At 40.9% G+C, this 144179-nt stretch overlaps 4 protein-coding genes and 1 non-coding gene across 14 annotated transcripts in view; 2 read left to right on the plus strand and 3 right to left on the minus strand.

Moving 5' to 3' along the window:
• Positions 1-15018: 15018 nt before the first annotated feature.
• On the minus strand, positions 15019-92025 carry FUT10 (fucosyltransferase 10). Of its 7 annotated transcripts, none has more exons than XM_054700857.1 (6): positions 82322-82640; positions 79254-79340; positions 78066-78416; positions 76113-76401; positions 33471-34306; positions 15019-23860 (listed from the first exon to the last, which is right to left on the minus strand). In XM_054700857.1, the coding sequence occupies exons 3-6, from the start codon at positions 78144-78146 to the stop codon at positions 23636-23638; spliced, it is 1431 nt and encodes a 476-aa protein (XP_054556832.1). In that variant the 5' UTR covers positions 78147-78416; positions 79254-79340; positions 82322-82640; the 3' UTR covers positions 15019-23635. The 7 variants fall into 7 exon arrangements, with proteins under 7 accessions (XP_054556832.1, XP_054556829.1, XP_054556830.1 ...); XM_054700854.1 differs by having other exon boundaries at positions 82174-82640; XM_054700855.1 differs by lacking the exon at positions 82322-82640 and adding an exon at positions 82058-82167.
• MAK16 (MAK16 homolog) lies at positions 82537-102655 on the plus strand. Its single transcript, XM_037526028.2, has 11 exons — positions 82537-82710; positions 91891-92208; positions 94345-94394; positions 94491-94600; positions 94706-94770; positions 94935-95086; positions 95774-95828; positions 98028-98102; positions 99091-99207; positions 99878-99943; positions 100095-102655. The coding sequence occupies exons 2-11, from the start codon at positions 92194-92196 to the stop codon at positions 100284-100286; spliced, it is 897 nt and encodes a 298-aa protein (XP_037381925.1). The 5' UTR covers positions 82537-82710; positions 91891-92193; the 3' UTR covers positions 100287-102655.
• On the minus strand, positions 100711-109189 carry TTI2 (TELO2 interacting protein 2). Of its 2 annotated transcripts, XM_037526024.2 has the most exons (7): positions 108157-109188; positions 106938-107124; positions 106000-106092; positions 103837-104024; positions 103620-103763; positions 101808-101970; positions 100711-100904 (listed from the first exon to the last, which is right to left on the minus strand). In XM_037526024.2, exons 1-7 carry the CDS (start codon positions 108795-108797, stop codon positions 100800-100802), a joined length of 1521 nt encoding a protein of 506 aa, XP_037381921.1. In that variant the 5' UTR covers positions 108798-109188; the 3' UTR covers positions 100711-100799. The 2 variants fall into 2 exon arrangements, with proteins under 2 accessions (XP_037381921.1, XP_037381922.1); XM_037526025.1 differs by lacking the exon at positions 100711-100904 and having other exon boundaries at positions 101890-101970; positions 103600-103763; positions 108157-109189.
• Positions 109190-109516: 327 nt separating this feature from the next.
• LOC119258362 (small nucleolar RNA U13) lies at positions 109517-109620 on the plus strand. Its single transcript, XR_005128225.1, has one exon. It is a non-coding gene; the product is annotated as a small nucleolar RNA U13 (small nucleolar RNA).
• A 20795-nt stretch (positions 109621-130415) lies between these two features.
• Positions 130416-144179, minus strand: part of RNF122 (ring finger protein 122) — a 16116-nt gene continuing 2352 nt past the window's right edge. For 2 of the 3 annotated variants that reach the window (XM_037526029.2, XM_037526031.2), the window contains exons 2-6: positions 140498-140654; positions 134945-134990; positions 134621-134662; positions 133375-133457; positions 130416-133110 (exon numbers count right to left, since the gene is read on the minus strand). In XM_037526029.2, coding sequence (XP_037381926.1) covers positions 132996-133110; positions 133375-133457; positions 134621-134662; positions 134945-134990; positions 140498-140654 — 443 coding nt within the window. In that variant the 3' untranslated portion in view covers positions 130416-132995. The remainder of the gene's footprint in view (positions 133111-133374; positions 133458-134620; positions 134663-134944; positions 134991-140497; positions 140655-144179) is intronic. The other variant, XM_037526030.2, reaches the window with a different exon arrangement.

Here is a 144179-nt window from a genome sequence, read left to right on the forward strand (position 1 = left end):
CACGTTTTGTTGTTATTATTTATAGAAATCCATTTTCTGAGTCCTTTAGTTTATTTCTGCCAAATTCTTATTGGTTGCTGACCCATAATTACAATTCAACCATGTTTTCATAAAAATTGCCAATGTAAAATGCTTGATTAGCACATAATTTAATAAAAAGCGATTCATGTCGTTGATTGCATGAATAGCTCTGACATGAATGTTGGTTGACATTTTTGTTTACATTAATGGATAAGACAACAATGAAACAACACAAACCTGTTAGGACTTCACCCACTTACCACAAAAAAATGGAAATGGATCACAGTACTGAACACTGGGAACGTATTTCTTCAATTTTTTAAGAATTCATACTGTGACAACTACAGACATAATTTTAGGATTAATCTGCATTAATAACATCTCTCCAACATTTCCTTAAGTCTGAATAGTCAACAAAACATTAAATCCAGCCCTGACAAGTGTCATTTCCCAATCTCTGTGTTACAAATACTCCCACCATGGCTAATTTCAAGTTACCAGCGTGACTGATGGTGAGATGGGAAGGTATGTAATAGCATACCATTCTATCATACTTGTACCACACCAATAGATGTAAATCACCCCAAAAGTATAAGTAATAGAAATGATACAGGGCAGCAAGAGGCAATAAAACTGGCCAACGACAATGCCTAAATAGTTTACCCTTCACCGTCTCAGTTCTTCACCTGCGCGCGCAATTGCCAGGTTCAGAGAACAATGATGGGATTTATTTAACGAATCAGGGAAAAACAAAGAGTTACTGAGACCACAAATGGCCATTTAACTCACCCGAAGCAGCGTCCAGTGTTCTAAATTTCTAAACACAAAGGCTCCCAAGACAGCATCTTCCTGATACCGAAGGCTAGGAGCTCCTCTCCCTAACAAAAAGTCACACCCCCAAGATGGCATCTCCCCATGGAGGGCCTGGAGCATGTGGCAGCCAGACCAGATGCCAGAAACTAACTCATGAAGATTGCAGGAGACACAGCAGGAGATGCTCACTGGAGCTGCCGAGATGCCCCAGCACAGCAGTAGACAATCGACACTCAAAACGTAACCAGTGGCTGAAGCCAAAGACAGTTACAGGTGGTGCCCCCTGGAGAGGGTTGCTGGTGAGAATAGAACTCAGGTGGTGAAGAACTCAGACAGTGACTAATAAACTATTTGGGCAGTGTCCTTGGCCAGTTTTAGTGGCCTTTGCTGCACTGTATCAAAGACAGCAGCTGCAGCAGCCGAATGACCTAACGAACAGCCTCACCAAGCAGTTCAACAAGGCTCCAGGTCTTTGGCTTTTCCTTCCAGGCTGTAACAGCAGCAAATCTGGGGACAGTTTCAGTTGCTCTGCTACCGGCAAAGTCTCCAAACTTTTCTTTTCTGAGGTTGGCTGCTGGAAGGCTCTCCTCATGCTTCAGAGGCCCACAAGAGCCTCTGGAAGATCAGCATGATGGGGGCCCATAAGAGCCTCTGGAAGATCAGCATGATGGGGGCCCATAAGAGCCTCTGGAAGATCAGCATGGTGGGGGCAGAAATGGCTGACAGGAGAATTGCTGAAGATCTCAAAAAGCTGAAATCCTGAATGCTAAATCCTGAGGGCCGCTTCCTCAGTCCTTTGTATTCTTATCAGAATCTCCACCCCCACTGATACTTTGTTCACATTTCCCCTGGGGCTATGTGTCCTCACCTTCACTCCCTTCCAGGAAACACCACCTGAAACTGTTTGGCTTCAGCCTAGTTATAAAAACTAGCAAAATAACTAGAGAATGGTGATTTTTGAGGGCTTTTTATTTCTTTGTTATCATGATTGAGGTGTAGATGACATAACATTACATTCATGCCAAGTGTACAACAAATGATCATCACAATGAGTCTTGTTACTCTTCTTCACCGTGCATAGTTACAATATTTTTCTCTTGTTCTTGTGATAAGGACATTGAGATGTACTCTCTTAAGGACTTTCAAATATGCAATACAGTATTATTCATTGCAGTCACCTTTGTTTTTAAATAACTTATTTTATTGTCATTTTGCACAATTTAATTTTTAGTAATGACTGTTTTAATGACCCTCTCCCTGTCCTATAACAGAAGTATTTTTCCACATTCCTCTAAAAACTATTACTAAAAATTTAATAATTGGCTGTCATGACCCCATAAGATCACTGGGCATATGAGATGGGGAGGTTTCTGGACAACACAGAAATGGATTCAGGGAGCCTGGGAGTGTACTCTAGGAATTTAGTTCTGAAAAGTTCAATGCAGTTCTCAACAAGTTCAACAGTGAATGGCAGATGAAGTCATGAAATCACAGTGCAATATAAAAGAACTATTCCCAATGTGAGAAAAGAACTGAAACAAGTATTTTACGCAATAGTGAGTTTTAGCAGGGACTCTGGAGGAACAAGTCCTGAGGCTGAGGCAATGACAAGGTTATCAAAAAAGGAAAGGAAAGAAGACAGACTCCCTGGTATAGGCAAACTCGCCAGAACTTCTGATGTCAGTACTCAGGCACTTGTTTGACAGTAGAGTAACCAGATGTTAGAAAAGATCAACAAAAATTTTTATAGCCCATGTTTAGTAACTGAGAGAAAACACGTCACCCCTACCCATGGAAAACTGGAGAAACTTAAATTTCCTCTAAAGCCATAGTAGATGGAGCCTTTGTCTTTGGTTTGATGTGAGCGATGAATCTTAATGTATTTTTTCTCTACCTCAGTAAAAATGACTATGTTTGCTTGACTGGGACTTGGTAATTTTAAAATCAAACAAAAATCTATATTCAAAGATCAATAAACCAGGGAAGAATTTTAGAGATAATGTTGTCTCTGCTCCGCATTTCATAAATAACTAAAAATTATTTGACACCTGTGTATTTAGGAAGATGGACTAGAAGTGCAACAGGGTGGTCCCCAGGAAAAGAGGAGGTGGCTGGTTTCCTGCCCCACCCAAGGAAGAGCAGAGCTGAGCTGGGGGAGAAGCTGGAGAGGAGACAGGGGAAGGAAAGAAGCCGGATGGAGAGCAAGAATGATACCTGGAGGCGGCACATGGAGCAGAGAGACATGTGAAGAAGCTGCACTTGCTTTTTGGTCCAGGACTGTCGAAACAAATGTGGCTGAGAGACCAGTAGGTTAACAATGTCAGCGTTGATCTTGATTTTGATTTTGCTCTTTTCCTTCCAGACTTGTCTGGCTGTTTCTGTCTCTGTCACCCTTTTCTATGGGTCCCCACTGGAAGGTGCTTTAGATTTGTGGTGGGCTTTCAGGCCTCAGAGACCCTGCTTTGGGCCAACACTGTCTGGGCATTTACCCATGAGGGTTTGTGTAACTCTGCGTGCTTGATTTAGAAAATATATTCTTTGTCTTTTCTGTATTACTAACTAATTGTATTAAAGTTCCTTTCCATTAAAGGTCTTTTATGTTTTGTCTTGATATGGCATATAACAGAACATATTTAGAGCAGGCAGGTTTGGGGGCTCTGGGGTGCCCCTCTCCCTGTCCTATAACAGAAGTATTTTTCCACGCTCCTCTGAGAACTATTACTAAAAACCCTTCACACTATATATAAAGCAAACATTAAAAGGCTCTGCAACCTGGAGAGAAGGTAGGCTGGCTAGGGAACTTGGCACAAAGGAAAGACACAGAGGTGAGTTCCTTGGGATTTCCTTTTGTTAACACGTCAGACTTAGAACTGAGGAAGAAGGTAATTAGGAAATGCCAAAGGACTAGGAAAAAGACAGCTTAGAAAGACAGAAAATGATTAAACAATAATCCTTCCACTCTAGTCAAGAAACAGAGAAGCCAAATCAGAAATGACAGAGGGAATATTACTATTGATTGTACAGAAACAAAAATCATAAGAGAGAACTATGAACAATTGTATTCCAACAAACTTACACGAAAAGTCACCACTCCCCAAAATCACATTTTAATTCAAATACCCTTTTAAAAGTCCTATCAGGGCTTCAACTTATGACTTGGGGAGGGCAGAAAGCACTTTTCAACCCATAACCACCTGTGTAATTAATAAGGAGGTCTAACTGGCAATCAAAATCTTCCAACTAGAAAAGAAAAACTGTGGACCACAGGGCTTCTTTGGTGACCCTTACCAAATATTTAAAGAAAAATTAATACCAATTTTTTAAACTCTTCCCAAAAAAATTATAGAGGAGGGATAACTTCCAAATTCCTTCTATAAGTCTATTCTCATCCTGATATCAAAGCCAGACAGACAATTCAAGAACTGAAAACCAAAAGTCAACATCCCTAAAGAATATTGTTAAAAAAAATCTCCAACAACATGCTAGCAAACAAAATTCACAGTACATTAAGAAGATTATATACCATGACCAAGGGCAATTTATTCATGGTATGCATGGATAGTTCAGCATATGAAAATCAATCAAATTAATACACCATATTAATACAATTATAGGGGGGAATCTCTATTGATGCAGAAAAAAACATTTGACAAAATTCTACAATCTTTCATAACAAAAACACCCAACAAACTAGGAGTAAAAGGAAGTCAACTCAGCATAATAAAAACCATACTTGAAAAACCCATAACTAATATCACACTCAATAACAAGTTGAAAGATTTTCCTCTGACATCAGGAAAGCCCACTTTTGCCACTTCTATCAACATAGTACTGAAATTCTTAGCATGTTTTTATAGAGCAATTACAAAAGAAAAGAAGAAAAAAATATTTAACTCAGAAAAGAATACAGTGGGGTAGAGACATATCATAGATTAAACAATACAAACAACAAAAAAGCCCAGGAAAACATGTCTGATATGAGTATTCACTAGGGAATACAAATTTAAACCACCATGATATCACTATACACCTATGAGCATGGCTAAAATTGAAAATTGTGAGAACACTAGATGCTGGTGAAGATGCAGAAAAAACTGGTTTACTCACACATGTTTAGTGGAAATATTACAACCACTCTGAAAAACAGTTTTGCCAATTTCTTTCAAAATTAAATATACAAGAAGTCCACACACATTTAAAAAAAAAAGGAAAAAAAATATGCAACTACCTAGCAATTGTACTTCTGGGTATTCCTGAGAAGCAAAAATTTATTTTCATACAAAAATCTATTTCCAGTTTCATTTCTCAATATTTAATTGACTTCTCCAGAGTCATACAGAATTATAAAAGCAGATAAGGACCAGATCTCAGTCCAGTCCTCTGTCTTGTCACTACATCCTATCCATTGTCTCTGGGATGGAATTTAAGTTTTGTCTTCGGATGGATAGTGGCTGTTTGAAGTTGTTTTTTGAAATGATTCAAAGGTCTCAGATACTAAGGTCAGCAGCCTTGAAACTAACCAGCAAGAAGGACAATATATAAACTTAATATCTGCCCATCCTAAATCGAATTATGCTGCCACCAATCCTATAATACTAAAACCAAAATAGTTGTTAGCAATTAGCAAGTGTACAATCCTTTTATTTCACTGATGAAGTAGAATAAGAGATTGCCAGACCCTAAGTTATCATCTAATCTGTGCATTTTAGCATGTCCATCCTTGCTCTCAGAAGTAATTGACTAGATATTTTAAGTCCATGAGGTTCACTTTGTGTGGAAAAAAATTGACTTGTAGTTATTTCTCACGAATATCTTCCTGATATTGGAGCTGTCCTAGAGAAAGGGGAGACCATTCTAGAATAGAAAATACAGAATTTCAAATTTCACAGCAGAATTCTAATTCATCAACTTGATAATCAAAATATATTTTTTCATAGTATATCTGCCCTTATTTTTACCCATGTGTTTTCCACTTATATTGTGGGAAATGGTATAGCAGAGAGATGTAAAAACTGGGTGTTAGGACCGCCACACCTTGGGGCCTATGCAAATCATCACCCATGATCCTGGGAGTTTAAAGGAATCTTTTCAGGTTTCCAAAATGAATGATTTGCTTTTTAATTCCCTTGCCCTGCTAATATCAAAGAGGTCACTAAAAATGAGTAATAAAATAAAATAAAATTTCCAGGTTTTGATACTCTTTTTTAAAAGAAGAAAAGACTTGGTATTAAAATCTTTAGCCCCCTGGGAACAAGGCATGCTAAGAAATTTGAACTCATTACTGACTGGTTTGAGACCTTACAGAACCTCTGTCTGCAGCCTCACTGCAACCTCCCTGAGTAACCACATAGCAATGGTTAATGCGTATGTAAGAATCTGAGGATCAGGCAGGGGTGAGCAGACCCTGACACTTGATCTTTAGAGTGAAACTGTATAACAGCTCACAGCCTGCCTTCTGAAAGCTTTGGTCCTTGCTGCTGCCAGTCTCCCACCTTATCGGAAGGCACCAAAAGCTTCAAGTTACAACAGCTAATTAGATGAAAGCGGAAATGCATCCTTCTAATGCAGTGAGAGATTAATGCCCTCATCTTTTTCCTTCACTTGCTGAGGCAAAACAAAAACACAGATGAACGCTGTGATGCAGAAAAGCAAGTTAGCTTTGCTTCAAAACCAGAAGAGTAGGGGTTCCAGCTACAGTCTAAGGTGTTTTAGAGACTGTAGATACATACCAAAGGACAGAAAACAACCCAAGAGAAACAATCTGCAAACCCCTTGCTCAGTAAAAGTTAGCAGTACAATTTACCTTCGTATCTAGAGATGTACATTGTACGTAAAGATTTCATGTGTGGCTGGGTTTTATGGCATTTTTAAAACTTTGTCCCAGGAATAAATAGAGCTGAATAATGAGACATCAAAATAAAGATTTAATGTGAAATTCTCTAATGCAATTGAAAGTCATGAAAAAGCCAGTGGGGCATATTTTTCATGAGCATTATATGGCTCCAGTAGATTTCTTATAGACGAATGTAATTTATATTAAAAACACATTTGTAATTGACTCAGGAAAGAAGATGTTGCTGACATCAACCTATTTTATCTAAAGAGATGCAATTAAAAATGTATACAGAGTAATTTCATCTTTTTATTAAATTACCCTGAAGGAAAGAACAATGTTTCCATAGGGTGGTTGAGGCACTTAAATGCAAAGCTTGAGAGTAAAATGAATCAGATTTATACCCTTTAAAAAACAGCTCTGAGATCAAGGTTCTGGGTGATTTTCTTCTGGCAATCACCATGTGTGGTGTATTTTAATATAATTTTATACTCCGTTTTCAAGGCATGAAATTTGTGAGTGCCTTAAGGAGCTGTCAGCATGATGGCAGAGGGAACAGTGGGGAGTAGAGGGCGGGAAGATGATAAAGAGGAAGCAATTTCACAACTTAATATTTATCATGTTTTAAAATAATAGTCCACCACTCAATCTGAGGGAAAGGAAAAAAGAAAACTGTGAGAAGCACTCACATAGCCTAATTATGAGCTAAGCTTTTGTTTTAGATGAACTCTGTATCATTTTTTCCCCCCAAATGAGATTGTTAGCTTGGGGGGAGGCAAGCGGGGGACACTATGGAAGATGTGATAAATTTTTCAAATATTGGAAAACTTGTGATGTGAAAGTTTAGTGTTCCTCATTGTGAGGATGTTACTGAGGGCAAATATTATAATGAAACTTTCTTAAATTAATAAGCTCATACAAATATAAGCGATGTTAGTGTTGGCAGTGGTAGCTGGACAGAGGTGGTGATTTCGGAAGCGAGCATCCTGCATAATGTGAATAAACACATGAACAGAGAAATAGAACTCCTGCTTTCTGCCCTCCATCATGGCATCTGGTAGCGATGATGCTGTTACCTGTCAGTACCCTGGGCTTCAAAAAGAATACAGAGAACATTTATTTATTTTTTGTTTTATTTTATATATTTTTATATATTATTTATATATATTATATATATTTTTTTATTTTTTTGCATCATTTTTCATTTTTGCACAATGTATGCATTTTCATCTTGGTTATATTCCCCATACAATTCCTACCCCCCTTATTTTGACCCTAATTCCTCCTCCTCTCCCCCCCCAACCCCATGTCTCTCTGCTTTATAGCTGCTTGTTGATTTTGATTTTTACTTAATTATAATTAGTCTTTTTCCTGGTCCCTTATTTAGGTTTTCTACATTCCTGCTATGAGTGAGACCATCCAGTATTTTTCTTTTTCTTTCTGGCTTATTTCGCTGAGCATGATCCCTTCCAGCTCCATCCATGTTGCTGCAAATTGCATGAGTTTGTCTTTTGTTGATTGCTGGGTAATATTCCATTGTGTATATGTACCACATCTTCTTGATCCAGTCATCTATTTTTGGGCATTTGGGTTTCAAATCATAAGTTTACCTCAAGTCTATTTGTGATAAACTAATTAATTTATTTAAATTGGGGTTATCCTAGATATGTCCCTAAAATTCTACTAGCAGGTCATATTGCAAAATGCTTTGTTGTTGAATTCGATAATTTATAGGATGAATGGGTTTAAAAATGATGAATTATTAAATGAAATAGGGCTATCTGTCATATGAGCACTCAACAGGTCAATGACCCTTTCAAAACATATTTATATTAAAAGTTACTTTTGTTCCTATTCATAAATGCCAAAAAAACATAGCTCATTCAATCTCATTCAGCGTAGTGCTAAAAAGAAGACAATGTTCTGCACCTTGTTTGAATACTGCTGTAATAAGTATGCAAACAGTTGAAACCATGTTCTTAGGTATTTGGGGAATTAAATTATTCATGGAAAAATTGTGCTAATTAAAGATAAAAGAAACCAGTGTCTCAGAGACTTTCCAGGTTAGAGATTATCATTGAGTTTCATAGGGTATTTTGGGCAGTTTTGATTATAATATTCTTGTAATTAATTTGCATAAACATTATATTGTAAGTCTTCAGTTAACACTATGGATTAGGTCTTTAGAACTACAACTGTTAAACAACATCAAATAAAAGCAGATCCTTGAATATTCAACTTCGAAAAAAAGAATACAGAGAACAATAAGGAGAGGAGGAGGAAAATTTGATTGTGTAAATAGAAATCAGTTAGGACCTCCCCAGTGGCGCAGCGGTTGAGCGCTGGGCTGTGAAGCTGCCCGCAGCCTCTGCAGCGCCAGTTCAATCCCCGGCCGCCTGGCAAGGGTCCCACATGGTGCGCAGACCCCTCCTGCCGCCCGCTGCTCCCCTCAGCAGTGTACTTCGGTCCTTCTGCCTGCTCTGCTCCCTGCTCTGGCTCTGGTGAATTCTCTCACCCTCCCGCGCTTCTGACTGTACCCAGTGCTTGTATAAATAAATAAATAAATCTTTGAAAAAAAATAGAACTCAATTAAAGGAAAGGCAAATGTTAACAGAAAAGAGACAAAGAGGAGTGGAGATTATTTTTTAATTCCTCCTATACCTTCAAAAAAAAATAAATAAAAGCATAAACAAAATACCCATCACTACTATCCCTTATACCCCCTTCACCCTTCCCTTCCCACCACTCCATTTTAATCTCTAGTACCTCAGTTCAGTTATCAATGTCCATAGTTTATTTTTATTTTGACGTATTAGCTCATCTAATAAATGAAGTTCAGCTTTATTCCCTTATGTTACTCATATATGTGAAGTCATCCAAATTTTGTCTTTATCTTTCTGATAAACTTCAATTTAAATCTGGACTGTGCCTTTTATTTGCTGTGTAGATTTGGATACATTACTTGATGTCCTCTGTTTTCTAATCCATGAAACTCAAAATGATAATGTAACATTTTCACTTTACAGAACTGTGTTGAAACTCAAATGGTATCATAGCCACATGAAAAATGGAACACAATAGGTATTCATAAGTATAAATGTTGTGTTTGTGTGTGTTGAGCTATAGGAAATGCAAAAGAAGATTCCTCAGACAAGATAAGTTAGTAGGTAAGATTCACTTGAGAAAACCCTAAGACATCATATAGACAGACATAACATATTAGTTACTCAGAGTCATCATGAAATGGGTTAGTTAGAGAAAACTTCTGAGAGATTTTAGTCCCTGAACAGACAGTATAATCCCTGAATGAAATCTGAACTATAATACACTATTGGCATTTCTAAGACATACTCTAAGTGACTTCTTGAATGCTTTGCCCAACTTTCTGATAATTATTCTACAAACATTTATTAAAAACCAACTGATTTCCAGGTGTACCTTCTCCTGGGCCTGTCACTTCTGCACAGAAACAGGAGCACCGGCCCCATTTTCCCTCTCCTTGGGGAAAACAAACAGTCCGACCTCAGTCCCTGCCATCAGTGCTCTGACCTGATCTTTACCTTCCTTCTTTGAAAGTATTAAAGAAAATAGTGTACATTGTCTGGCTGTACTGTTTGTTTTTTCCCTTTTGATGTACCCTAGATTCTCCAAGCATCACCTGTTCCTAAACATTGCATATACATGACTGCCACCAGAAACAAGACTTGGCAAATTAATTGCCCATATTAATTCTGCAGGCTTGGTTCCAATTTATATTTCAAGGTATAATGCATTGAGTTTTGCAAAATGTCTCCGTTTGTTGCTAATTTTAATTTTTTATTTCAGTAACATTGGTATACAACATTATATATGATTTATAGGTGTAGGATCACCCTCTTCAGGTGTTGTTGCCAAACTACAGAAAACACCAAGTTATCCATGGTCCTCCACCATAGTCCATTGTGCTCCCTCCCCACTTTGCTCACTCCCCTTCTCCTCCCGCTCTGGTAGCCTCAGTTCTACAGTCAGATTTCTAGTATTTGCTATTGGTTTGGCTTTATCTGATCCTTTGCTTTGTTTCTTTATACTCCACATATAAATGACACAATCTGGTATTTGTCTCTCTCCTTCCGATTTATTTCACTTAGCATAATCCCCATGTTGTCTTATTGCTAATTTTAGATGGGAAAGCGTTTTGAATTCAAACATATTTGTAAATATTCAATCACATTTTCATTTACTCCTGAGCAGATTTCTCATTAAGGCATAACATGCAACTTGAAATATCATTACTTTGGAATAGAAGTAGGCAAGCTTCAAACTCATATGAGTTTAATTCATTGATTGATTTTGCCAGACATTATGCACAGCACTATGTATATATACAGAAAGAAATACCATTGGCTGGATAGGTTTTCCCCATCTTGCTTACTCCTCCTGGGGTCAAGTACACACCAGACTAATAAGAGAAGGTAAGAGAAGAGAGATGATATAGCAAGATAATCCACAGAACATACCTATAGGATTGCAGATTCTACATCATGCAGAACATTGAGAGGTTTATTTCCCTTCACCTGGGGTGTTATCTAGCAGGCAGCTTGAAGAGCTCAAGGGAAGAAGCAGGACCTTGAGTGAGGAGCAAATGACAGTGAACACACTATGTTCCAGAATAAGTGAAAGAAACTGGAGGAGATATGAATGAATTGCAGTAGAAGAAGGTCCAACTCCTCATTGAAACTCTTAAAGGAGATATAACATAGAACTTGACTCAGGAGTTGAAGCTGGGCCTCCCTGGTGGCGCAGGCGGTTGAGCGCCACACTGTGAAGCTGCCCGCAGCCTCTGCAGCGCATGTTCGATCCTGGCCAGCTGATGAGAATCCCACATGGCACAGCAGACCTCTCCTGTCTCCCCCGCTGCTCCTTTCAGCAGTGTATTTCGTGAGTCTGCCTGTTCTGTTCCCCGCTCTGTCTCTGGTGAATCCTCTCACCATCCTGCGCATCTGGCCTGTACCCCAGTTCTTGTTTAAACAGATAAATCTTAAAAAAATTAAAAAAAAAAAAGAGTTGAAACTTGCTAAATGTGCTCTTCCTCCTTCCCTGCAGGTGGGTGGGCCCTTCAGCAAGTGAGTGTGCACACATCAGCTTAAGCTATTGAGGCCAATTTGGGAAATGGGTTGATGGGTTGTACTACTCCCTCCTTTTCCACACTGGATTGTAATCTTGGTGATTACAATGGAGAAATAGACAAAGTGTGGTGAAAGAAATGTGGAGAGTTACTTACAGCTAAGTCTTGAAGGACAAATGGGGATTCATCAGGTTGATATTCCAGGCAGAGGAAATAAAACAGTATATACAAAGATGTAGAAAAATGAAGAACGTTTTCAGGCAACATGTAGCTAGTTTGTTAAAGCCCAGCACAGGGTATGCTGCTGGGGGAGGAATAAATGGAGAAACTGGTGAGTCATGAGGTTATATCAGAAAGAGTCTTTATCCCAAGGGGGATGAGTGGTTTTCAAAAGATATTAATCTAGGGAGCGGCTGATATATACAAGAAATGATTTGTCCTGAAAACCGTCCTTATGTGGGTAGATTCTACAGGCACACTTCTGTTCCAGACCACTGCAATAAAGTGAATGCCGCAATAAAATGAATCACACAAATGTTTTGACTTTCTAGTGCATATAAAACTAATGTTTATACCAAACTGTCATCTAGTAAGTATATAATAGGATGATGTTTAAAAAATGTGCATGTCTTAATTTAAAAATAATTTATTGCTAAACCTTACTAACCATCATCTGACCCTTCAGCAAGCCACGATCTTTTACTGGTAAAATAATATTTTGAAAAGAATCTTTTTTTTTTTTTTTTTTGAGCAGTTGGTCTCAACAGTGGGTTTAAAATATTATATAGATGTACTGTCATCCAGACTTTGTTTTCCATTTATAGAGCACAGATAGAGTAAACTTAGCATAATTCTTAAGGGCTTTAGGGTTTTCAAAATGGTAAATGGGGTTTTCAAAATGGTAAATGAGCAACTTAAAGTCACCAGCCTCATTAGCTAACCCTAATTTGTCCTTTAAAGATTTGAAGTCAAGCTAGCTATGAAAGTCCTAGATGGCATCTTTTTTCAGTCGAAGGCTGTTTTATCTATTGAAATCTGTTGTTCAGTGCAGCACCTTCATCAATGCTCTTAGCTAGATCTTCTGAAGAACTTGCTGCAACTTCACTTCCATACTTGCTATGTCAGCTTGCATTTTCGTATTTTGTACTTGCTATGTCAGTTTGCACTTTTGTATTTCAGAGATGGCTTCTACCCTTAAACCTCAGGAACCAACCAGCTTCAAACATTTTTTTCTGTAGTTTCCTCATCTCTCTCAGTTTTCAAAGAAATGAGTTAGGGACTTGATCTGGATTAGAATTTGGCTTAGTAGAATGTTATGGCTGGCTTGCTCATCTTTAAACCAGTCTCCATATCAACAATAAAGCTGTTTCACTTTATTACCATTTGTGTGTTCACTGGAGCAGCTCTTTTCATTTTCTTCAAGAGTTTTCCCTTTGCATTCACAACTTGGCAAATTGTTTAGTAAAAAAAAGCCTAACATTCAGTCTATCTTGCTTTCGACATGCCCTCCTTTCTAAACTCAGTCATTTCTACCTTTTTATTTAAAGTGAAAACCATGTGAACATTCTTTTCATTTGAACACTTACAGGCCCTTGTAAGATTATTAATTCACTTAATTGTAATATTGTTGTGGGAATATAGGGAGACCCACGGAGGGACAGAGATGGGGGAGTTGCCAGCCAATGGAACACCAAAGCGACAATAGAAACATCAAAGGTGGTTGGTCACAAATCACCATAACAGATACATGATAATGAAAAACTCTGAAACATTGTGAAAATTACCCAAATGTGACCCACAGACACAAACTGAGCACACGCTTCTGGAAAAATGACACCAATAGACTTTCTCAAAGCAGGTTGCCACAAAAATTCAATTTGTAGAGAGCACAATATCTGAGAAACACAACAATAAAGCAATGTGCAATAAAACTGAGATATATCAAAAAGCTTACATTATATACATATATTGGAGGAAACTATGTGAATGTCATCTGAGCTGGAAGCTGGATGTGGGGTATGACCTTGGAAGAAATGTGTGGAGCCTAATGCAAGCAAACCTTACAGAGAAGAACAATTTAGAGTCACAACTACCCACCCTGGGCCACCAGTGCGGACAGCTGTGGGAGCTGAGTAGAGGTTGCTGATCCTGTGTCACCACCACTCAGGTAAGTGTGGACCTTTTCTGGATAAGTGGCTACATCAGCTGCTCTTTACCTTGCTTTTTTCCATCTAGTTTTATAATGAGGCTCTTTCTTAGACAGCTCCCTGTATGCCACCTGTGAAGATGATAAATGTGAAATTCATCTCGGGAGTTAAGTTGAGTCCACCTGAAACGACTCATACACCTCCCTGTTTTATTATTTTCCCCCAAAACAGAGAATGGCAGGGGTGCCTTTGACACCCAGTGCAAACAGGGCAAGTAGAAGTGAAAATCCAGCGTCAGCTTCTGAACTTGGTGGGACGACGTTATGGGTGATGAGGTACTGAATGGAAAGAGTAATAAAAAGAAAGGACAGATGTGAGTTTATTAAGGGACTAGACTACTAAGTGGGATGGTTTAACATGGATAGATAAGGCAAGGAAGGAAATTGGATGATTCTCAAATGTGCAGTTTTGGTGATTAAACAGTTTTATGAGAAAAGATCTTTATTTCCGTTTTATTATAGTCAAGGGGCCTGTGATGCCTCCACGTCAAGTTTCTCAATGAGTAGTTGAAATTATACATTTGCTTGAGATTAGTAACATGGCGTCAAGAAGAAAACATATGTCAGAAAGCAGATTGGTGAATATTTGGGGTCAGGAATGGAAGAGTATTGACTACAAAAAGGAATGACAGACTTCCTGGGATGATATAAATGTTTTACATCTTGAATGCGGTGGTAGATACACAAGTGTCTACATTTGAAAGAACTCATGCACAGTGGTTGAGCGCTGGGTTGCGAAGCTGCCCACAGCCTCTGCAATGCTGGTCCGATCCCCGGCCACCGGGGGAGGGTCCCACATGGCACACAGACCTCTCCTGCTGCCTGCTGCTCCCCTCAGCAGTGTACCTCGTCAGTCTGCCTCCTCTACTCTCCGCTCTGCCTCTGGTGAATTCTTTCACCCTCCCGCACTTCTGACTGTACTCAGCGCTTGTATAAATAAATAAAATAAAATCTTAAAAAAAAAAAAAAGAACTCATTGAACTTGAAATGGATGCGCTGCATTTTACATGATTATAATGCAGTAAAGTTCATTTATAAAACTGTTCTGTCATAAGTATTTAATGATAATTAAAAATGCAAAGCTGGCAAGATCAGTGAGAAAGTTTACAGAGAAAGATAAGAAGAGGATTGAGATTAGAACAGTATTTTAGAGGTAGAAGAGGGAAACTAGCAAAAATCATTAGGCAGTGTTTAGCCTGAAACAGAATAGTAAGATTTGAAAACTCTGGTGACTTATATGGCATCTATTTCCACTTTACTTTACACATGAAAGAACTGAGGTTCATATTGAGGTGAAATGCTTTGCTCAAGGTCATAAAGGTAACAGCAACACTAGATACAGCCCAGGGTCAGGGATGGGTATTGTCTAGCCCTGCTCCACCATTCACACTCCACCCTACAACACAAAGAGAAGCCCTAAGTATTTAATGACACCGGTGTCCTGCTGTGAGTCTTGAATCTTTCTCCTGGTATGGACTTTCTCCGTGCAGCGCTCATCAAAGAGCCAGATGAAACTATGAGTTTGTAAAAAGCCCTTGAAAAAGATAAAACTACTTTATAAGGTAGAAGAGGTGCCCTGGCAACCAATACCTGTGATTTTGTAAGTTGAAAGGGCAGGCTTAGACCTACATTCACACCACCAGGGTGGAAAAGGAGGAAGAGTTTTTCCATCACACAAAAACATACCTACAAAGCAGAATGTTTGTTTTCTTTGCCTATAATGGTCCATCTCTGCACAAGGGACAGGCACTTTCTGGCAAATCAAGTAAATGAACATGTCCATATGCCAGTGAAAATTAAGAAAGAGGATGTATGAAAAAGGTATTTAAAAATTTATCAAACCAAGTACCACATTTCAACTTTTATTTTCTTTTTTTAAAGAAAAAAATGAACTCACATAAGTGTACTTCCAAGGAGAAAAAGAGACAAAAATTTGACTTTATCAGTCTAACAGATGGAACCAGAAACATCTAGGGGAGAGGAAAGAGGCAAATATGGTTGTCATGGTTTCTTCAAGATGCAGTAAACAAAGGGACCCAAGTGGACAATGAAATCCCCCACTGGGAAAAGCCACATGTCACTCCTTTCATTCTAAGTTAGATAATTGCCACACTTGCTTTGAATGTCTGGAGTCAGTGGGAGATGAGAGAACAGAGATGCCGTCACTCACCCCTGGCTATTCTCAAATTATATTTACCCTGGGACCATCCTACCCCCCTAGATGACAGACATCAAACAATTAATGACTACCTCAGATTAATCAATTACCCCAGTGGGCTGTGCCCTGAAGAAATTTGTGACTCGTGTAAACACGAGGGAAGCTGTGCACAGCCTGAGACCAAGTTCTCTGTTTAATTGGGAAGCCACAAGCACATATGAGAACATTTTAAGAGATTTGTAAATCCTGGTATACACATTCAGGTTCCTAGGCTTTCAGTCATCTCTGAATTAATCTAACTCCACTGTATTCTAGGTAATATGTGAAGCATACACAGCTGGATATCAGCATTGTCCAATGTTTCTGCATAATTTGTGGAGGTATTAAAAGAAGAGGGAAAAGGAGTAGGAAGGACCCCTTCACAACAGCTCATTTGAGAGTCCAGTTGAAGCCTGTGCAATAAAGATTGTCCCTATGTGATGTCAAACGGGCAAATGTCAGGAACGTACAAATGTTTGGCTGAAGTCGCATGTTTTGTCTGGAGGTTCTGATCAAGTAGACACAAGGTCATTTCCAAGGTCATCTCAGAGGCTGCCAGCACTGAGATCAGACTGTTTAAACCCTGAGTTCTATAGCAGTCCCCCTCCTACTCCTGCCAAAACAGATTCTTTCTATTCCACACAAGATTAGGGATTGTTTTCTCCTTGTTTTCCAATGCCCTTCGTGAATGACCCTCCAATTTGCTACAGGATTGTGCAACCGGGATGGAGGGCCAGTTCAGAGGTGAGGAATGTGGCTGTGTTTATGAAACACTGGTTCTGGGGTGATGGACGGTAAGACTGTGGCACTTGGGCCGGCTGCAAACAGGAGGAGGAAGGGTGGCTTCACCTTGGCTCAGGTACATGTCCTTAGAGCCAAAACGTCACTGAGCAATTTTTAGATTGTTGAAATTTATCTCTCTCATGAGTCTGCCCCCAAAGTCCAAAGCTTGCAACATCTTATTTCCTGTCTGGGAATTTCCTGAAACTGGAACTGAGATCCTGGCCTCTCCAAAGAAGACCACAGAAAGGCTTTTTCTCTGAAATGATGGCTGTGCTCATCAACTTCACTACACAGTTCAGCCTCACCAAGTAACACTATTTTCACTTCTCCACAGAAAGCACGTTTTCCACTCTTCATCATTCATACCCCTCTGTGCTGTCATTGTCACTTGCCCTTAACTACGAAAATGTGAAAATTCTTATTATAAGAATTTGGGGGAGCATTTTTTTTTTTAAAAAAATGGAACAAAATGGGAATTTGGAGAGCTTTGTTATTCTCTGTAATTGAAAAAAAAAAAGAAAATTTTGAATAAGTATCAAATTGCAGAGAATCACAGCCTTGACTGATGGTATCTGTTTCTTAGATCTGTCATCTGTATGATGAGGAAGGCCATAATAGGTGGGGAATAACACAATATGCTATTTTTCTTCAAATTTTAAAGCTGGTTTTCCATAACTGTGGTCACAATTTAGTGTCACTTTACAAGAGTCCAAATTTTTTTTTTTAGCTTTTGTTGTTTCCATCACTACTTCGAAGTCCTTTCTGAGTACCCCCAGCCCCTTTGCCAGTTTTCACAATGGCAAAGGGGAAATACTGGCTTATACAGAATTACACAAGCAAGCACCCTATAAATGAGTCAGGTAATTTATCAGTAAGATATCATGAAATCTAAGCCTTCCCAGAGAGAAAAAAAGAGCTTCCTCCACTTATAATGGAATTAGGGCCAGTTTATCCAATTCCGAATTGAAAATATTGTAAATTGAAAATGCATTTTCAAAAAAGCAAATGCGACATACTATGAATTGTTGAATCTAACTGAAACAAGTCCAGTGTTGATTACATTATTTCTACAACTTTTCTACAATTCTAATTTCTTTTCAAAATTAAAGGGGCAGGGAAAATGGTCCCATAAGGGGAGGAGGAAGGTTCTCTAAGTCTCTGTGATCTTTCCCCCAAGAGTCCATAGCATCTGTTCTATTCAGATTTCCACTTTGCCCTATAATCAGTTTTCTTTACCTCTCCATCACTAAGATGCTTGAAGGTTCTACCCTTTCCAAGCACAACAAAATTCCTCCCCTTCTCCAGAACAAAGCAACCCAATGGCCTTACACTGCTGTATGTAAAAGGTTTGATCAAGAAGCGGAACACAGATCAACTCCATCCAATGGAGATCTTAAAGACCTCTACCTCCTGGAAAAGAAACATTTGGCAAATCTTAAATGTTTTCTATTTAAAAAAAAAAAAAAAAGACCTAACATTTCACTCCACCAAGGTAAACTGAAATTTGTTTTGTATTATTTGTATTATAAAAAAGGGGGTGGGGGGCAGGGGGATGAGACTGGCCCTCCAATGGCTATTGTAACAAGAAAGTGCCATTGTACATGTCAGCTCCCTGCACACAGGAGACCCTTAAAAAATAGCAGAGGTGTTCTCCCTATGTTTGCACTCATGCTCAGACTATTTTAGAACACAGAGTTGCTAAAACACTGGTTCACCTCTATACTCCCTAGAGCAGGGAAACTGCACATCCCGGTTCATGACTAGAGTCCTGGCTCAACTAATAGCTTTCACACTCAAAAGTGCCCCAGTTTGAAGGCTAAATTACAAGATCATTCTACCAATTGCTACTGTCTTTCTAGGAAACAGCTTACTAAAAGGCACAGATTGCTACATCATTTTCCAGAATAAAGGTTACCAAGATGTTTTTACAATGACATCCCTAGAGGGACCACAAAGTAAACAGACCAAAAAAATAAGGGAGGGGGTGTTGCAGCAGACATGGTTCATTTTCACTGTTTCTCTTCCACCATCTCCAGGGTAACCGCATACTGAAGTGGGACTTGAGACCATGAACACAGGAAATAGAAGACATCTGTGATTGTACTTCCTACTTAAAGATGCTCATCTAGGTGACCTGCGTTCTCTCAGACTAGCAGATAATATTATTTCAGTGGTGAAATGAGTCTTCTTATTAATGGTGTGTGAACTATACACATGATGACTGAGTGCAGCTTGTAAGATGAAACTTTTTCAGGTGCTGTGGCTAAGTAAATATTGACTTGCCCCAGCGCCTGTGCGTAAGGTGAACAGATGGAGTTCAGCCAGAATAGAGCTGCTTGCCTAGTGAGCTCACCATCATTATTTTTTTTCACACCATCATTATTGCCATTCCCCAAGTCAGAGTTTTAATTCTTAACAGAAATCACCCAACGTTGACAGAAGAAATGCCTTCGTTGCTGGGAAATAGGAATAGAACATTGGAATGAAGAATGAAAAGAACAAAAGGATGTGCTTCTAGACTTGACAATGCATTTTAAATTTGAACTTTTAGTAATTTTAACACATCTTGTCAATATAGCCAGTTTAATATATTTTACCAATTTTAGCTAAGTATATCAAATTAATTCCAGGCAATCTGACATTCTGAGTGACCCAAATTATTATTATTTTGTTGACATATTTCTAAAAATTTTTTTGTTGCTGTTCTTTGCTATTTTTTTTCTTGGCCTCCAATTTAAAAATCAGAGGTTCATTTCCTTCATTAAAGTTCTGATTACCTTTTGTCTCACCCAATTTTCAAACTGCCAGTAATTTTAGTAGTCTTCTATTATAAGTTCCATCTTTATGATGGAAATTTTCAACTAAAAAAAAATACTGATTTTTTTTTTAAATTGCTCTCTAGAATATAACACTATCTCTTTCTTTCCTATAATTATAAAAACAAACTGATAAACTAAAAACCTTTCAAGTCACCATGTCTGTTTTCAGTCAACGTCAAAAGTAACATTGTTTAACATAACCACCAATCTCTGCAGGAAAGTCTTCAAGAATCAAGAAGTTGTCAAGTTCAATGTGATGGAAGATAATTTGTCAAAATTTTAATTTTCACTTGAAAGCTGAAATCTTACCAGTACCAATACGTTTACAGTTCTCTTACAGTGACAGGCTCATTTCGCTTCCGTGATGATGGTTGACAAAACCTAAGACTGAAAGGCCATCGTCTGCTAGATGTTTTTGTGTCAAAAATGGAATTCCATAGACAAGCAGCAAATTCAGCTCCCAATTCAAACTCACACAAGTGCTTTTCCTGAAGATTCCTGCTGTGCTGAACAGCCAAGTGTTTATGTACACGCCGCATTTTGTCACACAGAATATTAAAAAGACAAAGGTCGAGGCTTAATAAAATCAATCACTTTCAAGGACATTCCTAAGTAAAACTGATGAGTTGATGAGTCTCTGGTGTTGTGATCACTCTGTATGTTAGCCTCATCCCAAAGGCTTCTGGGACAATGCCCTGCCTCAAAACCATTTATGTCACCCCCTACCTACATAATGGTCTCTAAATTTCTTTAATTACCTGCTCAGTCTGTTTTTGTTTAGTGATGGAGTTTGTGATAGTAAAATTCTAAATATTCGGTATGGCCTATGCGGGCTGGTTGTAACCTCCTCTGGATGATACGCATGGAAAATGAAGAAAGGAATGTTTTCATCTAATTTGCAAAACACCCTTGGAGGCATTAATTGATGTTCAGTTCTGAGCGCTATTAGAAGCGTCAGAGACAACAGTAAAACTGTTCGTGTCACTGGTTCCAGGCGACTCAAAGGCGTAAAGACAGAAATCAAGAAAGAAGCCCCAGGAAAGTGAAAAAGATCTGTCAACTATGACTAGTCACACCCTCGTAGTGTTACAACCACACTTCTCCTATGAGTTGAGAGGACAACCACCACTCAGAACCACTTCTGCTCCTCCTTATTCCCTCGGCCTCTTGCCCACTTCCTTAATAATTTCCACTAGCGCCAACAGGGTCACACTTTAATGAGTTGGGCTCAGCATATTGATGTGGCTGCATGTTATTAGTCAGAGAGGTTATTATGACTTAGAAGAGAGCATTCAAGTTCTAAAATATTATGTTTGCTACATGATCAAAGGTCAGTGTTATCTCTATTTTCAGGTGAAGAAGTGAAAACTATCGACTACCTTTAGAAATCATTTTCTTCAGCATTTCTAAAAGGTTTCTTTTTACCTTACATTTGCCTTGACAACACAGCTGCACTAAACAGAAGGTGGCATTGCACAAAGTCCTTCACATCCATGAGTCATATTTCAAAAATACAGACAGTAGGGTAAAGAAAAAGATAGATACCATGGGATCAACACAGAAAAATACACTGAGGGGCCTAGCACGGAGTTCAGAGCACAGCTCCCATCTTGCAGATAAGAGTCCTGCTCCAGTGGGGACATGCCCGTCACGCCATACAACCATCGTCAGGAATCATCTTATTAATGAAAACTATGTTACAGAAGACTCATATGCTAAGCAAAAAAATAATAATAAAGTCTTAAATCTATGGCTACTCAAAAAGAGTTCCAAAAAGCCCCTGATTTATTTTCTTTATAACACACCTTATTTTTACTCCCATAAAGTTTCCTATCTTCCATCCTCTTATATGAAATTTTTATGCACGTTAAATGATCAGCAGTTTGTTTCACTGATTTTGTTCAGAGCTATATATTGTAGAAGAGTTTAGAAAGAATTTTATTTGTGGACTTGGTAATGAACCAAGATAAAACAAAACCAAGTGAAATGCTGGGGTTTAAAATATGCATGCAGTATATAAGCACTGGCTATTTGTTTAAGGCATTTAGTGGGAAGAATGGAAGATAGCATGGAACTAAGTCATCAGAGGTATAAATCATATCTTAGGCTTGCCTTTAAGAGTATAAAACAACAATGAAAGAAAGCTCATTTAATAATTTAAAATCTAGCCTTAATTAACAATGCCCCTTTCTAATGCATTCTCTTCTGCTCTAATCAGATAAAACAGCCAAGGTAAGTAAATTCCTTTCCACCCTACAAACTACCCAATTAGTATGCTTCATCCTCCGATCTAGAGTGTGATTCTTTTGAAAAGCATACAGTGGTTCTTATTATGACTGTCTTAATGATTTAAAAAAACTATAAAACTTGAATTTTGATAAACAATTAAAGGTTACACAGAACTTGAAAGATCAGCCAAATCACTCCTTTGTAGGTACAAAACTAAAGCCATGGTAAGGAGGTTAAGAGAGATTTGTGCAAAAAATGAAAAATGATGTAAATATATATAAAAGAAAAAAATGAAAAGAAAAAAAAGAGAGATTTGTAAGAAATCATATTAATAGCAGAGCTGGGACTGAAAAAAAAACCCTGCCATAGACACTTCCTCCCACTCAGCAAAGTGACCCTTCCTGCTTCTAAAAGAATGTGTGTGTTCCAGTCCTCTTATTCTAGCAAAGTCAGACAGAGAGAATAGCTTAGGAAGGAAATTGATCACAGCAGGCACATAAAGCACTTGCCTGGGGTAAGTGGGCTGGTGGCAGAGGAGCTATCCGAGGGTTTGCCCGTAAGCCATGACAGGAGCATGACAGCGCCAGGGACTCTTCCTGTTCTCTGGAGTTTATATATTTCCACTATCAGAATACCAAAGCCATGATGCATCGGGTGGCAACAGACTTTAGAGTCATCGAGAAGCCTCTCCACCCTCGCACAGCCCAAAAATGTGAGCCAGTCACCTTGTCTCTCGTGGAGGTTCAGTGGATGCTCCAGTCAAGACAGCTTTATTTTCTCTGTGACAGGACAGGGAATGCTCACAAAACTGGTGGGGCTGCCCACCAAGACAGGCTGTACTTTATCCTCAGAACAGAAAAATCATCTTTAACACCTCCACTCTCACACTGATCAAAATCTACAGGTTGTCCAGCCCCACCTGGTCATGATTCATGTTACTAATCTGCTCAGTAGTGGAAGGGTCAGTTGGCAACATCTCACTAGCCAAAACACACAAGGGGGAGGTACATCTTCACTAGACATTCCTCTTCGGCGGAGAAACTAGGGTAAGATGAAGCTAGGAAAGATCGGAGAGGTGTCTGAGCGTGGAGTCGAAGGTGGAGATGCATATGTTCTTTTGACTGGAAAAGTAGAGTGGATACCCTTCACACAGATTTTATTACTCACTTTTATCCCTGAAAACCAACAGATGGAATCTTTTATTGCCAAGTTCTAATGCATTTCATGTTTATGATGGGTTTGCCAAATACCAAAACTGCAGATAGTGGTTTGAGTATCAAGAATCTGCTACTACACCCTCTGTCTTCCTCTAAGCAGTTAAAGATTCAACCTGCATTTGGTGAGAATCCACAAAAGGCAGCAGGCATATGGGTCTGTCTGTAAACTGAAGGTGACCAATGTCCACTGGAAATATTTGCATATTTTTTCAGTATAAAAAATAGAGAGGTGACCCCTAAGGGTAATTCAGATCTCTTATGACATTTGATAGGGCTCATTATGAGTACTGCAGCAATTTATTCTTACCCTGAAGGATAGTCAAGAGAGAGGCTATTATATTAAGATATTAAGGCAACCTAGAAAATAAACCTTAAGAAGGCTCTAATCATTATCATTCTAATACTTTTTGAAATCAGTCCTTGAATACGAGGGTCCAAAAGTCTTGAGCTGAAAAGTTTCGATTCCTATCAACCAGCCACCTTAGTGCCTGTGCTTCTTTCTTGGACTGCTGGAAGCTTGGTATCCACATCTCTCGCAAAGAGCTCCAACGTGGAGCCGAAGGTGAGAAAGCAAACACGGTAGGCTCTGGGCAACTCAGGTGGGTAACCTCTGCCTTCCATCTTTTAGGTGGTAAGCCCTGCATTGAGAAAAGGGGAGACTAATGAAAAAAACATGATACGGAAGCAGAAATCCCATGTTCCTGCCAGGCAACAACAGAACCCAGCACATACCTTTCCTAAACCAAGTATCTCAACTTCAAACCATCTCAATAGTTTTAATGGAGAATAGTTAAAGGAGAAAAAATCTGATATTTATTGAGACTACTCCGAGCATGAGATACTTTGCTAGGCACTTCACATAGATCATTTAATTCTTATGGCAAATATATTATATAGGTAACCACTACCCCATTTTACAGAGGTGGGAACTCAGGCTCCACAAAGACCCAGGAGATATCAGACACTCCTGAAATTAAGACAAAGGCAATAGATTAAAAAGAATTAAGAGGGTCTGTGAAACAGGTACTCAGATTCCTTTCTAAACTTACCTGTTTTATTCTCTGGAGAAATAAAACACTCTAGATCTTTGACTTAGAGAAAGAGGTGAAGCTGAGGACAGTGGCGTGGCACTGAAAACAGAAGGATGAAGTGAGCCTGTGAACAGTGGATATTGAGACCTTCGTATACCTCCTCTAGTCCATCCCCATAGTCTTGGTGCCAGGTCCCATAATCCAGGAAGGAAAATAAAGGGTCCTTCTCTGGGGAATGTGATATGTTGAGGAGGACATAACTCATTAGGAAATCACCTAGCCAGATCACCCCACAATGAGGCTCAGAGCCAGTGTGCCCACTCATCCTCAGGGGTTATAGTCACACCACCCTAATATGAGCAGGTTACAAGATCACAAAACAACTGAGAAAAATTACCAACAGCATGGGAAATACATTAGAAAACTTCAAATAAAACTGCCTAACACATTTACAGATTTAAAAAAAAGACAATGAAAAATAAACAGATGCCAGAAAAATAAATATATAAAGAAATAAAATATTTCTTTTAACACAATGAAATAATATTTCATTTCATAAGAAAATGAAATATTAGAAATTAAATAGTAGAAATTATTTGAAGTATATCTTATAAAGAAGAAAAGATAAAGAAATGGGAAAACATCTGAATATGTATCTTCTGCTTTGGTTCTTTAACATTAAAGGCCTCATCTCAAAAATGTAAATATTAAGGGTAAGATACAAGTGTTACAGAAAAGAAAGAGGGAAGGCAAGAAATACTCAAGAAATATCCAAGAAGATAATAATTGAGGGGATATGTTTCATATAGAAAAGTTCAAATAGAGCTTAGTATGGTAAATGCAAATAGTCTCTAGCCAGAATGCATTTTTATGAAATTTCAGAACATAGGAAAGAAGGAAAAGATTCTACAGCCTCCATGGGAGGAAAAATTCGATTTTGAGGATTAGGAGTTACAATGACTTCAGGTTCTCTGACAATAACCCTGGAAGTTCAAAGGCAAAGGTGAGGTTCACTGATGAATGTTAACATAAGTGGGTAAAACTTTAAGGAGAAAAAAGATTATCTGCACAGCCTCAAGTTATCTCCCCCAAATAATTATTAATTATAATAATAATTATAATTTTAACTTATGTTAACTTATGGTTTTAACTTATGTCCACAAATTGACATTCCTCTCTCAAGGAGGTGAAGCTTAATTCCCTCCTTTTCATGTGGGCTGAACTTAGTGACTCAGTGGAAAGGGAAAGTTTGTAACTTCCATGGAAAAACCTAGAAGACACCACATTAACATATAATCAAAATTAACATAACCAGTAACATGCCAAACTCACATCACATATACGTGAAACAATACAATGAGAAGGGCCCTTTCAGCTCTGCGACATTATTTCCCAAAAGCCATTACCCAAGTCTCAACATGAGGAAACATCAGGTAAATCTATGGAATGATATTCTACAAAATGCCAGCTATCACTCTTCCAAAGTGTCAAAGTTACTAAAATTAAGGAAAGACTGAACACCTGTCACAGATTGAAGAAAACTAAGGAGACATGATAGAAAAATATAATCTGGTAACCTGGATTTGATCCCAGAACAGATAAACACAGTGAAAAGCTGTTGGACAGCTGTTAGTGAAAAAGCTATTAGGACAAAGTGTGTAGTTCAGTTAACAGTATGTTCCAACAATTAATTTCTCAGTGTTGACAAATGCATGGTTATATAATATGTTAACAGTAGGGGAAGCCAGGTAAGGGGGTACAGGAACTCAGGACTATCTTTGTAATTCTTCTGTCAAACTAAAATTATTACAAAATTAAAAGTTTAAGGCAATGGCAAAATGCCTGCAAATTCTGGAAAAAAACAACTGATGTCCATGTTGTAATTTACATTCAGCTAAACTACTTAAATGTTAGAGTAGGATGAAGAGACATTTCAGACATTCTCTCATGCACCCCTTCTCAGGAAGCTAATTGAGGGTCTGATCATCCAAAACAGGAGTGTAGACTAAGACAAAGGGAGAGAAAGCATACAGGAAACAGAGGTGTCAATGCAAGAGAAAAAGATAAGAAAGGAAATTCCCAAAGCACTGGAGAAGGCACATCTCAGGCTGATGTTCTATACTGAACAGAGGGTCAGTACCTGCTGGAATAGGTCAGAAACCCAGACGGGTTTCTCCAACAAGATGAAATAAATGCACACCTGATATATCTGAACATCTTCAAAGGAGATTTAAACAATAAACAAGGATTGAATTAAGGATAAGTACATAGAAATATAATCAAATAAGAAGACCATTAACTAGGGGGAAACAAAAGACTGTGCAGACAAGGGAAACAAATCATAGAGTATGACATTGTGCATCTCTGAATAACAGTTATGTAGTCAAAGTCACAAATACTGACTATAAAAATACAGTGTTACATAATAATCAGGTTATTTAAAAACACTAAGTACATAGGAAAATAATTATCTAAATATTGATCATAAACAGTTGTTTCTGGAGAGAAGGTGAAGGGGAAGTAGAACACTTTTTTGCCTAGCTTTGCAGAACTATTTGATACTTTAACCTATGTACATATATTTATCTTTTCTAAAGAGAAATGTTTTTTAATGTGATGATAGTAGGAAAATAATGTGTTTGGATTTATAATGATTAGAATCTTCTGCTATCCCAAATTTAGAAAACAGAGTAGAAAAATCAACTTAGAAATACAGAATTCAGTTATCTACAAATGATTGGATGAACACAGTCTCTTTTCCTTAAGAATCCCATAGGAAACATCTGAGAAGATACTAAGCCTAACTAGTTTGAAGAGATAAATTTGAAGGAACATAATGCATCTTTAAGCATCTGAAGGGGCAATAAGTAGATGAGTGAATTAGCTTGCTTGGTAGAGTGTGAAGGATAGAGTTACTCCAAACCCCCTTTTCTTAGGAAGCAGTGATCATGGAGTTTGACTTCCAAGGAGCTGGGACTAAAGCAGAGATTTATTACCAAGTCAACATTGAGCACAGAAAATGCGATTACAAACAGCAAACCATTAAGAAACACTAAAGCTTAAATTTGGGAAGTCTGTACACCAATACAAAGTCCAAAGGACCAGACAGAGGGAGGTTCTAAATTGGGGTTACTTGCGCTAGAATTCATACTCTAGTCAGAGTTCAAGTTCATGAGTAGAGACCATTTGGAGCAGGAACAGAACAGAATGAAGGAAGTTTTAAAATAATTACCACTAAAAGCTTTTCTTTATTGAAGTTGCAAGACTGTATGAAGCTGAATAAAGGAATCAGAAGCAGGTAGCTAAAAACCAGCTATAGAAAGGGAAATCTGAGTTCAACACCAAAAAAAAAAAAAAAAGAAAACTAACAAAAGATAAAATGAACTACCTTTGAAATAAGGAAATCACCACTGGAAATGTTTCAACACAAGGAACAATAACTTTTCTGTGATGCTTGAATAACCAGTCACTGGAAGATGTAGTGGTCATATAACCTTCAATCGCCTTACCAATCTTGCCTGTGCATAACTCAAGAAAAAAGGTTTTGATGTTTCCTTGCCTGCCCACTTAGGAGTCCATTCAACAGTGTGGAGTAAAGTTCCATCTGTGTTGATGGCACAGAAAAAGAATCTTATGAAATGGATTCTTTTAATCCTAGTGTTCTTTCAGAAATATTTCACAGTATGACCTGGAGTGCATCTGATGAAATAATTAAAATTTTTTAAAGTTATTAAGTTTTAGCATCCCAAATCGCCTTTCCAGCTGAGGTCCTGAGCAGAAAAACTAGCTATTTCTAAAGTATGATTAGTAAATATTTTGCTTCCAAAGAGAACATGGTTCCTGATCATAAGGAAATTCATGCTTGGTGGCCTAACCCAGAACTTCAGCCCTGAAAAATCTGAGTTGCCTTGTTCTAATACTTTAATTATACTTTCATTTTCATCACTGTGCATGGAAATACCAAAGAGATGCTCAGTCTGTCATACTTTAATCTGTTTCACTGTGTAACAGCAATGTAAACTCCTCAGTTAGCCCATTACTACTACAAATACAATCATGTCCTTATTTTGCATTAGTCCACCAATATGAAGAACCAAAAGTGACTAGCAACAATTGTAATTCTATAAATTCAAGTTTAGTGAATGTCTGGGGTTTATGAATTTCTCCTTTGTGACCCTAGAGGAAGCTGCCACGTACATCTTTGACATGTGAAGGAATTAACCTCTTCATTAATGAAGGTTCCCTTTCCCCCCACTAGCCAGGAGTCAAGAACCTAAAAAAGGGATAAGAAGCATGAAATAAACAAAGGGGACATTGATCATGATGATGGGATTAGTCAATACTACATCTACTCTTTGGTTCCCATAACTGTCTACTCCAGCTATTTGAAATACAGGCCCATCTATGGACCACTGGTAGGGTTTTGTTCTTGAGTTGGTCCTTAAGATGGTAGAAGGCTATCCCACAATTTTTAGGCCAGCTTCTGAGTGATGGCTACATAGTGAAAGTAGTGAGTAAACTAGAGTAAAGCTCCCCCTGTGTCCACTGTCACATTGTCATATTGTCCATTGTCATCATGTCATTTGTCCATTTGGATACCTTCTTCGCAATACATAAGTCCCTAGGCCTGAGTCAATGTTGTACAATATCATGTTGCTAAAGAAGGCACTCTGTAACCCTAGATAACATTGCTGCAAAGATATGGGGGACAAGGAAGTCAAATGTGTATCTAGAGAGAATATCAATTTCAGGAAGGACAAATTGCTGCTTTTTCTAGGATGAAAGAGTTTAGGTACATTCAGCCTGCCACTACATGGCTAGAGGGTCTCCATAAAGAAAAGTTTCATATTGAAAGGCCCGGCATTCGTTACTGCTACTGGAAGGTTAGGCTTTGAACAATGGCAGTAATGAATTCTACCTTTATGATTTAGAACCAAAGCTTTTGGATACAAACATAGCCTGACATTGCCATGATATTTTCTCTGCTCATGGCCCCACAGAAAAATTTGGGTGACAAAGGAAAGAAACTAGCTGCCATCAAGGAGAAATCACACTAAACATCTGCTTTTTGTTAGCCTACACTCAGCACTTGGTGGGTATTAGAGCAATGTTGATCTGATTCTATACAGATATCACAGTAAGCAAGCTAGAATTGGGTCTACTGTCAGGTTTAGCTCATGCTAATCCCATACCATCTGCCATGACTTATCAGGTTTTTGTCAGGAGTCAGAAAGGTGAATTAAATGGAGGAGGAAGATATGATGGCTTCATCCCCCTCCCCATACTCTGATGGGGGCACTGATTTCTTTAATTTTTCTAAGGATATGTTTTTGCTTTGAGATTTATTATTTTGACTGATGGGGAAGTTTTAAGGGCTCTGACTTGACTTTTCTTACCATAATGTCTCATTCCATAGACCATGGAACCCATGTGAGATTTCTCCCAGTTGTTAAATATAACTGTCCCACCTACTTATTCAAGAACCACAGAAATAAACACAAGTTGTATTTGTAGATCCACTGAAACAAGCAAGCTTAAAACATTTGAGTCATCTCTGAGCCTGCTTCTATTGATTGCTTTATCTCCTGATGGTATTTTTGTTTTTTTGTTTTTTTTTACTTTTATGGGTCTCATGAGTTTTAATTGATTGCTGGACATCATATACAGAGGTACAGAGACTCAGGTATTTAAGATTTATGCTCAGAAATGGGCAAGCCTCTTTTTCTATCAGGCTGATGGTATATGTGGGATTGAGTTGGTCTCCTCAGGAATTGAACTGAATTTGTGTTGCTCCTGTTACCTTTAGTACTCCATAGGTTTCAAAGTATTCCAGTAATGACAGTTATCTAGTGACTAAGCACTATTTCCTATGTTTACAGTGGAACCTGGGGGCTCTGTAGCATCTTTCCTAGTATTTCTCTGCTACCTTCCTGTATTGCTATGCCACAGAGGGGGTCTCCACATTCTTGCTCCTGCTCCAGCAGTAAACTGCTCTTGTTTGTTACTTAGTGGTAAGTTCACAGTGAGAGCAGAATTGGTTATTTGTTGTCTTGGGAATCTCAGGCTTAGTCAGACATTGCAGTCTTGGGCCACAGGGATGAAATTTTCTCAGGGTCCTGTCTCTCTCTCTCTCATGGCAGCTGAAAATACTCAGATTCACTGGTTATGTAAAACAGACTCAAATGACTATTATGATCCCTGCTTCCTGGTGTCCATGCCCTTTGTGATCCTTTCCCTTTGAAAGTAGTCACTTGCCTCGTGCTTCTTGTCATTTACCTCTAACCAACAGACTATGGCAAAGATCAGAACTTGCATGCATCATGTGTACATAGATACATAGGTAAGACTGTAGCACTGGTTTTGCTGGTACTTCCTTTGCTGACTTGGAGGAAGGTGGTGCTCATAATGGGGAAACCCCACATGTCAACAATGGGTCTTCCCTTTCCTGTAATTTACTTTGCAGGCATGTTTTATCCTGTTTTTCACTAATGAGCACATTAGCATTTGAGAACTGTAACAAGTTCAATGAAATGCAAGCAAAGACTTCTAATCATCTTCAATGATGACCTCTCTGGAAGGAATAAGAGCACACTAGGAGAGCCTGATCTATCCTTCTTCAAGGACACCGAGGAGAAGGACATTTGATTACATTAAGGTACTCTGAACTACCACCATTTGCTATCTCTGTTTAAAATGCAGAAATGTATGTTTTCTCCTATGTCTTTAAAACAGCTATTTATCTCTGTTGTTACGCCCTTCCAAACCCAATAATCATTCCAACAGGGTTTCTCTAAGGTTCAAGAGTGATTAGGATTTACATGTTCCTTCATTTTTCTGTAAATATAATGTTGATGCCTAGAAAGGATCATGAAAGATGTCTCAGAAAAGTTATCACCCTCACCAATTATCCTCCTTGACATATTTTGAGAATAAATATGTAACTATGATAGAGCATAAGCAATGTGGTTTCTACCAGCTGATGTGTAATTTGCAATAGTGTGTGTGTTCTGGTATTTGCTATAATGTGGCCCTGTAAATTAGGTCATAGAGGAAGTCAGTGGAAATCGAGATGCACTCTCTGAGAAGAATGATGTAATATTTCATGTTCCTGTTGCTGACCAAGACACTCAGCTTAAAATAAATGACTTTATGGATAAAAACCTATTATCTAAAACCAGATAAAGGAATTCAAATTTTCAATTACTGAAATTAAGAAAAGCATGTTTCAAATAATTTAAATGTATCTAAATATATACGTATTTCATATATGCAATTTATAATACATATGTTGGGTTGTTGGAAAAGTCATGATGTATTTTTCTATGTTTTTCAAGCAAAAATGCATCATGACTTTTCTGACAACCTATACAACACATAAAAATAATTCCACACACTGTTTAGGTTTATGTCTGACCTAAAATTAATATGCTACCCAAAATAAACATTAAAATATTGAGCAAAAATTGTTTGCATCTAGAGAATTTAGGTAAAACATGTGGACAGAGGAGTCAGACATGGGACTGATGAGTGACAGCAAGTGGTATGTGTGTATCATCTCATTTTCAAAAAATTTCATTGGTAGTTGAAACTAATATATCTTTTTCTTTCAACAAATTTCCTTTTTAAAAATTCACTTATGTATAAAGCAGAACCATTTCTGTTATAAATAAAGTAAGCAAATAAACATTACAAGTGTCTAGGCAATTGAAGACATTACTAATTACTATAATAATTTATGTTCCTTAAGGATTATCCCCATTGTCTTTTGCATAGTCTCTGTATATTAACAAGAGCAAGAGCAAAAATCATAGCAAGAGACAGACAGACAGAGAGGAGTTGATTAAGTATGTGAAATGAAAAGTTTCAAAATGGGGGGCCTCCCCTGGTGGCACAGCAGTTGAGTGCTGGGCTGTGAAGCTGCCCGCAGCCTCTGCAGTGCCGGTTCGATCCCCGGCCTCCGACGAGGGTCCCACATGGCGTGCAGACCTTTCCTGCCCCGCCCGCTGCTCCCCTCAGCAGTGTGTTTCATCAGTCTGCCTGTTCTGTTCCCCTGGTGAATTCTCTCACCCTCCCGCGCTTCTGACTGTACCCAGTGCTTGTATAAATAAATAAATAAATCTTAAAAAAAAAAAAACATATTGGAACTATTTAAATAGTTCACAAAAAATTAAACTTAAAAAAAAAAAAAGAAATAGGGCCTCCCCGGTGGCGCAGCGGTTGAGCGCTGGGTTGTGAAGCTGCCCACAGCCTCTGCAGCGCCAGTTCGATCCCCGGCGGCCAGGCGAGGGTCCCACATGGCACACAGACCTCGCCTGCCACCCGCCCGCTGCTCCCCTCAGCAGTGTATTTCATCGATCTGCCTGTTCTGTTCCCTGCTCTGGCTCTGATGAATTCTCTCACCCTCCCGTGCTTCTGACTGTACCCAGTGCTTGTATAAATAAATAAACAAAAATCTTTAAAAAAAAAAAAAAAGAATGGGAAACCCACTTATATAAAAATAAAATAAAAAAGAAATAAACAAAAAAAAAGTTCCAAAACAGGGCCTCCCTGGTGGAGCAAGGGGTTAAGCACAGCACTGTGAAGCTATCTGCAGCCTCTGCAGCACAAGTTTGATCCCCCAGTTGACCAGGGAGAAACCCACATGGCACAACAGACCTCTCCTGTCTCACCCGCTGCTCCTCTTAGCAGGGTATTTCAGTAGATCTGCCTGTTCTGTTCTCCACTCTGTCTATGGTGAATCCTCTCACTCCCCACACCTCAGGCCTGTACCCCAGTTCTTGCATGCTTAAATAAATAAAATTTTTTTTAATTTTTTTAAAAGTTTTAAAATGGCAGCCTGTAGGGCATGACTGTAAATCAAGTGGCACTGATAGAGAAGCTCAAGGCTTGATGTGTGGAGGAGATTTAGAACTTCAATTTATTTTTTACTATTTTAAACTCTTCCTTCTTTCTGCAAGATCCATGTCATACCCGGCACTGTATGTCCTTAAAAAGAAATGACACAGGAGAATTTAAGGTCTTTAGGAAGAAGGATATGACCAGCAAACTTCATGATAGTCCTCAAAGGACACCAATGAACTAGTTTACCTTCCTCAAGAGCCTACCCTTCTGATAGGAATGAGGGCCAGTCAAGAGGCAGTTGCAACAGAGAGAGACAGAATGACAGACTGCCTTAAGGCCATTCTAGCACCCTTTCACCAAATCTTGAGTTGCTTACCTTTTCCTGAAGCCTAATATTATCCCACACCTTCCTGCATACCATACACTCAAATGCATCGATATAATTGTCCTGGCTAATGTCTTGTACCCCCCATTTCCGTTCTCTGAGAGCTGTGAGAAGTCGCTGGTTAGAGATGTCACCCTTCAGCTTCCATGCTATGTAGGCCTCGTACAATCTGTCATCATAATCCAATTGTCTGATGTAGCTTGCCAGTTCTCTAGGATGAGAAAATTCTGAGACAAGAATAGCACTTCTATTACTTGGAAGCCAGTCTGTGATGCTGGGGGATCCATAATAGACGGGGACCACCCCCAGTTTCAGAGGTCTCCAGAACTTCTCAGTGATATAGTCATCACACACAGCATTCTCAAAAGCAAGGATAAATTTATACTGCGCGATTATCCTATAAAAGCCATCAGCATCCATGGAGGCTGGATTTTTCAGTGACTGAGGGAGATCTTTGTTTCGTAAACACTCCCCATAAGAATCAACCTCAATGTATGTCATCAGCTTTCGAACATAGCTGTCCCTATCTGATGGTGGGTCACAGTCTGACTGTACATACACGAGCGGAGCAAGTCTTTTTCTGAGATTGTTTTTGGACTGCAGAGGAACCAAGTATTGGTGTGACTTCAGGACTTCTATGCCCTCCAAGTACTGGGTGGTTAATGGCAAGTGGGAATGTCGGCTGAATGTGGCCGTGTAGTTGAACAAGGTGATGACAGGCTTGTGAAAGAGCTTGTAATTGTTTTTTGGAGACTCTTCATGAAAAAGGGCCCAGTCGTGATAGGCTTTCCGAGGAAGAGGTAAGCTGTCGATGTTAAAGTCAGTACCTAAGAGAAGAAAAGAAAATATTACTATGTACAAAAGAATCCTGGTGTTGAAGTTTGAATCCACTTGACAAGATTAAAATACAGGAGTTTAAGGCTATCACTAAGAAGCATATTATAGGGCCTCCCCAGTGGCGCAGCGGTTGAGCGCTGGGTTGCGAAGCTGCCCGCAGCCTCTGCAGCGCCGGTTCAATTCCCGGCTGCTCCCCGGCCACCGGAGGAGGGTCCCGCATGGCGTGCAGACCTCTCCTGCTGCCCGCTGCTCCCTTCAGCAGTGTACTTCGGTCCTTCTGCCTGCTCTGCTCCCCGCTCTGGCTCTGGTGAATTCTCTCACCCTCCCGTGCTTCTGACTGTACCCAGTGCTTGTATAAATAAATAAATCTTAAAAAGAAAAAAAAAGCATATTATAGTGTCTGCAAGGAGTTTGACAATCAATCATGAAGCATTCACCCCAAATGTGCTCAGGGACAGATCACCAAGTAGAAGGAACCTCTTTCTCATTTTATGAAAAGGGAAATGGAAGTAGAATGTAGCCAGATTCTAAAGTGATAATTTATTCCATCGCAATCGGCTTTTCTTTCTGGAGATGTTGCCTAAGAGAGAGCAGAAGAAATAAAGAGATAGACAATTCTTTAAAAAGACAAGAGCAAGAGAAAGGAAGCCAAAAGGGGGAAAGTTACCAATTTGGCAGATTGATTAACTGGGGAAAAAAAGTGAAATCATGCAAAAGTAGCCAGAACAAATATACAGCATGGATTTTTTTTAATTCAAAATGATCGATTTCAACAAAGTGCAGTTAATCAATCTTTGTCAAAATGCTAGACAAGAGGCTTTTAAAGACAAAAGAGCTGATAATAGCACTAAGTTACAGACCACTGTAGGACAGACCTGAATTAACAAGCACATCATGAAATAAAGAAGATATAACAGGATTATAATTATGAGTGATTCTAGCTTCCACAGGATTAATTGGGAAACCTTTGAAACAAGATAATGTGCAGACAGAAATGATGGATGTGGTAAAGCAATTGTTTCCTGACTCTGTGGGAGGAGATACAATCAGGAAGAACTTACTTCTATAACTGAGAAGAATTAAGACAATATGGAGTACAGAATTTCTAAAATGTCCCTGACACAGGTGATTTTGTGACCCAAATTGTGTTTTTTAAATATAAAGTGGTACCCCAAAAAATCCATCTTCTACTGGGGAGGAAAGCACCAAATAAATGCTTCTAGCAGAATAAAACATATTCTCCATTAGAATTCATAAAAATTAATTATTTAACACTAGTGCACGTCTCTCAAACAAATATATACTCTGTAATGCCAACAGTACATCAATGAGAAATCAACTAATCAAGAAAGGCTTTTAAACAACTAAAGATCAAATAAGATTATGTTGGAGGACATATACTGAGTAGAGAGAAAGTGCTGAAGAAAGTACTTCTGTCTTGATAACGGGCTTTTATTCTCAATGATCAGGAATGAAAAGACTGACATCTAAAAATGGGTATATATTTGTTTACTTGACCTTTTAGCATATATATTTGACTTTTAGCATCAAAAAGAACACTCATCTGCACACCTGAAATTTAACGCCATACTGAATTGGATGGTCAGCAAAATTTAAAAGAAAAATAGGAGGGGAATGAAAAAAGAAGAGAATTTGGATTAAAAAAAGACATTTTATCAAACTGAAGTTGTTGCTGCCCAAAAAGTTTCTAGGTTGGTCAAGTGACCAGTGGTAGGCACTGGAACCCACAAACCTGAGTTAGACACCGTTTCCACTGAAGACATAGTGAACCAAGGCCATTGGCCAGGAGAGGAAGAACCAGAGTCCAATCCATAGGAGTCAGGGCAGGAATCAAGCTGGAAGATTAGAGACTGGAGTGGGGAGATGGTAAAACCAAAATAGGTCAAGTATTAGCTATGGGGATCTGGCTCAGGGCCCTTGAGTCATTGACAAAACACCAATGGCTGACTGCTGCTAATTGCTATGTGGCACCTGGCTGATTCTTTCTCTGGCTCACCCTGGGTGCACCACAGCAAAGAGTCAAAATGCAGAGCAGAGAAGCAAGAAGTCACAAACCCTGCCTTCAGTACTTCAAAGAATGCAGAGGGTCTGAGTTTCATCTCTGTGGAGATCAGTAAAGCACAGAAGGAACTAAAAATGATTATTTCTAAACCTTTTCATGGCCACTCTCTAGGTCCACTCAGGTTGTGTTAGGAACAGAATGGGAGCTTGATACAGGCCCAGGTCTAATGAACCTTTCATTCATATAAGTAGGTGATGAGGAAATATCGGCTTTACCTGCATAACTTAATCAAGTAAGAAGAAAAGGGAAAAGAGCATGGAGATCCTCAAAACTGCAATCTGGCAAAAAAGCTTGCAGAATATAAGAAGACTTTATACACATGCACTAAAAAGCAACACAGATTTTTAAAAATGAGAGCATGAAGCTCTCTCCTACATCCATGTGAATTCTGTTTAGTTTGCTCTTTCGTAGTGGTGGGTTTCTTTAATAGAGACAGTTAAGGGACCTAATGTTCCAGAAACATTTCCCATTCATTGTTACCTCAGAAAGCATTTCCTACTTTCTTCCCTAAGATATACATGTACCATAAAGACATAATGTGTGTGTATATACAAGACCATATTAAAATAGGCTTTCTATTGGATTCTTCCAATACTAAAATCTCTGGAAAAGATTTTAAAATATATGTTATTTTGCACAGTGCATTCTTAGAGCTTCAGATGGTAAACACTCAAAAATACTGAAAAAAAAAAAAAAAGGTTAACAGATCTAAAGTACTTCAATAGGGCTATCATGGGCTAACATATGAGTGGGGACACTGAGCAGCTACTGAAAAGCATTTGATGTGCTTCAGGAAATGAGTTCTTTAACTCTCCAACTCCTGAGCAATATCACCATAACAAGAGTTGAAGGTGGGCTTCAAAGAAATGAAAATCAATTCACCTCTGGTAAATCCATTAAAAAGTGACTTGTGGGGGCCTCCCCGGTGGCGCAGTGGTTGCCCGCAGCCTCTGCGGCACCAGTTCAATCCCCGGCTGCTCCCCGGCCACCAGAGGAGGGTCCCACATGGCACGCAGACCTCTCCTGCCACCCGCTGCTCCCCTCAGCAGTGTACTTCTGTCCTTCTGCCTGCTCTGCTCCCCGTTCTAGCTCTGGTGAATTCTATCACCCTCCCGCACTTCTGACTGTACCCAGTGCTTGTATAAATAAATAAATAAATCTTTAAAAAAATATCGTTTTATGATGGAAAAAGAAAAACTTTAAAAAAAAAGTGACTTGTGTGTAAATGACTCACTAGCTTCATTTTATTTTTTTAAATTTACATTGTTTATGTTTAAACTTATATTATTGATGTAATGTTGATTTACATCATAGTATATGTCTTAAGGATACAAATTTCTACCTCTACAATTTTACGTTATTTCACCACACCTACCACCAAAGCCCCAGTAACCCTCCATTAGACCCCCTCTGCCCTCCTTCCTCTCACCTCACCACATCCCCTTCTGGTAGCCTTAGTCATAGTCCAGTGTGCTCGTCCCCTTCCTGTTTTCACCCCTCCCCATCTCCCTGTCCCTTCACCTCCCTCCTGGATCCCTGGGATCTACAGTCAGCTTTCACGTCTTGTCTTTGATCTTTTGTTTGGTTTCTCTATATTCTACATATAAGTGGACCCATCCAGTATTTATCTCTCTCTTTTTGACTTATTTTGCTTAGCATAATCCCTTCCAGCTCCATCCATTTTGCCACAAATTTATACAGTTATCTTCACTGGCTCTTACATTTAACAACTTTGGCTTCGCGCTTTCATTACATTGAATTATTTTGTGTTTACCGAATACTGACAAATTTATTTGCTCCTTTAAATAACAGCTGACAGATAGATCTTAAGCTCTAAAGTGCATTGTAAAGGGAATTGCAACTTGGCATACAAATGGAATAAAGTTCATGCTGGCAAACGATGCCAGATTGCTGGCTATGGAGACAATTTGAAATAACAGATAAGAGGAAGAGAGACGACATTTCGCCGTATGTGTTGATGTGCGCCTTTCCCTCTGCGGGGCCATGAACTCTTCTTCCTTTATTCCCATACAAACTGGCAAAAAGAGAAGATAACATGTTTCATCACTCCTACTCTACTGACAAAGTTTGGGTCATTTATCTGGAGCTAAAAACCTCTGGGAAGAAAAAAAAAAAAAACAACACTTCCGGGAGGACCAGAATTTTCTAACTGACGAATGATAAAGCACCAAGGAGATCACGGTTCTGCTGCAAAACTGATTGTGCTGAATACTTACCCTGTGCACTCCCAACACAGACACCTTAGTATCACCCAACTTGAACCGAGTCTGCTCAGGAAGACAACATGCCTTAATTTGGAAAAGAGAAGGAGAGTCCCTAAAACATCTTACAAAGGCAATCTCTCTCTATTTTTTTTTCAATTAATTTATTTACTTTCTTTACATCATTGTTCCTTATGTACAATATTTGATTTCACCCCTCAGGTGTAGTCCCTGTAATTCTCCCACCACATCACCTGTGATCCAACACCACAGTCCCTTGTGCTCTTCCTCCTCTGCTTTGACCCCCCCTCTTTCCCACCCCTACCAGCCTCAGATCTAAGGTCAGTTTGCAAGTTTTGTCTTTTTCCTCACCCTTTGTTGGGTTTCTTTATATTCCACCTATAAGTGAAACCATCCAATATTTTTCTTGATCTTCCTGACTTATTTTACTTAGCATAACCCCTTCCAGCTCAATCCATGTTGCTGCAAATGGCATGAGCTTATCTGTTTTGATGGCTTTAATTTTTTTTAAAAAAAAACTTCTAGGGCCCCATAAAATGTGGGCCCACAGAAAAAATACCCCAATGGAGAGTGATAAAAATGTTTAAGGAAAAATCAGGCAAGAAGCTGCCTCATCTGTCATCACTGACTATTTGCAGAGTTCACTGTTATTTTTAAAGACTTGTAACATGAATTTTCTCTATTTACCCACACAAATCTATCAGGTCATTTTCTCTAAAGTTTTTGGGGTAACTTGTGAAAATGTGAACAGAACAATGCTAGTGACTGGGCAGGGCCTTCACTGCCTCAAGCTAAGTTCTAACTAAATAAACAAACTCCATAAGCATCCCTATGGACAGCATATTTCTAGTCCATTCAAATCAGTTTTGGCAGGCCATCTGACTCAAAACACTTCATGGAATCTTCTGAACCCATATTCTTCTCTCGTATCCCCTTGTCTTTCAAGAGTCCTTTTACCTGCCCCTTAATCGGTCCCATATAACCCTCTCTCAGTTACACATACTGAATCTATCCATTCTCCCATGGACATGGAAATTTCTCAAGTCCCCTTACTGAGACTGTGCTGTAGTTCAGTCAATAACTTTGCAGGTCCCTTTCTAACAGCACAGGGCCTGAGGCCAGAGGCCAGAGTCCAAACAGAGATCCCACCTGCCACACACTTAAATATTTAAAAGCGTTACATCAAACAAGCTGTTCAATGTTTTATTCTTCTACCTTAACATACGAGTGTGTATGATTTTAAATAAAAGGGTGCAAAGCAACAGCTCACACCAAACAAATGTGGGAAACATATATTAAAAATTAACATAATTTGCTGACATCAATCGCAAGTCTATTTGGGACCTGGTATGGAGTAAAGTTTGATGACTCACTTATGAGATGACTCATTTCTTCCCTCACTTTCCCTTCCATTTGCTCAGAACCACCACAGTTTAAGCATCCATTTTCTCTTCCTTTTCAGGGTCTTGTCCCTCCCCACCCTGCTGTCTCAGTGCCTCCTGAAGCCCCGCATTGTTTCTGAAGTTTCTCCTCAGCTGAAGGAGTCCTCACCAGATAACTTCACACTCTTACCAGCATCAGCCTTTCAAGTCCCTCAAAGGAAAACTGGCTGGAAGGCCAGGTGTAAATTTAGAACTCTCAGATCCTTCATATTTCCACATTAGAATACATGGTATCTGGCCCCATTTTCCTTCCATCCCTGGTGCTTTCTTACACTGTGTGGGACCCTGTGTCATGGACATGACACCTCACCTGCAAGCACAAGTTCCATCAAGACTCTCCCTGACCAAACGTTAACCAGGTTGTCTAGAGTCCTCTAGTCACCCACCCCTCGAATTGGCCTATTACCTGCCTCTTGGCCTTCAGAATCCCATTTTAGCAAAGAATCCTGCTATGTTGGTTTAACAAGAGTCCCCCAACTCTTGATATGTGATCAAGTTCCTCCCCACACACTTAATCTCAAGTCCTTGGCCTGGCATTAGCAAGAATCCTGTTAAGCCAGTTTAGCAAGAAATCTCCTATTCTTCATATTCTCTTAGTAATTTTCCACCCACTGACCCCTCCACTCTGCTTGTTGACTGCAAATCTCTAGCTGCTTTCACTATGTTTGGAGTTAGAGCTCAATCCTATACTGAAGTCACTCTCCTCTACAACAGTAGCTCAAATAAAATCTTCTTGTCATTTCAACATGTATCCAGTGCAAAAATGTTCTTTTGCAGCCCATGCCCTTTTAGTCCCCCACCTCTCCCTAGCCAATCTTCAAATGCAAGTATGCATTCTGGTAACACAATTTGCCCTTGGGAGAATGAACCAGGGAAGTGGCCAGTGTAGACTCTGGAAGTGGACTCTACTTTGGCCTTTGAGGCAGAGTATTTGGGTCTTGATATCTGCAGTGTGATATGTAAGGGGGAAGCGTGTGCTCTGTGGCCAAAGTTGGGTATTTGACCTTTGCCTGTGGACTTCTCACCACATATGAAGGGGCATGGCTGGGGGCAGACCAGAGTACACCCCTCTTGGCCAAATCTAAGGGTTCCACTGTCCAAATTTAAGTCGCCAATCATCTTCCCCAACAATGGTTGGTTACTTGGCAGATGGAATTCATGCTCTGAACTAAACAGGGACTTGATGTACCTTTTGTGATTCCTTAAACCAACAGCACAAATTTAAGTTTAAAACTTGTGAATAATGTGGTTGCGCAGGAAGAGAGGCAGGAGGGATGCTTACTTACGTTTAGCACATTCCCCGCAAAGTGATTCCTTTTCAATGATTTATTCTAAAACATTCCAAGATGACTATTGTCCCATCCCTTACTCAGATTTTAACTTAAACTAAGAACTTATTGATCCTAAATTTACACGCCATCAAGACTGGTCCCCTAGGGTTCCACTGAAAATCTAATAGCATGCTAGCAATTTTTCACTTGCAGAGCCCACAGACAAACACAAATTACCAAGTCCAGACTAAATTAGACATCTTCCCCAAAACCCAGCCTTTCTCATGTCTCCTTTTTCTCCACTAATGTCACCACCAAAGTTGGCCTGAGCTTTGTATGTGAGTTACATGCTCCACTTTAAAGCACAGCCTTTCTTTTGCTTTTGCTTTTTAAAAATAGATCTCAGTGCCCAGAATTAGAGGATCATAATCTATGGTACGTGACACACTTACTTTAATGAACCAGTATAAAACAAGAGAAACGCTGTCACACACTTCTTAACACCAGCATATGACTATAGAACATATAGAGGGGCTGCTGCTCAGAATACACTGTCCCAAGGATCTGAATAGACCCTGATGCTTTTACATGCTGGGCCAACACCATATGCAACCAGACACTGTTGCTTTTATAAATCACTGGTTTACTTGAATTGAAAATATTTTGATGTGAAATATACTCATTTCAAATTCCTATAAAGAACAAAACATCACCTACATTGAAGATTTTGTCTCTCCTTTTAATTTTTTAAACAGTATCCACCAAAATGAATCCATGGGTTGATGTTAAATATAAATCCTTAATGAAAGCAGAGAACTTAAGCAGAAACTTTCCCTCTGGTGGAGGTTAAATTTCTTCCAGATACATCCATGTCCCCCCCACAGACCACACCTTCCTTTGGGATTTCAAATGCCAGCCTTACTATTACAGTGGCCTTTGCCCAAGATTACAGTACTCTGCCTTAAACCTAGGTTCATAAAGACCACAGAGAGACCTGAGCTCTTTTTTTCCTAAAAGGAAGCTGTATTAGTCATTGGCTTGTTAATTTCTCAGCTCCAATCCCTCCTATGTGCTATTCTGTATTGTAATAGTCTGAGACCCTGCCAACTTCATTTCTCAGGTTCCCTTGCCAACTGGCTTGCAATTAGGTCCCACCAATGGGAGCACCGAAAGGGGGGCTGGAAGGTGGAAGTAACCTCTTTCTAAAGGCGTCTCATGTACTGGAGAGAGCAGCACTGGGGACTGTGATCTCATTGACACAGTGGAGACACTGGCCATGTGGACAGTGGTGACAGTGACAGGGAAGTGGCAGTGGCCTGGGAGTGCTGGCTCACTTCCATCAGCGACATTGGGAGACCAACCATCCTGCATTCTAGGTAAAGTGATTTCCCCTGTGCTTCTCCAGCCCAGGGTGGTAGCGGTTATTCGGTTTGCCTTCTTTTCTCCTTCCTTCTGTTGTTCCACTATCCCTTCAAACCCTTTTCTATCCAATTGCCATAATAAATCCTGACTGTTTAAAACATCTAGGAAAATTTCTGTTTTCCTATTAGGCTATGATTAATACAGAAGCCCATTACAACATCTTGCAACTCCCATCTAATTACAACTTAGCATTCCAAGTTCTGTTGCAGGTTTCTCCTGCTCCTTGATTTTTCTAGAAATGACACTTCTTCACAATTTTATCCCTTGTTACCACTCTCAGGCTTCTATTTTCTCCACCAAAAATCACCTTTCTGTTTATTTCTCTGTTCTGTTCATATGGTGAAAAGTGGTAGCAAAAAAAAACCCTGCAATTCTCCTATTGAAGAAGAGAAAATATAAAATCAGGAAATGAGACTCACTTTAAGAAAGAACCATCAAGTCATTGGAAACCAAAAAGCACTTTCTGCATTCAGGTACTGTGCTATAATTCCTTTCCTGAACTCTAGCTAAAATAGACAAAATACTGATGACCCGGTAGCTACCATGATAAGGGAGAAGTAAAGGTCTCCAGCAAAACTGGATTTGAGCACATTCCAAGTTTTATCACAAACTACAAATCTTCTCCACTGTATCTGTTGGCATTTAATGTAAAAAGAGATAAACACTTCCTTGGTACTAAAAGACTTTACTACAGAGCCTGTTACCCATCAGAAATGAAAACCTCTATGGCCAAAAGATGTTCAACCTTAAGAAAATGGGCAGAAACTACCATTGTAGGAGACCACAATAGTTCACAAATCACACCTATTGTTAATCTCCTCATCTGTAGCTAAACTCACAGTGACCTTACTGAGCTTGTTCTCATTTCCTGCTTTAGATTAAATCATTTGTTCCATAAAGCTCAAACAACTTCTCGTGGTTGAGGTAACAGCCATAACCGCTAACTCCAGCTATCATCGCCTGCAATAAGCTTAATAGCAAATTAAAGTAGTTGACAGTTTCTAGATCTACACACCAAAGGAAATTCCATTTCTTCCACAGTAATAACTAGAAAAAGTTAGAATTTGATGTTGTGAAGACCAAGAAGAAATCAGAGCTGAAGTTACAGTGAATGGTGTAGCCTAAGGCACTCCCTCACCCAGTAATGTCATCAAGGACTGGATGGTGGAGGCATTTTAGAAAGTTTTGAAAAGTTCTGCTGAACTCCAACATGAAAAGCTCATGGTAGTCTACAGGATTAATAACTCAGGCTTAATTAGGTTTTGTGATATCTCTTAAAGGATGTGAAGAATTTACTCTTCATTATTAATAGGTGTTTCTCCATCTCACATTCTGATTCTCGCCATTGCAGTAGGCAGACAGAGACAAAAGATACCACACCTCCAATTTAGAGAAGCAAAGTCCCTCCTAAAAAGCAAGATTTTACTGAGTCCTCCTATTTAGAAAGCATTAAACTGGGAACTCTGGAGCTTCAAAGATGAACAAAATAAACCCCAGGATCTCATGATTATGAGAGTAAAAGTTAAACCATTAGCTGAAATTCAAAGCAGAATAACACAAATATAAATTGCCCTGCCAGAAATAATTCTTTCTGTCAGGTCAAAGAGTTTTGGGCTGAATTTCTGATAAGCACATTAAAAAATCAAACAATTAGAAAAAATAAATAATTATTAACTTGGGGCAAACAAGGAAAGTAATCTGCAAATAATCTGGTTCGTCTACGAATATCATTTGCATAGTCACAATAATGTAAAGTGAATATTGATCTATCAAATATGGCAATATAAATGGGGGGATACAGCAAGGTGAGTGTGTGTGTGTGTGTGTGTGTGTGTGTATGTATTGAGTAGGAGAGGAAGGAAAAATCTCACATTTGAGTCTAAGAAAAATAAATTATATTTCCTGTTACTTTTTATGTTGAAACTAAGATATAATGCTTTCTTATACTTAGAACTTTATTTATACTTATTAAAAGAACTCTTACATTTGCTTACAGAGTTCTATACTCTATCACTCTTGTGAATACTTAGGAAAAATAAAGGTTAAACTGCTTAACTATCTTAATGTCTTCACATTGAGAATCCAGCTCTATCTGAATCTCTGAGTATGATGAAATTCTTGCCCCAAACCCCCTAACCCATAGAGACTCCAAGAACAGAATGAGCCTCAATATGAGACATGAAATTCATGCTCTCCAGGCCTGACAAGGGAAGCCTGCATGCTAAGTGCCTTGTTCATGGCTCAGTTTATCCCTCCCTAGCAAAGTCACGGAGTATTGAGGCAGGTGAACAAAAGTGCAGGACGTGGAGAAGGATGAGAGTTTGTGGGCACAGACATCCCCAGCAGAGTTTGGAAGCTGTTGGATGAGCTTGGGTCAGCAAGGGCAGAGTGTGCAGCTGTCACAGCTGTCAGCTGCCCATGTGGAGAAATGACAGAATAGAAGGATGTCTTCAGGGACATGTTGAGCTGTTCAACAAATCAGGTCTGCCCACCCCAGACTGCTGGCTGATTTAAATGCTTTGACAGCCTAGCACATTTAAAGATGATCTTAGTTTGTGACCTAATGTTTGGCAAGTCTGCACGTTGCTGGATTGAGAAGCAGAGTTGCTGGTCTTTTCTAAGACTGGCGAAATTGCTACTCCCAGTGGTACTCTGGGAGGCGAATACTTTTGTAGGAAGAGTTTTTCAAGTTGCTAGACTCTTATGTTGGTTGTTCCCTATTCAGTTATCTTGTGGCTTGTTTGTAAGGACCTGAACTACAGCACTTATCTAACAAATGCAATTATATGTGCATCTGTCTATCCCGCCACCACACAGGGAGCCCTTGGGAGACCCAGATCTTATTAATCTTTGCCTGCAGAACGTAACATAGCTCCTGGAATGTAGTAGATATTCAGAGATTTTTGGAGGATAAATAAATGCATTCTGAAGTCTTATTTTGCAAAGTCAGGCCTTAGCTTATGTTGGCAATCAGCGGAAAAGAGGGAGCAAGAAGTAAAAGCAGAAATTGGGTGCTAACAGCAAGTACTTGTCAAGGGGATAGAGTTCAAATGGAGAGCTGCTCAGAATTCTAAAAATAAATCTTAAAATCACATCAAAGCATTGAAAGCCCTTCGGGCAGGTACCATCTGCAAGTTATATGAGTGTCATCACAAGCAAACAGGGTTTCAGTTCACACTCCCAGCAATCTGATTTCATAATTTGCATCTCTACCCAATGAGGCCAATAGGTTTGTATAACTTAACAGAATATATTAAGGAGAAATCAGTGAAATAGGTGAGGAGAATAACTCTACATCATCTTAGGAACTGTCTTCTGTCTCAATTACTCTGATAAGTATAGCAGTTTCAGTTTACTTATGATACTTCTTTTTTTTTTTTTAAAGATTTATTTATTTATTTATACAAGCACTGGGTACAGTCAGAAGCGCGGGAGGGTGAGAGAATTCGCCAGAGCAGAGAGCAGAACAGGCGGACTGACGAAGTACACTGCTGAGGGGAGCAGCGGGCGCAGCAGGAGAGGTCTGCGCGCCATGTGGGACCTTCACCCAGCAGCCGGGGATCAAAGCGGCGCTGCAGAGGCTGCGGGCAGCTTCACAGCCCAGTGCTCAACCGCTGCGCCACCCGGGAGGCCCATGATAATACTTCTTGACAGACTAGTAAGTGACACTATCACCTCATAAAAAAAAATAACAAAGACTTGGCAACACTTTGGCTTTCAGTTATTCATTTGCTACCAAAAAATAATAATAATCCACAGAGTCAATGATTTGGGAAAAAAAATTGTAGGTTATAAGAATGAAAAATGATATATTAAGAAATGATAAACAACTAGATCTCTAATCTCGACTTTGTTAAGAAACATCTTTTTAGATGGAGACAATTTCTTAACTGTCTTATGCTGACACATTTTCACTAGTGTTTACTAAATGAAAACAACAGCAACCAATCATGGAAAAATATTAAAATTCATTCTAATTCTGAGTTCACATAAAGGCCAGGAAATTATAACTGGTAAATACCACATATCTTATTTTTCTGAAAAGTGTAATGCAAATCAAATATATAAATTTTATTAAAAGCAGACCAAATTCCCAATTTGCTGTTTGAGCTTGCCAAATTTCATTATTCTTTTTTTTTGTTTCAAATTTTCAAAGAATTTCAAACTTTGAGGATAAATATGCACAGTCTGTGCAAGACCAATTTAACACTATGTATAAAAAATTTCAACTTATCAATTGACACAGCAAATCTATTTTTATATATCTAGAAAAATAATAGCAAATATGAACAGAGATATACAAATATGTTCAAGGTAAGATAACAAGAAAACAACAGTAACCTAAATAACCATTAACAGGGAAGTGGTTAAATAAATTTATTGAATCTCCATACTGAATCCTTATAGTTTAAAAAAAAAATAAATTACAAGCAATGTTAAATTTTTATTTAATTTTTTTAAAATATCCTTGTTTATTTTTTCACAATATAGGATTTCTCCCCTCAGGTACAGTCACCATAGTTTTCCCACCACTGCACATTGCTTTAAAATAACTTAAGTAAACTGTTATATTCTAACATAAATATATGCTTGGGGCAGATTTAAAAAAACATTTACCTATGGTCTGATTCCATTTAAGTAAAAAAAAAAAAAAAAAAAAAGGCAACTACAGACTGAAATTAATTATATGTAAGAACTCTGGATGGCTAGCCATAAATATGACCAGGGTAGGGATAATAAAAAAAAAGAAGAAATTTCCTTTTTTTTGCTTCTTAAACTTCTTTATTGTTTAAATTTTGCCTTAATGACATGTTTATACTTTACCAATATAATTTTTCAAAATCAAAAAATTTAAAGGAAAAACAAGGATCCCCCTCTGAAGAGAAGCATTAAAATGTCTCCCAAAGTTTGAATATGTAAAGCTAACAAATATACCCCAAAACTGCCTTATCATCCCCAGAGCTACTGTAGATGTTCACAACAGGCCTCCCCAAGATGTTTAAAACTGATTTCTCAAGACATGCCAGTTTGGCATGCAGATTATTTTGTGTTGAGTTTAGTCAAGCCTTGCAGGTTCACAAGACACTGTGGCGGCCCCTTAACTACCTAGAAGAATGAAGGGGTGGGGGATCTTACCCAGAATTAAGGTTATTACCAGAAATAAGGTTTTTATCTGAATAACCTATATATATGACAAGGCAAACATCTGATATAGGGCAACTGGTCTTTATGAGGTGACTCACCCTCTCTTCCTCATGGAAGTCTCCCTTTCCTGTCCTTGAAGCGCCTGGTCTCTATTTATTCCTTGGCTTAGGAAATAGCCCTCATTTTCCTTCTTTGGAGCATTTATGTCATTGTGAGCTCCCCATACATGCGAAATCTAATTTATTTTTCTTGTCCTGCCAATCTGTCTGATGTTAATTTGATTATTCAGCCAGCCCAAGACACCCATCAAAGCGGGGTCTCCAAAGGGGAAGGGAGAAATTTCCCCTCCTCCCCTACATTACTTAAGAAACACTGCACTTGCAATCTTGCTTGCTTATAAGAGTTATCATATTTCCAAATTTATGTAGCCAATCACATAACACAGTTAACTGCCAGGGATTTCACTCACCCCAAAAGGAAAGCTGAGAGAGTATAGTTCATTTGAACATCAACAGGTGAATGTGTTCTGCTAACATCCAGCTAATAAATTTTTTCAGATGTAAATGAGAGATAAGCATACATCCTCAGAGGAGCCATGTTAAAACAATGCCTTGCAATTCAGTTGAAAATTGACGGGATTTTGAAAATTAAACATATCAGAATAATCAAGCTTGAGTCCATCAAACCAAGCACCTTGAAATAATAATCATTACTTTTCTTTGTTAATCTTAGTGCTTTCAAATATGTACTTCATAATCTTGATTACATTTCAAAGTATGAAATGTTGGCAATGTCAAAGCTTTTAAAATAGTATCCTGGAAAGTAGAAAAGTAATAAAACATAATATGTCTTTCATAAAATAGGAAACCAAACTATAAAAAAATGTCTAAACTCCCTTGCAATCCGGTAAGGGACACAAGCCTCCAGCTGGAGGTGGCTTCCAGAAGGACCCTCGAGTAGGGTCTCTGGTCACTGAAAACTTCAAGAGGAAGAAACAGGGCCCCCTGGTGGCGCAAGGAGTTAAGATGCAGCACTATGAGGCTGTCCGAGGCCTCTGCAGCACAAGTTTGATCCCTGGCTGGCCAGGAAGCTACCCACGTGGCAAAACAGACCTCTCCTGTCTCACCCACTGCTCCCCTCAGCAGTATATTTCAGTCAGTCTGCCTGTTCTGTTCCCCATTCTGTCTCTGGTGAATCCTCTCACCCTCCTGCGCCTCTGGCCTGTACCCCAGTTCTTCTATGCATAAATAAATAAATCTTTAAAAAAGAAAAGAGGTGGGGCCTCCCCGGTGGCGCAGTGGTTGAGCGCTGGGTTGCGAAGCTGCCCGCAACCTCTGCAGCGCCGGTTCGATCCCCGGCTGCTCCCCGGCCACCGGAGGAGGGTCCCACATGGTGCGCAGACCTCTCCTGCCGCCCGCTGCTCCCCTCAGCAGTGTACTTCGGTCCTTCTGCCTGCTCTGCTCCCCGCTCTGGCTCTGGTGAATTCTCTCACCCTCCTGCGCTTCTGATTGTACCCAGTGCTTGTATAAATAAATAAATAAATAAATAAATAAATAAATAAATAAATAAATAAATAAATAAATCTTTAAAAACAAAAAAAGAGAAAGAAACATAAAATGCCCTTTTTCTTGTTTAGAAATTCATACACCTGGGGTCTCTAATGTGCTCTGCAGCACCTGCTAGATGGGGCTGGGGTGATCCATTTCACTCACTTTGCCTGAGACTTGTCTTGCTTACCATTGAAAATCCCACCACCAAGGAACTCCAATCCTGGGCAACTCAGGACCGTCACTCCCTGGCCACACTCCTATCAAGGAAAAAAGGCTCCTCAATAGCTTCATCAAGGGCAGAACAGACATGAATTATATTCAACCAAGGTTGTATTTCTTGCCACTTAAGTGGCAATTTTGGTTAAAAATTAAGTTTATCAGAAAATAGAATCTCAAAAGCCAGATATAGAGCATAAACAGTGTACAATTCATTCCTATAAAGTTTCTAAACTCACAACACTAACCTATAGCGATAGAAAAGGAGGGGAGATATAGAGTGAGTAAGGGGAGACCGACTTGCAACATGAATAAATTTGCCTAATACCTTGATTGACAAATTGTCACCAACTACTAACTTACAAGGTGTGCTTATATTAATGTATAAAGTTCACCTTTCATGAGTTGATTTTAAAAAGAATAATATGGGCCTCCCTGGTGGCACAAGGGGTTAAGCACTGCACTATGAAGCAATGCACAGCATCTTCAGCGCAAGTTCGATCCCTGGCCGGCCAGGGAGCTACCCACATGGCACAGCAGACCTCTCCTGGCTCATCCACTGCTCCCCTCAGCAGTGTATTTCAGTCAGTCTGACTGTTCTGTTCCCTGATGAATCCTCTCACCCCCCACATCTCTGGCCTATACCCCAGCTCTTGTATGCATAAATAAATAAATCTTAAAAAAAAAAAAAGAAGAATGAAATCTTCAAACACTAAAAAGATTAAGAACAGACTGGGGCAGTGTCTTTCAAGAAACACCAACAGAGGTAGTCACGAGGCTTGGGGCAGGCTCAAAAGGCAGCCCATCTGGGCCTCCCCCATGGTGCAGTGGTTGAGAGCTGGGCTGCGAAGCTGACAGCAGCCTCTGCAGCGCCAGTTCGATCCCCAGCTGCCGCGAGGGTCCCACATGGTGTGCAGACCTCACCTGCCGCCCGCTGCTCCCCTCAGCAGTGTATTTCGTCAATCTGCCTGTTTTGCTCCCCGCTCTGGCTCTGGTGAATTCTCTCACTTTCCTGTGCTTCTGACTGTACCCAGTGTTTGTATAAATAAATAAATCTTTAAAAAAAAAAAAAAAAGGCAGCCCATCGCCAATTTCCTTGTGTAAAATAAATTCAATTCAATTCACTCAAAATTTGTGAAGTCCTTCATCACAAGAAATTGTACAGATTCCCTTCTTTGGAAACATAGCTTATGCTCCCCCACTTTCTGTTGTTTTGTTGTTGTTATAACTGAACTCATCTAAAAACTGTAAAACCAGCGCCTGATAGAAAGGGAGGTAGTGTAAATTTCAGTGCATCTGAATAAACAGTTTCTTATACAGAGATAACCCAACTAAGGGAACCTAACCTAATAAAAATGTGTGACGTGGCGTTAGTTCAGGAAGGGGCCTCCATTCTGATCTTGATGCCTATTTACCGACTTTGAAGAAACATACGAGCCTTGGCTAGATACTCGGGAATAGAGGCACAGACTTCCAAGATGGAAGGGTAGAAGTACCTGGGAGGGAAACAGGACTCAAACAGATGCCCTTGGATGCATCATAAAGTGATGTTTCATGGGTAAACAGGCCTTGAACACCTGCTTTTACTACCCTGACACAAGGAAATCATCGCTTCCCTAGTCCCTGCTCCTCTGTGAGTCTAATGTTGCCCACAAGACTGGTAGGCACTGCAAAAAGTTGGCATCTGAGCTACAATTGCTGGAATATGCTTGTTGCTAAGCAGACCTAAGATAGACATGTAGGGCCCAAAAGGGGAGGTGCTGCCTACTGGGGGCAAGTGTGGGAGCAGAAAGCAGTCCAAGCCTCAAAAGCCTATAGGGAGGGCCTCCCCGGTGGCGCAGCGGTTGAGCGCTGGGTTGCGAAGCTGCCCGCGGCCTCTGCGGCGCCGGTTCGATCCCCGGCTGCTCCCCGGCCACCAGAGGAGGGTCCCACATGGCGCGCAGACCTCTCCTGCCGCCCGCTGCTCCCCTCAGCAGTGTACCTCGCTCCTTCTGCCTGCTCTGCTCCCCACTCTGGCTCTGGTGAATTCTCTCACCCTCCCGCGCTTCTGACTGTGCCCAGTGCATGTAAAAACAAAACAAACAAATAAAATAAATAAATAAAACATGCCTCTATTAAAAAAAAAAAAAAAAAAAAAAAAAAAAGCCTATAGGGAGGCTTCCCCCCCCCTTGCCCTGGAAATGTCTCAAGTGAAAAGCCAGAAGGCTCCCACCGGATACATATTTGGAGCCTTTAGGCATGTGCATGTGTGTACATTTCCACGTGCCAAATGTCTGCTGCTCCCCATTAGCCAGTAAAGTAGCTTTTTGTGCTGCACCAATAAAGCCAAACATCTTCCCAGAATTATTTCCCGATAGGGAAATGGAAAGCTATTGGGTTGACTCTCCCATCTGATGGTAGGTATGTAATGAAGTCTAGTACATAGCTGAGATCCTGGCCCAGTGCAGCATCAGTGCCAATTCCACCCTCTGCAATCTGAAAGCAGAGCTGGCATGCAGGGCCTCATGCAGCACCATCCACTCATGCCAGATCTTCAGGCAAGCTGCCGGTCACTGGTAACCATCCCTCACAGCCACTGCACTCAGGTTTCCTGCCATATCAAGTCCCCTCTGTGTAATAATGAGCAGTCAACAGACTCTGGGTGTTTTGGTCCAACCCATTCAAATGCCAAATCTTGAAAATAAATCCTCCCCCAGTAACTTGGAGCTAGTGCTTAGGAAACATAATGGCACCACAGAGATACTTTGGAGTCTACGTGAAAGGAATCAAGAGGATTAGAATGGTGGATGATGTTATGAGAAAAAAAGTACATTCACTGATCCAAGGTTCATAAGAAAATTAAGACAAAATAACACAAAATCAGGATGAAGGAAAGAAACAGGGAAATACTGAAGTGGCGTTAATCTACAGCATAGTTGGGGTGGGGCTAAAATGAGCCATGGAACCCTATTTTTATTTTCCATTAATCTGTTCTTTAGCAGATATGCCAAAGAGGATGTGCTGGTTTCAGCTTCACTGAATGGCTCTATCTCAATATGAAAAATTCCATTGTACCATTAGTTGTAAGAAGAAAACACTACATGTTAAAAGATCTTCCTTTTGGATTGGAACAGCAACATGCCAAACTAAGAGGGAGTAATCTGGAACCCCATCTTCGGATCATCTCTTCAGAAAGCATATGTGAATTTCGCTGGGCAGCATCAGAGAGCTCTGAAACCCAAATCTCTTCACAGTGCTTGCCAAGGCGCTTACCATCGGCAGGTCATTCGGGCTGTGAACAATTTCTGAGTTCTCACTCACTGGACGTCAAGAGTCTCAACTCCTTATTGAGGCAACACCATAATTCTGTGTTGGTTCACAAACCAGAGGAGACACAGGACACTGATTAAATAATAATGCATTATATTAAAAACCACCCTTACCGAATAGACATTGACTTTTAAAGAACTGGCACAGTAAAATCTTCAATACTGGTGAAACACACATTCTTTGAAATCAACATTATCAAACTAAATGTCTTTATGACATTAAATACATAGCCAAGGAAAATGAAAGGAAAGCACTGGGAATAAACGGTAAACCAGTGTGAAAACTTGAAAAGGCCTCAAAACTGACATTTGGCAATGCCCATACAACTGGAATGGCAATTTGGTCCATTCAATTCATTCTTCAACTACAGAACCATGCAAGGCAACAATCTGGAAATACCTGCCCTGCCATTCACAGATACCAGCCTAGCGGCAGTAGTGCATGCAGTGCAGCGAGCCTGGGCCTGGCCCAGGGCCATTTTTTCTACCAGGTTGGGGTCCATCACTGGCATGAAACCCATCAAGGACCACCAGGAAGCATTCTGTTCAAGTGAACACTTCTCTCCTACCTCTCATCATATCTCTGCTTTACCATCTTAGCAAGCCCTGGGCACTGAGGTATTGGCATCAGAAGTCCATGTATAACAGAGTGAATGGAAAAGCACAACACAAAAAACAATTCACTTCCTAGATATATAAGACTATGATAGCTTTGTTTATTTCATGTACTTTTTTATTTACTCATAATGTATATTTACTTTAGATTTAAAAAAGTGCTGTCACTCATAGCTTGGAAAATCACCAAATGTCTCTTTCTCCTCCACTTTCTCTGACCTTTAATAATTAGCAAATCTAAGTGAGAATTTCAGTGAGGAATCTCATAATGATGCTATATAAAGGTATTAGTAGCCTCTCAGATTTTATTACATGTAACCAATGCATATATACAAGCAGATCATATCCTCAAAAATGAACGAAATAGAATAACTTGATATGTTTACGATGTCTTTTCTTCAAAGGGCATAAAGTTCAGTAGCTATTAATGAAAATCTAGCAAATTAATAATCCATAATTTATCTATTATCTATATCCTTCCTTCTATTGTTCCCAAATAACACATTGGCTTTTATGCTTCTCTATTTTTATTTTTAAATCCCCAAAAGTTGACCTGGTCATTGACAAAGATTCTCTTCTTGACCAACCTCTGAGATCCTTTTCAAATGACTTTTGAGCTTCTATCTTTGTCTTTGTCTTTGTAATGTCTAAGTTTAGCAAAAACCCTGCTAAGTCAGGTTAGCCAGACTCCTCCATCCTCTATCACACTTGCTATCTGATCTGGTCCCTCATCTTCCACCCCATCCCCAAGTGATGACTAATCACCTTGGCCTGTCTTCAGCAATAATTCTGTAAGGTTGGTTTATCTAGAACTCCTTCACCCCTGATGCTAATTTTTGTAATTTTCCATGTATTTTCACTCCCCACCCCCACTCACTTACCTGTGCTGTCTTCAGAGTTGAACCTAATCTCTCTCCCTCAATGGAAGACCCACTACTATGACCCCTTCACTTACCTTGATAATCCCCCCTCAAATAAAGTTTTCTTTACCATCATTAGCAATTTCACAAATAACCTTTTCTTTAATAACACCCAAACTCACAGGCAGGGAAAGCAAGGCAGGAAACTCAGACCTGGCTCACTGTGTTAAGCACTCTTTGACCGCCTAGTTAAACAAAAGTTCATCTCTTGCCCATGCTCAAACCCACTAAAATGATCATAAAGAAAATAAAGATACACAACCATAAGACAAAGAATTAGAAAAAAGGATGACTCAGATGGGGGATATGGATGCATTTTTGAAAGATGTGGTGCTAGATGACCCAATGGAGGAAGAAGCTCTGGAGGAGGAAGAGGGAACCGGCAAGTCCAGAATACTTACAGTGCAGGACCAGGAAGTCACAGGGGCTATGGAAGGCAGGGTGAAGAATAAAGACTGGGAATAATGAAAATTCTAATTACAGAGCAGTAAAGTTCCAGGATCCCTACCTCTCACATGTAGCCTGTGACCAGTGCACACTGCGCCAGAAAACTGAAATGAGTTTTGATCACATCAGGACAGTATAGTGGCATCCAAAGCTATAACCAAGAGAATTAGAAGAAAATCCGTAATAAAGCATGAGGATCAACTAGCTCCCAGAACATTGACAGCCAGGTTTATGTTACTTCCCTTCAGAAATCAAGCAGCTCCAATACTAAGTTGCTTCCCTGGAGAAAGGAGATGCAATCAGCCTCTTGCAAAACCCTCATGTCTTATAAGCATCTCCCCATCAAGTGTCTAATCAGCTTCTTTTTTTTAAAGATTTATTTAGGCATACAAGAGCTGGGGTACAGGCTAGAGGTATTGGGATGAGAGGATTCACCAGAAACAGAGTGGGGAACAGAACAGGCAGATATACTGAAACACACTACTGAGGGGAGCAGGGGGTGAGACAGGAGAGGTCTCTGCACCATGTGGGGACAACTCCCTGGCCGGTATCCAACTTGTGCTGCAGTGGCTGCAGATAGCTTCATAGGTTGTGTCTTAACCCCTTGCGCCACCAGGGAGGCCCCTCCAATCAGCTTTTTAATGTTTGACTTTGAAATAAAAACAATCAAGTCATACAGCAATCATCGGACAAACCTCTGACACAAATCAGAGAGAATTATATAAATAAAAATAAAATCTAAAAGAGTGGGAAATGCAGAAAATAATATTTAAGAGTATTATAATTTATTTACTCAAATAGATGTTACATGATTGCATTCACAAGACAGTAATAGAAAATGGTATTCAAAAACACAAGATGATAAAGTCTAATTGAAGAACTGAAAAATAAAATAAATCCTCTGGACAGAAGGATAAAATGACAAAGTGACGGAAAAAGGAAAAAAATATTAATCTGGAGAGCCAATATCCATTTAATAGTAGTTTCAAAAATTAGCTGAGAGGACATGTTCAATAGTGGGGATACATTGTCAGAGCTGAGTGACACAGTCTCCAGACTGAAAGGTTTCCACGTCCCCATCACAGTGAAAGACCGGTACCTAGCCACGGCATCATGAATGTGCAGAAAAATGGCTTTTTACAAAGGAATGGAAGGAAAATACTATGAGATACAAAGAATAACAACCTGATATAAAGATGAACTCAACTCCAGACCCCAGTATTCTTAGTGTTTACAGCTACTTTCCTTCAAAGACACAAAGCTGTATAGTCAGGAGCCAAAATCAGCAATCTAAGGACCCTTCATGAAAGTGACTTGTGTGACTCATGGGGCACAAAATTCACTCACAAAGGAAAAAGAATCAGAAGATCACACTTCTAGAAGACAATAGAGCAAATCTTCAAAATTCTGATGTTTGAAAATATAAAATTCCCTTACATTCTTTCTAGGAAACAAATAGAAAATGGACTATGATAACTTAAGCAGCAAATCAAGAAAGCAGAAAATAGACCCAGGAATTAGGGAAATCTATAATAAAGCAGGGGAAAAATAGTCTCGAGATATCTGAAGACCCGGAAGAGAATATTCAGCAGAATTAAGGGATAACAGGTCTAGCTTAAAGCAGGAGGGAGGAGGCTGTAAAACCGATGTTGGGGAGGGGGAGGATTAAATGGATAGATTATAGGGTCTCCAGCCTCTCTAGCACCAGTTCAATGCCCGGCCACCGGCGAGGGTCCCACAAAAAAAAAAAAAAAGGATAGATTATCTAATATATTAGACCATTTATTTAAATTTTATTTATTTAGAAGATATGTGGGTGTGTTTATCTGACTCTCAAAGTTAATGATAATAAAAACACTAAGCAATTTTTAAATGGTAATTATTAGCTCAAGATAAATAAAATACAATAAAAGGAAATGTAATCACCAGCTCTATGTTAAACAATATTTCACTGTCATAATAATGCAAATGATGCTGATGAGATGAGATGATGTTAAACTGTTTACAATAATTAGGAGGAGGAGGAGGTACACTTAGATAATCAAGCACAAAAAACTGCTGAAACTGGGTGAAACGTGCAAATAAATATGTTCTTTGCATCATTCTCCCCACTCTTTGTATATAAAAAATGTCATGATGAAAACTTAAATTTATAATAATTATATGATAAACAATGACTTTTATGTAGTGAAATTTTACTGTAGTAGTTAGAGTTGGGGAGAGCAGATATATGTGTGTCTGGGGCAGTTCATTTAAAATAAGCCAACTAGGGCCTCCCTGGTGGTGCAGCGGTTGAGCGCTGGGTTGCGAAGCTGCCCGCAGCCTCTGCGACGCCGGTGGTTCAATCCCCGGCTGCTCCCCGGCCACAGGAGGAGGGTCCCACATGGCGCGCAGACCTCTCCTGCGGCCCGCTGCTCCCCTCAGCAGTGTACTTCGGTCCTTCTGCCTGCTCTGCTCCCCGCTCTGGCTCTGGTGAATTCTCTCACCCTCCCGCGCTTCTGACTGTACCCAGTGCATGTATAAACAAAAAACAAACAAACAAACAAATAAATAAATAAAAACATGCCTCTAAAAAAAAAAAAAAATAAAAAAATAAAATAAAATAAAATAAGCCAACTAATCACTTGCCTCAAGAAATACAATTATGCACACATTATTTAGAACCATGAACATAAAATCCAGAAGAAACTAAAGGAAAGAAAGGTGTTGAGGAGAGGAAATGAGAACCTTTTTTTATAAAAAGAAATCTTAATATAATTTGAATTTCTAACTTTTTACTTTGGCTATTAACAAAATTCTTTCTCCTCTTAATGTATTTTTTATTATTACAGTATATAATTTCCATGTATTTTCCCTTTGTGTATGCATTGAAATAAAGAGATAAGGGGTGTTATTTGAGCGTTTATAAAAAACATAACAAGAAATGTAAAGATTTTAGGAACCTCTTCCATTATGAGGTTTTACTGTACATACTGCCCTCTAGTGTCATCTCGTAGAAAAGCATCTTAAATTTTGTAAACCAGAAATTTATCAACACATAAATCGTCAAATATTACATTCTCTTTTAGGTGTTCTATCCTCTCCATGTAGGCAGTCTATTTCTGGGACCCAGATTTCATGCTTTGTCTATTAGTTTTCTCATATGGCTTCACTGTGGTCTCAAAGATGTTGACAGAAGGGCCTTGGAACGTGGTCAAGATTAATGGGGAACTGTGTTCCAAGCTCTAAACAACTGTTAATTCATTCAGGAAAAAGAACTGATTTTTTTTTCCATTTCCTCAATTTGTTGAGGGTATATGTCTGTAGAACCAAATATCTGTCAAACATGTCAGATGCTCAAAAAGTACTGAATGACTGACTCCAGAACTCGGTTTGCCATTGGGGGTTACCTTAAGTATTCTTTTAATTGATGAAATGTCATATAAAGAAGTAATTATTGCTGTCATGAATAACAGCTTAAAACAAATTTTTAATGAATATGGAAGACAATCTAGACAATATAATCTAAGTTATTCCTAGAGAAGAAAATGGAGAGATTGAAAGACTAAACACCCACTTTGATGCCTTCTACTCCCTTCTAAAAGGCAAAACAAAATAAAATCCACTTTTCACTACACCCCTTACTTTGCAATGAGAAGAATGTATTTTCTTTTTAAGCATTATTTACTATTTGATAAAATCACATATTTCTCCTTGCCAAAACATTGACACATGGTCAGTTCCAAGATTTTTTCTCTGCTATTAGATAACAGTTTTCTGTTTCCAGAGTAGCTGCTTCTCCATGCTGAGGTCTAAGACCACTCACCCCACACTGCTTTGCTAATCATGAAGGCCTGGGCTTGAACTGGAGTGGCCAAGTCATAGTTCAGTAAGAACCTACAACAGGGTAGGACTGTGTTCTATTAAGAAGTGCTCACTCCAGAAAAAGAAGCCCCCATTCACTGCTGTTGGGAATGTACACTGGTCCAGCTCTTATTAAAAAACAGTATGAAGGCTTCCAAAATATTGAGAGTAAATCTACCACATGATATGGCAAGTCCACTTCTAAGTATCTAGCCGAAGGATACAAAAACACCAGTCCTATGTTCAATACAGCACTGTTTACAATAGCCACAGTACAGAAACAACCTACATGCCCAAGGACAGATGAGTGGATTAGGAAGATGTGGTGTGGATACACAATAGAGTACTACTCAGCTATTAAAATAATAATAATAATAATAAAATAAAAGCATCTCCCCAGCAGTACAGCGGGTTGAGTGCTGCGCTGTGAAGCTGTCCGCAGAGAAGCCTCTGTAGCGCAGGTTCGATTCCCAGCTGGCCAGGGAGAAACCCACATGGAGTGGCAGAGCTCTCCTGCCTCGCCTGCTGCTCCTCTCAGCAATGTCTTCAGTCCTCTGCCTGTTCTTGCTCCCCGCTCTCTCTGGTGAATTCTCTCACATTCCCGTGCCTCTGACCTGTACCCCTGTTCTTGTATAAATAAATAAATCTTAAAAAAAAAAAAAAGATGAAAACTTGCTATTTGCAACAACGTGGATGGAGCTGGGGGGATTATGCTAAGCAAAATAGTCAGAAGGAGAAAGACAATTATCAGGTGATTTCACTCATATGTAGAATATAAAGAAAACAAAGAAACAGATAAAACAAAACTAGAACAAACCCTTGAAATCTGAATGCAGAAGGAAGGCTACTAGAGGAGAGTGTGGGGCTAAGGAACAAATAGGAGGAAGGGGCCCAATGGACTATGGTGGAAGATCACTGTTATTTTTGTGGTGGGCATAATATGATAACATACATCTGACAAAGTATGAATTTATACCATGTATGTCACATATCAGAAATCATATAGAGTATTATAAGCATTACCTCAAAAAAAAAAAAAAACTTCAATTTTTTAAAATGCTCTTTCGGAGTATTTACTAGAACTTTCCAACAGTTAAATTCAAGATAAAAAAATTCTTTAATAGTTCTAAGATCATTCTCATTTTGGTTCATGATCCATGGGCAAAAATTCTATTTCTTACATTAGTATTTGATTAACAAAGCTTTCACCAAAAAAGTCTCATAATTCATTTGGATCCTTTCAATATAAAATCAAGATGACAGTTATTACAATTTCAACCTTCAAAAATATGTCATACAGAACTTGGACATTACAAAGATATGACTTTGTTGGCAGTCAGAGACTATTTATAATCTCAGCTTAAAATGCTGTATTTTATATATGGCACAATTCATTTCCCAAGAGCCAACAGGTTCATAAGCAGAGATAATAGTTTGTAGAATCTACTAATATTGCACATAATTAAAAAGGGTACAATCCTATAGTCACAAATTAAAAATCAGCTATTCTCAAGATTTTTTTTTTTTAAAGATTTATTTATTTATTTATACAAGCACTGGGCAGAGTCAGAAGCGCGGGAGGGTGAGAGAATTCACCAGAGTCAGAGCGGGGAGCAGAGCAGGGAGCAGAGCAGGCAGACTGACGAAATACACTGCTGAGGGGAACAGCGGGCACGGCATAAGTCTGTTGCACCATGTGGGACCCTTGCTGGTGGAGGGGGATCAAACCGGCACAGCAGAGGCTGCGGGCAGCTTCGCAACCCAGCGCTCAACTGCTGCGCCATGGGGAGGCCCTATTCTCAAGATTTTTAAGAAGATACCAAAGTATCTTCTTAAACCATGCAACGTTAGCACTGAAAGACTCAGTTTAGCCACATAAGTAAGACTCAGAGCACATTATTATAACTCTCAGGCACCTTTATCTTTCAAATGAGGGAAATACTGATTTTAAAAGGGAACTGCTAAGAAAAAGAAATCTTTCCCTGTTAAAGGGTTGTAGACCTGGAAATGTAAAGTAAACAATAAGTCAGCTACCTTAATAAGCATATCTAAACAAGGTCTGGCAGCCTGCTAGGTTGATTCATCTCCCAGGCCATCCTGGAAGATCTGTATCCTTCCCCTTTTCCAGAGTCAAGAATTTGTATGCTAACTAACCAACTTTATCAATGTAAAGTGGTTGTGTATAAAAGAAACTCTTTGTCTCTAGACCAGTGCTCAGACCTTATAGGACTACCCAGGTCTGAGACCTCATGCATGAGTAATTAAGCTTTCCTGACCTCACCATTCCTAAAGTACCACTTGTTCTTCCCCTGCCTGGGTAAAAGGCTAGAATTTATTTCTGCAACAACTTAATGGGAGAGCTCTGTGACTGTACAAGGAGGATACTTAGGAATGTGAGTCCCCTGTCTCCTTTTCCTCCTGTTAGGGGGAAAGGATGTCCGACCCACTGCCAGGCAACCCGTTCAATATCGGGGCTGTCCTATAACACTCCCAGGATCCAGGACCCAACCTGTCAGTTCCGCAGCCCGTGAAGCCACAGAACCACCACCTCAAAGCACCACCGTGCTCCAAACTTCCAAACAAAGCTAAAGCCAATAAAAAAAAAAAAAAAAAAAACTGGCTTCTCTCCTTCCTTTCCTGTCCACGAGTTCATCATTATGGCTTTCCAGTGCACTAAGGGGTAATTCTTCTCAACCTAGACAGGCCTGGTGAGAAGCAACATGCCAGTCACCTCTGAGCTCTGTTTGCAGCCTCCTGTCTCCAGGACAAGTTCCTCACGCTGGCTCCATTGTTTCGTTTCATTTTTTTTTTTTCCTGGTTAATCTATTCTTTTGTTTTTCAATTTTCATTTGAACGTTCCTCCCTCCCTTTCCCGATTCGTGGTTAAACTGCCTGACACCCTGAGTTTTCTAACCTAAAGGACAAACCAAGGGCCTTTCCTCCGGCAGCTCTCTGCTGCCCCCTCTCGTCACAAAATGGAGCAGATCACTGATCGACAGCAAAGATCCCATTTCAGGTTTCAGGAACACTCAGCATTTGCTTTCTTGCTTTCTTCCCTTTTTTAATTGTTAGCTTTCCCCTTTATTTGGCTGAAAATAGGATCTTTTAATTTTTGGTTTTAATTTTTGATTTTTATGAAGTAACATTGCATTATAAAATGATACAAGTTTTGAGTGTGCATCACTATAAATCCAAGTCTGCATATACCACATTAAGTTTACCACTAAATGACCCATTCTATCTTTCACAGAGAGACTAAGTCACTTGCCCATAGTCTCCAAGGAGTCTAGGAGTGTTCAGCATTTGTTGAGGGCCTACTGTGTGCCAGGCACTGGAGTAGGTACTGAGGATACAACTGTGAGTAAAATCAGAAAATCCCCCTGCTCTCATGAAGCTCACAGTACAGTGGCAAAAGCAGGCACTAATTAACTACTCATATAAGTAAATGCAATGCCAGAATTCAAACATGTGTTATGAAATGCAAAAGAGTCTACAACAGGGAGTTTGACTTGGAGAGGTCAAGAAAGGCTTCCTGGAGGAAGTAAAACAGGCTGAAAGGTAAGGATGACTGGAATAAACAGAATGAAGTGGGAGTAGGAACATTCCAGAGGGGAAGCAGCATGTTACAAGGTCTATGGTAGGACAGAGCATGGTAACTACAATGGACCACTGGGATTATAAATTTAGCCAGAGGAAGGGGAGAGTGGAGAAGGGCATAGAGAAGGCTGGGGGTGGGGGGTATAAGGGGATGGGGGTGAGTATGGTGGGGGCAGCTGGGTGAACTGCCTACCAGGTAAGAGGTCTTGGCAGTTTAGAGTAAATATGACAAGATAGGCCTAGAGGGGTAAAGATATTCAAAAATATATTTTAGAAATATTTTCAGAATTTAAGAAATATAATCACAAGAATTCTGAGAAAAATCCATGAAGCAATTGAGGAAGAAGAGACAAGGTAAAAATCCTGACCAGTAAATACAGCAGCAGAGCTTCAGGTATGAGCCCCGAGGAGAAATGCTTGGTCTTAATAAAAACCCTGCCAAATCTTTCTCATGTGCCAACTCACTACCCCTGCATCAGCAACACCGTCACCAGCCACCACTTCCCTGTTACTGAGAAAAACAACTGCTTGTCAGAGCTCAATGGTGTCCTGGTACCAAATGCCAATATCACCCTTAAAGGTTAAGAGGGCCAAAATTATAAAATGAGTGAAAGCAGAAGTCACTTGTTTGAAATCAAGTACTCGTTTCATCCTTATGCTTTCACTGCCTCCCCAGATACTGGTGACCCACCCAGGGAGTATTTGGAAAACTGAACTTACAGGTTGAGAGTTGGCAACCTGGGCAATGAAAGTGTGGGTATTTGCCCTCACTTCAAACTACAGGACAACTTAACCAGGAAGCCTTCCTAGCTGCTTGATGTCACGTATGAAAATACCACTCATGTATCCAAGACTTGAGTCTCTAAACCTCGGAGCTTTCCAGTCATTGATCACAGAGAAATTTGAAGGGATTGTTTTAGAGAAATCTAGCTACGTGTGCACTGTGACAGGCAGCTATGTCAAATGACCCGGGAGCCCCTTTCAGCCTCAATAACTTTACAGTTTTGTGACAACGTGCACAATTCACCCTGGAGCATCAATTTTGGATATATGTGCTGCTGGGCGGAAACAGCAGAGAAGGATTTCTGTCTCATCCCTCCTGAATCCATGCTTCTGCTCAGCATCAACTAAGTAATAAGAATCTTATTCTAAGTGAAGCCCCTGGTTCTCACACATTCAGACGTCCCAGATGCTGTATTCATCCAATAACTAAGTGCTCTTGAAAGACTAAATTGTGCCCAGGTGGCTGAAAGAATACCCTAATGGCATCATTCCTTTGACGGGAATCATCAAAATTCACATTTTCAATTGCAAACAATTTTCCAATTTCAACATAAAACATTCTTGGAAACGTTGTCACAAAGCAGATGTCATAAAGAAGATTTTATTTTCCCAAAGGCATAATGTTATAATTGGATATTCCTTTTCCAAAGGCTAAGTATCAAATAAATCACAAGCATATATGAGCAACAATAGGCTATAAACCAAGGCTACATCTATAAATTCCCATGATGGAATTTAGGGATTTCATATTAAGTCATAAAACATTAGCTGTGGAAGCCACCTACGAGATGACCCAGTAGCTGTCCACAAAACTCCCCACACACTGACCACACCATTATTTCCTAGGAAACTTGATAAAGAGAGCACCAACGCCCAGATCTCAATTACAGAGAACTTGACTTAGTATGGGGTGGGAAATAAAATGCATGCTATGATTTTCTTTTAAATTTTCCAGGTGATTCAGATATATATTTGGCTTGGGAACTGCTCCTTGAGATTAGTGCCATGAATTGCCCCTGGTTACATAACTAACTAGTTGCACAGTTAGTTGCAACTGGACAGTGTGATTGGTGGGTCAGAGTTCTTCCACCTCACAGTACCTGCAACACAGAAATCTTAATAGGTAGCTTTTACAAGTCTCAGCATACTAAACACTATTGTGCCAGAATACATCAAAAAGTGCAACCTATTACGAAGTGGTCCAAGTAATACTTAGCTAACATAAAGTAAAATATTTAATTCCACTTGCATTTTTTTCAAGTATAAAAGGATTTTCAGGATGATAAATAGGATAATCAAGGTCTCTAAATAAACCCATCAAAGGAAATTTGTACTGATACTTCAAATTGTAATAAATTTCTTTGTAACATACAGAAGTAATTGAAATCATTTACTGCTCAATTCTTCTCAAAAACAGCCTGCAGCAGGTCCACATTAACTACTTATAAGAGCTTCTGGAATCTGCTCTGCTTAGTTATTTTTTTCTCTTCATTCCTAATAAAGTCACCCTACCACCTTCACAAAACCCCGAAGGCAGCCCTGGAGGAGTAAGGAGGCCACAGGCAGCTTGTGGGATGAATGAGGATTGAAAGATCAGCTGGAAACTCGACTTTGAACTCTTTTTTGGTGAGTCTGCTTTCAGAGCCTACTGTTTAATTCAGCTCAGAGGGTCTTTAAAAACAAAACATAAAAGTTGTCTACTGCTATTTTCCTTCCCAGCACCACTCCTGGGCACTATAGCCAGCCCATGGGGAGAGCACTGATCCCCAATTGAGTAACTCCACAGAACCTCTCAACTGTGGTTCTCTGATCAGTGTTGCTGGTATTTCCAAGATCACCTGATACCAGCGCATCATCACAGGTCAGGAGAGGGGGTGCTGCCTGATGTCCATCTCCTCCTGTCGGCCAGCAGGACAGTGGCACAAGAGCACCAGGGGTTCACTTGTAACCAGACAGGAACTCACCTCCTCCCTGGAACTTACCAGGGAGAGCCAGATGCCAAAAGTCTGGGTACCTGTGTTCATTAAGGCACCAGCCTGCTGCCTAGCACCACAGATGCCACTGGGTCCAGTTTTCCCAGTAGTGGCCCAAGAGACCAAAGTGACACAGGCAAACTGACACATGAAAGAGAAGAGGCAGGCGGGAATTGGGGAATAATTCTTCTTCCTCTATCCTCCCAGCCCCAAATGAAGATGTTCAGAACAGTCCTCCCCAAGATGTGCCACTTTGGCTTCGGATTATTTTGAGCTAAGGTCAATTCAGGCTCTGCAGACCCTTGAGAAATGTGTGCAACCTTAGCTGCCACTTCCTTAACTACTTGGAAGAACGAAAATTGGGGATATCACCAAAATTAAGATCTTTACAGGAAATAAAATTTCCATCAGAGAAATGTATCTCTATGGCAGGACAAACATCTAATTACAGCACATCTGGTTTTATTAAGTGAGCAACCCTCTCCTCACCATGTGGGTCCCCCTCTTCCCTCCTTGCAGACCAAGGTCCTCACCCCACTGCTTAGTTCAGGATATATACCACCCACATACACACACATTTTGCCTCACTGTTGCCGGAATCCTTATATGATGCAGAGTCTCTGTATGTATTTTATGTATGTAGATAATTTTATCTGTTCTTTCCTCCTACTAATCTCTCTGGGGTACTTTGATTACGTGATCAGCCCAAGAAGAACACAGAGGGTTAAGGGGAAATTTCCCCTCTTTGCCCACACCAGACACAAGTTTCCACACGGAAAATTATTGGACTCTGGAGACATCCAACAGCCACGTTTCCTGGCGAAATTGTACCACCTTCTACTTCTTTTCTTCTTTCCTGCATCGCTTCTCTTTCCTCTCTTCCTTGTTTCTGTGGAATCCAATAAAGCTGTAACTCTAAGGAACCTGAGCTTGAACAAAGAGTGAACTGAAAAATCAGTCACTCTTACACCACAAAGAAATGAGATTCAGTTAAAAAAAACAAAAAACAAAACAGGACTATGTGCTTTCAAAAAAAAAAAAGTCCCCCTAGTGGTGTGGGGTGGGGAGGCTGACCCCTATAAATAACAGTGCTTGTTTTTGCTCCTAGATTTACTGATTAAATGCCAATGGCTTTATCAGTAAATGAATGAGCCTGAGGAATTTTATTTACATTTTTAAATGTTAAAGTATTGGCAGTGAATGCTATGACTGCTGGCTGCACGTTTAGATTTTAATCACTGCTCCTCGCATGCCACTGACATATATTGCTACCAATGATTTAGACATTAAATTTAGATGTCTGTACTTAGAAAAGTAAAATATGTCGATGTCAATAACCTTAAGGATTAAATATTTATAGGCCTGTGGAAGCAAAATATTTAGTGATCAATAAATTACTGACATCTTTTCTTCAACCATCAGGAAGGAAATGAATGACTACAGTGGGTTTTTACGTATCCCAGTTGCGGTAAGTTGGTAACATGATGTCAAACAAAGTTCTCAGGGGCCAAGAAGTTAAATGAATATGCAGTTAATCTTTCTCTTTGGATACCTGCATATATGAAAAGAGATACCAATAACACATCAAGACATCAATTCTATCTTCAAATCAAATCTCAAAACTGCACATTTCTTTCCTTCTTTACCACCTCCTATTCTAGTCCAGGGCACTATCATTTCCACAGATTTAATAGAAATTATTGTTTTGCTTCTACTTTTGCATTCCAATTCATTCCCCATGAAGAGGCCACAGGGATTTTTTGGAATATAAATCAGAACAAAACAAAACAAAATTGCTTACAATCTAAGCATTCCAAATGCCCATGGAGAGAGCAGCAGGTTAAGAAGATGTGGTGCATCAACATGAATGGAACTGGAAGAGGTTATGCTAAGTGAAATAAGTCAGGAGAAAGACAAATACCAGATGATTTCATTCAGATATGGAATAGAGAGAAAACAAAAAGCATTGGAACTGTCAAAACTAAACCAAAATAGGGCCTCCCCAGTGGCGGTGGCCCAGCACTTGAGAGCTGGGTTGCAAAGCTGCCAGCAGCTTCTGCAGCGCCAGTTCGATCCCCAGCTGCTCCCCGGCCACCAGAGGAGGGTCCCACATGGTGTGCAGACCTCTCCTGCCGCCCACCGCTCCCCTCAGCAGTGTACTTCGGTCCTTCTGCCTGTTCTGCTCCCCGCTCTGGCTCTGGTGAATTCTCTCACCCTCCCGCGCTTCTGACTGTACCCAATGCTTCTATAAATAAATAAATAAATCTTTAAAAAAAAAAACAAAAAAAAAACTAAACCAAATTAAGCCTGAGACATTTGACTACAGAATTGAGGCCACTAGAGGGGAAAGGAGGGTGAGGTCAGAACAAAGGAGGGAGGGGACACAATGGTTTATGCTAAAAGACTTTGGGTCCTTAGATGGTGGGGGGGGGGTGGTAACATATCTGAGGAGGTATAGACCTGTTCCCCTAAATCCTATAAAGTGTTGTAAAACAATGTTACATCAGTAAAGGGAAAAAATATAGAAAGATGATATGAACACAGAAAAAAATATAAAAACTAAAACAAAGCTTATTGCATAATTTAAAAAAGAATCTAGGGTATTCCTGTGACACTGACCTTCTCCCTGACCCTCCAACACATCACTTTTACATGTATCAGCTGTTCCCTACACCTGAAATTAACTCTCTCTAGCTTCACACCTCTGTCTCCTTACATTCTTCCCAATGTAAAGTGGGTTGCCTGACTATGGATCCTCACATATGCGCTTAAAAGGGACTTATAATGAGACTCAACTGCAGGCACACACAAAAAGGTTGATAAAGGGTTTATTTATAAAAAGGGTAAATAAAGAAAGGAATGACTCAGGGAGAAAGAGAGAGAAATAAACTAGTAAATACGTGCTACTATTTTTGCTGAGCTGGGACCCCCAATAGCACACTAAAGGCCAGAAAAAGCCAAGAGACCCCCAGGGCCCACATGTCTGGTTTTATACCAAGCGTGGCTGCTTAACTCCACCCTCAGTTCCCAGTAATCCTCCCTTTGATGGTGATGACAATATGGGACTACAGAGTCCTTGGTGTCTTGGATCTCTTTGATCTGGGGTGGGGGTGGAGTCCATAAAACCTGTATTTGTGGAGTACATTCAGGACATTCTTTCCCCCCAACAAAATGCTGTGTCCTCAGAGAAGCTCCTGATCACTCTGCTTAAGTCAAAATGCTTGGCCTTCTTTGATATCCTGCTAACACATTCTGTAAGCTCCTGAAGGGAGAGCCTGCTGTGATTGCCACTACAGCCCAGCGCCCAGCAGGGACTACATATATGATGTTTCTTAGATGCCAGCTGTGTGATGAGTGAACAGAGCCTGACATCAGCAGGGCTACATTCTGAGACATTCTCAAAGTCTCCCAAATCACAAGTATTGTAGCACATGATTTCCATTTTAAAAATTGGAGGACTTTCATACAGACCCAAACCATGAAGTTAGTCCAGTCTTCTACCCCTTAATCTATTTAAATGACCATCTGCCTAATAACCATTATTTCATAAACACTTCTCTTCTTTTTCATTTACATATCAGCACTGCATTAGTACTTACCTTCCTTCAGAGAGGTTCTTTTTTCCACAAATAAACAAAAATTTTAATGTTTCAAGAGATTTCTAGGCTAGCAACAAGTATGTAACACAAAACTGTTCTTGAGCAGCAAACCAGGAATCCTCTGAGCTCCCCCATCTTAAAGGTCAGAAGACTTGATTCTATGCCCTAGAATGATCTAAATGGGTGGATCAAACTGTGAAAGCAAAATCTGGCCTGCTGCACTTACTCTCCAGTTTAAGTCGGTTTTGTTTTGTTACTTTCTTTTCAGAAGCAAAGAGAAGCACATCAATTAAAGCTGCAAGGCTTTATCTGAGATGAGATTTAAAAAAAAAGGTGAGAGATGCATGCGGCTGCCTGTTCTGAAGAACTGACCTGCCCGCTTATCTCAGAGTATTTCTGGGTGTCAGAGAATCTGCCCGGGGAACTGGATGGGTGCCAGCATATCCATTGACCAAACTGCTGAAACTGCAGTAATGAAATCTGTCCACTGCCTCCTGATGCCAGCCCCAAGGAAAGCACCCAGCTTTTGGCACTACTCATTCCTGGGCTTTCTTTCAGATTTTTAAGGTTAAGCTAAAAAATGCCTTCATATCTTCATTCACCTATGCTCCTCCTTTTATTTCAACATTATCACATGCTATAAAAGAATGGAAAGGAAGGGAGAGTCTCAGTGAGAAACAAGGCTAAGAAAATTCCTATTCTTGACTGATTGACGCTTAAAACTTAACATTATGAGGCTCTAAAGCCTTTGTCCTTTTATACCAAATGAAATCTAGCAAAACTCAGCTGATTTATTTTTTAGGTAGAAATTGAAAATCAAGTAGTATTAATATGTGATTTTCTCATGGAAGGAAATGAGTACTTTAGCTATAAGAAATATTAATGTCTTTGCATAATTAATACTTCCCAAAAGATATCTTGATAAATCAAAAAAATTCTAGGAATTGGATAACTTATTAATAATGGTTAATACTCATTGTACTGAATTGTCTCTTAAGACAGGATGTCTTTGATAATTTTTTATTTATATTGCACTAATATTTGCACATAGCTTTAAAAGTGAGAACATGTCCTTCCCCACACCTACTCCCTATTTCCACTGCCAGAGGTCACCGCTCCAGTTCTTTCAGGTGTTTCATTTGCATTTACATTTCAAAACTCTCTAAATAAAATACATATTGTGCTATTTCTTGGGGTTTTTTTTTTTTTCAGTTTTAGAGAATACTCATTTTCTTGCTATTACAGAAGATACAGATTTAACTCTTCTGTCACCCTTTCCTCCCCATATCCGTCTTCCCTACTAACCCACTTTAGATTAAGTCTCTATATCCAATTTTCACTATAACAAGTATAAACAATGTTTACTGTTGTGCCAAACCAATGCTCCATGGTTATATTTTCTTTCTGGAAAATTTGAGTCAAATCTCTGGCCCTTCTCCCACACCTTCCTAAAGCTTTACAAATGCATCTCAAACCAGTGCCCCATTTGCACAAAGTGACATGTAGCTGTCATATTATGAGTTTCCAACACTAGAGACTCTGAATAATATTATGGAATGGAGCCAGGGAATTAGGGTTTTGCTTGTTTGCTGGTTCCTAACCTGTACTCAGGATGTGCTTGAGAACCACCCATCTAAAGCAAAACAAGGAATGGCATGAATTCTCAAGTCTTAGAAAGAGAGATACACACATACATATAATTTATCATCCAGTCATGAGCTTCTTTATGTTCAACTTTGTTACTGTCCACACAGTCCAATAAAGTCCATTTCTTTGCCATCTCCCAAATAAATCTCAATCTGGCATGCTCGTAACAAGTTACCTACTATCTGTACTTAATAGAACCTGAGATAAAGTCAACCTCTGAGAGAAAAACTAGTAGGAATCAACATGTAATAGATGAGATCAGTTGAAAGTGCTCCCCTGAGAACAGCTCACAAATAGGCCGCCCATGAAGTCTTAGGAGATGCCCAGCATAGTCAGGATGACTAGGGACGGCCACACAAGGAAACCCATGGAGGCTGTTATCATCAACCAACCACATTAAACTGTACCTGTTTGTTTTCTGTGCGTCTCCAACTCAAAGCAAGTGGCCCCACAAATAGTGACTCTACAGACACTATTTAAGTGAATCTTGGAAAACTGAGACTTTGTCTCTTAGTGACTGTGAGACAAAAACTACACTTACCCGAGTCGCAGAATTTATAAAGGGAATGAGCAGATCCTATTCTATGATTCTTGGATTCCCTAACAAGGTCAACAACATAGAAAGAGGTAAAAGAAAGAAGTTTGTGAGACTACAGAAGAGTTTCTGTGAGGACGGCTGTTGCCCTGTTTGGAATCCCTGCTTCAAAAGAGCTTACTAGAGAGCTCTGCAGTATGTTCTTGCAACTTAGAGGCCTAGAAGACTCATGTCTGAGGAAGTCCAAGAATACTGTGAGCGAGGGTCCAATTCCCCCACTCATCTCCCCAGGAAAATCTAGAGGGACCAGGGAGATGGCTGCAAAGAGGAGGGCTGCTCTTTCTGCACTGCCAAGGAGTCAGGGCTCTCTCCTACACTCCCAAGGAGTCGGGGCAAGAGGCAGCTGAGCACTTCCCATATACAGATGTGAGAACCTGAGGAATCTCAGGTCCTCCTAATAAAGTAGTAAGAGGGACAAAGAGACCTCAGCAGGAAGAAGCGAGTACGTTCTACAAGAAGCGAGTATGTTCTGCCAGGAGCGGGAAACTGTCCCACGTGACTGCAGCTCAGAGACACAGCTTCCTGGGGAGGGACACTATGATAGCCAGCAGGGAAACCCCAAATGCCATGAAAATGCACCAGAGAAGAAAAAGTATTCTTTATTCATCTGCTAGGCCCGCTCAAGGATGCCAGCTCTAACCATCAGCCTGGTTCAGAGGACATGAAGTCACAATCCAAGGAAAAAATGTTTCAGCTCCCTAATTCTCCCCACTCTCCTCATGGCAACTTTCACTGGTTCCAAGGCAGCTTGTGAGAGAAGGAGAAAGGGAATGAGAGAAGTGTAAAAAGCAGAGACCACAGCCCCTTCTCTTGTGTTCCCTATTCCCTTGCAGCACAGACGAGTCCAAACTGGAGACAAAAAAAAAAATTACACGAGGCACTTTCAGAGTCGGGATTCTATTGTACATGCGGCCAATATTCCATCGACTAAGTTTGAAATTGGTTTGTAATTGAAAGTGACCATAAAATTGTCCATTCCCAGGCCTCCCTGGTGGCACAAGGAGTTAAGATGCAACCTATGAAGCTAACTGCAGCCACTGCAGCTCAAGTTTGTTCCCCAGCCAGGGAGCTACCCACATGGCACAGCAGACCTCTCCTGACTCTCCCGCTGCTCCCCTCAGCAGTGTATTTCAGTGGATCTGCCTGTTCTGTTCCCCACTCTGTCTCTGGTGAATCCTCTTCACCAGCCGCACCTCTGGCCTGTACCCCCGTTCTTGTATGCATAAATAAATAAAAATCTTCAAAAAAAAAATTGTCCATTCCCTAAGAGTGAGCACAAAAGCTGGAGCTCTTGTTAGACTGTCATGGTTGTTAGTTAAGGGATGGTGAATATTAATATGTTGGGTCAGAGTTTACCATGATGTTGATTTTTATTGCTCTGCTCATGACACTTCCATGTCTGAATCTCACCACACTCTTCTATCCACAGCCTCTTTTTTCAAAACCTGTCTCATTACATGTCCTTCAAGAAGTCTTCCTGAATGATACTACCCATCTCTGATTATTCCTTTATTCCAAATCTTCTGCAAGGTTGGTAATATAATTTGGATTCACATTTTTCTATTAAGATCGTACCACCTATATAAGTGACCGAGGACAAGCTCTTTAACTCTGTGTTTTAGTATCCACTTATTAAAATAGCTTTAATTCCAACCTATGAGGCTATTCTGTAAAGCAAATGAGATCTCCTCATGGGGATGAGGAGAGGAACAGGAGCTGCCTATAAGGGTGAAGGTACCAGGACTTCTGATTACGCAGAACCCAGTCCTTTGAGACAGGCCAACCCCATAACCTCCAGATTTCATCAAGGTATGCTATTATTCATATTCCTGAAGAAAAAACAGTATTTCAGTAGGCTATTTTTTTCTTTCTCTATATGTGCCTATATTTACTAAAACTTCTCCTTAGAAAGTCACCTAAAGCATAAGTAGCTCCCTCCTCTAACTACCCTTATCCTCATCAAGGAGACACCAACCCCTCCTTTATGAGACACATCTTTCAAGAAAAAATTTAAAATGTAGGTCCTATTTTTTTTTAATCACTAAAGTAATAGTTTCCAACAGTAATGGATTTTTTGGCTACAAATAATTCATTCATTTGTGACTACTAAATTTTTATTTCAGAAAATTGTTGATGTAGCTAAATCCTTGCATGTCTCATATGGCTTAAAACAGTATTTCACTGGTTTAAGTTTATAGCTATTACTTCCAGAAATGTGTCCACATTAATTAAATGAAATACATATATACGAGAGAGAGAGCGAGAGAGAGAGAAAGAAAGAAAGAAAGAAAGAAAGAGAGAGAGAGAGAGAGAGAGAGAGAGAGAGAGAGAGAGAGAGAGAGAAGAAAGAAAGAAAGAAAGAAAGAAAGAAAGAAAGAAAGAAAGAAAGAAAGAAAGAAAGAAAGAAAGAAAGAAAGAAAGAAAGAAAGAAAGAAAGAAAGAAAGAAAGAAAAGAAAAGAAATCTACAAAGATACCAAACAAAATCAAAAACTTAAAAAAACTTCAAGGTCACATAATCCTTGAAATTCCATTTTCCTTAATTAGGCCACCTTTTGATACCTGAATCATTTATCCTGCCTTTTCTTTTTCAATCCTGCTGCACCAATGTCACATCTGCAGTTTTAAGTGACCTACTTAATTAGAATTTGGAACCATCAGACAGGAAAGTGTATTGTCTTCATTCTATTTTAATCAACAGACCTTATTAGTGAACTGAATTTCTAATTTGGTTGTTCAAGGCATGCACCTTAAGCAATTCCAAAATTCAAACATCCCGGTTTAATTATACTCATGAGTATAATATTCATATATGAGTACAGTCGAGGCATCGGCTCACGTCTCCACTCACGGGTGTACATCCAAATATGGAAGAGGCGAAAAGGAGCTGGATTTAGTATCAGACACCGTGGTTCTCCAACTAACACTGCTGCTAACGTCTCTGTATTCCTGGCACATCCCAAACCTTGCTGAGCCTGGGGCTTCTCACCTTTACAAATAGGAGGTTGGACTGCTCAAGTCCTTTATGGCTATAAATCTCTATGAATATTTCCTGAGCACCTACCATGTGAAGAGCACTGTGGTAGTTGGGGGGTGAGAGATACAAAGATGAACTGTGATTCTGCCCTGTCTTCGAGAACTTAATGCTCTATAAGAAAGACAAGATCATACACAACAAAACCAAATGCCATAATTGCCTTATTTTCGTTTTTCTTCATGACTGGCACTGTGCCTAGCATTTAGTAGGTGTTGAATTAAATGGCATTAAAGAGCTATAAAATACTCCACAAACATTTAGAGAACAGAAGCTACCTCTGGTGGAAGGGGACCAGGGATGCAGAGGTGTTACATTTGAGTTGGTTTTTATTTTTTATTTTTTTAAAGATATATTTATTTATTTATACAAGCACTAGGTACAGTCAGAAGCGCGGGAGGGTGAGAGAATTCACCAGAGCCAGAGTGGGGAGCACAGCAGGCAGAAGGACCGAAGTACACTGCTGAGGGAAGCAGTGGGCGGCAGGAGAGGTCTGCACGCCATGTGGGACCCTCCTCCGGTGGCCAGGGAGCAGCCGGGGATTGAACCGGCGCTGCAAAGGCTGCGGGGCAGCTTTGCAACCCAGCGCTCAACCGCTGCGCCACAGGGGAGGCCCCTGAGTTGGTTTTTAAAAGGCCTTTCAACAATCAGGGGATCATCATCCTCCGATTTGATGCAAAATATTAAGCCAATGTTCAAGGTTGCCCATGCTCTGGAATCAATACATCCCTCTATTCTTATCTCTCTCTTACACAAAATTGTGCTATAATCTTGCTTTACCTCAGACATTACCCATAATTTTATACTTCCTTGAGCCCATTCATACTGTTCTTCATAATGAAATGTCCCTCAATCACAACATAATTCCACTGTCCTTCAAGGCCCACTTCAAATTTCTCCTCTCTTATAAAGAAAGTCTTTGAAGTCTTTTTTGATCCTTCATATGGGTTCTCACTCTTTGAAATTCCACAAGATTTGTGGACATTTCTCTCTTGGCGTGTGTGTGTATGTGTGTGTGTGTATGCTCTTCATCTTTTCCTTTTTATTATACTTGGGTAATATCTTTATTTCAGAATAATCATCCCCTTCATTCATATTGCCAAACAAATGGTAGGAATTCGACAGACTATTCTGACAACACAATTACAAAAAAGGCACTGTAGGATATAGAAACTGAATGAACAATGGTGCTAAGTTAGGAATATTTGTGGCTTATGCCTAAAACAGTGGCATTTCCAATGGGAACTTTATTCACACTTTAGTTGAAATACTCACAGGCTTTAAGTTTAGAAGTCAGGTTGGAGTCATATTACACAGAGCCCTGAAGGGCAGGATAATAAAAACAGGGCACATTCAGTTCATTCAGTTCCCAGTGGGAGTCACTGATGGCTTTAGAAACTGGAAGGTAACAAAATCTGATATTTGAACACCAACAAGAAATATTCTGGTTGACTCATCAGTCTGGTAGGAATATGGTTGAAGGCAAGTCATCCCTGTGAGAAGAATCAAGTCTTCATGTGCTGATAAAGTTAAGTGTGTGAACCTGTAAGTCCTGAAAAAGTCACCAAGTTAAAAACTGCTTTGTAGGCTTCCTGACAACCGATATTTGAGTGCTCACATCAATAAAATGAAACAGTCCCAACCTAGAGCAACCATTACTGAATTTCCAAGCTGTTTTCCAGGTAAGGGAGAGGGAGACAGAAATCACATGACACACAAAAGATGGGGAATCAAAAAATTGATGTGAATTCCTCATCAGTAACACTAAAAGCTAAAGGACAAAGGGAAAATAGCTTGAACATTCTAAAATAAAAGAATTTCCAACCTCAGATTCTATGCTGAGCCAAACCATCAAAGAACGCAAGGGTGAAATAAACACATTTCCATGCCCATAAGGTCTCTAAACATATAACTAGCATGAATCTTTTTCAGAACACACCAAAATGAAGACATAAACCAAGAAAGAGGAAGATGATTTCTCTGCCAATTTTTCCTTAGGAGATAAAGAAGGAGCTCAGATTTACAGAGCTAAGTAAGATGTCAGCAAATAAAGAGAAATGCTTACCATAGAAGAGGAATGCTTTGGTCATGCGATGGTGGAGGTAGGTCCTATTGATGGTGAAGAAACAAGCATCTGTCCCGCACTGCCCTAGCCTTCCAGTTTCCCCAGTCAGTGGGGACCACCATACCATAATGGGATAGTCATCAGTTTCCATTTTTTTTTTTCTATTCAGGGTCAGTGCTTCCTTCTTAAGAAATGAATAGAGATGTGTAGCCTCTTCCTTTGGATGTCCATCTCGCAAATTGGAATTTTTAAACTTCTTCCTTTCAAATTTGCCCAGCTCAATCACTACCTAAAAGAGGATAATTATTACTAGAGTTAGATCATTTCATTTCTTTTTGGCATATCTCACATTCATCTTGATGATTTAGCCTCTTATTATTTTTTAGTTTCGTTTTGCTGCTGTAACAGATTACCACATAGTCAACAATTTCAACCAACACAAATTTATGACTATACAATCCTGGAGGTCAGAAATCTGAAACAAGTCTTACTAGGCTAAAATCAAGGTGTCAACAAAGGTTTATTCCAGTAATCATATTGAGTTGCATACTCTGAAGGCATGCATGTCAAAAACATGGCAATTTATGCCAACATCAAAAATAAAACTCTTAGCTTAGACATTCCTTATAACTGGGAGTAAATGTCGAGTAGGTCAAAGCTCATTGATAACTTCTTATAGAAAGAAGCAGAAAACTCCAGCAACTCCTGCAAAAGCAGGCCCTGGGATACCTTTAAGCTAGACAAGAAGGGAGTCAAGACCCTCTCTGACCAAATCCCAAAGTGTGTTTATAGCATTATCTCAGTCAATCAAAATCAAAAGGGAGATCCTGTAGCATCGGAAAAAAAACAAAACAGAAAATACCTTCATTGCCATCAGCTCCACACCTGAAATACTCATATCCACACATAATCTTTAAAAGACCTTTGACTTTCAAATTGGACCACTGATATTTTAACAGGTGATAAATACATCTGAACTGTATATATATGTATGTATAGATATATATGTATACCTATATATGTATATCTATATATAATTACATGCATAATTTTACTATCATTGCATAACTTTTACATATTTTGCATATAATATACATATATAATTTTACTATCACTGCATAACTTTTACTTTAATTTGCAATCAGCAAAAATGACATTCAGAATAGCCAAGTAAAAGAAATGGGAGGACTGACAAAATGTTTTAGTTCACTCAGGCCCACACAGTCATTGATCTCCAGAGTATGTCAAGAATGACAAATTTACCAATCCACATGTTTGTGTTCTGAATGTACTACAAGATTTAGATTTCTTATTCTCAAAGGAGTTCTTGATTATTCAAGAAAGCCATCTTTCATAGGTGACTGTGAACATTTTGAGGAAGTCATCCAATTTTGATGCAACAAGACAAACCGAGTTTTACTTTCTATTCCTACCAGGACCCTACAAGAGTCACAAACTGATCCTCTATGTCACAGACTTTGTTTCTATCTGACATATTCATTATATCTCAATTTCATCTGTTTAAAAAGAAAAACATTTTCCCTAACTGGGACAGAAAACCCTGATCCTGAGAGATAAAGCAAAAAGTAAGGTACTTGGGGCCTCCCCAGTGGCACAGCAATTGAGCGCTGGGCTGCGAAGCTGCCTGCAGCCTCTGCAGCGCCGGTTCGATTCCCGGCCACTGGGCGAGGGTCCCACATGGCGCAGCAGACCTCTCCTGCTGCCCGCTGCTCCCCTCAGCAGTGCATTTCATCGGTCTGCCTGTTATGTTTCCCTCTCTGACTCTGAATTCTCTCACCCTCCCAATTTTCCGACTGTACCCAGTGCTTGTATAAATAAATAAATAAATCTTAAAAAAAAAAAAAAGTAAGGTACTTGGAGTTAGAAGAGGACAGGGCAGGAGCAGGGGTAAGGGCAAAGAAATCAAGACTATAAAACCCAAATCCTTGGTACCTGGAGTGTGACAAGCAGAAAGACGGTAGCTGTGATGCACAGGCAAGATGCCCAGAGCCGCCTCCTTTGAAGGCGCACCATGCTGCTCTGCCCCAGGTGCCTGACAGAGGGCTGGCCTAGTCACCAGCTGTTCTTCAGTCAACCCAGAGCCCGAAACAGCTTCACACAGAGGAGCCATCTGGGTGCCAATTTCCTCCATGACCCTTCTTGCTGGGACCTGGTCTCCATGAAAGACTGAGATCTGGGGTTCTGACTGAGCCCGGCTTGGCATCGAGAGGGAACAGCATGCAGTCTTCTTAAGCTATCATCAGAGCAGCTGGAGATTCCTCAAACAGAAGGCATCAAACCATTCTGAAACAAATGAATAATCTTTTAGTCACCCTGTAGAAAATATAAAAAATGTAGTCTTGCAGTGTTATCATACAGAAACCCAAAACTTTAAACCCAAAAAGAAGCTTCATTATCATAGCCTAATAGATCACTCGTAGGTGGGCAAAACAAGACCAAAGAGGTTAAGTGACTTGTTCAAGGTTAAAAGACCCTTAGAGGAGAGTGAGAGATCTACAGTCATTTACTATGAGAAGTAAATGAGATAAGATTGGTGAACATTTATTTCAAAATCTGATCCATGATAAAAATCCAATAAATATTTGCTATTCTTATTTAAAATATTGTTATAAATGGTATCTTTAAGTGAAAAGTGACAATAATTCATATAAAGTATGTTGCTGCTCAAATTCCAAAGTAATTGGGATTCCAATTACTATCCTTATCTTTACGGATAAGAAAATTGAATTTGAAGGATGTAAAGTAACGTGTGCAAATTCTTTTTTCTATTTATTTCTATACATATTTTTTACATCATTATTCATTTTTGGATAGTTTGCTTTCTTCTCTCAGGTGTAGTCCCCATAAAATTCCCACCACCAAGTGACCTGTGAACCATCTCCATAACTCTACAGTCTCTTGTGCTTTTCCCTTCTCCATCCTCCTCTGTTTTAATCCTTCTCCCTCCCCCTCCCCATCCCCTGCTGAAAGTCTTTAGTTTATAGTTGCCTTCTAGTTTTGTCTTTCCCCCCCATCCCTTATTTTGTTCCCCCATATTCTTCCTATAAGTGAGATCATCTGATATTTTTCTTTTTCCTTCTGACTTATTTCACTGAGCATAATCCCTCCAGCTCCATCCACCTTGATGCAAATGGCATGAATTTATCTTTTTTGATTGCTGAATAGTATTCCATCTTGTATATATATCACATCTTCTTGATCAGTCATCTGTTTTAAGCAAAATTTTAACTTTGATTAATATTACAAGAAATTGGTCAGACTCTGAAATCCATGCATTATTTTCTATGCTTTAACACTACAACTATAAAATAATGCTAACTAATAATGCTACCACAAGTTATCTGCCCAAATCAAAGAAAAAGGAAAAAAAAAAAAAACAACACTTGTGCAGAATAGCTTTCTATCAGCTGGTATACCAGAGAAAAAAGTAACAAAAACCCATAAGAGCCTGAAAAGTACTTTTCCTTCTACTTAGCAGATTGTAGTAGCTATTAATACATAAAATGTAGAGCTTGCATTTTGGGCTCCAATCCTAACTCTGTCACTTTATACAACATACTTTTGGACAAGTTACTAAATCAATCTATGCCTCAGTTTCCTCATAGTAAACAAGAAATATTAACCATTCTTCTCCTTGCAGATTATCAAATTTTATCAAAGATTATCAAATTTTCATTTTGTATGCAAAAGCAATTTATTATAGATATAATTAATCTAGTCCAGATGAGGTAATAAAATAATATTACCATTTCATTTTTTAATGTAATTATATTGTAGTTAAGAACATTTTCTATGACCTCTACCATTTTAACAAAATTTTAAGTGTACAATAGGTATTGTTAGCTATATGCGCAACGTCATACAGGTCTCTATAATGTGTTCATTTTGTATAATTGAGACTTTATACCTGCTGATGAGCAACTTCCCATTGTCCCCTCCCCCAACTCCTGGCAACTACCATTCTACCTTCTGACTCCATGAGTTTGACTATTTAAAATATCTCATAAACATGGAATCATACAGCATATACTCCTGGATTGACTTATTTCCCTTAGCCTAATGTCTTCAAGGTTCATCCGTGTTGCATATTGCAAGTTTCTTCTTTTTTAACGTTGAATAATATTGCACTCTATGTTTGTGCATTTTCTTTATCCATTCATCTATAAATGGATATATAGACTGTTTCCACATCTTGGCTATTGTGAAACACTACCACATTAAACGGGCATAAAACTATTTAATCATTTTTAAAAGATTACCCAATATTATTACTCTGCTCAATCTTATTGACAATCACTTTGTAAAGTCAACAAGGCAGGTATTATTCTCAGTTTCCACAAATAAGGAAACGAAGGGTCAGCAAGTTTAAGTGATTTGCCTAAGTTCATATTTCTTAAAGGTAAAGTGGATTTAGAAGTCAGATTGACTCCAAGATAAGTCAAAAGAGATGTGGAAAACAATGACAACTTAAGGTTACAAGAGTCAGGAATAAAGGAAAACAAAAAATGGAGAGAGAATCTGAGTATATTTTTACTGTTACTGTTACAGGACAGGGAGAGGGGCAGCCCAGGCCCCGCAAACCTGCCTACTCTATATGGTTCTGCCATCCGCCGCATCAACACAAAACATATGAGACTTTAATGGGAAGAAATTTTAATACAATTAAAAAACAATACAAGAAAGGCAAAGAATCTAGTTTCTAAATCAAGCACCCAAAGTTACCCGTCTGTCCCCTCGTGGGTAAAACTCCATCCAAATGGAATTGGCCCAGAGCAAGGCCCCAAAGCCTGCCACAAGTCTAAAACACTTTAGAGTGGGGACCCATAAAAAAAATTTAAAAACAATCAGACAAGTCTGGAGAAAAAGAGCAAAATTAAAATTTAGACAAAACCGCCATTGTCACCTCCCCACGGGTCTCTCACCCACATCTGTGTCACCCAGCCCATGACCAAAAGACACAGTTTCTTCACGTGGCTCCATGTGCCTCCTCCAGGTCCCCTCCTGGCTCTCCATCCCGCTTCCTTCCTTCCTCAACCTCCTCTGCAGCTTCTTCTCTCCCAGACTCAGCTCCACCCTCCTTTGAGTGGAACAGGAAACCTAAAACCTTCCCCTTTCCTGGGGACTAACTACCCTGTTAAATTACCACATAGATCAGGTATGTCTTGGGACCTTTTTAAGTCTTTATAGGATTTTTTCATATGGAACTTTACAAAGAATCTGGATTTTAGGTTATAACCTCAAAGTCAGAAGTATAGTGGGGGGTCTCAGGGATCAAAGTGTGGCTAAATACCCACTACTAAAGATTAGAACCAGCCAGGGTAGATGGCATTTTGATTTACAGCATTCAGCAATCACCCAGGCCTTAGGGCATGTCTGTAGTAACAGCCGATCTAAGACAACAGTCTGGACTGGACCATCTTCTGAAGTTTCATCCCAAAATTAAGCTCTCTGCTCCCATGAGTAGAATCCAGGAATAAAACCTCTCCATAGAAGAAAAATCAATCAAGTAAAGAAACAGTAATCAAGACTACCTGAGTTATCACAAACTAAGATTTCTGGGAAAATAAAATAAAAATACTTCTCTAGAACAAGTTTAGAATTGCTTTATCCTCATCCTCCAATTTGGTAATTCAACATTAACTTTTGAAAACTCAAATTTTATTCTCAAATAAATACCTTTAAAACATTATAAATAAACTTAATTTTTTTGATTCTCAAAAAGCCATGTTTAGGAACACTATAGCAAAAATTCAGTGTAGAAATAATTAATGTACAGATATTTATCATACAATGCTGTTTTTTTAACTAGGTATTCATTTCTTACCAAAAGAGGTTTTTTTAACTAGGTATTCATTACTTTGCAATCCAAATTTTGAAAGCATTTCATAGAAGTTGGAAATGTCTGCACACTGAGCAAAACTTACCTACATAAGAATAACATTACTGTTGGTCCATACTATCTTCCTTATTTCCTAAACTTCTCCCAGTTTGTTATTTTTTCAAAAATATTCTATTTATAAAATAAAAGTTGAAAACTTACTTTCTTAAAATAGAAAAATAAACGATGAGCCATAAAAAAAAAAAAAAACAGTAATAACTGAGACTATTTAATTCACTGTTAAACACTGCCACCTAGGAAGAGGCCAGCAATGAGGCTTTACTGCATCAATTTCAAAAATGGAGCAGACCTTAAGGATCCTCTGATGCTGCCTCAGTCTTGCAGGCAGGAGAAATTTCTACAATTGAGGTGAGTATGCTGTCTAAATTGGTGGCTTGGTAGTGTGCAAAATCCTAGGCTGCTTCTTCAATGCAAATGGCCAGGTCCCACTTGAACTGTCTCCGTTGGAGATACATCACAATGACCTAGCTGTAGTGTGACATCACTATCAAGCTCAAGATTGGTCATGATTTCCCGGGGTGTCTCATTGAGAGAAGGAAATATGTAGACGGAGAAGATGATCCTGAAACCCACTTTACCATACTCAAAAGTGTACCGGGTCAGAGTGCATAACCGATGCATAACAGATGAAATGAACAATCCCAAGTCAAGACTTGCATGTCTGTCGGAGTAGTAGTGGTAAGAAAGTCATTTTTGTGTGGCATGTGTACCATATTGTATTATTGTTAAGGGTTCATTAAAAGATTTCCAGAAAAATGTTTTTAAATCACACAAATCTCTAAATATAGCGATTTCTATTACTTACATAAAATGCTTAGGGGCGGGGAGTGGGCAGGGCGCTAATGGAGTACAAAAATGCCAAGAAATGGTTTGCATATTGATGACCAGAGCCTGATGTCCTGGGGACTCTCCCGGGCCATTTTCTTCCCCCAAAACTCAATGCTCTCGACTGCTGGAAAGCCAGAATCGCTGCTACTTCAGCGCACTGACTTCTAGCAACAAGTGATTCTCAGTGAAGTCTGGATGAACGAAGCAATTCACAATACACAAAGGCAGAACTGGGTTCGAGAACTGGTGAGGCTGGAAAGGGCAGATCCGGGCCGCCTGGAGACGCGGGCACCTCGGTTGCCAGGCTGCGGGCGCAGGCCAGGAGCCGCGCGCCCCGGGGTTCCAGCCGAGGCTCCGGCGCGTCCCCGGCCTCCCACCCGCGCTTTCTCAGCAGCCAGACAGCAGTGTCTCCGGAAAGCGCTGCCCGAGGTCTTCCCGCACAGACTTGGATTCTTTTTCCGCACACCACTCCGTCCTTCTCTGCCTACACTCCACTCTGGGCACAGCGCACTGTGGTTCTGGCCGGCAGCATCTCAGCGTCCATGGACAGCAGAAAAGTCCGCTTTTGCGTCCCGGCATCAAGACGCTGCCCACATCAAGCTATCACTCAGACTAGAAAACACCCCGGGATTCGCACTCACCTCGTCACGGTGAAGGAGGTTAATTAACTCTGCTGATTGCAGCCCGGCCGTTTTTCACTTTCAGTTTGCGCTCCAGCCTGAGCTCAGGCGAAGACTCGGAAAGGAGATTTGGGGAAGGCAGGATAACTCTTGCCGCTCCAGGCCGAGCGATCCTCGATCCAGGTTTTCACTGATGCCCCCTTTAAACGCTAGTGGGTCCTCGGTTGCGGGTAACACCGGCCGCCCCTCACTTGGGATTCTGGGGCGCCGTCTGACTGGGTTGTAACCCTACCTGAGCGACTCCTGTGACCCTCTTTTTAAGCCAAAGACAGGGTACTTTCCACTTCTCGAACTCCAAGACTGGAGCACTTACAAAGTTACCTATTTTGGGGAACCTTTTAAGCAAAGCAGGGGCCTGAGTCCCTCTAATCAGTTGCTAAGCTGAGTTTGGGTGTCTGAACCGGATGGTGATTTAGTTTTACTGGTGAAGGAAAACTGACCTCAAGCTATTGAGTTCCAAATTCAGATAACCCGATTAAAATTAGTTTGCCCCTGTCCAGGCAGAAGGCGATAAACAGAGGGAGATAATTCAAGACTTTCGGAGGGCCAGGACTAGGGTGAGCCGAAGGAAGCCTCTGTGACACAAAAAGTGAGGAGGCCCTGAGTTCTGGGTGTCCTGAAAGTGCTGGGTGCACTTACTGGATAGGGTGTTTGCTGCCCTAGGCCTGCATCTCTAAATCCTAAATCTGTGCCATTTGAGTCAACATCTTCAGGATATTTCAAAATAAAATAGGATTATAATAATTTTTATCATTTTTGTTGTTTGACAATTCTGAATTACTTGTATGAAGATAGAAGAATATTAATCTCCCTGACACTGTATTTTCTTATCAAGCTGGATGGCTACTCATTACAGATGTTCTAAAATGCATTAATGTACAAGATTATGTGGGAACTGATCATTTCTAAAGTGTCCCCTGATTAGTAATCTGATTAGTAATCTATGGTTCAACAAAGGTTTTAGTTAAAACAAAGACCCAAACTGTATAACAAGTATTTGCAACTATATAGATTTATTTTAAAAATGGTCCTTATTTCTCAGCCCTCTCTGTAGCCACCCCTTTGCAATGTGATTTTCAAGCTCCCCATCAAGAAGCAGAGTTTATTTCCCCTCTTTCTGAATTTCAGGCTGGCTTTGTGACTGAATTCTGTTGGCCACAGGGTATGGCAGAAATGACAGGGTGCCAGTGCTGGGCCGGGGTCTCCCGAGGTCTTCTATGCACACATTCCTTTCATTAAAACTCTGACCAGCTACCATGAGAACCATCTGTATGACAAGGGGCAATGACTGTCACCAAGAGTGCCCCAGAAACTAAGATGTATGAGTTTATCCTAAACCAGTCGGCTACACACCAATCCAATGGTGAACAAAGAGCAAGTCCAGGTCACATCAGTTTGAGGAGATCTCCTCAAACAGTAAAATATCCTAAAGGTAAAATAGAAAGATCTTTAGTTAAGACCTCTATATTAGTTAAATTTGTCTGTAGCTCTTTTCAGGCAAACAAGAGCCAGTAATCATAGAGATGTCTGCACAGCATCCTGCTCTCCCAAAGTAGCCACAATTAGGGTTGGAGAGAGAAGTTTGTTCGAAAATACTATGTGTGAACGGTTTTATCCAGTGAATAGAGTTAAATCCATAGAGAGTAAGATTCCACAGAGAAAGCTCAAAAACTGTTTGAATTCTGTAAATAAAAACGCTCCCAACTTGAACTAGAATGGTTTGAAAGTGTTCTAATTACTAAAAAATAAAAAAGCTTCTGGGTGCCCATGCTTCTCTAGGAAGGACATGGTCTGACAAGGCTACTCATTAGAGTAATGAGTAAAAAGTAATAAAGTACATAAAGTAATGAAGTAATTACTTTAATGAGTAGCCTTGTAATGTAATGTGCCATTGTTTTGGAAGCAGTCATGGAGGAGACTGAAAAACAAAAATTCTTCAGAGAGCCAGGAGGGTTGGAGAACTAGGGACTGTTCTAGAAACTGTTTCTCAGAAAGCAGAATTGCACCCTAATCTTGGAGCACTCTTCTCTGGATCAGAGGCATTGGACACTGGTCAGGTGGAATTACTGAATCACTGTCAAGCAGTGACTGTGTTTACTGCTGGGTACAGACATCTCTAATTAACCAGTGAGCAAATCAAAATTCATTCATCCAAAATTTAAGCCTCTTCTAAAATCTGCTCCACCTTCAGCCTTCACTATCTTGATAAGGATGCCCTCTTTTCCTCGTAGCTCCAGCCAAAAGCCTTGGAGTCCTCTGTGATTCCTGGTTTTCTCTCACTTCGCCCATCTAACAGATATGAACTGTTGACTCTGTGTTCACACCATGCCCAGAATTCCACCACCCTTTACAACTGCTGATGTCACTGCACAGCCTAAGCTGTGTCACCCTGACTGCTCTGCTACCCACCCCTCTCCTCCACCAGCTTCTGCTTTCATGTTCATGACAGCCAGAATACATTGATTATATTATAATCAGAAAATGCCAAGATCCCATTCAAAAATACTCAATTTCAGATAAAATCAGTAACCCTTAGGTATAATTTACGTAACGCGAGATGCCTCCATTTTAAGTGGAGAGCTGGATGAGCTTGGACAACTATTTACACCACAACGTAAGATTGGTATTTCTTTCTTGTTTGATAGAATTTGCCACTACAACTATGTTGACTTGGATATTTCTTTGCAGGGCTTTGGTTCCTTCTCCAGCTCATTTCCCTGCTGTCCACCCAGTGACCTTCTGACTGCCCTCCAACGCACCAAGCACACCAAATACATTACCAGGCAATTGAAAGCTCATCCTGCTTTTTTCAGGTCTCTTTGTTAAGTGTCGAGAGAGACCTTCCTTAATATCCTGCCACTCTTTATCCCTTATCCTGTTTTATTTTTCTCACATCTCATTGAACCTGATATATTGTGCATTTTGTTTGTTTTGTCTCACTTCCCTAGCAGAATTAAAGCTCCAGAGAGCAAGAGTTTTCTTTTGCTCAATTGCTGGACCCCCAAAATGTAGAACTGTGCTTGGCATATAGTAGAGACTCAGTAACTACAATATTTCTGATATTATTTTTAAGGAAAGGAAGAAAAGAAAGGGAGGATGCATATTTTCAAAACTCAAGTTTAAGAAGTACAGCCTGCTTTAACTGACTCCAACATTAAAGAGCTAGTGTGTGTGTATTGCCTAATAATAGATACATATATTAAGATATAAAATATTTCATTTTTAGAAAAGGTATGTGATTTTATTTGAAGTTTAACAACCCCTACTTTTCTTTCACTCTGTTTTTTATGCTTATATAAGCACTTGAAGATGACTCTGAAAGACTCAGTTGGAACCGGCAGGAAGCAATCAAAGCAAAGCTCCTATCTGGAAGATCTAACAGTCAATGAAAGAGGACCCTCAGCTCTGCTATTTCAAAAATCACTCCTCTATAAATGGCTGAAGGCTGACAACTAGGCTAAATAACTTTGAAGGACTTGCAGTGAATTCAAAACCTCTCATCTAAGATTTCTAACACAGAGATGCTAAATAGAGATATAAAATTGGAAAATATTCAGGGTCACTTTGTTTAAAATCGAAGCTCTCTCCTCCATACGATCCAGCAATTCCCCTCCTAGGTATTTACCCAAAGGACACAGAAACAATAATTCCAAAGAGCACCTGCATCCCTGTGTTTATAGCAGCACTGTTTACAATAGCTAAGCTTTGGAAACAACCCAAATGCCCAAAAATAGATGACTGGATCAAGAAGATATGGTACATATGCACCATGGAGTATTACTCAGCATTCAAAAAAGATAAACAGGCCTCCCCGGTGGCACAGCGGTTGAGCACTGGGTTGCCAAGCTGCTCGCAGCCTCTGCAGTGCCGGTTCGATCCCCGGCTGCTCCCCGGCCACCAGAGGAGGGTCCCACATGGCGCGCAGACCTCTCCTGCCGCCCGCTGCTCCCCTCAGCAGTGTCCTTCGGTCCTTCTGCCTGCTCTGCTTCCTGCTCTGGCTGTGGTGAATTCTCTTACCCTCCCACGCTTCTGACTGTACCCAGTACTTGTATAAATAAATAAAAATAAATCTTTAAAAAAAAAAAAAAACATAAACACATGCAATTTGCAGCAACATGGATGGAGCTGGAAGGGATCCTGCTTAGCAAAATAAGCCAGAAAGGAAAAGAAAAATACCGGATGGTCTCACTCATAACAGGAATCTAGAATCTAAATATGGACCAGGAAAAAGAATAACTATAAGAAAGAAAAAATCAAAATCAACAAACAGCTATGAACCAGAGACACTCTTTGTGGTGGGGGAAGGAGGGATTGGAGTCAAAATCAGGGTTGCAATTGTATGGGGAATGAAAAAAAAAAATTGAAGCTCTCTACAGCATTCCTGCTCTACCTCCTCCTACCTTTCTCAGTTTGGTTTAAGTGCTGGGATAACTGAATTCTGAAGCACATGTTGCCTTGCCTTGCTCCAATAGAGCAATCTGGAAGGACAGACTTCATTTAGAGGCAGAGGCAAAATTTAAGCATTGCTCTTTATATTTTAATACTCAGTGTAAGCAGTCTTCTACAGAATACATAACCAATAATGATCAGAACAATTACAAGATACATGAACCCTAAAATAAACCTCTATATTCTTTTTCTATAAGGTGCCTTATCCAAGAATCTAGAATTTTTGCTTGTTCTCCTTGGAAAAGAATTTGCTCACAGTCTCCACTACCTGAAGGGCAACAATGCAGGAGGCCGATAAGATAGGTCACTGTCTGTGGGTTCTTACGCACACAATTTGCAAGAGACCACAGGCTCCAGGAACAACCATGGGGTTTATTTTACAAACAGGGGAAACAAGGAGCTTGCTGTATCCACAAGTGTCTGGTTATCTCACCAAGATAACGTCAGTGATGGTCACCAACGGTCATCAGGAGTGCTGGACAGCACTGACCAGCAGTGATGGTCACTAGTGATCCCGCAGAGGCGGTGTCAGAGACACCAAGTGTGTTAACAGCTCATTGTGAGTTAGTTGGGCTATATCAACAACAAACAGCTCTTTGAGACTCTAGGCCCAGGGCCTTTGGTGCTCCTTTCAGGCAATGTCAGAGACAGGAATGGAGACCCAGTCTCTGCAAAGGTCTTTGGTTTCTCTTCCCTCCTCCGAGGTCAGCTGCTGGAGGCTTCTTTTTTTTCTTCAGAGACCAGGAACGGAGTCTTCCCCTCCTTTCTTCTTCCTTTGGAGGCCGGCATCATCTCTCCTCTTTGGGGACTGGCGTCTCTCCCTGAGCTCCCTCCAACCCTGGTTTATATCCTCCTTCATGGTGCCCCACCCCACTGACTGTTTTTCAATCCTTTGGTGATTGAACCATTTAGCACCAATCAGCTCATAGCTTGCACCTGATTGGTCCATTCCACAAAGCACACTGTTACATAAAAGGGCTCAGAGGACCAACTGCCACAACTGACAAAAAGGCAGTTACTGGGCTCTGAGGACCAACCGCTGCAATTGCCTTGTGGTGGAGCAGCAGCATGAAAGAATACCACTGTTGCTGCCAGCTTCCACCGCTGAGGTGGCTGGGTTCTGGTAACAATTAAGATAGATGAACCCTGAAAATAAACCTCTCTCTATTACTTTTCTACAAGGTCCCTTATCCTAGAATCTAGAAGTTTTGCTCTTTTTCCTTTGGAAAATAATTTGCTCATAGTCTCCAGCTGAGCAATAGATATGCTTCTGCTTTTCAGGCTGACAAACTCCCAGAGGAAGGTCCACTCAGAATACTGCAGAGTTCATAGGCCCCAGTTCTAGGCCATGTACCAAACTGGCCAGTAGACTGATGATCTGTCATCAGTCTGAGCCATGCAGACTCAGGAAAAGGGCTACCAAGGGACTTACATATTCAATTATTCAAAAACTTCCAGCCATTTTTTTTGTTACAGCTGTGGAAAACTGAGACTTAGAGAGTAAGTTAATTGTCCCCAAAATACTACATTTTATCTTTCTCATTAGAAAAATATCCTTATTGAGATATAACTTACATAATGCAAGATGCCTCCATTTTAAGTGCAGAGTTGGATGATTTTGGACAACTATATGTCCACTACAATATAAGATTGATATTATTTCTTTCTTATTTCATAGAATTTGCCACTATGACTATATAGACTTGGATATTTCTTTGCAGAAAGTTTTAAATTATGAATCTGACTGATTTAACAGATGCAGGGATATTCAGATTTTTCTATTTCTTCTTGAGGGAGATTTGTCAACTTGTCTTTCAAGAACTGTGTCCATTTTACCCATTGTAGAATTATCAGTATAAAGTTGTTCATATACATTCTCCCTTTTAATATTTTTGGAATCTTCTCCATGTCCTGATATTGGCAATTTGTATCTTCCTTTTCTCCTTAAACACTCAAGTCAGCAGTTTTCAATCTTTTCAATGAACCAGTTTGTGTCTAATTGTTTTTTTTCCTCCATTGCCCATTTTCTATTTCATTTATTTCTACTTTTCTATATTTTTGTCTCTGAAGAATGTTATATAAATGAAAATACACAATATGTAACATTTCAAGATTAGCATCCAGCATAATTGTATAGAGTCAACCAGGTTGTTTTATATATCAAACATTTGTTCTTTTTTATTCCTGAGTAGTAAGTATTCCATGGGTAGGAGGTACATAGCTTGTTAACCATCCCTTCATTGAGCAACATCTGGATTGTTTCCACTTTTTTAAATGAAATAATTTTATTGAAATAAATTTCATATGCCATATAATTCCATCCACTTAAAGTTTGCATTGCAATGATTTTAAGTGTATTCAGCAAATTGTACAATCATAACCATATTTAAAAAAATAACTATTCTAGAAAGAAATCTCGTACCAATCATCAGCCGCTCCCATTTGCCCTCAAGGAGGCCCCCACCATCACTGCAACCCTAGACAACCACTTATCTGCATTCCATCTCTATAGATTTGCCTGTTCTTGGCATGTCATATATGGTCTCATATGCTATTGGTCTTTTGTGACTAATTTCTTTCACTATGTATTGTACTTTGCAGGTTCATTCATACAGTTGTATGTATTAATGCTTTATACATTTTTTAAGACTGATAAGAGCCCACTGTATGGATATGTCACATTTTGCTTATCCATTCATCAGTTTGGGTTTTCCCCTCTTTTGATTGTGACTAATGCTGCTATGAATATTCATGTACAAGTTTTTGTGTGGTCTATATTTTTATTTTTTATTTTTATTTTATTTTATATTTTTATTTTTCTTAGTTTGGTTTGGTTGTTTCTCTTACATTGGTTTACAACATTAGAGATATGTTTTAAGGGTATAATGTTCAATGTACGTTACCACACCACACCCACCACCAAAGCACCAAACCCTCCATCACACATGAAAAATAAACTTCTAAAGGATGTTAAGACATTCAATCTTGAACATGCTATAAGCTCTTCATTTATCAAAATTAAAAAAAAATTGTCTCAGCAATGATTTCTTGTTTTTTATGTAATAATCTGGAATTCGGGCTTTTTTAAAAAAAATCTCCAGTTGATTTTACTGTGAAGATTGACTAGACCTGTCCCTGATTATTTTTAAACTTCTCGCTGACTTGACTGTGAAGTCATGGCTGACTCACTTGGCCCCTCTCATTTCCTATCACTCTCTCCTTTCCTTACTACTGTACAACGCATACGTTCCTTTTTCCATCCCTTATATCACTCCTGACTGGTTCTTTTTGCAGCCTTAATAGCTGTTCATAGTTCATATTACTTATGCCTGACTTGACCAGTTGCCTATTTAGATGATCATTTACTCAGAGTCCCCCAAATTACCCATCCTAAGAGCATCCCTTTTCAATCTCCATTTGTTTACCTTGCATTATTTTTTTTTTTTTAAAGATTTATTTATACAAGCACTGGGTACAGTCAGAAGTGCTGGAGGGTGAGAGAATCTATCAGAGCCAGAGCGGGGAACAGAATAGCCAGACTGAGGAAATACACTGCTGAGGGGAGCAGCGGGCACGGCAGGAGAGGTCTGCGCGCCATGTGGGACCCTCGCTGGCGACCGGGGATCGAACCGGCGCTGCAGAGGCTGCGGGCAGCTTCGCAGCCCAGCGCTCAACCGCTGCGCCACCAGGGGAGGCCCTGCATTATTATTATTTATAACATTTGCCACTACCTGAAAGCACACAACAGGTGCCCAAAATTATTTGAATTAATTTTTAGGGTAACATTGGTTTTCCACTTTGTATGATTTAGAGGAACAAGTGTTGTTACCACACTACACCCACCACAGAGCACCCACCATACAAGTGACATCATCTGGTACTTGTCTTTCTCCTTATGTAGCTTTAAAGGCATCTGGAGGAAGGCTCTGCAGGCAGGGTAGGAAGTCGCTAAGCAGGGCCTGCCACAAACCCCCAGCTGCACTGAAGCGCAGATGGAGCCGGAACTGGCCCCAGAATGCACGATCCCGGGACGTAGTCCAAGCCCCGAGAGCCCACGGAAGTTCGGTCGCCAGGGGGCGCTGAGCAAGTCCGGGATCGCAGAAATCTCGCGATTAGCGAGACTAGGCCTCCCGGAAGTGAGACCTCGGAAGGAGCATGGCCGCTCTCCTCACCTGACCAAGCTCTGCTGGCCGCCCGGGACACCATGCAGTCAGATGATGTGAGTCTCCTCCTCTTACTCTGGCACCCGGGGTTTATGTGACTCTCCCGCATATTCAGCTTGCCCAGTGGCCTCGTGTCGCTCCGGAGGCGAGGTTTCCAGAGTCCCGTTGGCGTGCGTGGGGCTCTCACGTGTCCCCCCGGGAGCGCCAGCCTGCTGCCCCGGCGGGGCTGGGGCGCCGGAACTCCGCCGCTTGCGCCCACATGGGCAGCCTAGCAACGAAGGACTTTGCCTGTGGTCCTTTATAACTTGGGAGGCGGAGGATGGGGTTGATACAGCGAAATTGAGAACTCAAATTTAAGCATCCTTTCATCCGTACGCACGTTTAACATTTCTGCTTTTTTTGTGTTTTCTTCCTTTACATTTTTTTCTGTGTGTACGCAATCATAATTTCGGAACCGTCCTAGACTAATTCATTTAATTATTTGTTGTATGAATACTTAAGTGCTTACACTGTACTAGGTATTGTGGAGTTTGGTTGTTAAGTCAGTAAAGACAGTCATGAAGACCTGCCTTCATGGAAAAATCTGGTGGAGAAGACAGATAATGGATAGGTGAACTAATAAAAACAATTGTAATGTGTAATACTTTGGAAGAAAGACAAGGATAGTTAAGAGTAAGTAGGAGAGATCACTTCAGATGGAGCTGATTAAATAGGTTTCTCTGAGCAGGTGACTTTTGAGCTGAGATCTCAAAGATGAGAATGAACTCCGCACTGAGACGCTGAGGGGAAAATACTCAATCCAGGTGGTTGGAACAGTAGAGTACAAAGTTGTAGAAGTGAGAAGGACTATAGTAAAATACACCAATGTGACTGTGTTATAGGAATTAAAGGAAGAGAGACAGGTAATGAAGGACGTTGATTATACTTGCCAGAACCAGATCTTGTGCAGTCTTTAGGAAGTGTATTTTAAGGCTGGTAATGGGAAATGACATCTCATTTACACTTGTGAAAATTTCTTTAGTTATGTGAAAGGTTTTTTAAAATGAGAAAGAATGAAAGCAGGAGAGTAGAGTACTATGATGAAAGTAGCTTCAACTAAGACAGTAATGGTGGAGATGAGGCGATCGGATGAATTTGAGATGTTTTACCACTCTAACCAATAAGATTTGGTGATGGATTAAGTGAGGAAGAAAATGGAGCAGGGAAGAGATTTTTAAATTTGAACAAATAGTTCACTGGTGGCTGTATTGAGATGAAGTCTAGAGAGGAACAGTATTCCTTTGAGAGGTGTGGAATTGCAATATGTAAGATGAGTTTTAGACATCCAAATGGAGGTGTCAGGTGGGCAACATTGTATGTATAAGTGTGAAGTTTAGGCAAGAATCCTCATCAGGAGATGACAGTTTGGAATTATCAATTTAAAGATGTTATTTAAAACAGTGACCCAAAATAAGCTACTTTTCCAGTTTCCTCTTCCTGTTTCCTACCATCCCCTCCCAAACACACATCCTATACAATTTCCAAAATGATGTTCTGTCCTTTTACTGTTTTTTTCCTTTAAATGCTCTAAGAGGTTTTTATTTCCTCAAGACAACTCACTCACAGGTTCTCATACACCTCTATTTTGATGCTAATTTGTGACTTTGTTTACGTCTTTCTCTTTTACTAGACTGGTAAAGCTCATTAAGGCCTATACTTTCACTCAATACTTGAGCACTGCTTGTATATCAGGCTTGAAGGGTGTTGGTGTTGTACATAAATTAAGTGTATGGTAAATGCTCAGTGAATAAAGAGTACCTTAGTGGAGGATAGCGACCTGATCTTCCTTGCCCTCAATGAGATAACATTGTGGTGCATACATCCAAAAATTTAGCACTATGCAGACTTTAACAATGGATAATGAACATATTAACTAAGAAAGAAAAGTTACATATATATATATCATTTTTGCTAAAACATACTTAGAAGCATAATAGTTGGTAGAATAGATAGAAAAACTAAAAAAAATTACAAAGTACTAATGATGTTTCTAAGTTATATTTTTTACAAGAATTTGGTGTTTGTGGAAGGAAGACAAGTGAGACTATTTTACAAAGCATTTCTTATCTCATTCCTAGGACATTGTTTTCTTACGGGAATATGCTGTCTGTTGGGTCAGACCAATTGAAATGGACTTCTCCTTTGTCTTGTAGGTAATCTGGGATACGTTAGGAAACAAGCAATTTTGTTCCTTCAAAATAAGGTGAGTCTAGATTTGAATGTTAGACAAAAATGCTTTCATTTTCCCTCTTGGTAACACATCTTCAAATTTTTTGCTTATTTTTCCCTCCCATTCTAGAACCAAGACTCAGGGCTTTTGCAGAAATGAATACAACCTAACTGGACTATGTAATCGGTCATCCTGTCCCCTAGCTAACAGTCAGTATGCTACTATCAAAGAAGAGAAAGGTAACTCCCCTGTTTTAACTTCATGAGAACTACTTAGTAGCTTTTAAAAGAATGCATTTTTGCCTCTTTGTAAATAATATTAAAAATATTTACTTTATTTTGCAGGACAGTGCTACCTGTATATGAAGGTTATAGAACGAGCAGCTTTTCCTAGGCGTCTCTGGGAACGGGTAAGTCTTAACATTGGTCAAGAGCAAAATGCCACATGTATTCCTCTTCCTTGACTATATATTAAATCTTCAAAGCCATTCTCATTAGGTCCTATAGTTATTGTCAACAGTGAAAACCTTGTCATTTACCCTTGCCCTTCAAGTTTCCTTTTTCTGGTCTGTAGGTCCGGCTTAATAAAAATTATGAGAAAGCACTGGAGCAAATAGATGAAAATCTGATTTACTGGCCCCGTTTCATTCGACACAAATGTAAGCAGAGATTCACCAAGATTACACAGTACTTAATTCGAATTCGAAAACTTACACTAAAGCGACAGTAAGTATTTATTTTTAAATCTATCTTTTGAAAAATCTTGTTAGAAAGCTAAGAAATTGTGAGATCTCTAATAATTCTTAACCTGTTATGATATGCTAAAAAGAAACGTTACCTCAGATTAAAGTTGTGCTCTTTGATTTTTAAAACGCTATAGTACAACCTAGGTGCTTCCTACCTAAGCACATCTTCAGGGACTTTTTTAAATAACTCCTTGCAGAAATTTTAAAATTGGGATTGAAAATGGCCTTAAAAAATGTGAATAAACGGTAATAAGAGAACTTTACTCTGGGTTCACTAAAAACTAATTTTAAAAAGTGACACGAATCCACAGAACTAACGCAATACCTTCTTAAAGAATGATGGGGCTTAATACTTTTCATTATAAATTGCAGAGCATGCTAAAAGTGTCCGTCCGTCTTCTATAAAAAATCCTTTTTCTTAGTTCACTGAAGCATTAATCTTAGCATAGTGAATATCCTGTTTCAGAATGCCTGAAGAAAACAAAATAACATTAAAATATGTGTAAAAATGGTCTGACTTACAGCTTTAAATTTATAAAAATTTAAATTATATAATCTTATTGTATTGCCTACAAAATCATTTTCAATACTGTTTCTTTTCATCTTTTTAAAGGAACACCTAGCACATGTACTTGTGTTTTTTGATTATGTGTTTTACTTCCCACAGGAAGAAACTTGTTCCTTTGAGTAAGAAAGTAGAGCGGAGGGAAAAAAGAAGAGAGGTAACTTACTGGTCCTGATATTCATAGCTCCTGTATTTTCATTGAGGTTAAGGTTATGTAGGGCAGGAAAAAGAAAAAGGATGCTCAGTTATCATTGTCTAAGAACTATTCAGGCCTGGATAAATATTTCATTACTGTGTAACAGTGTGAGTTGTCTTAAGGTACCTGGTTTTCCAAAGCTTAAGAATTTGACTTTCAGGGCTGGTGCTAAGAGGGCTTGTGTAATGGGGAACAGAAAGAATACTGTAGATATCTAAAAAAAAACCCTAATCGGAATTTTTTGAGGCTAGGGGTTTCAGAATTCAGAATTTTGATGTTACCTATCTTAGGGGTTGAGTAGTCTTAATCACACTAGTAATTCGGCAGTGAAATTAAGAATGTTCACACTAGTTGAAATTTTAAAAAATTTTTCAAGGAGCCTGGTGTTTTTTGTAGTCACATTTGACCACTAAATTGAGTCTTTTTGATTTTAAAATTGTAAGGGATCATGTGGGTTGTTTGCTTAAGTTAACTGGGTAGTTTTACTATTTAAGTAATGAATAGTGATGGTAATAATGCATTTTCCCTGGTGCTATCTATGGAAAATGTAGTTAGGATATCCCAGCCTTTGTCACAGAGTAGTCTGCCTGTCCTTCCCACTGATAACCTCTCTCAAGCTGGATTTTCTTGTGCTTTTCAAGAGCCACAGATTAGCTTTCCCTGACAAGTTCAAATTTTCAGTCATTCTAGATATTTGCTTTACTTTCGTTCCACCAATAGACTGATCATTTGTCATAGCCTATCAGGAAACAGCTTTAATAATCTTGAAGCTTTTGCCCCATTAATCACAGAGTTCTCTATCTCATTTCTTTTATATCCTTGGTCTCCAATAAATTTTTTAACATATACTCCCAAATATATTTTTTTATAAATGTTATTTGTATACTTGCACTAATATAGGTGCATTATAAATAACTGTGTAATGTGAAATGAAAGTCTGGGTCTAGTATGAAATATGAATTCATCTTTGATAAAGCTCAGAGATACAGAAATAATGTACAGTGTAGTTTGCATTAAGTATTTGCTCTCCATTTTTAATTCTCCACCATCAATTAGTTTTTATTCAGAACTGGCTAGTGTGATTTCTTCCCTGATTGTTGGACAAGTATTCTTGCAAACTTCTCAGAAAATAAATTAATGTGATTACAGTTGTTTCCAAAATTTTTAAGTGTGAGCCCACAATTTTTATAGGATACACATTTTCAACACTGACATAGATGCAATTTTTAAATGTTCTGTCCACAGAACAAATTTTTCCAAAAAAATTTCTTCAAACTTCATATTGCCTTTCCTTGAAAGAACAATTGAAGTATTAAGCATTAGTCAGCATATCTTTATGTCCTATTTTATTGCACTGTTCAGTAGTGTCCATAAATATACTTCACCAGGCAAATAGTTGTATGTTGTAATAATCCAAATAAAGGAGACGCTAATTTCAAACTCTGTGTCCATTTTTTCCCATAGGATATCTTACTGTATGTGACACAACTATTTGCTTTCTGGACAGTGTCAGCGTGCATTAAAAAAAAATTTTGTAACAATTTTTTAAGAAAACCGTGTGCACATAAGTTTGAATATTTTCTTCCTTGCATCTCTGTGTATACCTTGAGGTGTAAGTGCCCACCTCAGAGAGTAACAGAACATCACATAGCCTACTAACTGGTCTCTGCATTGAGATTTATCCTGCACATCCTTCATGATTCTAATATATCTTCAGAAATCTGATTTTCACTATCAAATTAATGCACAGCTTAGGATAGAAACTATGTCTTGGTTGTGGTGGGATTGATGGGAAGAAGTCTATATTTTTCTATCACAGAATCTCATATTTTAGAAAAGGTCAATGAGTGGATATCTTTGTTCCCTTATCAGTTGGTTTCAGGATTGCTAATTTTCTGAGACACTGCTATATGTAGACTCACATGCTTTGTATCTCTATCAAAGGCTTTTTAGAATTTTAGAATATTACTTATAAAACTATGGGAATTTTTTTAATTGAAAGGTTTGAGAGGGAAAGAAGAAATATATTTGGAGAGACAGATCCTCAGTAAAGTCAAAAGGGAAAATAACCATGTCTTATAAAAACTAAATCTTTTTTTGACTTCTACGAGCTAAAAAATAAGTACCAGTGAAGTAAATGGGTTTGCTCTTTTCTCTTAGGAAAAGGCATTAATAGCTGCTCAGCTGGACAATGCTATTGAAAAGGAATTGCTGGAGAGACTGAAACAAGATACGGTGAGAACGCTAGGAATGTTGGTTACAAATTTTATTTTTTAGGAAGCATTAAGAAATAATGGGAAATGTATTTTAAAGATGTTAGAATGATAGCCACTTTGGTTTTATTCCTACAATAAAAGGAATCTCAAAGCTCCTAGCTTCCTCATTCTAGTTCTTTGATGAAAGCATATAAAATGTTACCGGGGTACTGTTAAGTGTAAAAGGACCTTTTTTCTTTTTTGCATTAATCCCAACTCTTGTCCCAAATGCAATTCCATATCTCTGACAAAAACCATCTTTTTTTTTTTTTTTTAAAGATTTATTTATGCATACAAGAACTAGGGTATAGGCCAGCGGTACGGGCAAGGGGGGTGGGGTGTGAGAGGATTCACCAAGACAGTGGGGAACAGAACAGGCAGATTGACTGAAACACGCTGCTGAGGGGAGCAGCGGACAAGACAGGAGAGAGAGGTCTGCTGTGCCATTGGGCAGCTCCCTGGCTGGGGATCAAACTCTTGCAGCAGCGACTACAGATAGCTTCATAGGTTGCGCCTTAACCCCTTGTGCCACCAGGAAGGCCCAAAAACCATGTATTTTTTTGATCCCCATGAATGTTACCCTATTCTTTTAAAGTACTTTAAATCTTCAGTTACTCTTTAAAAATCAGTGTCATTTACAGACAAAAACATCAATGAAATTAGTTTTGTTCCTTATTTCCAGTAAGAAAATACTACATTTGTTCCAGTTCATGGGCTTTATGAAATACTGAATTTTAAGTGATCTGGTTTTGTCCATGTCCATTTGTTATTAACCAGACTATTTAAATGTCAAAATTGACCTTTAAAAAATACTTAGAGCTCTAAGCTACAATATATTTTATTTTATTTATCATCAAAGTAAGCATTCTCATATAATTACTCAGGAAAAAAAAATGCTTTTTGGACAGTGGACTTTAAGGCTAAAGTACAAATGTAGCTGAAGCTAATCCTTGTTTTATGTTCTTCAGTATGGCGATATCTACAACTTCCCCATTCATGCCTTTGACAAGGCCCTGGAACAGCAGGATGCCGAAACTGACTCCTCAGATGCAGAGGAAAAAGACGATGATGATGATGATGATGAAGTAAGCTTGTCTGTTTTGTCAAGCAGTAATCTTTAGGACTAGAACTATTTTTTATATAATTTGACAATATTATTTTCAGTTTCCTAACCAAAAGTACGTATTTTTTTTTCAATCTCTTTTATCATGAGATTACTTTGGTTTGGCAGTGGCTAATTTGTTTTCCAGGCACAGTCAACATGCTACTTATGCTTTATCAGTTTTAGTCTTATGAAAAGTTTTCTTGCAAGGTGACAAATGAAATATCGTTATCAGCTGTTAAACTGAAATAAACAAAATATTTAATCTGGTAATATAGGAGAGGCGTTTCATAGTATTTTTAGGTAAAGGGCAGATTTAGCAAGTAGATGCTTAACCACATGGTATAGGTACATAGGTATACTTTTCCTTTTAAACTGTATTTTTATTTGGAACTAAAATTTTAAGTTGAATTCAGAACTTTGTAAATTCTTCCAATATACTAATTTAATTTAAATGAGAATATTTTACCTCTAATGATTTAAATCAGGCATGAGAATTGATATTCCTAAACTTTTTAATCCAAAAGCATTAAGTCTGGAAAATTTGCTAAGTAGACTCTAATTGTTTTTATATATTTGTCAAAAATAAAACTAGATGGCTAAGTTGTAATTTCATTATGTCTTTTGAACCTAACAGTCTCGTTTTGTTTTAGGATATGGGAAAAAGAGAGTTTGTGGAAGATGATGAAGTGGATGAGAGTGACATAAGTGATTTTGAGGTGGGTTAAAATTAACCTTTGACCTTTATTCAAAAAAAATGGGGTTTTTGAACACACAGAGACAGATAAACTTGCTAGTTTGTTTTAAATTGAGAAGACAATGAAAGGAGTCTGGGGAATGAATGTGTCTTATTTTCTCCCTCATTATTAGGATATGGATAAACTGGATGTCAGCAGTGAAGACGATCAGGATGATAAATCCTCCTGTGAAGAAGAAAAAGCCCTTAATGCCAAACACAAAGGCAAAACACCCTTGAAAGGACCTTTGCAGAGAAAACGTGCCTACGTAGAGATAGAATATGAACAGGAGACTGAGCCTGTGGCCAAGGCCAAAACTACGTGATTTCCCTTCAGACATTTAAAAACAGGACTAAACATTTTGAACAACTTCTTTCGTTTGTCTTAAACACATATACACCTCCAGTTTTTGCTCTGTTTGTATTTGACACAACATTTGTGGGTTTTTTTGTTGTTGTTGTTAATATTTATGCCATTTATAGGGCAAGAAATCTGGGAGTGGAAGAAAGAACTTTGTTGTGAACAGAATATTTTTATAACATTGGCACATGTGTTAAAGTAACAGCTTGAGCCCAAGAAGTTTAACAGATGAATTTGTGGGTGTAAATATTTTTAAACTTTAAATGCTACTCAATCTGTTTTCTTGCTGTGTGCCCCCCCACTATATTTAGAAATGTCCAAACTTCTCCTTTTCCTATTAAAATAAATAAAAGAATAAAAGGAGGAAAAGGATCTTCAAAGTTATAATAGTGTAAAAATACCTCTTTCCTTAAATAATTCCATTTATACAACTGAAATAGAAAAAAGTCCTTTCCTCTTTAGGGAGGTGATAAAAATTTTAAGTTCCATGGAAGGGAGTGTCTTCAGAAGCCTGCCGCACTCTTATGATACAGTTCACCACTGTGCTGTCATCACAGCTTTGGGCAATTTTGGCCAGGAGACCCTGAATCATCAAAACAAAACAAAGATAGACATTTCTTAAGTTATTATTTTTCCCCCCATTTAGTCTTGTTTCTTTTTTTGTACCGTAGTTAGAGAAGGAAAGAATGGATGACACACACACATATCACAGGATAGGCTATTGGCATGCTGGGAAATGTCCTACTGGCCCATGAAAAAGCAGCTTAATGCTAACCAAGCCATATTAGATTCGATCTAGGATTTAAACTGCCTGAGACTAAAGAGCAGACATGAAATAAATGATGAAATACTAAATTGTACTATCTCTGAAACATTTTTAGGATATGAATTCCATTTTATGCTGCTTTATAGCTTTTAACAGAAGATTCCTAAGTCAAGAAATGAGGCAATAACATTTAAATATATATAAATGTAGCCACGAAGTGCTATGGCTTTAAGAAGTTAACTTTTGTGGACTGAGAGAACAAAGGAAGAGAATTCCCAGGTATTCACTTGACATATATAACTTGACAGTATAAATACAAACAAGAATTTGGAAAAACAGTTGTCCCTAAGAAACTGGGGAAAATTTCTGGTAGCTACATTACTTAATCTATGTTATTATTCCTTAGTGACTTTCAACCTGTTATTTCAGCTTTTTATCAGAGGACTACAACAGAACGTAAATTTTACAAACTCTTGACCATGATTCTTTTGTCTAAACTCTGTCCTAGCCGAGAGACATAGGATCCTCTTGCTTTCTGGTCTAAATGATTGTTTTAAAGGGGCAATAAGGAATTGATGAAGCTATTGATGATAAGACTCAAAGGGGGAAGACCTGTACCCTCTTGTTCACCTACAGCATGTAAATACTAGAGTACAATTGATCATAAGAATTACTTAAGGGTAATGAGGCCTAAATGAAAAGTTGCAGACTGTCCCTTACCTTCACCTGTCCTTGAGAACAGTGGTCCAGCAAAATCATGCAGTCTGTTGCCGCCTCTAACAAATCATTCTTGACAGGCTCCGGTGTGAGGCTTGAATCCCTTGCTACATCACATACCAGTTTCAAAAGCGCCTTCAGTAAGACCACAAGTCTACAGGAAATCCTGGAATCAAGAAGAAAAGCTGCATCAGAATATTAAAACCAAAAGAGAATACAAAGACCACGTAAGTTAAAGCCCGCATTTCATAAGTTGAGGAACTGACGTCAAAAAAGCACAAAGCTGGAAGCAGAACTAGAGCTCAAACTCCAGATGTCTTAACTTCAAGCCCCCTGAAACTTATTTTTACTGCATACTGCCCACATTCACAAACATGGCCTGCTTAAGAATACCTTGTGAATACAATGGATACCTGGTTTCCCTGTGAGGAGATAGTTCCGATGAAAGGAAGAATTCAAGCTTTTGGCTAGAGACCAGGAGGTGGTCCATAATCCTTAAAGTGTTATGCAGTCTTAGGCTTGGATGTTAAAAGCAAAGTAAGGGAAATAAGCTTGGCTTCAGGTACATTTGTGTCCATTTGAGTTTTCTGTCATTTAATTTCAGATCCTACCTTATTATCAGTTAAATCCAACATATTTACTTCTACTTGTTAGCCTTAGCTTTTATCTTCATGAAAAAGTTCTGGAAAACTGGTTATAGGCATACAAAATTGTGAATGTAATGTCACTGAACTGTACACTTAAAAATATTTAGCATATATTTTTACCACAATAAAAAAAATTCTCAATAAAATCTGAAAAATTTACAATGTGAAAATATGCATAGTAAACCGTACTTCCAGAAATGTGACTTGCAGAAGTTTGTATCCCTTGTTCTAAAAAGTTTTCCTATAATTTGTGTGCTGCTCCCCCTGACACACACCTTTCATCATTCAACACGCAATCCACTGTTTCCCACTCCCCAGGCCCCCTTCCCTTCCATACATGACATTTTCTACATCTCCCCCCCCCCCCCCCCGGCCAATGTGTGTGTTGATCTGTTACTTGGAATCTTGGTTTCTGCTCTTAAAAGCCTGACAGTCTTGATCCAATTTTATTTATCCATCTATTCATTCTATTCTATCCCACTCATTCTCCAGCTATTTGTGTACTTATACCATACATTGAGTAAACCGGTATATTCAGTATACCAAAGTAGTCTTCATCCTACTGGAGCTTATATTCTGAAAGGGAGAAAGATCAGTAAACAAATGCAATCTAGTTACAAATGTGACTAAGGGAAAAAGATTGTCATGAATAAGAAAATGAGAGAATACGGCTTAGAATATAAATGTTGAGGTACTGTACACTAGCTGAATTAAAACTTTCTTATTCCAAGCAAGAAAGCCTTTTGCTGATTTAACATCTTTGGATTCCAGTTTACCTCAAGTCTAAGTTGGAATGCTTTCTAAGCCATCATATCCTAAATTAACATTCTCCCAACCTTGCTTCTACAGATGTTAAATAACATCCTGTAAAGTGCTCCATTCTCAAGAAATGGTGAACAAGGGTGAACAAAGTTGAGCATGCCTTTATTATAGCACTCCTAAATGCCCTTTAAAATTCTAAAGTGATACATACTGGAAATAACTGCATATATTTTATCTTTTGAATGTTATTTTGTCCATTCAAAATCCAAAAGATGAGTAATTAGAGATATTCAAATATATGGCCTGTCCCCAATACTTTGTACTGAATATACACCTAGGTAAGTTCTAAAGAGAAAATTGGCTGAGCTAGGCTCCTCTTAACACACCTGGGTGTGTGCTGTTATACCTGGGCCAAGTATACTGCATGAGAAGCTTGAGGGTTTCTAATATCTTCAACCTTGCCTCTTCCTCTGGTCCATCATAAACCTCCAGATAACCAATGATGACTCGCTCCAGCCTCTTCAAGTGCCGGACACTTAAGATTCCCAACCTAAAAAAAGAGAGAATGTGACATCAAAGAGCTGAAGTCAAGTGTACAGCCAGACCAGCAGCGCAGGACTCACCTCTTCACAAAAGCTGGGAGGTTTCTTGCATAGGTCCTGCGTAAAAGCAGGCGGTGCTCTGGCTCCATGTAGGTCAGGACCTGCTGCAGCACCTCATCACAGTGTGTGCTGTGCCGAGCTCCATCTCCTGTCCAGTGCATGCCTTTTTCCAGGACAGGGAATAAATCCAGCAGACAGGGGAGCACAGCCTAGGGAGAGTAATGGGGAGGATCTAGAGTTCATCCATTTGCAGTCATAACACACTGATTTTTCTAGGAACTTCATCTATCACCCCTGGTGTCCACATCAAAGAACTCTAAAAGATTCTAATAACTATCAAGTGTAGTATATAGCATTTCATAGTTTTAAGCTTTTGTTACATTCCTTATCTCTGGGAATCTCAAGTTAATACCTTCTCCTCAGGACTATTATTGCTAACCTATAAAATGGAAAGAATGGCAGAGCTGGGATTTCAACCCAAATTGTAGGGCACAGCTAGGACTTTAATCCAAATTTTAGAAGCCTAATTCTATCATCACTGAGTTACTAAGTGGTATTTACATGTACTTATAATACAACTACTGCTGTGTAGAATCTACAATGGTTCTCACTGTCCAATTTAACCATACTCTGAAGTCTCAGGGTGTACAGCATTCCCTTTAGCTCTCCTGGGATCTCTGGTTTTTCTTAGATGGTGTGCGTTTTTTTTTTTGTTTTGTTTTGTTTTTTTAAACTACCATCAGAGCATAAGAGCCCCAACTTTTTGTCTTTTAGTACCTAAAATAACATTTTTTAAAAATGAAAGGTGGCAAAGTAGGGGTGGGAGAGGGAGAGCAGACAAAAGAAAGAAATGAGGTTATTTCTACCTTTAATTTTATAACTTGTTTTTTCTGTCTTAAAATGTTCTTCCTCTCTCCTAAAAAAACTCCTAAACATCCTTCATGAACAAGTATCATCTCCTTCCAAATCCTTCCAGCGCCACTCCCTGACCCCATCAAACCTGGTTAGTTGCTGGACACCTACTATATTTTATACAAAAATCTCTTTAAAAAAATTTATCACTGTGATATATATATATAGACAGTCATATATATTTACATAAATATTTCTCTAAAGAGTTTTTTTTTTTTAAAGATTGATTTATTTGTTTATACAAGCACTGGGTACAGTCAGAAGTGAGGAGGGTGAGAGAATTCACCAGAGCCAGAGCAGAAAGCAGAACAGGCAGACTGACGAAGTACACTGCTGAGAGGAGCAGCGGGCGGCAGGAGAGGTCTGCGTGCCACATGGTACCCTCGCCCGGTGGCCAGGGATCGAACCGGCGCTGCAGAGATTGTGGGTAGGTTCGCAACCCAGCGCTCAACCGCTGCGCCACTGGGAAGGCCCTAAAGAGTTTCTTAAAGCCAGAAACCCTGTGTGATTTATTTACCCTTTGAATCTAACACTTGCACATGGTAATTTCTCAATGTCTCCTGATGAAAGAGGAGACACTAAAATAGTCAACTATTTACACTAAAATAGTCAACATATAAGGAGTTTCAATTGTCTGTATGGCTATAAAGCAGCGTAGAAGGACATCTGAATAACTTTCAGACACCAAGTTGCCCCCAGTGATATCTAACTGGCTCAAATATAGACAAACACTGCCTTTTCTTTTTTTTTTTTTTTTTTATAGAGGCATGTTTTTTTTTATTTATTTATTTATTTGTTTGTTTGTTCGTTCGTTTATACATGCACTGGGTACAGTCAGAAGCGCGGGAGGGTGAGAGAATTCACCAGAGCCAGAGCGGGGAGCAGAGCAGGCAGAAGGACCGAAGTACACTGCTGAGGGGAGCAGCGGGCGGCAGGAGAGGTCTGCGTGCCATGTGGGACCCTCCTCCGGTGGCCGGGGAGCAGCCGGGGATCGAACCGGCGCGGCAGGCCGCGGGCAGCTTCGCAACCCAGCGCTCAACCGCTGCGCCACCGGGGAAGCCCGAAACACTGCCTTTTCCATGGAGACTCAGGAAGCCTGCTTGGTTCTGAGATACTGTCATGCATGTTATTTGCTACCTCTGTCTTTTCAGTTGGCGATGATTTATCATCATCCTCACCTCCTAAGAGAAAAAATGTCTCAACTATCTTACTCATATAATGCCACCTTCTCATATGTGAGAACTCAGAGCTGTGAACTAAAGTTACAATTACCTGAACGAGTAGGTGCTCCGGTGTGTAGAGGTGGTTGAAAAGGGCATGGTACAGGACCTGGGCCCTGTTATACTGGAGCAAATCAGCAGCTGGCTGCAATCAGACAAAATACACAATTAAAAGAAAAGTTTCCCAAGGTTGGCAAGATGCTGATGATTTTTTAAACTGAATTACGGGTCCATGGGATTTGTCAGACATCTCTATCTACTTCTCAATACATTTTTTTTTTTAAGATTTATTTTGCATACAAGAACTGCAGTACAGGCCAGAGGTGTGGGAGGGTAAGAGGATTCACCAGAGACAGAATGGGGAACAGAACAGGCAAATCAACTGAAATACACTGCTGAGGGGAGCAGCAGGTGAGTCAGGAAAGGTCTGCTGCGCCATGTGGGTTGCTCCCTGGCTGGGGATAGAACTCATGCTGTAGTGGCTGCGGTTAGCTTCATAGGCTGCGTCTTAACCCCTTGAGCCACCAGGGAGGCCCTTCTCTGTACATTTTTAAATCCCCAAACTAACTGTTATTTATAAAAACAAGTTTCCTTAAGGAATAGCTTGCACATTTGGGTATAATTCCTTTCAGTTTCTGATTTTTATTGCTCCTTGAAAGTCAACTATTAATAATTCAAGGTCTGGTTATTTAGTTTAACAAGACCTTTGCCTAATGTACATGATAACAGTCCAAGTTATATGTATATGTATTTGTATATCTTATATGTATATCTTATATGTATTTCCTATAGCATACAACCTCTAGTCAGCTGGTAAAGGGAAAATATAGAGAAAAATATAAATAATTGAAGTTAGTTACATAACAGTATTACTAGAAAGTCAGTTAACAATATATAAGCAAAGGCAAAAAAAGTGATACCATGAATGAGAACCAGCCATAATGACTAGTCTGTCCCATCAACACAAATCACAGAGCAGAGGCTGCTTACCACATTTAGCACAATGTGGTGGAGGCAGTGTATACCCAGGACTTTGTTTTCAGTCTGATAGTCGTCTGAGATGAGCAATGATGGAGGAAGTACCCTTTCCAGATACCGGTTCAGCCAAGGTCGAATGACTTGTTGCAGAGTCCATGAAAAGACATACTTGGTGGCAGGGTTATTCTTCCAGGATTCCCTAAACAGAAATGTGAAACCACATTCAGTCAGTGATGATGTTAACTAGCAAAGGAAACTAACCAGTTCCAGTGAAACAGTACCATCTAGACTTTGGGGGGTGTGGCTGGGGGTGTGGATTCCCACATAAGCTAATTCTTGATGTTTACATTTTAAAATTTAGATCAAAATAACTTATAGAACTTATACTAAATAGATTTGACAGTGAACCAGGGCTCTGGGTTTAAAGCTTATCCTATAATAAGCAGTGTTAGAAAACAGTTATGTAAAGGATCTGTTGTGATTATGGAGATGTATTTAGAAGGAAAAGTTACCAGTAAAGGAAATGTCTCCAATATTACTATTACAGTTATTCTAAGGGAGTCTGTGAATCAACATTTGAATAGCAATTTATAGTTTGAGTTTACACACATTACTCAAGTAAACTTCAAAATAGGTTATATCATCTTTACACAACCAGACAGGCTGAAAACTAAGTTTTAACTCCAAGTTCCTAGTGAAACTAAAAATGATATACACATTTTTTTTCTCACAACTACAAATGTACAAAGTACCCAGTGGAAACTTAAATTTATTTGAGCTAATTGCAATCCAAAGGGCTTTCATTTTTCACCCCCAATATTGCTTTCATATCTATTCTCCCTATCCAATAACCAGAGATGAGTTTCAAGAGCCGGCAACTGAAATTCAAAACACAAGTGTAAATCCTCTCCAAATCCATCTGCACCGAACTTAAGAACATTAAGGTAAATTAATGGGACCGAACGTGCAATTTACAAGGCAGCTATCGTGAGGGCTGGAAAAAGTACTGGAAAATGGAACCTGAAGCCCATGGTTCTCAAATGGAATTGGTCACTATTAATGAGCTCAGGGTATCACCTAATATAAACCACCAGCCTTCTCGGCCTTAAAAGATCTGCTCGCACGACACCCTCATCTTACTGATGAACAAACTCACTCCTGAGAGCTACTACTCCAAAACATCACACTTAAATTCAAATGGGCTGGCCTTCCCAGGCAGCAGGCTACTCACTTGCTCAGCTCGGGCTGGAGAAGCTCCAGGACCGTGCTAAGTGTCCCCTTCTCATCCTCGTTTTCCCCGCGAAGGAATCCTGCCACAGACCCACATTCCGCCACGCGAAGCAGTGAAGTCAGCACCTCCCCAGCCACGTCCCGAGAGCTCGGGCTGGTCCACGGTCGCTCCAAAGTGTGTGTGACGGCAAAAATATAGATGGGTGCTGCCAAGTGAGGGAGGCCCGTCTTCCAGGCGCGGCAATTCAAGGGATCCTTGGCAGCCTCGACCTTCCCCAACAGCTTAAGAAAGAGTGACCCAACTTCGGCCGCTCTCTCGGCCACTTCGGGGTGACGACCGCCCCTCCCGTCGGGCTCCCCGGGGGATGCAAACCTGGCCAGGGCTCTGGCCGCCTGCCCCAGCAGCTGCGGCGTGCCGCGGAGCGGGGTGTCGCTCCCCAAAAATAACCCGTTAAACTCTGCGGTTTCTAACAGAGCACTGAGGTCCTGCAGAGCTGTGTTTCTGGCTTTGCCCCGGCGGGACTCCGGGAGGGCAAGACGGTGCAAAATCTGGGAGAAGGCCTGTGCGAGCGCGGGGGGCAGCAGCTCCCCGCCGAGGGAGCCCTCGGGCGGCGGGGGTTCGTGGAAGCAGTCGAGCTCCATCCTCCAAGCGCGGCAGCCCGACCCGTCGCCCCCCGCGGACGAGGCTGGACGCCAGCAAGCATTCGCTAAAAAGGGCGGGAAGGATCACCCGAAGCTGGAATTCGCCCAAGGAACAGAACTTAAAACAAAACGGCGGGGCGCCTGGGGAGAGCAGGGGCGTCTAACCGGCGTAAGGTAAGGTGTCTGCAAAGAAAGAGGCCGGAAGGGAACTCCATGGGCGAAAAAGAACCTGAAACCTCCTGTCAGTGATGGGGAGAAGCTGACTTTCTGCAAGCCAAAATAACAAAAACCAAAGCGTTTTAGAACTGGACTCGAAAGCTCAGCACCGGCTCCGCCACGAGGACCGGCACCCTGGCCGCCCAACGGTTATGCAAATCAGGGCCCAGGAACGCCGTTGCCGCAAAGCACGAAGCTGGCTTCCGCCAACACTGCGGCAACGCGGGCCTCATTTCACGACCTAGTGCCGTAAAGCAAGCAAGCGCCTGCCAAAAGGTGGAGCGACGGCAGATATATTTGCATAGAACATAACCGCTCGTTAATTTTGCTTGTACTTTAGTTTATGTAGATAAAAACAGAACAGTATTGACGCGATATAGGTGATATTTTGGTATTATTATGGTTTTATGTGTTAAAGCTGATTTTATGTGCGCAATATCTGTCACCCTTTGTGTAAAGTCAGTGGGTCGTATTTGGCCCTTCTTTATTAAAAGCGCGCGCCGATCCTTTTCCGGTTCATAAGTGTGATGATTGGGTGCTCACGCGGCTGTGTGAGATGTGCCTCCCTTAAACCTTGTTACGACGTCGGCACATTACCCTTCTGACGTGAACCAGAAAAGGGTCTTTTAAGATTCTGGTCAGTGGGATGTTCCTTAGGTGTTAGCTGCTTACCTGTTTCAGGCCTACCTAGTTTTGCTTAAGAGGAGCTTACTCATACTTTACAAATGGTGGTTTGCCTTTTTTTTTTTTGATGATGTATTTTTTATGCATACAAGAGCTGGGGTGCAAGCCAGAGATGCAGGGGGTGAAAGAAGTCACCAGAGACCGAGTGGGGAGCAGAACGCGCAGACTGCTTAGGGGAGCAGCGGGCGTGTCGGGCGAGGTCTGCCGCGCCATGTGGGTAGCTCCCTGGCAGGCCGGAGATCGAACTCGTGCTGCAGAGGCTGCGGATTGCTTCACAGTGCGGTGCTTAACCCCTTGTACCACCAGGGAGGCCCTACAAATAGTGTTTAAATCGAATGTCCAGCTTCTTTATCTGGGGGCCGAGTGCTGCTCCCCTAGAGGCGGGTTGTGGGGCCCACCAAGTCCGGCACGCAGCGGTCCTGCACCGCCTGGCGCCCGGGGTGGGCGGGCCAGCGGCGCGCAGCGCCGGGTCTGAGCTGCAGGTGGCCCGTGTAGCAGCCCGGGGAGCGAGCGAGCTGGAGACTGCGGACTCGCTGGGGTACCGCGTCGCTCTTTGGGAGGGGCGCGTGGAGGGCGCAAAGGTCCTGTACAACCCCCTTGTTATGGCTGTCGGCGTTGTCCGTCTCACTGAGGATTCCAAGGGTGGGTTTGCAGGGACTAGTCGCAGTTCCTGGCCCTCCTCGGGAGTTTGCCGGTGACTCCGTTTGGCTACCACCGTGTCGTGGGAAGCTGGGCAGGCGACCTTCATTTGTGCCAAGGTGAGGGAGGGCGGGAACGCACACGGGCCTCGGATGCCGCGAGGGACCGGAGAGCCTGTTCGGCCACTTCTACAGGGACACTGGGGCCCGGGGGAGGGTGGGGAGGTGGGGAGGCCCACCTTGGAGAGAGCAGTACTTGCAGACATCCTGTCCGTTGTTGTCTCCCTTCGCGCCTCCCTTCCTCCTTCCCTCTCTTGTTCTGCGACGTTGGACGAAAAGTTCTTTGACCTCTTAGTACCTGAATTTCGTTAACAGTAAAATGTGCGTTGTAATAATCCCTACTCCTTAGGATCATTGGAGAAACTTATAGGAGTTAAACTTGCTTAGACTAATCTCCGGTCAGTGGTTAGTTGTATACAGCCCCTATTCTTGCTAAATCACAGCTGTATTAACTCATGTCCTCTCTTGGGGGAATTTTGTGTTCAGGGACCTTTCTTCTCTGCCTCTTCGTTTGTCGTTCCCTTCTCTGACCAGTTGGTGGCACTCATGATTTTCTGTAAGAAATTTGAAACATTGATAAAAACCGCTTTCTTTAGGGCCTCCCCGGTGGCGCAGCGGTTGAGCGCTGGGCTGCGAAGTAGCCTCTGCAGCGCTGGCTCCATCCCAGCGCTGGCCACCCGCGAGGGTCCCACATGGCGCACAGACCTCTCTTGCCGTGCCTGCTGCTCCCCTGAGCAGTGTATTTCGTCAGTCTGCCTGTTCTGTTCCCCGCTCTGTCTCTGGTGAATTCTCTCACCCTCCCGCGCTTCTGACAGTACCCAGTGCTTGTATAAATAAATAAATAAATCTTATATATAAAAAAAAAAACACGTTTTCTTTAGTAACGTCCACGTGGGAACAAGATGCCATGAGAGACTCTTCTCTGTCCCACATGCCCCTTGTGCTAAGTGGACCCAAGATCTCACCCCCTTATGAGCAAAGTCATTGTACCGTGGAAATCGGCACTCAGTTCCCTATGCCCAGAGACTGTTTCTTTATCCCCAATGCCGACAACAATTTAGTCATGTTGAGCCCACATGTCCATCCGCAGAAGACTGACTGACTAAACCATGGCATATCCACACAATAAAATTCTGTGCAGCTGTACAAAGGAATAAAGACAATCTCTGTGGAAGGTCACGAAGCTCCAAAACCTGTTATTAAGTGAGTAAAACAAGACGGAGACCAGATATGTCTTCCAAGAAAGGTGCTCACATACTGCTGATGGAAATGTAAAAATGCAGCTGTTACTGAAAACAGTGTGACAGTTTCTCAAGAAAATAATCACAAACTTAAACATCTTATCCAACAATTATTCCTAGGTTTACCTGCAAGAGAACTAAGAACATGCATTCCTGCAAGAACTTGGACACATAAGTTCACAGTAGCATTATTTCACAATAGCAAAAGTGAAACAACCAAAAACCTGCATGAATAAGCAAAATGTGGTATACTGGTATGTTGAAATATTATTCAGCCTTCAAGACGGAATGCAGTTCTGATATATGCTACAATGTGGATGAATCTTAAAAACATTATGATCCATGAAATAAGCCAACATAAAAGACTCCATTTACATGAAAAAGACAAAATTAGTGGAGAATTAAAAGTGACTGCTAACAGGTATGAGATTTCTGTATTTTTTAGAAGAATGTTCTGATATTAGCTATTAATGATGGTTGCCCAATCTTGTAAGTATACTAAAACCTGCTAAATTATATTCTTGAAAATGTCAAATCCTATGATACATGAATTAAATATCAAATTTAAAACTCATTTTAAAAATCATTGAGGACCCACAGACCTTTTCTTTACATGAGACAGATATTTAGATTAATTTTTTTCTCTGTTGGAAATTAAAACTGACAAACTTAAAATATCCATTTAGTTCTTTTTACAAAAAGCAACAATAAACCCATTACATATTAAATAGAAGCTTACTTTTATGAAAAATGACTAAAAAGAAGAGTGGCATCGTTGTGCAGTTTTGTAAGCAGATTTGTAAAGATGTCCAACTCTTGCGTCTGGTTCAATAGGAGACAGCTGGATTCTCAGATGCACTGTTGCAGTCAGTCAGTGTTGGAACACTCCATTGTAGATTCATGAGAGAATGACAATGAAAAAAACAGACAATATATTATTACAAAATTTATTTTGACCTGACAGATCTTCTGAAAAGGTCTTGGAAACCCTCAGCAGTCTCCAGATCACACCTGGAGAACCACTACTGGAAACACACACGAAAACTACCCAAGTGACATGAGATCTGGGATCCACTTTAAAATATTCCACAGAAGGGGTGATGGGAGTGACAGAGAGATGGGTGAGAAAGCACACAGACAATGTTGAATGTGGGTATTGGATCAGGAACGTTCTTTATATTAGTGTCTCTATTTTTAGTATAAGCCCAAGGTTTTCCATAATAAAAAAATGTTGTTTTTATATTTGATCAATGCTGGTTTAACTGAGCAAAAGACCTAGTTCTCCTTGATAGGAGGGATAGCCTAGCTAGGAAGTGGATTTGTAGACACAAAGGAAAATTAGATATAGTTCCTGTCTTCAACAAGTTTTCGTCTGCTAGGGCACAGGGAGGTAGTTGTGGTAAAGAGCTATAATGACGGCCTTTGAGACCTGATCTGTTACCTTTAACAAGCCCCAGAAACTCTGCAGGGCTTTACAGATGCTTCCTCCTCACAGTCACCCTCTGAGGCTGGTGTCATTACCTCTGTTCTGCAGATGAGGAGAAGCTCTGAGGCGCTAATGTCCATAATCTCGCAGCAGAGAGGGGTAGAGCTGAGATCTCAGCCAGGTTGACTCATACAGCCCATGCTCTTCACAGCTTGACCCTCCCTGGGTACACATTCCAGAAAGTCATTCTCATTGTCTACTCGTGGATGGCCCCTCAGCAGAGTCCCACTTGTGACCTAGCGGAGCCCTTAGCCTGTAGGAAAACTAGAAACATTGACTGGAGGGATCTTTATGCTGCACCTGACCCTCATTCAATCCCCGCAGTGTGCCTCATGGAATAGGCATTTTATCGATGTTTGCCTTCATCTCCTTGGCTCTTCCTCGCTCTAAGTGATTTTTTTTTAAAGATTTATTTATTTATGCATAGAAGAACTGGGGTATAGGCCAGAGGTGTGGGGGGTGAGAGGATTTGCCAGAGACAGAGTGGGGAACAGAATAGGCAGATTGAGCGAAATACACTGCTGAGGGGAGCAGCGGGCGAGCCAGGAGAGGTCTGCTGCGCCATATAGGTTTCTCCCTGGCTGGCTGGGGATCGAACTCGTGCTGCAGTGGCTGCAGTTAGCTCCACAGGTTGCATCTTAACCTCTTGCACCACCAGGGAGGCCCTTGCTCTAAGTGTTTTGGAAAGCAGTTGGCAACATCTCTTAAAAGAATAAATGAATTCCTTTATTTATTGTCCTCCTGAGACTATCAAATACCCGTATGTATGAGACATACAAATAACCGTATGTAAAGATATGTGTTGAAGACAGCAAGAATGAACAAGTAGGCTCATTGCATCACTGTTCATAGGGCAGAAACTGAGAACAAGTGGAAGTTCATCAATGGCAATTCCACACAGGGGAATTCTCCAGCCAGTTGTGAAAATAATGAGAGAAGTCAGAGGACTGGGAGGGGACTCTACACAGTATTGTCCAGAGGGGAATGCAAGACAGAGAAGTGTCGTGATCGCCTATTTCTAAGAAGATGCTTAAAAAGAAGAATGCAGGGTCTCCTGGTGGAGCAGGGGTTAAAGTCAGTGCTATCAAGCTGTGGCCAGCCACTACAGCAGGAGCTCCATCCCTGGCAAGGGAGCTACCCACGTGGTGAGGCACACAGTCCATCTCGCCTGCTGCTCCCCTCAGCAGTGTATTTCAGTAGATCCGCCTGTTCTGCTCCCCACTCTGTCTCTGGCCTACACTTCAGCTCTTATATACATAAGTAAATAAAAAATAAATCTTAAAAAAAAAAGAGGAATGTAGTCTGGGCACATACATATGTGTAGGTCAAAGAATACTTGAAGAAGTAGAATCTGTGAGGATATGTCCCAGGTTCTCAGCACAGATAACCTTGGGTACTGATGGAAAAAGGAGAAAGATGGAGTGCCAACAAAATGAAAATAAGGGGCTAAATGACCACACCTTTGAACAAAGCTAACATATGATTACATTTATGCACTTCCGTAAAGTTATGGATGAATGTGGTTATGTATAAAACGAGTAAAATTTTAAATATTTCCTTTAAGGAGAAATGGAAGAATGCAATAAATTCCAGTGATCGTGTGCTAAACATTCAGTACTACTTGTGTTTTCCAGAGAGCATATGATTAATGATTTAGGGTGAAAACCTCTTTATAAGGAAAAACAAAAGTGAGAGAAAGTAAAAAGAAACATTTGCTCCCCTTCATTCTTCTAAGAGTTCAACAACTGATGTGATTATGCCGGTATTCCAGCGACATCTTTCAAGGTTCACATGGTCTAAAAGTGGTTAATAATAGCATCTGGGAACATGCTGTAAGATAATTACTGCTTTCAGCCAAACTACTTTTGTGATTATGGGCCAAATGGAAAAATGATAGTACAATATTTACAACCCTTGAATGCCTGTGGAGAATAGGAGACTGTATATCCTTTCACATAGGAGGTGACATTTTTAGCTTCAGCTGTGAAGGCTGGTTTGAGCTAAATAATATACTAATTATTTTGAAGGTTCACGTGTTTATAAAATGTGTAGAACAGGCACCAAATGGTTCTTTATGAACTGAAACCTTTTGATTGTGAGAGTTGCAAACAAAAGAATCTTGTAAATATGGAATAGTCATCAAAATAACATTTGACTAGGGCCTCCCTGGTGGCACAGGGGTTAAAAACAACACTGTGAAGCTATCCACAGCCTCTGCAGCACAAGTTCGATCCCCGGCCAGTGAGGGAGCTACCCACATGGCACAGCAGACCTTTCCTGTCTTGCATGCTGCTCTCCTCAGCAATGTATTTGAGTCAGTCTGCCTGCTCTGTTCCCCACTCTGTCTCTGGTGAATCCTCTCACCCCTCCCCCATGCCTCTGGCCTGTACCCCAGTTCTTGTATGCACAAATAAATAAATCTTTAAAAAATATAACACTTGGGCCTCCCTGGTGGCGCAAGGGGTTAAGACGCAACCTATGAAGGTATCTGCAGCCACTGCAACACGAGTTCGATCCCCAGCCAGGGAGCTACCCACATGGCACAGCAGACCTCTCCTGGCTCACCTGCTGCTCCCTTCTGTCTGTTCTGTTCCGCACTCTGTCTCTGGTGAATCAACTCACCCTCTACACCTCTGGCCTGTACCCCAGTTCTTATATGCATAAATAAATAAATAAACCACTTGACTAAATGAGTTGATTTTCACCAGAACAGGAGTCTACTACATCTCCGAAGCACCTTTCTCACTTCTAAAATTCTAGGGTCACTTAGCCTCCTTTTTTTTTTTTTTAAGATTTATTTGTTTATTTATTTATACAAGCACTGGTTACATTCAGAAGCGCCGGAGGGCGAGAGAATTCACCAGAGCCAGAGCAGGGAGCAGAGCAGGCAGAAGGACCGAAGTACACTGCTGAGGGGAGCAGCGGGCGGCAGGAGAGGTCTGTGCGCCATGCGAGATCCTCCTCTGGTGGCCGGAGAGCAGCCGGGGATCAAACCGGCGCAGCAGAGGCTGCGGGCAGCTTCGCAACCCAGCACTCAACCACTGCGCCACCGGGGAGGCCGACTTAGCCTCCTTTTTATATCTGCTGTCAGGTTATTGTTTCTACAAATATTTAAAAATTGTTTCATTGAGGCAACATTGGTTGACAGCCTTGTATATGACATAGGGGTGTAGGATCACCCTTCTGGTGGATATTACCACACCCTACCCACCACCAAGACGCTGAAAGTTCGAGGGGGTGTGTGGGAGAGCAAAGTGGGGAGTGGGCACAAGGTACTATAGTTTAAAAAAAAAAAATACTAGTATATGATCTAAGAAGATCTGACCCAACTGTTACTCTTCCCAAGGGGGGTGTGGCTTCTGCTGTGTTTTTCCTTGAGACCCTCATTCGAATGGTGTCACCTTTCTAAGCACTTTTACTCCATTATCCCTCTTGTGCTTCAGAAAGTCACTGAATATTCAGATATTCTCCCTGACCACTTCAGCATTCACCCTATTTCTTTGCTCAGCACAATGGTTTTTTGTTGTTGCTTTTTTAAGATTTATTTATTTATTTATACAAGCACTGGGTACAGTCAGAAGCGGTACAGCCAGAAGCGCGGGAGGGTGAGAGAATTCACCAGAGCAAGAGCGGGGAGGCAGAAGAACCGAAGTACACTGCTGAGGAGAGCAGCGGGCGGCCATGTGGGACCCTCGCTGGTGGCCGGGGATCGAACCGGCGCTGCAGAGGCTGCAGGCAGCTTCGCAGGCCAGCGCTCAACTGCTGCGCCACCAGGGGAGGCCCTCAGCACAATGTTTTAAAACAAAATATAGAACACAGTGTGCACAGTTCTTCAATACCCCACCTATCATTCACTTAGAATTTGTCTTATTTTGGAAAGCCTCCACCTGGTTATGTGTGTTATGTTTTTTCAACTTTATAATAGCCACCCTGCCATTTTTTAGGAAAAATAAACAAACCAAAAACAAGACCATTTGTCCTGGAAAAGAACTGAAATTCTGGATTTGGCAGTTCCTGCTCCTTAATGTCATTTAATTTATTCTTTGTTCTCCTCAGCTTTCTGTAGGGAGCCAGGGAGAGCCAGAGGCAGCATATATCAAGGATCAGTCTTGCTGGATGGGACTGTGAACTTCTCTGTCACTGGAAGATGTGATGTCCCACTTTTATTGATGATAAGACAGAGGGATCTGTTATAAGTTGCTCGTCAGTTTTTCCCCCAGGGGCTTTAACAGTCATAGATAATGATTCTTTATTCTGTAACTTCATTAGGAGTTAAAAAATGCCGATTTTCTAACTATTATTTCCTATTGCATTTCCTACCTGGAATTCTGCTTTAAGTAGAAGTTCCTTCCACAGCTAGTTATACAATCAAGCTCAAATGCAGGATAGATAAAGCAGGATAAATGCTTGATTTCCTCCCTCTATTTACCAACTTTTAGAATGAGTTTAGTGCCCTAGCAATGTTCAATGAATATCTGATATTTTGTTGTTCTCATTAGTTTCAGATGATCTCAAGGAATTTTATAGATTTGGTGAGGTGTTTTCTATAAAAGGGCACCAGGAGAGAAATGATCTGTGTCTTAACGGTAACAATTTGAATATTGAATGTGACCCTATACTATAGTTTTTCAAATTTACTCCAAACTCTCTGTATTATTTCTTTTGTGTGTGTGTGTGTGTGTGTGTATCTCCATAATTATCTTAGTATAAAATGTTTAACTTGAAAACATTCAACCCATTTCTACACACAATCTCAATACCCAGGGCAAGGTGTCTACATTGAAATTTGATTTCCTAGAGTGAAAAATACCGGAGACTGAATCATTCAGTTGGTGAAAAAAATAATTCTTTTGTCATCAGACCCTGTGTGCTAGACTTAGACCTAGGACCAACACCTGGATGATGTAGAAATGGGAAGACCCAGGCTTTGTTTTTTGGGATTTAATAGTACAGCTCGGAAGAGAGGGCACACCACTGGCACTCAGTACACTGCATTGAAATGAATTGTTTTGGTGTCTCTCTTTCCTACTAGAATGTGAACTTTGAAAATTTTTACTAATTTTCTATTGAATGACACATATGATGACATTATATAAGTTTCAGGTGTGCATCTGTATATATTACATTAAATTCACCACTGAAAGTCCAGGTCTATCCTTCACCATGCAATTCACCCCTCTGACCTAAATGACCTTCCCACACCTGTTCCCCTTTCTCTTCAGGTAACCACTAATTAGGTCTTCTTGTCTAAACTTGTTTTTGTTTTATTTAGTTCATTCAATTGTTTGGTTTCTATATGAATTGAAATCACATATCATAGTAAGCTTAACAATGCACTTTAGATCTATCCATGTTGTTGCAAATGGTAGGATTTCATCAATTTAACAGGTGAGTATATATACCAAATGTTCTTTATCCAATCAACTGTCCTTGGGCACTTAGGTTGTTCCCAGCTCGTGGCTATTGTAAATCATGTGGCAGTAAACATGGGGCATATATCTCTTGAATTAGTGCTTTTGTAGTCCTCAGGTAAATATCGAGAAGTTTGATAACTGGGATCATGTGGAATGTCTATATTTAATTTTTTGAGCAATCTCCATACTGTTTTCTACTATGGCTGCACCAATTTATGTAGAATGTGAACTTTTTTTTTTTTTTAAGATTTAGTTATTTTATGCATACAAGAGCTGGGTGCAGACCAGAGGTGTGTGTGTGTGTGGGGGGGGGGTGTTGAGAGGAATCACCAGGGACAGAGTGGGGAGCAGAACAGGCAGATTGACTGAAATACACTGCTGAGGGGAGCAGCAGGTGAGACAGGAGAGGTCTGCCATGCCATGTGGATCAGCAACTGGGACCAGGATCAAACTCTGTGCTGCAGTAGCTGCAGATAGCTTCATAGAGCTGACATTTAACCACTTGTGCCACCAGGGAGGCCCCGAAAGTGAACTTCTTGAGGGAAGAACCTGGATTTATTTTCGTCCCCTCAATTCAACTCACACCACATCCCAGTTATAAGAATACCCCGCATTTCTGAAGGTGCTCTGTTCTCTCTCTTTCAATGTTCTCCTGTAAGGGGGTGTGCACCATTCTTCTTCTCACTACCTGACCAACTTCCCCTTAGGCTTCCATTCCTCCATGAATCTTCCCGGATCCTATGAGTGCCTCTGCCTCCCATGGCACCATGAGTGTAACTTGTCACAAAATGTCACATTTGCGTGTGTGACTGTTTGCACTTTCTCCCTTCCTCCCTTTGTGGGCCCTCTGCTGCACTGGACAAAGCAGTTGGTGCGCAGTAGGTGTTTATTAAATATTTGCTGGCTGAATGAATGTGGGCCCTCACTTCTAGGGTTTTCACTATTTATTATGAGACACAGACACTCATTTTGAGGGTGGTGCTGGTGGCGCGGCCTGGGTGGTCTCTATAGTGGGAGAGAACTGAGTTGCAACTCAGGAATCAATTGCCTCTGGCAAGGATCCAGGGACCCTGAATTCTAGTTCCATCTCCACCCCTGGCTTGGTGATTATAGGCAGAGTTAAGCCCAACTCTCCCACTCCCCAGAGATTCCAATCTCTTAATTCCTCGAGCTTCTGACTATGTCACTTTATATGACAAAGGGACTTAGCAACTGTGACTATGTTAAGGATAAAATGGAGAGATAATCCTGGAATTTTTGGATGGAGCCAATCTAATTACATGGGTCCTTTAAATTGGAAAACATTTCCCACGAGAGCTGGTACTCTCTCCGAAGAATGGCGAGAGACATAACCTTGCCAAATTTGGTGAGTTTTATTCCATTGTCATTCTTTTCATACTAAAATTGCCCTATTTTTTACCAAGGGTATCTTAAAAATTTCTTTAGTATACTTTGTTTTTTAGAGTAATTTTAGGTTCATTGCAAATGAGTGGAAAGGTACAGAGATTTCCCTTATGTTTCCTGCCCCCACACATGCATGGCTCAATGGGAGTCTTCTTGTTTTGGCTCCTGTATCTTTTGACTTGGCTTGGTAGACTTGGATTGCTTCCTTGCTTTCTAGAATGGCAAGGCTGAATCAGCCACTTCTCCCAAATGCCTCTGTTCCATCTAAGGGTATATGCTATTTAAAGGCTACAATCCAAACAATGGGATGCCATTGCTCCTGAGTTTGTATTGATTTTAGACTTGTAGGTTCAATAGGAACATCTAGGAAATATGTGTTCTTTAGAAGGAGAAAATGAACCATGAACTAATTTCATTTCCTATTCAAAAGTAAGGTTTTAAACTTTACTACTTTTATATGAGACATATTGAGACATACCTATCTTTCTTTCATTGAACATCTTGATTTTTTTTTTAAAGATTTATTTATTTATTTATACAAGCAGAAGCACAGGAGGGTGAGAGGATTCACCAGAGAGAGAGCTGGGAACAGAACAGGCAGACTGACGAAATATACTGCTGAGGGGAGCAGCAGGCGGTGCAGGAGAGGTCTGTGCACCATGTGGGACACTCTCCGGAGATCGAACTGGCGCTGCAGAGGCTGCGGGCAGCTTTGCAGCCCAGCACTCAACCACTGCGCCACAAGGGGAGGCCCTGAACATCTTGATCTTAACAACATGAACATGATTACCTGTTTGCTTTATCTGAAATATACACGTAAAGGTTTTAAAATAACAATAGTGTCATTACTAAATATTAAGATTGTTGAACACAACTTAAGATTTCTTCACCATTATTATTATATATTTTTTTGGTCTTTAGGATATACCTAGAAAATAATCACAATGAAAAACTTACACTTCAAGTAACTTGAAGTAACTTTTTCTATGTGACCAGCTTGATATACCTTTAGACTCATTATTTTTTTTATTTTGTTTTGAAGGAATGATTTCTTTCTTTTGTCTCATTTGCTCCACAACATACTCAACTCTGCCTCCACAATACCAAGCCAGCAAAATTACTTTTTTTGGCCACCAAGAGCCCCGTCAGTGCCAAGGTCAGTGGACACTTTCATATTCTTCTTGCATGATCTCTAAGGAACGTTTGACTCTTGATCTTTCTTGCCTTATAACTTCTTTGGGCCTCCCTGTGGTGCAGGCAGTTGAGCGCTGCACTGTGAAGCTGTCCACGGCCTCTGCAGCATGGGTTCGATCCCGGCCGGCCGGCAAGAATCCTACATGGCGCAGCAGACCTCTCCTGTCTCACCTGCTGCTCCCCTCAGCAGTGTATTTTATCAGTCTGCCTGTTCTGTTCCTGGCTCTCTCTCTAGTGAATCCTGTCACCCTCCTGAGCATCTGGCCTGTACCCTGGTTCTTGTATAAATAAATAAATCTTTAAAAAAAAAACCTTTCTGTTCTCAGGCCTCCCTGGTGGCGCAAGGGGTTAAGACGCAACCTATGAACTGTCCATAGCCACTGCAGCACAAGTTCGATCCCCGGCCAGGATCTACCCACATGGCGCAGCAGACCTCTCCTGACTCACCCGCTGCTCCCCTCAGCAGTGTATTTCAGTCAGTCTGCCTGTTCTGTTCCTCACTCTATCTTTGGTGAATCCTTTCACTGCCCTCCCCACTTCTGGCCTGTACCCCAGTTCTTGTATGCATAAATAAATAAATCTTGAAAAAAAAGACCCTTCTCTTCTCTTGTATGAGATGACTCTACCCTTTCTTTTCTCCTTCCACTTCTAACACTTCCATTTTCAGAGCCTCTGCTTTCTCTTGGACTTGATAACTTGTCATGGATCCTTTCCTCATTGTGAGCCTTCTCACTGGAGGTGATTACTTGCCTTCATGGCCTTTAATACCATTGATGAGTTCTACTCCCCACAGTGGATGCTGAGCCCTTGACCACTTTTGAGCTTCAGAATCATACATTCAAAGTCCCACCTAATGTCTCCTTTTACACGTCACCTGGAGTAAATTTAATATTTCTGAGCTGAAATTTGAATCTTCCCCTCCACAACCTTTCTACCTGTAATCTCAGCTTTTTTTTTTTAATAAAGATTTATTTATTTATTTGTTTGTTTGTTTGTTTATTTATTTATTTATTTATTTATACAAGCACTGGGTACAGTTAGAAGTGTGGGAGGGTGAGAGAATTCACTAGAGCCAGAGCGGGGAGCAGAACAGGCAGACTGATGAAGTACACTGCTGAGGGGAGCAGCAGGCAGCAGGAGAGGTCTGAGCACCATGTGGGACCCTCACCAGTGGCCAGCCATTGAACCGGCACTGCAGAGGTTGCAGGCAGCTTTGCAGCCCAGCGCTCAAGCACTGCGCCACCAGGGAGGCCCTGTAATCTCAGTCTTATTGAATAACCCTTCTGCCTACCAAGTCATTTAGCTAGAACTTACTAATTCCCTCTCTCTGCATACAATCTGTTAGCAAAGTTTATTGATTTTATCTCCACACATATCTCGAATCTTTCTTTGCCGCCACTATCAACAACTCAGTATTCCAAATCCATTTTACCGTCACCACCCCTGTAGCCTCATTTTAAAACTTGTTTTTTTTTTTTTTTTAATCATGGTTACATTGGTTAACAACACTGTATCTCATTAGGGGGAAAGATTTACACCCCTTCTGATGTGTTACCACCCCATGCCCACCACCAAAGCACCAGTAAGCCTCCATCAATTAGCCTCTTGCTTCCATTCTTGTCTATCATCCTGTCTCCATTGAACATTTAACTCGGGTAATGTCACTTCACTTCTGAAATTTAAAACACTTTACTATAACAACTAGGTCCTACCCCACCTGACCCTGTGTCCCTTCAATATCATCTTGGATCTTGTTCCTCTTCTTTCACTGACTGTAGCCACATTAGATTTGTACAACAATCCAAGCTCTATTTTGCCTCAAAGTTCTCAGATATGCCTTTCTATTTGGTCTTTTCCCTTCATTCTTTTGGTCCTGTTTTAAATGCCTCTCCTTGGAAAGACCTTTCCTACCTGCACTCAGCCCTCACCCCACCCATTTCATTTAGGTGGGAACTGGTACTCTGCTATGGTTGGTCCATAGATATTTGTTTAGCATCTCTCCCCTTCTACTAAGGGCAATTTTGGATTATGTTCATTGGCTCAGTAGGCACTTAACATATATTGGTTGATGAGTATATTCTAAAATTTTAAAATATGTATTCTTCAAGGTTTGACTCTAAATATACTTCCCCGCATCAGGCTTCTCTATGAAAGGCAGGTTCAGTGGCTCTCAGCTCCACCTAGTGAAGTAAAGCACACCCAGAGTCACCACCTGGGACACAGCAGGGTGCTCTGCTGCAGGAAGACAGGGAGCTGCTACGCTCCTAAGGAGCATGAGGGGGAACACAGACACTTTCTTATTTCTTATAGACTTTTCATTTAATCCCCTTAGTTGAGGGACTAAATCCCTATGACTTTATTTTATTTTTTTTAAAGATTTATTTATTTATGCATACAAGAACTGGTTATAGGCCAGAGCTGTGGGAGGGAGAGAGTATTCACCAGAGAGAGTGGGGAACAGAACGGGCAGAATGACTGAAATACACTGCTGAGGGGAGCAGCGGGCGAGGCAGGAGAGGTCTGCTGCGCCATGTGGGTAGCTCCCTGGCTGGCCAGGGATCAAACTTCGGCTGCAGAGTCTGAGGATAGCTTCGCAGTGCTGTGCTTAACCCCTAGCGCCACCAGGGAGGCCCAATCCCTATGACTTTAGAAGCAAAAATAACTTATATTTGAATATGACTTTGAGTCTTATACATTTATTTATGTGCTCCTCTTAACCACACTGTGATGCAATTACTATGGTCTCCATTCTACAGAGAAAACAAGTGAGACTTGTAGAGTAAGGAAGAAGGCCAGGGTCTCCTAGCTAATGAGAGGCAGAGCTGGGCTTAAAATTCATTCTTTAGATTCCAGTGCCAGTTTTGTTTATTCCACTATACAAATTAATCTCATCATGAGGAGCAGAAGGGGAAGGATGGTGATTTCCTAAAACACAGACACATTCATTGTTGACTCTTGCCAGACACCCTTTTGTTTCTCAAATACTGAGCCTTTCTCCCTTTCAGAACTAATAACTACGAATCAAAACCATTCATTAAAAATTGCTCTTTCTTCATCTGTGTTAGCTTCATGTATTTCTCTCTATAAAGGAGACTTTAAAGGAATTACTTCTAATTGTTTTTTTCTACAGGAATGTCTCACTTTAAGAAAAACTTATTTTATAGGAAATTGCAGTGTTTCAAAATACATAAATTAAAAAGTGAAAAAGTTCTTAGATCCCACTTGAAAGACTTCTTTAGTCATAAAAAAAAACACAGAATTCCTTTAAATAATGAAGTCGCCTGGCACATTTGAGGCAATTATTCAATTCAATGTGCATAATTGCCAGAACACATAAAGCAGGGTGCCTGTAATACATTGCCTGTTTCTTGATCTGAATATATATGCTTTTAATCATACAAGCCTGTAATGAATTTGCTGGATTACAGTCTTTGCTGCATCCTCAGCATATAACAAAGGAGGAATCTGCTTCTTTGCAGAATAATAAGGGTGAGGACATTGCATTCTAACCACAGAGAAATGCAGATTTCCCCCTCCTTGATATTCTTCCTTTCAAAAAGGTTGCTTAAAGTGGTGCTTAAAAGATAATTCTAGCTTGCTAAATTTAGGGTGTGGAAAAAGTCCAAAATGAGAATATTCCATGGGTAATGGTGCAAGAAATGTTAATATGTGCAGTAAGGGGAGGATGTCCTATATTCTTTGTGCCTTTCTCTCTCAACCTCTCTCTCTCTCTTACTCACTTCAGCAAGGTCACAAGAGATGACCTCAGGCAGCAAAGAATCTTACCACCATTACTACATTTCAAATATAAAATGATTTCAATATCCAAGCTCTTTCTAAAATCACACTGAAGTCAGAGCCCTTCTTCAAAATTATCAGCAAGTTATCAGAAAATACTAATATTCTTTGTATTCAAGGCAGATTTCTATTCACTGGCAAAAAAGAAAAGAAGTTAATTGTAAAATTTGATATAAGAAGTATACTGGTATCTGAAGCTTGTTTTGAAATGCATTGAAAATACACTTATTATGCATGGATGGATGGATATAGGATAAAACAAGTAGAGCAAATGTTCGTCAGAGAAAGCAAGTGGTCCACTCTGCAAGCCTGCAACTTGACAAAAAACCTTGGGCCGGTCCCAAGGGTTGTTGAAGACCTGCACCTTAGTTCCCAAGTAGTACCCAGTGCTTTGAGGGACATGAACAAGCACTATAGACCCCTTAGTGAGCTTGCCACATTCTAGTGATGTGCCGGCTCCGGAGCCCAGAGAACAGACAGTTCAGTGAAAAACCAAGGTGAACAGAAAGAAGGGGAGAAGGTTGATCTGTGTAAGACTGCCACTCATGAATAATTCTGGAGGAAAGAAGACTGCAGATAGGAAAAAAGTTGGTGGCTAAGGGATAAAAGCAATTTAAAGGTAAGAAAACACTGTGTGGAATGCCTGTGTTTGTGATGGAGATTCATGCTTACAACATTACATTAAAGAGCACTGCTAAGTTGCTTGCCCCGTAGTGTTTATCCATCCAGATTTAAAACACTCCATTTTCATACTGCTTAGCTCTCAAAAAAGATGAACTCTTGGCATTTGTGACAATATGGATGGAACTGGAGGGGATTATGCTAAGTGAAATAAGTCAGAGGAGAAAGACAAATATCAGATGATTTCACTCACGTGGAATACAGAGAAGACAGTCAAACAACAACAATGAAACCTCAAAGGAACTGACAAAATGAAACCAAAATAAACCCTAAAAATATAACCACAGAATTGAGGATACTAGAGGGCGAGGGAGGGTGGGGTGGGACAAAGGTGAAAGGGGACACACTGGTTTCTGGTGAAGGACTAATGGGTGCTTGGATAGAGGGGGTGGGTGGTAGGATGCATGAGATGAAGTGTGAGCCTATTGCCCTCAACCATGTACAGTGCTGTAAACCCATGGCACCTCAATAAAGGAAAAACAAGTAAATGAATAATTAATTCCATTTTCTTCTTCCCGGGACTGTCTACAATATTCCTGTTTTTCTGTTGACTAAAATAATCCAGTAGAGAATGGTTGATAGTGAAGAAGGCAGAGAGTATGAGTACAGTCCTGCTGTCACATTAGGATTTCTTTGCATTTTTTTCTGACATTTGCCCAACTCGACATCCACTATTCTTCCAGGTTAATTTCCCCCACACTGAAGAAAATCTCATTTTTCCTTCTTTGGAGTTTCGACTTATTGGCCTCTCTCACTTGGCTTCATGCCTTTAAGGTATTGAAGTCACCCTGGATTCCATTCCTGTCTTGAAAGATAAGCAGCCAACTTTTAAGATTTAAAGAACATATACAATATTAAACAGTTTAAAACTTGGCTGGTCCCTGAAGGAGCCTATACCATGGTCTCACACCCTTAGTAACTGGTGCAGCTGTTGAACCATTAATGACAATGGCTTGGGTGTTCTCCATAATATAATAGCCTGGGAGGAAGAAAGAAAAGCATAAAGAAAGATAAGAAAGAAGAATAAGAAAGGTGATGATGAATAAGAAAAATGTGCTGAGATTTATCTCCGGTGGAGCAGTGGTGAAGATTGTGAAGAGCTAGCAGGAGCTATCAAAAACATCTTCTTGTTCCTCCTGGTGCCATTAAGCTTCCCTTTCACCTCGAGAGCACAGGCTCTGGTTTGTTGTTGACATTGTCACAGAGGGACAGAACTAGAAGCCATGCCCAAGCACAAAGGTGACATTGGTCCTGCCTCCCTGTCTACATAATCTGCCCATTCATCAGAGATGGAAATAAACAGGCATGCATTTTTTGATAAGATCAGTAAGAATCCAATGTTGATGAGTGAAGAAACTAAGTAAGTGTGGTGAACAGCTTGGTTTTTTTCCATAAATGGCATTTGTTGTGCAAGCCTGCACGACTGGTCATCAGTTTGTCTTTCTTGTCTCCAGTTTGATCACATCTGACCCTCTGAATCTGAGCATGTGGCTTTAATAGCAGATTCACCTGTGCATGAGTGAGGGCTATGGTCAAGAGCACCCAGAATTTGTTCTGACATACAGAGCACAGATGGGGTATAAAAATGAAGAGGTCTGCTTGGGCGTAGGGAGGGACACGTGGCAAACTTGGGGAGGCATAACAGGCTCTAGTGAGAATGAGAAAACCCCTGAGAGAATGGGTGACTTCAAGTTGGAAGTGGAAGAACTGATGGGAGAAAAGGGGGAATGAGAGGACACACATCTTCAAGGCACCATTGTCCCAATCTATCCACGTCAGCGATTTTCAAAATCTGCTTTTTCTCACCTTTGTTTCAATTATGTTTTTGTTTCTCTTTTTAAATATATATTTTTTAATTTCCCCCTTTAGATCCCCTTGACCCTTCCTACTCTCTTCCTCTTAACCTTAGAAACTCCACTTCATTTATTAGGATCTCCCAATTTTTATTAGTGCTGTACTTTGTTGAACCATCTGCTATAGGTCTAATATGTCTTTGTCATTCTGACTTCCCTTACTATGCCTGATTCCCTCAAACTTCTTCCATTTTGCTGTAAATGGTAGTATTTTTATGACTGTATAGTATTCCTAGAGTGGATTTGCCACTGCTTGATCTACTCTTCTATTGAGAGACATTTAGGTTGTTTCTATGTCTAGTTATTGTAGACAGCTGGTTCTGGTTCCATGTTCTTTGGATAGAAGCCTACGAATGGGTTTGTGGGTCAGGCGGTGTTTCTATTTTTCGTTTTTTAAGGTAAATTCAGATTGTTTGCCACAAAGTCTGCTCTAGTTTATAGCCCCACAAATTGTCTAATAGAGGTCCTCTCTCACCACACCTGCCAGCACTTGTTTTTGTGGGACTTCTTAAAATGAGCCCTTCTTGTGGGTGTGAGGTGATAGCTCATTGTGGTTTTTTTTTTTTTTTTTTTTTTTTAAGAGGCATGTATTTTTATTTATTTATTTATTTGTTTGTTTGTTTGTTGTACATGCACTGGGTACAGTCAGAAGCGCGGGAGGGTGAGAGAATTCACCAGAGCCAGGGCAGGGAGCAGAGCAGGCAGAAGGACCGAAGTACACTGCTGAGGGGAGCAGCGGGCGGCAGGAGAGGTCTGCGTGCCATGTGGGACCCTCCTCCGGTGGCCGGGGAGCAGCCGGGGATCGAACTGGCGTCGCAGAGGCTGCGGGCAGCTTCGCAACCCAGCACTCAACCGCTGCGCCACCGGGGAGGCCCTCATTGTGGTTTTAACCTGCATCTCTTATTGGAAGGGATGATGAACGCTTTTCCACTATCTATTGGCTTTCTGGCTATCTTCTTCAGTGAGTTGTCTGTTTAGATCTGCTGCCCATTTATTTTCTGGGTTGCTTGTTTTTCTGTGGTTGAATTGTATACTTTTTTATATATCTTGGTATTATTGCTTTGTCAGTTATGTAACATGTAGACATCCTACCAAAAGGTAGACTGTCTTTTTAATCTACTTATATTTTACTTTGCCCTGTAAAAACTTTTTTGTGGTAATGCCAATTGTTTGTTTTTGCTTGTATTTCCTTGCTGTAGAGGTAAAGTCTCCAAAATAATCTTTATTGTTGATGCCATGGAACATACCACCACTGTTTTCTTCTATCTATCAGGTTGTTGCAGGTCTTATCTCTAAATAAATCTTAAATCTGTTTGGAATTTATGTTTTTATGTGGGAATAGAGAGTCATCCAACTGCATTCTTTGAAACATAGCCTTCCAATTACCCATTTTGTAAATGGTGGGTCCACATATGGTTTCTTTGAAAGACGTAATCCACTGTGGAGTTTTAAAAATCAGCTCTTGTATGCATAAGTAACTAAATCTTTTTTTTTAAAAAATCTAGTCCTAGATAGTGGCAAGCATACAAATCATTTGACAGTTACCTTGGCTAGCTTCCTTGTTACTTTGAACATCTTCTCGAAGAGGACTCAATCTCCAAAACTAAGTGAGGCAGCGAAGGCAACATTGAGCTCAGATCGCTATGACCTGAGTTTGTGCCTTATTGTCTGGGTAATTATGGGTAAGCCGTTCATTTACTTTTCTCAATACTCTTTCCCTAATCTCAAACATCGAGGGGAATATACAAAAAGGAAAGCAAAATGTATTGTGTGAAAGAACTTGGTAGTAAAAGCTCATTATCTCTTGATTGAATGGTGTTTGGTTGCCATAGAGAAGATCATGTGTGTTGGAATCCGGGCATGTATGCTGATTACCCCTCTTCCTTTTACATTTTACGAATTCTTTTTCAGTAATGGAGTAATGCTTAATACACTATAGTTGCCCATGGGTATTTCATGCACAGAGAAGAAACATAATTGGCTTAGCAGCTAAATGTTACCCAGATTTTTTAAAAAGCTAATTGAGAGAAACCTCAGGATTCTCACTTTATCAAGTCCCAGGCATTTGGTATTGCACAGGGCTGTCTTGCTCCCACCTTCCCAACTCCATATGGAATTTTTTGGGCTCTCTGGCTCCCAGCTTGGCCTTGCCCATGTCTCAGCTCAGGAATTCTTTTTTTTTTTTTTAAAGATTTATCTAAGAACTGAGGTGTAAGCCAGAGGTACAGGGGGCGAGGTGATTCACCAGAGACAGAATGGGGAGCAGAACAGGCAGATGTACTGAAAGACACTGCTGAGGGGAGCAGCAGGCGAGACAGGAGAGGTCTGCTGCGCCATGTGGGTTGCTACCTGGCTGACCAGGGTGCGAACTCATGCTGTAGTGGCTGGTGATAGTGTGATAGCACTGTCTTTAACCCCTGTGCCACCAAGGAGGACCAAGCTCAGGTATCCTTGCAGACACCCCGGCTGTCACTTCAACCATGTTGAGATAGGGGTCTCTGCCCTGCAAGTCTACTCAAGCAAAATACAATGTGCTTCTGCCCTTTCCCAAGGGCGGACTTGGGACTATTTAACTTGTGATCGGCTTCTGTCAGTTCATCTGATCAGCGAAAAAGTATCCAGTTTCCTTTCTCAGTGTTCTGTAGTGCCATTCTACCTAACTCTACTGTTGTTGTTGGTTTTTTTTTTTTTTTTTTTTTTTTTAATTTATACAAGCACTGGGTACAGTCAGAAGCGCGGAGGGTGAGAGAATTCACCAGAGCCAGAGCGGGGAGCAGAACAGGCAGACCGACGAAACACACTGCTGAGGGGAGCAGCAGGCGCGGCAGGAGAGGTCTGAGTGCCATGTGGGACCCTCGCAGGCGGCCGGGGATCAAACTGGTGCTGCAGAGGCTGTGGGCAGCTTTGCAGCCCAGTGCTCAACCACTGCGCCACGAGGGAGGCCCTCTACCTAACTGTATTGGAGCAGTATTTTTACCCAGTCATTTTGATTTCAGGGCATTGCGATTCAAATTTGCAAACACAGACATTTTGGTGCCTCGATTTAGTCAGACTATGTCAACAGTGATAACTTTTCTTTGAGAAGGGGAGAAGGTGAGATAGGAGCATGTAGATGGTGAACCCAACCTAGACCACCTGTTTGCCTCACTGCCTCTCTGGCACGCATCCCATGTGAGGCCTCAACAGGAGCTACAGGGCTGGCTTTGTGTCTTGCTCAGAAAATGCATTTTACTCTCCCATAGTACAGCTAGCTAGTGGCACTAGAGGAAGAAGTGGTGCCCCCAATGAGGCAAGTTACAGCACTGGAGGGCTGGCAGCAGCAAGCTCAAGGTAGAGGCTTTAAGGAGGAACGGGGTGAAAGAGGTAGCAAAACTGGGGCACCCGTGAGCCATGAGCCCCACCAGGACAAATGGCGCCATTGTCACTCAGACCACCCAGTGCTGTCAGCTCCTCAGGTCAATCCACCATGAGCCCCAACTGTGCTGACAGCCTCATGGCGGGAGGACAACGCACTTCCCCTTTAGTGCTCCTGTGGCTGGTTGGGCACTTCCCATACATCTGCACCCGCCACCACACTATACTTTGCTCAACCAACGTTCCTCCAGGCTCCCTGGGCTTCTCCATCCAATAGGGGCAGGCACAGCCCAGCTGCTCTAGGCTTATGATAGCCAAGAGAATTGTTTCTAACATTCTCAGCCCACTTTGTTTACCTTTAACTAACTCAGCACCCCCTTGAGTCACTGACAGAATAAAGTTAGAGGGTACGGGTATAAGATGACTTATAGGTATAGGCCAAATATGCCAGGGTATAAAATGTCAATCAACAGGGCCTCCCTGGTGGCGCAGCGGTTGAGCTCAGCGCTGTGAAGCTGTCCTCAGCCTCTGCAGCGCAGGTCCGATTCCCGGCTGGCCAGGGAGAAACCCACATGGCGTGGCAGATCTCTCCTGTCTTGCCCTCTGCTCCCCTCAGCAGTGTTTTCAGTCATCTGCCTGTTCTGCTCCCCGGTCTGTTTCGGGTGAATTCTCTCACCCTCCTGCGTCTCTGGCCTGTACCCAAGTTCTTGCATAAATAAATAAATCTTAAAAAAAATTAAAAAAATAGCTTTAAAATGTCAATCAACACTTATCAACGTGACACAGGAGGGTAGCACTGACCGTCAGCTAGCAGGTAAGAAAAAATAAGGGAAAAAAGATCAAGCCTTGATGGGCAACAATCACATCTCTTCCACTGTGCTAAGAGTACAATTGATAGCATTACAGTAGAATTCTATTAATTTCAAGTCTCACATTGATGAAATGCTATGGTATCAAATAGTGCCTTTCTTTAGACATATTCCAGAAATCAGACAAATAGCCTGGCTCTGATAGTCTAAAAGCACTTGACTTGGGTCCTGACCCAAGTCCTGACCTGTGTAGTCCAGGTTATACTATAACATCAATTTTTCTTTGAAAAGATCAGAATTTTTGGGTGTGCTTGTGTTTGGGTTGAGTTTAGGGAAGAAGAGGTAGGTAGAGAACTTTGCTCTGTTGGCAGAAAAGGGCCAACAGACACAGGCCACAACCACAGGCAAAAAGTTAGAGAAACCTGTTATTAAATTTAATTTTCTTTAAATACATAGTTTCCCCCCACCCTCACCCCCACATGGGGAGGGACAGAAAACCTCCACCCACTCTGTTTGGGGATCCCATGTATAAAGCCTGAGATGGTGGGGATGCAGTATAAAAATACTATTTACAAAGGGAAAGGTATCTGTTGCTACATTAACCTTCAGATACTCCCCAACCCCAGGCCCCTCTTGCTTCTTTAGAGAATGGCCCTGGGAATCCATGTAAGTGTCTATCCTTCCTTTAGAGGGAACTGGACCCCATGGAATAGGAAGCTCTGGGATTAACTGAGGAAGAGAATGAATGGATAGCACCTCAAACCCTAGCAGGGAGAAGGGCTTGCCCTTCATCACCCCATAGTCAGCAGGCCGGCTGGCCAGTCTTTTTTTCCTTAGTTCCCTGTAAACACTGGCTTTCCTTTCATATGTCCCCACTCTTGCTGACTTCCCAGAGAGCCTTCCTCACTTCCACTGGAGGCACTTGGTTCTTCAATCTTTCCTTCCTCCCTTCTAGACTTCCCATGGAAGGAGCGGGGAGTACAGGAAAGGTTGTAGGTGGGATGGAACCCATCTTATCCCTTCCTCTATGTCAAGGTAGCTTGTCCTCCTAAGGGGGTCCCTCCAGGGGTAGACCCCAAGTTCTTGAACAGGTAGGGGTGGCTTTCCTTCCCTAGAGCAGGGATAAGGCAGGTACATAGTCCAGTACCACATACAGTGGTCTTGATGGCTGAGTCACAAGGAGGAAGGCCTCAGGAGGCAGAAAGGTGGGGAGTCTGGTCTCCCCCTGAAGGTGATAGGCCAGCCCTGCACTGTGTCCCCTCCAGGTGAGCATGGCCATCACCACCCAACAGTCTGGTTCACTGTGGCTGTGCAGAGGGACCAGGCAGCCCCAGGACTTCTCCAGGCCTGGCTATGGCAGCAGCACTCACACCAGTTCATCCAGGAGGATCCCGATGCTCTGGGTGGCCTCCGAGGGGCCGGCAATGGGCTTGTTACACATCGGACACACACAGCGCACTTCCAGCCACTTCACAAGACACCTGAGGGCAGAAGGAGACTTGGTTTTCCCTAAGAAGATACTCCAAGCTGCTCCACTTATCTCTATTCATGGGGCCCATCTGCCGTTAGAACAAAAACATCACTGTCCCTATCCCAATACACCCGTCCAGCTTGCCTGGTGTATGGAGATGATACAGGGCAGGGGGTGGGTGGGACGTACAGGGACTGGAGGTTCTAGAAGATGCTCCCTGCTTATTTCTTCCAAAAGGCACCCCTGGACATGCATCCCCACCATGAACACTTACTTCCGGTGGAAGGCATGTTGGCATGGAAGCACGCCTAACTCATCCTTGCCCTTGAAGTCTTCCAGACAGACTGCACAGGTCTGCTGTGGAAAGGAATGGGGCAGCGTGAAAGGAGAGCAGGGAAGAATCTCATACCCATCCATGAAGACTGAGTTCCTCCAGTCTTCTCATCAGCCTAAGAAACTTCAGTCATCATCCCAAAACTGCACTGACAGTTCAGTTGCCATTAACCACATGCGACTGTTTAACCCAAATAAGATGAAATTAACAATTTATTTCCTCTGCTTTACTAGCTGTGTTTCAAGTGCTCCACAGCCACATGTGGCTAGTGGCTCCCACATGTTCAGTGCAGATAATAGAAACTTCCTTCGGACACTGCTCTTCTGGAGGACTGGCTTTCAATCCTTTCCAACCAGTACATCTGGCAAGGGTTAAGGATGGGGGACGGTGTATGTGGTCAGCTACATTCTCACACCCCTGCTCCTTACCGGCTAGCCCCTTTGATCTCAGTTGATTTGCTCTTTTAGGGCAGGCATTAGGAAACATCTGAACTTGCTGAGATGTAATAGCAGACATCAAAAATAAGGATGAAATGAGGCCTTGTCTGGGGCTGCCTATGTCTGGTAATAGTGGTGATTCTATTCCTTTTCCTCTCACTCCCAGACAAGCACACATATATTCTGCATAGGAGCGTGTGGGCATGGAAGGAGGCTTTGGGAAATGAGTTAGGTGGCCTCAAAGGCATAGGTGAGAAAGGAACAGGAAGTGGCCTATTTCTCAGAGTCAGGGTGGGGAAAGGAATGGAGGAGTGACAGGAAAGTACCACAGGAATAATGCCTCAGTCAGATCCAGGCCTGTAAGACAATGTAGATGCCAGAGCAAAGCTAGGACATGGGGTCTGAACATGCAGAAAGTTAAAAGCTGGATCGTGCTTATGGCATCAACTAGGATGACCACTCTTCCCTTCAAGATTATGTAGCCCCATCTCTCTGGGGCCACGAGTCACTGCTTACTCAAACCCTTATGTGATTGATCCCTTTATAAAGTTTTCTCCTTGGCTCCAGATGTGAGTTCCACATATTGATTACCTGCTGGGTAATCAATGGCCCTGCTGGGTCTTCTTGGCCCAAGAAGACACAAAAGAGGGGACTAAAAGGTCCCTTAGAGGGTCCAAGCTGTGTGCCAGTGAGGACGCCTTGGGCCTTACCCACTGGGGCCCTCCCTTGTGCTGCTCCATTACACTCACCCCATATAATTGTGACTTCTTGGCGTCGCCTTTGAGTACCACCTGGAAAGAAATGAGAAGGCAAGGCTTCAGAAGGAAACAAGCCCAGGGACTGGAGTATCAACCCACAAAGGGATCCCTAGTCCTTCACAGTGGTACCCCCTTCTTCATGCCTCCCTATGCAGGGCTGAGCTTTGGGCACTGACTGGGCTCTGCAGACAGAGAAAGGTGTCAGAAAAGGGCAAGAGGGGAGGCCTGGGGGATTCCAGGCTTACGCTTGCTCTCCTCCCCTGTCTAGCAGGACAAACATGGAGAAGGTGTCTCAGGAAAAGGCGTGCACGTTACCTCCTTATATCCATATCGTTCACTCTGTGCCTGGTTCCGGAGTTTGCTGGGGGAGAAAGCAGGAGGGGAAAGGTTACCAGGGCTTTGCACAGGGCCATTCAAAATTGGGAGGATGGGTTGGCTGCTTGGGCATTCTTCTGGGGTGGGGAGGGATGCTCCCCACTGGAGTGTCCCACCCCATAGACATCATGGGGTACGGTTGGACCAATCAGGTCACAGAGAATGGATTAAAGACTCAGCTCCTTACTCAGGCTCGATCACTTTGAAACTTACTGTCAGGTCCCAGAGATTAGAGAATTCTCACAGTGCATCCTGAATAGTTCTCCCTGCTATCTCCCTAAAGTTGGTCAATTCCTTCAGACTCCCAAAATATATAGATCAGCAATCTGCCTACTGAGTACAGAGAAGTAAGATGCTGTTTAAAAGTTATTTTCATTAAGCCAGGGTAGCAGGATAAATAAATCGCTGTTGACCCTGGGGAATTTTCCATCTGGGGAACACAAGTATTCTGGAACCAAAGCACACTCTTCACTTCCCAATGCCAAGCAAATACAAACTACTCCTTTTTGTTCCTTCTTTTTCTCTCAAGCTAGTGGCCTATATACAGCCCAAGTCTCAATGCTCAAAACACAGGATGCTGTTACTTACGGCAATAGCATACTGGTTATTGAGGATTTGCTCTGCACTTCGATCCTTAAACATTCATCTATGTTCTTATTGATTCCCAACAACTTTAAAAGGAAGATACTTTCTTCTTTATAGTTGAGGAAAATGAAGTTCAAAGAAGTCAAAAAACTTGCCCAAATTTGCAAGGTGATTGGCAGATGAGTCTGAGTTTAGTCAAAGTCTATCTGAATACAGAGTCCAAACTCTAACACACAGTGTGGCCTGTTTCACCTACTAGGTGAGCCACATCATAATTCTGAGAACATGATTTAGTCTTTGGAAATTGCCTTCCAATCACCAAGCCTACAACTCTCAAATGGCTTACTATGTGAATGACTGGGGCCATGATTATGCACACACACACACACACACACACACACACACACACTCTGTCATTTTATTTTCAGTGAGGAGACCCTGAATTCTTCAGGCAGCTCTATGGATTTCTATATATGGGAGTCAGATGCTTCCCCACTGATCATTTCTCTGTAGGTCTAGGTTATTTCTCCTCCCTCGCCAGTGGTCTGGTTATCAGAAATCCACCAAGAGTAGGAGCAGCAAACTATGGTCTGAGCACCAAATCCAGTTTACCACTTGATCAGGCCTATGAGCCAAGAATGACATTTTTCCTTAGGTGGTTGAAAGTAGAAATCAAAAGAATATTTCATATTAAAATTATTAGAAAGTCAAACACCAGCATCCATATAATTTTATTAGAAACTCAAATACCAGCATCCATATAATTTTGTTGGAACATAGTCATGCTTACACTTCACACATTGTCTATGGCTGCTTTTGCAGAGTGGGGTTGGATAGTTGAGAGAGACAGCATATAACCGGCAAAACCTTGAATACCTGACCTTTTGTAGAAAAAGTTTGCGAACTGAGTTAGAAGCAGAGAATCTCAAGTCATGAGCCTCAGTCAAATGGGGGTGAGATAAGGTGCTGCACACGCACTACAGAGAAGGTCAAACTGCTTACAAAGTGGGAGAGGAGGTGGGGGCAGAGCCACATCCCAAGCACAATCAGGAAGCAGAAAAGATCAGGCTGCCTACCACCTCACCATCCCTATCAGGAAGTCAGGGTCACAGTAGGTGGTGTGTGCCTGGAGCCTTAGGAACTCCAAGCCATCTGGATTCCTGCCATGAGGTTGAGGCCTGGGACAGTTTGTCCATTCCCTCTCCCTCTTCCCTATATGAGGGTTTCTAGTCATTGTTGGGTTGTGGGGCTACAGACCTAACCCAGGACTCTCACATTTCCATCCTTAACTTTGCATACAACTTCTTGGTCCAGAAAAGACTTTCATATCTGTATATATATGTATGTATTATACATACATGCATTTCTGTCCCAACTTCCAAATGAGAGGGCGGGGGAGGATACATGGAAAGCTTCAATGAACTGCTGTTAGCAGACTGACAACAAGCTATGCTAGGAAGGAAGTGTTCTGATTGCCAGGGCACAGCTCAACCACCTTCTGAGGAGACGCTGTTGCTGCTACCAGATACACACAGTAAATAAGGAAGTGGTAAGAGTCTGCTTTTTATTTCTGGGAGAACGAGGGAACGCACACGTCTTTGTGCCTCACTCCCTCACCGGCACCATGGCTATGATTATGCAGTGTGGTCTGTGCCTTCCTGCTTGCTGAGTTCGGGGATCATGGGCTATATCCTCCTTCGCCACCCTCATGCCTTTTGTCCTCCTGACTCCCTTGAATGGTCTTACCCAAGTGTAGGGTAAATGGTTTTCAGGCTTTTCTGCCCTCCCACCATTAGGATTGCACTGCCTGATGGGGCACCTGCAGTTGTTACATTGTTGTAAGCTGTGTTTTTTAACTTCTGTGGGCCATGGCTCAGTATAGAGATATTCACAAGGGAGGTAGAGGCAGCAGAGAGAGAGAAGGGGAGAAAGAAGGCCAGAGAAGCCAAGAGTGAGGACTTGTCAGGGGGCTTGGAGGCCTGCTGGCTTCCTGTCCACCCCCACCCCGGCACCCCTGCCTGCTGTGTACCTGGTTGCTGCACTCCATGTAAAAGCTCACTAAAAGCCTGAGAAAGCCACCGAGGGCTACAGGACTCTCCTTTCCCCATCTGCTCAGATCATGGAAAATCAGCCCTGTGACCATCCTGCTCCTACACCAAAGATCGCCTGGAAGTCTGGCCCTGCGCCCAGGACTAGCTGAACAGTGAAGCGCCTCAGTGCTGCATGCAGGTTTCCAGATCAGGAAGGTATAGACAGTGATGAAATGGGGTCCAAAAGGTTGCAAGGGAAACAAAGCAAAAAGCAAAACCCTGAACCATCCCAGTGGGAGAGGTAAAGCCACCAACTCTGGACAGGTGGCCTTCTCAGCTGTTGGATGAGCAAAGGAACTAAAAATACCCTCATTTTAATAAGACCATTTCTAGCCACTGCCAGCGGGCTCTCCTTTGCTTTTCTCTTTTGGAACAAACAATGCAGTCAGGCCCTGAAAATAATTATTCCTTTCCTGCCTATTTATGCTTCACTGGCCCCTCCATCCTGTGTAGGGCAGAGGTCAGCTCTTGGGAGGCTGGGGAGGAGGAGCGAGGGGGAGCTGGGAGTGGGGGTTGGCCTTGGCGGATGAGCTCACCATGTAGGGAGCAGCAGTCGTGGGCTTATTTTGGCTGAAGAGGAAACCAAGAAGCGGGGAGAGGAAGTGGCCTCTATGCTTGTGTGTCTTTCTATATATAGATATCCACAGGCTGCCACACTGGCAAGCCTCTGGAACCATGAAACTCCAGGGTCAACTGCCTCCAGGCAGCCTGCACAGCAGAGGGTGCGGTGATGGAGGCCAGATTACTGCAGGAGGGACAGGTGGTGTCGCAGAGTGCCACCATGGGGGAAGCTTTTGGTTTCATGTGGTTACTGCCCTGCACTTTCTCCAGCCAAAGAAAAGTAAGTCAGCCGCACACAGCCCCATAGCTTGTTTTTCAGAGTCCCGATCGCTAGTTGCAAAGGGTGGTCACATGTGCCACAGTGCCACAGGTGCCCCCCACTTCCACCCAAGGAAGAAGATTCACAAAAAAATATGTAATAAGAGAAACGCAAATTACAAGACAATTAATAAAGGCACATACATGCGGAATCTGGAAGACTAGATAATCATCACCAGACTAGCCCACCGCCCTGTCTTTGATGCACGGCCTTAGGTAGAGAGATTTAACTGAACATGAATTTCCTCATTTATCAAGTGGTATTAGCCCTCCAAAACTGGAGAGATGTCCGAGAATTGAGTTAGACCACACTTGGCACACAAAAACCACTTGGTAAAGGGAAGCTAAAAACCCAAGTTCACGCCTTTTAGTGGCAGAATTAAGAAATGAATGCTGGTCACCCATTTATTGGCCCAGAGTGCTTTTCTGTGTTTTCTCCCTTTGACCACATTTTCATCTTGGCACATGTGTGCATTGGTGTGCATGTGAAGGAACCAAATATAGTTGGTTTTACAGACTCCTCCTAGTATCATAAATAAATCTTTGGTATTTAGTATGGCTCCATCTTTAGTCTCTGGGGAATTGCGTAAATTGCTTGGTATGGGGGGTGGGTGGGTTGTGGTCAGGCAGACAGTCTTTCAGGGGAAAAAAAACTCAGGCCTGAGGAATGGGGAAGGGGTGTAGGCATACCAGAAATCTATCCTCATCCCACTCAATCATTAGACAGCAATATTAGACTCAGTTGCACAAGAGGGGAGATAATCCATCATCTCCTCTGCATAGATTTTCAAATGGAAAATTCCATTCAAATTAAAATTCTGAGAAAGACGAGGCCCAAGGTACCAACTGCGAATAGTGAGGAGCAGGGCCTGGAGCACTTCACCTTCAAATAGGGGCTCCTCTGGCTTCGGGATGTGGACAAGCCTCTGCCTTCCCCCTAACTTCCTTCCAGGCAAAGCACTCAAATACACCCAGACACTTCAGCAGGGGGCCAGAACTCCCTTTTCCTGCATCTTAATTTAATCTGCTTAGATGCTTTGATCAGATAGTAGCTTAGAACCCAGTTGCTATCTATCCAGGCAGGTGGTGATGTGTGTGTTTTGGGAATAGGGAAGAGCTGGAAACTGGTTATCTCAATGACTATAAGGACACTAGCATGTTCCAGGGTTCAGGGATATGCACTGTTAACCAATTTACAGCATAGTTTTGTACAATGAGGAATACTTAATGCCAATAACACACCCTACTCAGAAACGCTCACTTAATTCCTACTCTAAATACCTGTCATGCCCAAAATTTTTGGTAGAAAATAGTCACCAGTTTCTCTATCTTTTAATAGGAGGGAGGAAACAGTTCCTGGAGCTTGGCTAGCCTTTCCAAACTCAAGTCTTCCCTGGGTCCCTAGCACAATTAAGAATAAGCGACATTTTCAGTTTTTATACTCTCAAAAATCAAGAGTTTACAAGGCAGAATAGGCTAGTGGCTCTCCAGATAGCAGCTTGTTAATAGTAGCATCTGGAGGGTTGACATTAGGATTTCCCAGGAGAGCAGAGGAACACGCCACTGATATAACTGATGCCCACCTAATCCTGGTCACCCAGAGGGTGTGGGTGAGGAGCAGAGAGACAGAGAAGAGACCACCAGTGGTATTACTTGGTCAGATAGTAATTCTAGGCAACCTTAGAATAACTGGCCAACAGGCATCTGGAACACAGCCCAATTCATGGTGACCTTATATGCTCTGGGACAACCTGATAGGCTGATGTAAATAGAAACACCAGGTCTCAGGGGCCTGGAAAGGGCAGGCTAAGCCCTCTCCTGAAAGCAGGGCCCCAGCAGGAGGCAAGGGAGTCTGCACTGGGAGTCTGGTTCAGCTAGCCCTACCCCAGGCCTCCTCCTCCTTGACTCCCTGTCCCAGGTCAGGCAGGGTGCCACTCACCTGATAAAATAGCAACAGAAGATGAGGCTCAGCATGAAGACAAAGATGCCCGTGCCAAAGATGACCATGTAGATGTTGAGAGGGAGGTCTTGGAAACTGATGGGTGGCATCGAACAGGACTTGTTGGTACTGACCAGTCCCAGGCCACAGAAACACCCTGCCAAGGAAGGGGGGAGGAAAAATATTATTATAGTTGGAAACTTACCAGAGAGCTCACACTACTCTGTGGCAGCAAGGCTGGAGAGAGAGAGAGATGGCAGACTCTGGGCTCCTAACTCTGATTTTATATCAGAGGGCTTTAGGTTTATATTGGAGCTCTAACATTTACTAGGTATGTAATCTTGGGTAAACTATTTAGCAAATCTATGAAATGAGACAGTGCACATAGCACTTAAAACAGGATCCGTGCAGGGGAATCAAGGAATCTGGCAATGGGCAGAAAATGCAAAAATCCATTCTATCAGGCAGAAGCCCATATAATGCATGAGTGAAATGAAGGGTCAGGGGTGAGAAAATGTTTATTTGGGTTCCAACTCTGCCTTCTCCCTAGATATGTGACCTAAGCTTCAGTTTGTCATATGGGAACAAGAGAAAATAACACAAGGCCCCAAAATAATGGTATATGAAATACGCTTTGTAAATTGTGAAGTGCAAATGCAAAGGTCATTTGTCATATATTAAGCCACCTGCTCCAGGACCAGAATAGCAATTGTTCACTGAAAGGCTGGGCCGGCATTCCAGAAAGTGGTGGGGGACAGATGCAGGGGAGTTTGCAGCTTACTTTACTGGCTGCCTTCCCCATTTCCTGCTCAAAGACTCAGTACAGTCCCACCATGGCAGTGGCAACCTCCATCCCCCAATCAAGCTTGTTAGAAATGCAGACTCTCGGGTCCACCCCAGAGGAAGTGAATCAGAACCAACATTTTAACAAGTTCCCTAGGAGATGCATCTGCATATTCAGTGTGGGGAGCATTGACTAGCCACTAAATGTTTCTCCCCCTTGCCACATAATTCAGGCAGGGGTAAACCATGGCAATCACTTCCCCATGCCAGGGTTTGGTGTTGAGGTGGGTATGTGACTGAGTTCTGGCCTCAGAAACATGGAGGTAGTGTGCTGGAAAAGGAAAAATTTTTCTTTCCATACCATCTCCCCAAGATACCTGGAATGGTGCAGCCAATTTGCAGCTGGAAGCAGAATAGTTTGATTTAAAGCCAATAAGAGCTGAAGGGGGCAGGAAGGACAAAGAGGAAGAATCTTCAGTTCAGCTGAGTCACTGGGTACTAATCCTAGCACCACTCTGCTATCTTAGACTACTGGTTCTGAGTACAATTTCTGTACTTTTTAACCATAAAGGGGAAAAATATAGGCTATAAATAATAACACTTGGTTGGATGTTTTTTCCTGCTTGTGGGTAAAAATCTTATGGATCCAAAAAGTAAGCAACACCACTTGGATTTCAGAAAGCGATGAGACAAAAAAACTAAAATTTACCACATACCTGCTTCTCCCCTGGTACATGTTCATGCTATCAGCTTAACCTTTGTAATATCAAAATACAGAATGAATTTCCCCGTCGATGGGAAACTTCATAAAATCATAAAGTCATAAAATCATATCCTGTCTACAAACAGCTAAGAAGGCTCCATTCCATACACCTCTCTTCTCAAACCTCCAAAACATTAGGCACTTTTCTGACATCGTGGTGCACAGCCAGAACCCTTCAAATGCTTCAGAATTCTACATGATGGTCACCAAAGTCACCACAACTCAGCAGAAGATTGACTTGAAAGACAGGAAATCATCTTTGACATTGTACATACATTGCACATATCATGGACCTTCATTCTTTACATCAATCTAGTGACCAAATAATGAGTGTCTCTTCAAACCTTTCAGACTCTGTGCCTAATGCTATTGCCAAATCCCTACCCCAAAACAGATTTTGTGCCCAATTCTATTCCAAGTCCTATTCCAGACTTCTAATTGATGTCTGGTCCCTCATCTAATTTAGCCCACATGTCTGACATATCCTCCCACTTGGTTTTTACTCTGCATTTCCCAAACTCATGACTGGCTTCAAGTCCTCCCACATATGTATGAGCTAGGTCCCCTCTCAACCACCCCTTCAGTGTCTTGCAGCTTCACCTCATGTGATCTGGTCATCTCACTATTTTTTTTTTTAAGATTTATTTATTTATGTACACTAGAACTGGGGTACAGGCCAGAGGTGCAGGGGGTGAAAAGATTCACCAGAGACAGAGTGGGGAACAAAACAGGCAGACTGACGGAAATACACCACTGAGGGGAGCAGCCAGTAAGTCAGGAGAGGTCTGTGGCACCATGTGGGTAGTTCCCTGGCCGGGGATTGAACTCATGCTGCAGTGGCTGCAGATAGCTTCATAGGTTGCGTCTTAACCCCCAGCGCCACCAGGGAGGCCCCTCACTATTTCTTGTCCCATCTTGTCCACAGCTGCATCCTTGCTTTTGTTCATGTAGCTTTCCCTGTCTGAGACAGTGACAATCTTCCTCCACCCTTTCCCGCAGTCCACCACGCCTGATCCTTGTGGAGTCCAATCCCCTCACCCCGATGCTACAGTACTCACAGTCCAAGTCACAGGGTCTGGCCTGTTCACACTTACTAATAGCCTTACATTCACAATTGTTCCTAGAATCAATTTAACTCATGCATTGAAGCATTGTTCATATGAACAAGTCCCATGACAGACAGTGAAGATTAAAAAAAAGCTAAATAAGAATGACTAGATGATTTTATCTTATGTGGAAGAAGAGAGACACAAAGTTTTTCCATACAAAGTGAAGCACCGTGGTGCAGTGTGACCATGAGCCTGACACACCTGAAAGCTTTCTGGGCCATAGACTGTGACTTGACGTGTATTCCTCTCCCCCAGGCTCGTGTTTGGCTTGTCCTCAGCAACTGGTGAAGAGGTAAATAAATCCCAGTTTTCACAAACAACATGGTATCCTTGGCAAAAACTCCTACGTCTAAGTAGGGAGACTGACATTTGGGAAAATTGCCCAGAAACTGCCCTCAGCTAATGGATGACCAGTCAACCAACAAGTATTGTTGAGGGTCTGATTTATGCACCGACCTGGCATTGTCGGGAAACAAAAGCAAAAGTAGTTTTTGTGCTGAAAGATTTGCTGATCAAGTTGAAAAAATTAAGTAATTGCAGACTAAACTTTGCTGCGTCCAAAAAGAAAGTCCTTGCTTCTAGGTTCAACAGGGGTTAGAAGGAAAGTCATTTTCACCACCCCTCCGGCCTCCATTCAAATATTTTCTCTCTGTGGGCCAAAAGAGATCAATTTCTCATGAAGTCATGGACTTTCAATCTGCCCTGGAAAAGAGATCTAAGGAATCTCCTTGCAGGCAATTATGTTCTTTTTTTTTTTTTTTTTTGGTGGGACCCTTGCTGGTGGCCGGGAATGAACCGGCCCTGCAGAGGCTGCGGGCAGCCTTGCAGCCCAGCGCTCAACCACTGCGCCACCAGGGGAGGCCCAGGGAACTATGTTCTTAATATCAAGGAGACCTACCTCCCCTGCAGCGGCATCAATGGCCCACCCCTGCCTCAGCATATTGATGCCATCACAGACTCTAATCCTGTGGCTCTCCCATGCACCTCTATGAGCTGAATCCAGGTATCTTTAGAGTGCCAAAGAACC

This window comes from Talpa occidentalis, unplaced genomic scaffold, assembly GCF_014898055.3.
Source record: "Talpa occidentalis isolate TD23 unplaced genomic scaffold, MPIMG_talOcc4v2.1 talOcc4.4, whole genome shotgun sequence".
Classification (NCBI taxonomy): domain Eukaryota; kingdom Metazoa; phylum Chordata; class Mammalia; order Eulipotyphla; family Talpidae; genus Talpa; species Talpa occidentalis.

Coding starts and splice junctions, on each gene's coding strand:
- TTI2 (XM_037526024.2), bottom strand. CDS start 108,797: ATGGAGCTCGACTGCTTCCACGAACCCCCGCCGCCCGAGGGCTCCCTC. Junction 107,125..108,156: donor CTCCAGCCCGAGCTGAGCAA/GTGAGTAGCCTG, acceptor ATTTCTGTTTAG/GGAATCCTGGAAGAATAACC. Junction 106,093..106,937: donor ACCACATTGTGCTAAATGTG/GTAAGCAGCCTC, acceptor GTCTGATTGCAG/CCAGCTGCTGATTTGCTCCA.
- FUT10 (XM_054700858.1), bottom strand. CDS start 78,146: ATGGTGCGCCTTCAAAGGAGGCGGCTCTGGGCATCTTGCCTGTGCATC. Junction 34,307..76,112: donor CAAAGCATTCCTCTTCTATG/GTAAGCATTTCT, acceptor TTCTTCTCTTAG/GTACTGACTTTAACATCGAC. Junction 23,861..33,470: donor ATATTAGGCTTCAGGAAAAG/GTAAGCAACTCA, acceptor TTCTCAATGCAG/GGCTTACCACCTAAAAGATG.
- MAK16 (XM_037526028.2), top strand. Junction 95,829..98,027: donor GGAGGGAAAAAAGAAGAGAG/GTAACTTACTGG, acceptor CTTTTCTCTTAG/GAAAAGGCATTAATAGCTGC. Junction 98,103..99,090: donor AGAGACTGAAACAAGATACG/GTGAGAACGCTA, acceptor TATGTTCTTCAG/TATGGCGATATCTACAACTT.